The following is a 139188-nucleotide window of genomic DNA, read 5'->3' as shown; positions in this document are numbered from 1 at the left end:
CCGCGATCAGCATCTTACCTTAGCGGGCTACACTTATCAGAATTAATGAACAGGTATGGATACATTATTCTTTTTAAAAAAAATTTATTGAAGTCTAGTTGATTTACAATGTTGTGTTTAATTTTTGTTATACAGCAAGTGACTCAGTAATACATATATATATTCTTTCTTTTCCATTATGGTTTATCTCAGGATATTGACTCCGGTTCCCTGTGCTCTACAGTAGGACTTTGTTGTTCATCCTTTCTATATGTAATAGTTTGCATCTGCTAATCCCAAACTCCCACTCCATCCCTCCCCTCCCCCATACCACTGGTTAACCACAAGTCTGTTCTCTATGTCTGTGAGTCTGTTTCTGTTTCATAGATATGTTCATTTGTGTCGTGTTTTAGATTCCACATATAAGTGATATCATATGGTATTTGTCTTTCTCTTCCTGACTTACTTTGCTTAGTATGAAAATCTCTAGGTCTGTCTGTGTTGCTGCAAATGGCATTACTTCATTCTTTTTTATGGCTGAGTAGTATTCCATTGCGTATATATAGACCACATCTTCTTTATCCATTCATCTGTTGATGGACATTTAGGTTGTTTCCATGTCTTGGCTATTGTGAATAGTGCTGCCATGAACATAAGGGTGCGTGTATCTTTTGGAATTGTAGTTTTGTCTGGGTATATGACCAGGAGTGGGATTGCTGGATCATATGGTAGTTCTATTTTTAGTTTTTTGAGGAACCTCCATACTGTTTTCCATAGTGGCTACACCAATTTACATTCCCACTAACAGATATTGATACATTATTCTTACCTAAAATTTGTGCTTTATTCTTGTTTTCTTTTTTCCTAATCGTTTTTTCTGTTCCAAGATCCCAGCCAGGAAACCACATAACATCAGTCATCCTGTCTCCTAGGGATCCTCTGGGCTGTGACAGCTTCTCAGACTTTCCTGGGTTTTGTTGCCCTTGAGAGTTTCGAGGAGGACTGGTCAGCTATTTTACAGGATGTCCCTCACTTGGGATCTGTCTGACGTGTTTCTGATGTAATTGGATGGGGTGTGGGTTCTGGGAGGGGGACCACGGAGGTGAAGGGCCGTGCTCATCACCTCTTATCCGGCATCCATGCATCAACATGACGCATCCCTGCTGGTGTTTATGGTGACCCCTGGTGGAGGTGGGGCTGTCAGGTTTCTCCCCTGAGAAGTTACTCTATTTCCCCCTCCCCACGCTGCCCTCTGTGGGAGGACATCCCTGTGCACAGCCTGCCCCTTAGGAAAGGGGGGGGTGTTCTCTCTCCCCCAGGGCAGAGGACCTGCATAAACCCTTCTGAATTCTTCTGCAGGGAAAATCTTCTCTTCTCACCCTGTGTATTTGTTTATTCAACCATTTATTTATCTGGACTCATGGATATTTATTTTACTCTTTGTGCTATAATCCTTTACTACTTTGTTTTTTTGCTCAAATTGTCCCATTTTGGCCACTGAGGGCTCTTTCAGTGGGGTCCTGTGTGCCTTTGACGTTCCTCCATGCGCTATTTCTTTCCTTCTTTCTTTTCTTTTTTTTCCCAGCACTTCTTTACTTTCTGAGACCACAAGACGTTGCAGCTCATCCTGTATATTTTCTGCCCTGGTCCTAGAATCAGCCATCTCTCCAAGGCACCCTGGTTCTTTTCACTGGAGAATGGTATTAAGAACCAACGTCTGAGTGTGCTCATTGCTGCTGGAGTTGCTGCAAGGGTCAGCTGTCCCTTACCGCTGACCGAGCAAGAAAATATATGTGAATCCACTGAGCCATGTATATACGCGTATCTATAAATACATCCACGTAGAACCTCGGTATCTATGTTAAGTCGAACGTGACCGTGTTGGTATCTCCCGCTCGAGTCCATTCCCACGTAGATCGTTGCTGCCCCTCTTCTTGCTCATCTGTTACCTCCCACTCCCACAGTGAGAAAGCCACCGCCTACCACCCATTACTTGTTCAACTCCAGTATCTATGTGTTCGGTGTTTGCAGGGCCTGTCAGGGGTGGGCGGGCTCTCAGGGCCTGGCCATCTGGATGCAGAGGTGAGGAAGGGCTGGGGGGGTTTCTGTCTGGCTGGGAACCCAGTCTACCCTGTGAGCTGCCTGCTCCCAGCTCCATGACCATGGTCACCGAGCAATCCAGGCCCCCCAGGCTGTAGGCTGAGGCCCAGCAGTGTTGCAGGAGTTTATCGTCTGCTGTGGAATTCACAGATGACTGAGCTGCTTCTCTGCAGAGCGTTCGATAAGGGGCCTGGACAGATGCTCATTTCTTCCTCCCAGCCCGGGCAGAATGCGGTGGCTGCAGAAAGAAAGAGGTGGTAGGAAGGATGTTTTGACGAGCGCTCACACGTGGGGGGCAGGAAGAATGCACAGCTCGGCAAAACGTCCAGGGCTGGAGGCCATAAATGCAGATGCTGGGAAGGGACCTATCCAATGACCCAGAGACAATCTTAAACCCAGGAAGGATGTATAAGGAATGAAGAGTCTCCAACAAAAAAAGACCTACTGTATAGCACATGTAACTGTACTCAATACTTTTCCCTCAATAAAGGAAAAGTATCTGAAAAAGAATAGATTTATATATATGTATAACTGAATCACTGTGCTGTACACCTGAACTAACACAACATTCTAAATCAACTATACTTCAATTAAAAAAATAAACTAAAAAAAGACTCTCCATGTGCTGGAAGAGGAAGAACAGGAGTTAATTTTGAACTAAGCAGTGAATCTCTTGATGAGAAGCCTGAGGTTGCAATGGCAACTTCAAAGCAAAATGTTGAAAGGTAGTCTTTCATCCAAAAGGGACCTCTCCTTTGAAAAGTCCCCAATCCACACCCAGGTAGCGTGGGCAGGGCCCCCAGGAGCCCACCTGATGAGACTGATGGTTTCATAAGGGTTCAGCACGGGGTCTGCTCCTGGAACAGGGCTCTACTGGGGCTGGGGTTGAAGCCCTTCCTGTCACTTTGCCCTCCTTGGAGGGCATCTGAGTTTGGGGCAAGTTATCTGCCGGCTGTGGTCATCTCACGCCGTGGCCAAGAGCCCCTCTGTCCGTGCTTTGTGGGTCAGCAGAGCTAGGGTGAATATTTTGCTCAAAAGTAGCACAACACTGTCAGTGGACCCAGGAAGTCCCCTGTAACCTGACCCCGAGGACGGGTTTTTTGTAGACATTTGTAGATTGCCAAGAGAGTGAAGAAAACTTCATCTTCTCTGTTCCCCTGACACCACCCCAAATGTAGCCAGGACATTATATCAACGTCACATGTTCCTTTCTCCATCTCTGAGACATTGATTCTCATCAGAATTTGCAAGGGAGGTCACGGAGCTCAGAGCCTGATGGTTCTGGGAAGCAGGCGTGGGCTGTCAGAGGCAGCTTTCCCCCAGTGTGTGCGTGTGTGCTTGTGTGTGCGTGTGCCTGTGTGTGTGCCTGTGTGCCTGTGCGCATGTGTGTCTGTGTGTGCCTGTGTGTGCGCCTATGTGTGCCTGTGTGTGCCTGTGCGCCTATGTGTGCCTGTGTGTGCCTGTGCCTGTGTGTGCACCTATGTGTGCCTGGGTGCCTGTGTGTGCCTGTGTGCCTGTGTGTGCCTGTGTGTGCCTGTGCCTGTGTGTGTGACTGTGTGCCTGTGTGTGCCTGTGTGCCTGTGTGCGCCTGGGTGCCTGTGTGTGCCTGTGTGTGCCTGTGCCTGTGTGTGTGCCTGTGTGTGCCTGTGTGTGCCTGTGTGCCTGTGTGTGCCTGTGCCTGTGTGTGCTCCTGTGTGTGCGCCTGTGTGTGCCTGTGTGTGCGTGTGCTTGTGTGTGTGCGTGCTTTGTGTGTATGTCTGTGTGTGTGTGCATGTGTGCCTGTGTGTGTGCGTGCTTTGTGTGTGCGTCTGTGTGTGTGTGCCTGTGTGTGCCTGTGTGTCTGTGTGCCTGTGTGTGCATGTGTGCCTGTGTGTGCCTGTGCCTGTGTGTGTGCCTGTGTGTGCCTGTGTGCCTGTGTGTGCCTGTGCCTGTGTGTGCTCCTGTGTGTGTGCCTGTGTGTGCCTTGTGTATGCCTGTGTGTGCTTGTGCTTGTGTGTGTGCGTGCTTTGTGTGTATGTCTGTGTGTGTGTGCATGTGTGCCTGTGTGTGTGCGTGCTTTGTGTGTGTGTCTGTGTGTGTGTGCCTGTGTGTGCCTGTGTGTCTGTGTGCCTGTGTGTGCATGTGTGCCTGTGTGTGCCTGCGCCTGTGTGTGTGCCTGTGTGCGCACGCAGGAACTCTGTAAAATTCTGTTCATGAGCCAAACTCCACACGAATCCCTCTCAGGTGTGTGCTGGTTAATCTAAGCCCACCCACAAAACACAGAGCACCTCCAAGGCCAATTCCATGAAAATCTCATCACGGAAGCTGACAAAAACACACAGTCTTTCGGTTTTCTAGAAATAGTCCTTTTTATCATTTTGCAATCCGGATGGATTCTTTGAAGAGATGTTGTTCTCAGGCACGTGGGTTTGATGTAATTGTGTTCGTGGTAACAAAAACAACACCAGCCCAGGAGCTCCCAAAATGCTATTAACCTCTCTGTTTGTCAGGAGGTTTTACACACTGGCCTTCCACCCACTTTCTAGCTTTAAAAAAGAAAAGAAAATGGTGTACAAAATGGCATAAAACTGGAAAAGGCAGACCTCTTTGGAAGCACTCCTCGGCCAAGCTGTGGCGTCCGTAGGGCTTTGTTATGATACTGGTATCACCATCCACGTCAGGGGAAGAGCTAGTCAGATTGAGGATTTTTTATCACGTGTGGAATCAGTATCCAGTTGTCTGACTGCATGTAAATCTTTCCCATGATGATTTGACGTTCGGTGACAGAACTTTAATGAATTATCGTTAAATCTATTTAGCTGCCTCACAGAGAAAGGAAAAACGCTATCTCTGAGTAAACACAATGAAAACCAGAGTTCTCTGAGTTCCATTCTTTGCTTTAATTCGGGGGGAAATAAGAAAAACGGCGACAGTCAGCCAGGGCTTCCCTGCCCACCCCGTGTGGGTGTGAAAACGTCCGCCTTGGGCCCTCCATCATTGGGAGAGCTCTTTTGCATTGGTGAGGAGGTGAGCTGTGGTGACCTTAGAGCAGGCAAAGCTCTCTCTGTCCATGGCATTTACATCTCAGGGTCACTGTGTGTGTTTCAACACGTTATCTCTGGGAAAAGAAGCCAGGGGAGGAGTTAAAGTGAGATTACTGTCCTAAGCCACGGGCACTGGGTGGAGAGATGCTGGTGCTGAAAGAGACAGCAGAATATATCTTAAGTGGATGAATGGACAGATGGATGTTTGGACATACGAATGTATTGATATCGTGGATTCTTAGATGAATGCATGGGTGGGTGGATGGGTGCTTGGATATATGTATGGGTGCACGTATGGATGACTGATGGATGGATGGATGGATGGATGGATGGATGCTTAGATGTATGAATATATGGATGGATGGATGGATGGATGGATGGATGGATGGCTGGATGGACGCATGGAAGCTTAGATGTATGGATGGATGAATTAATACATAAGATGTTTGGTTGGGGTTGGGCAAATGTCAGCACATTCACTCACAAGTCTAGTAGGCAGGTGGATACACACTCATTGAGTACCTGTTTTGTGACAGGCGCTGCTCCAGGTGTTGGGGGCACACAGTTCCTGCCTGCATGTGGCTTACCTTCTAAGGAGTGGGGACAACGGGGATCTAAGAGAGTCAGCAAGGCCTCTGAGGAGGTGGCACTGACCTGGGCCCAGATGAAGAAGGGCCAGCCCTGAGCAGATGGGGCTCGGCCTTCCAGCACAGGTGACAGCCTTGTGATGGTGGAGGGCATCACACAGGGCTGCAGGGCGGCAACACTGTGCTGTGGGCCCCGCCCCTGCAGGTCCCCTCTCCATCCTTCTCTTTGCCTGTCCTGGGGCTGACCCACGTGGGTGCACCACCAGGCCCCTATCCTCTGGCTTCTGTTGGGTTCCGCCAACAGGGAGTCCTGGCGGGAGCTTGGTGGGGGGAGGAGAGCCTCTGGCCGTTGTCTCCCTTGACTGAAGGTCACCGCTCTGCTCATGGCGGCCTGCTGTCTGTGGGCTTCTTTCAGGTTCCTGGTGAGTGCTCACCCACCCACCCTATGGGCCCAGGGTGGAAACAGCTCCACCACGATGATCTCCAGATTTCCATCTCTGAGGCTCCCCTGTACCCTGCCCACACCTTTATAAAGAATCCCCCCAATCCTGACTGATAAGGTAGTCAATACAAGGGGTGACCCAGAAAACAGATGCTCAGAGAGGGGGCTGGGATTGGGTTGGTCATAGATGCAAGGTAACCTCCTGGCCGGGGAAACAGACCACAGGTAAACACGGGTATCACAGCATCTTGATGATTCCCATAATCAAGGGCCCAGCGTGGAAGGAGGCAAAGCGCTAGGGGAGAAGCCGGGTTGTCATGGTTTCCTAGTGGAGACGGAAGAGAGTTTAGCCTCCGGGCTTCCTCTTAACCTACACAGGAAACAAGGAAAATTCCAATTACTGGATAAGCAAGGAAGACCCAGAGGGGCAGCTGTGAAGGACCCCCATGGCCCCTGCAGCCTCAGGACCGGGACTGGGGTCTGGCTGTGAGGCCGCCGAGTGAAAGCGCTTGAGCGTGGCCAGGTCTCTGAAGCCAAGCACAAGTGTGTTCACAACAGGGGCCATGTCACCCCCAGGGGACGGTTGGCAAAGTCTGAGGATATTTGGGGTTGTCACAACTGGGAAGGGTACTATCGGCATCTAGTGGGTAGAGGCCAGGGATGCAAACAGGACGGCCCCCCAGCAAAGAATGATCTGGCCCAACATCAAGAGCACAGAGGCAGCTGGCATAAGGGCCCTGGGGGTAAAGACAGTGACCCTGAGATGGGGGATGAGGCCAGGTGAGTGGAACATTTTGAGCTTCCGAGTTCCCTGAGCCTCCTTTCCCCGCAGAGACAGTCTCCATCCTTGATTATTTCCCAGACCCAGGATATAGAGGGGGAATGAATGTGCTTAGCAACTGGCCGAATGCCCATTGTGGTAGAAGGGGCCGAGGAAACCCTGGAGCAGACCTCCACACCACAGCCCCGTGAAATAATGAACCAAGCCCCACACTGCATCCTGGGAGAAAGCAACGGACACTGGAGAGGTGTTGGGGCAGAGATTCATACCATAAGCCCATGTGACTCACCTGTTGCTCAGGTGCAAACATCCGAAGGACCCCAGAGCATGACAGTGGGTTTTCACGAAGCTAATCAGTGGTCCAGAGGTTGTATCCTTACTGGAGGAGGTCAGCGCAACCCCGGCAGTGGCTACGCGGCTATTGCCCGGAGAAAGCCTCTTCTCCATCCTGATCAGGAAGGAGAGGCATAAGCTGCCTGCTTTTGCAGGGTGGAGGGTCTGCACTACCTGGTCCACGTGGTCTTCCTTCCACCAAAGCCAGCCTGGCTCTCCCACCGCTGAGTGCCGCCCTGGACCACTGCCAAGTCACCTGTGTCCCCTCGTGGGGTGGGCTGACTTCCTGGTGGCCGGTGAATTACACTAGCCCCGTCACTCATGGGGCAGCACTCTGTCCTCACGGGGATGAATAGGTTTCCCTTCCTGCCCTTGGTCCTCCGCCAGCACCACATTCTTGTACTTACAGGATCTCCTCCATCACTGTGGTCTTCACACTGCATCACCCCCGAAAGCTAAGACATTTCATAGCAAGGAAGTGCAGTCACCCCTAAAAGAGGTCTCTGGAGACCGCGTAGCCCCAACCATGATATTGGAGATGCACAATGGAATTCCACAGCAGACGGAAGTTTTCGTAGGACGACCAGGCCAGAGCAGCCTGGAAGGCACTGGGAAACTGTCTGAGCAGGGAGCTAGGGCCCTGTGGTCCCGTCTGCTCCATCTCCACCTCTTCCTCAGCCCAAGCCTGGGGCCCCTTAATGGAGCAGGAGACACATGGGCCTGGTGAAGAGAAGGTTCTGTGCATTTTGCTGCCACCAGCTGGGAGTCGCGGCCAGTGCGCTGCCATCAAAGTGTCACTGGAGGACCCTGGTGAAAGGATGCTCCCAGTGGGCAGAGCTCCGAAAGGCACAACCAACCATCGTCCACCTCCTGCGAGTGTAGCGCTGGCCGGGGAGCAGATCTCGGTTGATTCATGGTGGGTGGCAAAAGGGTTAGCCGTTCGGCCAGAGACGTGGCAGGAACACAGGTGGAAAACTGGTGACGAGGTGGGCCTTAGGGAGACACTGGTGGATCTCGTGGATGGGCACGTGGAAGATGTTTGTGGCCCACGTCAGTACCCACGGGGGGCGTGGGCCTGGGTGTCTCAATATTCAGGGGGCCAAGGGTGGCCCATCTTACTGATACCAGCCAGTCTTTTTCTTCAACCACCCCAGTGCTTGCTCACTGGATCCATGTAAAAGAGGCAACATTTTTTAAAAATCAAAATTAAATTAAAAAAATGCACCATCAACAAAATATCAACATTTAAAATAAAAACCAGTGCAGCACCAAACCTTATTGAAGTGTGAGCAGGGCAGGGGGGCTGGGGGCATTGGGAGGGGACGTGAAGCCTTGGTGTATTAGTTTCTTGGAGCTGCTGTGACAATTTATCACAAACTGGGTGGCTTAGAGCAAGAGGAGTGTATTCTCTCCCAGCCTGGAGGACGGAAGTGTGAACTCAAGGTGTGGGCAGGGCCGGTCCTTCTGAGGTCTCGTGAGTCCCTCCCAGCTCCCAGCTGGTGTCCTCGTGTGTCTCCTCCCCTTCTTGTCTTTTATAAAGACACTTGTCGTTGGCTTCAGGGCCCACCCTAGTCCGGGACGACCTCACACTGAGACCCTAACTTGGTTACGCCTCCAGAGGCACTTACTCTAAACAAGGTCACATGCATGGGTTCCGGATGGAACACCTTTTGGGCGCGTGGGGACCACCACTCAATGCACTACACCTGGCTTGCATGGAAGCGGACTTAATAATATTTTCAAAAACTACTGGTTTGCTTATCTTATTTTTTAGATTTATTATTTTTATTAAGACTTGATTTTTTTAGAGAAGTGTAAGGTTCACAGCAAAATTGAGGGGAAAATACAGCAATTTCCCACATCCCCGCTACCCCTACACATGCACAGCTCTCTCCCCCATTAACGACATCCCCTACCTGAGTGGCTCATTTGTCATAGTTGGTGACCCTACATGGATGTGTCATAATCACCCAAGTCTGTGATTTACCTTACAGCTCACTTTTGGTGTCGTATAGTCTTTGGCTCAGACTATTCTTATTTTTACTTAAGAGTTTCCATGTCTGACAGTTTTTCTTATCCAAGTAATTATCTTAAATAATTTTAAATTAACTTAAGTTGAAGTAAAATTATAATTAATTCTGTTTTGATATAAATAAAATAGTGTTGTAAATTTTAATACATCTACTTTATGGCTTTTTATCTTTGCAACTATTTTAATGCTCTGGCAAGGACATGACCATATAAAACTACATAAAACAGGTGAATAGGGGTGCACATTTTTCCTTTTGTCTCAGGCTCCACTTTGGTTGGTACAACACTGCTCAGCTATCAAAATGCAGGTGGGGCAGCAGGAAATCAGGCTGGGGTCCCCAAGGGAAGGATGCCCTGAGGGGGCAAAGGGAGGTGGGTGTTGAAGGATGGAGGGAAGGAAAAGTGCCCACCTCACTGAGAAGGCGTCTTGACACCGAAAAACGAGGCAGGCAGCTCCATCTAATCAATAGATCGGTTTACTATTAGGTAATTTACTGGCAGGGTGGATTGGGCAGGCAATGATGCGTATTCACAGCTGCACTCTGCACCCCTGAGGGGCCATTGGGACAGCTTTACAGTTAACCTAGGGCATGGGGGTGCATGCTTGGAAATAGGACATGCATTCCTAAGTTAAGAAGATTGAATGAGCAGCCACTCCTCATGCTGGGAATACATCAGCATTCATCATTGTTTGGGGACTAACAAAGCATAGAAGCCACCTGGTCCTAATAATTATCAAACGATATCTATTAACCTCAGAGCCTTTGATGACAGACAAGGGATTTTCTGCACAGTACAGTCCTGGGTAGAGTCAGCGGAAGGACAGGAGGGACCTAGCGGGCCCAAGATGGCGTCACTTACGCCAACAGCCGGCGGGTGCTGGCACTGAACACGTCTGTCGTGACCCCCAGGGTTGCAATTTGGATGAGAGGTTCAACCCCTGCTGCCCCTGGTCCAGGCGCCTCTCACAGTTTTGGTGTCTTCACTGCAGCTGGGGCACCTGATAAAGACTTCCCAGCTTGGACATCAACATGGAATCAGGATCTCAGTGCAGTCCAGGGCTTCAGGGGCTGTAGCAACAGGCTCAGTCGCCCGACTGATTCCTTGTGGCCCCGGTGGATCCCACATCGAACACACAGTGAGGCCCGGCTGTGCTGTCAGGTGGACAAGCCAACGCTTCCTGGGCAAGGTCCTCGGAATATCACACAGACAAGGGAGCGCGTCACGGTCCTCGGTGGGGAAGGAACACGGACAATTTTACATAAAGACATGCCGGGGTGATATAATCTGAAGAGCTTTCAAGTGTTCTCTGAGCTGAGTCTCTGCTGGATTTGTAAAGGCTGCTGGGTGAGTGCTTCCTTCCTGATTTTATAAACTGGGACCCAGGTGTCAGCATGAAAAGATCCTGGAAAGTGGAATAGTGCAGGTGGGGCCGGGGACCCTGCTGTGGTGATGTGCCCTGGGGTCCCCTGACTCTGGGGAAGGCCAGATTTCCGGTGGGCGTTTGTCCCCCGTGACCTCACCCCCTCCCTGGGAGAGCAGGGCCCAAGGACAGGTTCAGCGTCTGGCGGCTGAATGGAACAGGAACTCCAGTCCAGTGCTCCGTGCTTGACCATCATGAGGACTGGAGATCACGCGTATGATTCATGTGGCCCCAGGAAGAAGCACGTGTTGGGCTGGGGTGGGGTGGGGACCTGGTGTGGAGGAAGCAAGGGGAGCGCTGTCTCCTGAAGGGTCTGGGACAGAGGAGCAGAGGGTCAGCCGATGCAGGGAGGGCTGTGTGCAAGCTGGGAGGCACCACGCAGAGCTGAGGCCAGGGAGGGGCGGATGAGGAGATGGCAGAGAGATGGGCAAGCAGAGAAGTGACTTCCTGAGTCCCGATTCTCCGAGGTTAAAAGCGCCTTGCAGGACCCCCTCCAGGCCAGCAGGAACTTCACAAAGCGCCCTGGTCAGAGCACACTTGCAATTTAACAAATGTCGTAGACGACTGGCTTCTGTCTGCCTTTTCCCTCTTGTGTTAAATGTGAGTTTTGGCACTCTCAAGGTTGGATTTTGTACAGAAAACATAACTCAGAAATTGGCTTTGGTTTTAAAAAATACTTTTCATGTTATCTAAGTTGAGAATTTGAATAACTAGTTCTTCCTTGTATTTAAGATCAGCTCATATTTATAATTTTGGTAACTGGAAGCAGTTCCATTTTTTTAAAAATAGACTTTGATCAATGGAAGCAAATGTTAAACCCCTCTGAATATTTTAAACTGTGTGTGTAAGTTTAGCAAAGTTAATTTTCTTGGTGAGGGCTTCAGTTATTTGATTAACAAATCAAACTTTACCATTGATCTCATTAACTGAGAAATTAACTTTCTAAACATGGCAACTTCTCTTGTATGTTTCAAAACTGAAAATAAATTTAGTAAAATTTCTATTTCACATCCCAAGTCCAAATCAATTACTCCTATATTAATTGAAAGGTGAAACCAGGAAGGGCTTTTATTGCAATGAACCTAATTATGAGCAGATAAAACTTCAACTGTCCATAAATTCCTTTACTTGAAAATACTATAGGCTATGAGTTTGATTTTCTTAAAATTTCTGTACCTAATTCCAAATATTTCTGATGTTGAAAGGTCCTAAGAAGTGAACCCTAAAAGGCCACTATGGAAACAATGGCTTATCCTCAAACCACCTGGGGGCAGCGGAGTCTTGTCCTGCTGCAGTTGTGTGTGACTGTCTACACTGGCCAGGATGCTAAGTGAATTATTTTTGACAGCACATTTGGACATATAGAGCCCCACTAAGTCTATAAAAGGGGGTGGTTTCATAATACAAATCCCTTCTTTTAAATCCTTGTTTTCACATCCCAAAGATTTAAGTTGTGTATGACCCAAGTTTTCTGTCCACTCACAGAGTCATCAATTCCCACCAAGACTGTTAGACCCCCTCCAGGCTTCAAGGGGACTTGCCTCTTCTTGGTGCTCAAGATATTATAATCATGCAAATTTCCAAATATGCACAAAGTAGAGAGAACAATGAACCCTCTGTTTCTATCTTTAATTTCTATTCATGTAAGATATTTAAATTTTTTTCATCTATTTGCACTGACCTTTAACATTATGGAATCCTGCATTTTTTCACAATCTTTCTCCTTTTTCTCTTATAGATATTAAAGTGATATACAAGTCATTTCTGGATTTCCCTCCTGTTTTTTTTTTTTTTTCCTATTTGGTTACAAATTCTACAATGAGGGGAGGAAATGATCATAGAAAATACCGGAAAAGTCTTAAAGAAGACAAGAAAGGAGAGAAAATGGTATATAAATAGTGGACACAAGGAAAACAAATAGTGCGATGGTTGTCACAGCCCAAATATATTAGAATTTATTGAATAAGGTGAAAAAATGTGTAAAAAGTTAACAGGGAAAGCATGCATCCTATGGGCATGATGAAAACCTAAAGCCAGTTTCTGCTTCCTGCTCCCCGGCAACCTGCCCTTTGGCTTTGGGCCGGTCCTTCCTCTTTGCAAACCAGCACTGTTCTCTGTGGGGAGAGCGTGGGAGGCTCGCCCGTCCGTTTCAGATGCCAGTCTGTCTAGACTGAGCTGGGAGATGCCCAAAGTGAGGCAGACACAGAGCGGCCCCGGGTACCGGAGAGGCAGGCGCAGGGCGTGGAGCCCTTTGATTGGAGCATTAGGAAGAGAAGAGCATCAGTGCGGAAAGCGTGTCTACACGTCTGTTCTTCATAGCAACACCTGTCCAATCACATGGCACCAAAGAAGTAAAAGATGAGCCAGGAGAGCTGGAAAAAGCCGGCTCTTGTCTGTGATCAGCTTCAGGGGAAAGTGCAGCCCAGCTCGAGGGGCCTCTTCGCAGAAACCCCACCCGAGGCCACAGCAGCGGACATCCTCCTCCAACCCACTCATGCTCATGGAGGCCAGAGGGGGACACTTTTCCCTGTGTCTCCTTTTCAGAACAGCTCTCGGGTTTCATAGATTCTCAGCAGCACCTACCTCTAGACCATGACTTTTAAAACTCACATTTCATTGCAGGGACCTTTTAAATAAGATGGGAGGGACTTCCCTGGTGGTCCAGTGGTTAAGACTCTGTGCTCCCAATGCAGGGGGCCCGGGTTCGATCCCTGGTCAGGGAACTAGATCCTGCATGTCGCAACTAAAGATCCCACATGCGGCAACGAAGATCCCGTGTGCTGCAACTAAGACCCAGCGCAGCCAAATAATTAAAATTAAAAAAAAAAAGATGGGAAAGTTGACTGTGTCAGCCTTTCAGGAACACGAGACGGACAAGGCTGCCACCTGCATAAAGATAAAATCGCTCACTTTTGATAAAATCCTGCAGAGACTGAAAAAGCCTCTTTTGGAAGATTGTCCTTTGCTGCTGTTGTCCTGCGTTTCTTCCACAGGGACCGTCAGACTCCAGGTTCTGAGTGGACAGAGACTTGTCAGCCTCCTTCACTGCTGGACGCTGCCGCTTAAACAGTGCTGACTCAGTAAATCCTGGTTGAGTAACTGAACACGTAAAATAAAAATAAATGAATAATTCAACGATCCTAGAAAGCAAAGTACAGCTCTAATGGAAACCGTGGCTCTACAGAGCAGAGGGCCACGTCCCCTGTCCCTCTCACTGGGGGATCCATGGCACACGTGACTCCCTCTGTCATCATCCCTCACTTGTCAGTATCCCTCATCTCTCAGCATCCCTCACCTGGCGTGGGGGAGAGGGAGCTGGCTCCAGGAAGGAGATGCCTGTGGGTGGAGTTCCCCCTCCTGGAACTGATGATGACCACACTTGCTCCACCCTCGGGCCCCACCTGTGTCACTGTAAAAGGTGCCGAATTTGCTCCCCTCTCAGGAGCCCTCTTGACCCCTCATCCGTCTGTCTATCTGTGAGTCAGATGTCAGTTGGGCCCAGTATGGCCAGGCTGTTGAGTTTTGCAGGTGGTGGGGTGATAATACCAGAAAGGTAGCTGGAGCCAGACCTGGGGAAGCCTGAATCACCTGCCCGATGACCTTGACCTCACTAAGCAGTGAGGAGAACCATTGGCAGGAAGAGAGTAACATGGTTGGGGTGGATCTTCGTCTGCTGGGGCTGCCGTAACAAAATACCACAGGCTTATACGACTTGAACAACAGCGGTTGATTTTCTCACAGTTCTGGAGGCTGGACGTCTGAGATTAAGGCACCAGAAAATTCAGTTTCTGGTGAGGCTTCACTTTCTGGCTTGTAGATGGATGCTTTCCTGCTGTACCCCTGTGTCTTCATGTGGCCTTTCCTTGGTTCATATACTCAGTGGGGAGGTGTGTGGTAGAGAGAAAGTAGAAAGAAAGAAAGAAAGAAAGAAAGAAAGAAAGAAAGAAAGAAAGAAAGAAAGAAAGAAAGAAAGAAAGAAAGAAAGGAAGAAAGAAAAAGAAAGAAAGAAGGAAAGAAAGAAAGGAAGGAAGGAAGGAAGAAAGAAAGAAAGGAAGGAAGAAAGAAAGAAAGAAAGGAAGAAAGAAAGAGAGAAAGATGTAGAGAACAAATGTATAGACACCAAGGGGGGAAAGTGGGGTCTGGGAGTGGGAGGTGGGATGAACTGGGAGATTGGGATTGACATATATACACTAATATATATAAAGTAGATAACTAATGAGAACCTGCTGTATAGCACAGGAAACTCTACTGCACTTTGCTGTACAGTAGAAACTAGCACAACATTGTAAAACAACTATACCCCAATTTAAAAAAAAATGAAATAGAGACATATTTTATGATTGCAATACTCACCTTCCAAAGTAATAAGCTAACCATTATCTAAATGGTTTTATTTTCTAAATCATCATTTATTTTTATTTTCTGAAAATGATGTGAATAAATGTCATTTAAAAAAAGAAAGAAAGGAAGTAAGAAGGAGTTCGAGAGAGTGAGCTCTGGGGTCTCCTCTGATAAGGGCACTAATCCCACCAGACCAACGCCCCACCCTGATGACCTCATTTAACCCTAATTACTTCCTTACCCCAACTACAGCCACGCTGGGGAGTTAGGGCTTCAACCTATGAATCTAGGGGGTGGACACAGCAGGGTGGTTGTTTAGGAAGATTCACTGGGGTGGCAGCGAGGGGAGCTGATGGAGAAGGAAACACATTTTTCGAGTACCTATTATATACCTGTCCGCGTTAGGGATTTTATGTACCTTTCAAACCTCATCCTCCTTTACAGTCAGGGGACCGGAGGCCAGGAAGTGAAAGAACTGCCCACAGGTACACAACCCTGGGGGTGGGATAGGAGGGGTCCTGCCCCTGAGCCCAGGCCTGGCTCTGTGGAGGCTGGGGGAAGGGTGCCTGGAGGGGAAGTGAAGGGGGCAGATGAGCTTGGAGATGCTTTGGGCTCCTGGGCACAAGGGAAGAGAAACTCTGAGAATCCCTCGAGTTCAGGGGGACTACTTAAGGGCATGCCTATGGGGTCTGTGGGAGAACACAAGTCGGAGAGAAGGCACAGACCGAACCGGTCAACAATTGCCTAACAAGCCTCTGTCTGCTGGGACCAGGGGCCCAACCCGGGCCTGGGAGGGAGGAGCCTTGTGGTCCGAGCGTGGACCTGGGGCAGGACGGGGTGCAGAGGTCCTCGCAGGGGCTCTGGGGGTGGCAAGTGCTGCGGTTGACACCTCTTTACCAAAGACGATGTGTTGGGGTGACGTCAGGGCTCCGGGGAGGGGGTGACTTTGGCAGGAGGGAAGATACCAGGCAGAGGCGGCTGCAAGCTTCCGTGTGGGAGAGGAAGGAGAGTGAGGTGCTGCACGCGCAGAAATGGGGCCACGGGGTGGGGGCCAGCCTTCCCCTCTGGTCTAGGGGAAGGTGCCTCAGCCTTTGAGTTGCTCTGAGCTACAGTGGGAGAGGGAGGGTGGGCTGCCCTCCGAGGCCCACCGGCTGCATTTAAGAGGAAGCGCTTCCCGAGGAGATGCAGGCAGCTCTCTCTCTGAGCCCAACGGAGGAGTTTCCTTCCCTTCTCAACACAGATGTGTATTTTCAAACAAACAGACACACACACACATTCCAGCCCTGCTCCTCCTGGATGGGGTGGGAGGACCAGTCATTGCCCAGGCGACATCTCCCGTCCAATCACACTCTTGGGCCACAGCGACCTGCTTCCCTGGCATCTCCTGATGTACAGGGTTAAGTGTGTGACCGGGACATAGGTGTAAATTCTGGGTGGGAAGCGGGGCTGTGCAGGCAGCCCCTCAAGGCTACCCACCTTGCCTCGGCCCAGGGAGGCTGTCCAGCCCTGCGAGTGGCCACAATCACAACCTGTTTTATTCCCTTCCCTCGTCCCTCCCCCACCTCTTGAAGGCGGCGGAACAGAGACTCCACAGCAGGGGCGGCTCTTCGTTCTTCACCTTTGGGCTCTTCTTGCCTTTCAGGACGGGGTTGACTGGGGATCCCCTGCCCTGGACTCACTCTTGTGTGTCACACCGTGTCGGCTGGGTGCTTGGCTGCGCTGAGTTTCTGTCCCGATGGCCCCAGAGATGGGCAATTCCCCGGGCAGTCTTCCTGTCCTTGGTTGGGTCTGTTTTGTTGACGGTCCATGAAGGCTGAGCTGGAGAAGTGGAGGTGCTCCTGCAGTCCCCCCACCTGGCGCCAATCCACTTAGACTCCCGAGAGGGAGTGGGTGTGACAGCTGCTTCCAGATGAGGGCCCTTCTGCTCCTTCACGTGCAGCAAGAGAGACAGACGGGCCCCTTGGGATCCCACCCTGCGTGGGGTCCTCTTCAGAGGGTGCAGGGCAGACTAGGGCACAGACACACTGGACAGAATCCAGGCGGGGTGGCCGAACTCGTCAGGGTTCTCCAGAGAACCAGATACATATAAACTTATTCTAAGGAGCTGGCTTCCATGATGAGGGAGACTGAGAAGTCCTAGGACCCGCCGTCTGCAAACTGGAGGCCTGGGACGGCCGGCGGGCAGTCCTGTCTGAGAATTGGGGAAGCCGATGGTGCAAATCCCAGCCCAAGGGCAGGAGGAGACCGAGGCCCCAGATCCACGGTCAGGCCGAGTCCCCGCCTCTAGTTCTGTTCCCGCTCCAACAGACTCAGGAGTCTAGACTCGCTGCTGGAGGTCAAGGGCGCCCCTTTGCAGTGTCCTGTGCCGACTCTGTGACCACACCAGGAGATGAGCTGGGTTTCAGCCCCGCTCAACCCTCTGGCGGCACCGCTGTGGATGGCACAACCACCTTGGTCTACACAGCAAGCCTGGTTGTGTTGCTGTGGACGAGGGGAGAGTGGGTGGGGGTGGTGCTCCCCAGAGCGTACAGTGTGAAGCAGGAGTTTAATGGGCGCTTCTGGAAGATGAAGGAGTTACGGAATTTCCCTCCAGGTGGCAGCTGCATGTAAAGTGGAGAAGCTCTAACAGTGAAGGGAAGAGGTTGGGGTGTTAGCACCGCAATAACTGTCTGAGAGCCCGAAGGGGACGGGAGGGAATGGAAGCCGGTGTCCGAAGTCTGGATGGGGCAGCCAGTCTGCGGGAGCAACAGGGGCAGCCCTGTCAGCTCTCTTCCTTTGGGGTCAAGTGCTGTCTGGGGAGGATGATGGGAAGGGAGGTGTGGTGGCCTTGGGCAGTAGGGTCTCTGCGGGGCACGGGGTGTCTGTGCTGGGGACCTGTCCATAGGTAACGTGGTGCGGCTTTCCTCTCCCTCTGGGTCAGCCTGTGACCAGCGCCACAATCATAATGAAGGTTGACCATTATCCATGAATAACATCAACCAAAAAAAGAAAGAATAGAAACAAATAATTAGGGGGCATGGAGAAGTCTTCTCCTGGGGTAGAAGGGAATATCTCAGTCTTAGCACCAAAAATGGCCATGCCGCGAGCATCAGCGGCCTTCCAGGTTGAATACATGGTCCAGCTCAGCTCGAAGACGTGACATCAACTCCTTTCCGCTTCAGGGCCCGGCCTTGTCTGTGTTAGGAAAGTTGTGAACATCACAGCTGCTTCTCCGCCGTGGGACTGAGGCCGTGCTGGTCTGTGTCTTGCCTCCTTGCAGAACTGGGAGGCCTGATCCCTGGACCAGGTGTCTGCAGGGTCTGTAGGAGCTTAGACCACAGTGGGTACAAACCAGGCTCCTCTGATGCGGCAGGGGGCTGTGGAGCGTAAGTCCGACAATTACCACGTCCTGGACCCCGGCTCTGGGGAGGAATGTAGTTTCAGGTTAATTTTATGACTAGTATGGGTGTCTGTTTTATACAAAATTTCACCTTATGAATCGGTAGATACGAAAAACAGCCATTTTACTCCATTGTTTTGGAAAAGAAATAATAGCTTCTCATGTGAAATAGGCTAAAGCAGTTCAAGAATTTCAGAAGTCACTACTTTAATTCAAGCAAAGACGCTTTGAGGGATGTGCTCCAGAGCTGGGTACAAGCCGAGTCTCGGAGAAAGAAGACCCTTTGTTAGGGCTCCGAGTCCTCAGGGTAGAAAAGTTCTTCCAGCCGAGCAGGGTTCTCAACTCTGGGTGCCCTTGGGTATCTGCTGAGGAGTTTTAAAAAATGCTGATGACTGAGCCCACCCTAGACTAAGGGAATCAGCATCTCTGAGGGTGGGCCTGGGCAGATGTATTTTTAAAACAGCACCTGGGTGGGTGCTGAGAACTATTGTGCAGAGTTTCCTGATTGCCGCAAAGTCAGAATCCAACTGTTTTGGCGCCAAGGGTTTTGTGGCTGGGATTGGCTGGTGCCGGGGGCGGGGTGGGTGCTGCTGGTGAGGAAATGCGGGCCCAGCGTCCACAGCCAGGCTCCGTGGGAAGCCCCCATCCTCTTTGCCTCTTGACCAGGATTATCCAGGGGGCTGACAACCGCAGGCGAGGGTGTGTGATGGGCGTAGAGGGAGGTTATAAAGTGGACGGATGCGCCCCATCTCGACAGCTCCTCCAGCAGGCAAGCTCTCGTCAGTTCTTCTTCTACGTGAGTCGCCCTCCAGTTGCCCCTAAATTAGTCTGCGCATCTCCACGCGCATCGCAGGGAGGCAGTGACTGACAGCTTGTCCCAAAGTGGAAATGCAGATGACAGATGCTTAATCAAAATAGAATAGATAGTACTTTTAAGACCCCACACGTTGAAGCATGGCTCGCGCTGAGAATGCAGTCGACGTGAACTTGAGTCAGTGAGTTGAGCCGTGGGGACATGACTCAGCAGGGCCGAGGGGAGGCGTTGAGCCTCAGGACTTCCCCCTGCGTTGTCCCCGACTCCAGTCACGTCCCATCCCCAGGGGGCTGTACACTCCTCCAGGGCTGGGACTATGTCTCATTCACCTCGGTCATCTGCATGGCAGCCAGCGTGATGTCAGACACATAATAGAAATACTTTTCCTCTCTTTTTTTTTGAGGAATGAGTGAGTTAAGGCAGTGACGTCTGGGAGGTAGAAGATGAAACCAGCTTCCACGAGGTGACAGGAGGCACATCTCACTGGGGACTGAGATTCCTCCTGCCCCAGGACGACCAGGGAGACAGGAAGATGCCAGCTGGTGTTTCCAACAGGGCGGTGACCCGTCCTGTTCTGAGTCCAGGCGTTGGACTCAGAATGGGTTTGGGGGAGGTGTGGAGGGGAGTCACATCTTCAAGTTTATCAGGAGCGGGCGTGTCACGATGGCTGAATCCTGCACCCGAGACCTGTGGGCAATGCCCTCGTGAAGGGCGACAGCAAGCAGGCCAGGGCACCATTTATACGCCCATGCCTTCACCCCGCAGTGTTATTTTGAGCGTCAGGATGTTGTGGGCTCTGAGCTGGGCCCCGGAGACCCAGGCTGAGGGACCACAGCTTGCCCCATAGAGTCACCGCCCAGTGTGGAGACAGCCTCTGACACAAACAATTTCAACTGCATCCGAGGGCTGGAGATGGCGCCTGGGGACCAGAGGGGCTCCGAGGAGAAGTACAGCCCCTGCCTGGAGCGGGGAGCAGCCCGCTTGTCGTGGGCATTGCGGATCCAGGGGAGCTGGGGCAAAGGCGGGAGCAGGCTTCCTGCTCTCTGGTTTTCTGACCACTAAACATTCTGGGTTAACGGTGCTGATTTTGGGAGAGTGGGAAGAAGGTCCGGGGTGGGGTGTGTGTGTGTGCACGCGTGCGCGCCTTTGGAGCATCTGTGCAGAACCCCAAAGCATAGAATTGTCAAACAAGAGTATTGGAGTCTGAGTTTACGGTGAAGTAGGATAAAATGTGTACCTTCTACAAAACTACTCAGAATGCTGTTAAACCAGTTGTCTTTGGTGAGAAGAACAAGTGGTTTTGCTGATGATCAAGTATAGAGTGAGCTGAGGATGTCGGAGTGGGTCTTTCATGACCAATTTAGTCACCTTTGTTCCCTAACCGTGTCTTGTTTACATTAAGCTCCCAGTAAATTGCTGGCGAACAATAAATGGATGAGCTTAATACCCATGCTCATGCCCGCCCTGCATGGGGACGGTTGCAGTCGCCTTTTTAAACGTCTTTGTGTCTTAATGGTAGACATTTTCCTATTTTTAGCTTTTAATTGCGTTCATTGCAATACTAATACAAAAGAGACGGTTTACATTTCTGGACGTGCTCTCACTCGTCCATATGGAAGATAGTGTGCTTTGGAACAGATGTTTACATTTATGCCTGAGATCTGCTATTTCTACCCGTTTTCTGCTGCCAGAGCCAGTGCCTTGTAATCTTTCTGAAGTAGGGACGGAGATCAGATTTTTCGTTAGCGTTACACAGAACAGGAAAGTACTGGGATGAGAAAAGAGGATTCAGCTCAAAGGGACCAGCTGTGCGCTCGGGCACCATTTTCCAGGTAGCTGTGAGTTAACTCAAGTCAACTCAAGTTGGCAATTATTCCAGTGAGCATGGCCTCGTCCATCTTCACCTTTAGATGCCTGTGGACAAAGGTGGGGACTTTCTAGAATACCTGCTTGGCATGAATCCCACTCACGTTGGGTGTTCCCACCACAGGCACCCCTGCGACAAGTTAAGTCTCAGCAGAGATGCTAAGAGAGCAGTAGATGGGGTGTCCTGCTGGCAGCGGGGACGAGGCAGACGCCACTCCTCACAGGACAAGGGGCAGAATTTTCCAGTTTTAGAAGTCTGAGAGAGGGACTTCCCTGGTGGTCCAGTGGTTAAGACTTCGCCTTCCAAGGCAGGGGGTGTGGGTTCGATCCCTGGTTGGGGAGCTAAGATCCCACATGCCTCATGGCCAAAAAACCAAAACATAAAACAGAAGCAATATTGTAACAAATTCAATAAAGAGTTTAAAAAATGGTCCACATCAAAAAAACTTTATAAAAAAAAAAATTGGAAAGACAAAATGGGCCCATTTGTGATTTTTGCTCTGTGCCCTCCTGAATTCTCGATGAGGTCCTGTCTGGGTACGAGGCCCCGCTCTTTGAAGACAACCACTTAACCTAAAATGTTTGTTTTTCTGGACCCACCATGACAAGAAGGGAAGTGAGCACACGAGGGGGTTGCTGTCTGATGTGAAGGGCACCCTGGTCCCTGTGGGAGGGGTCGGTGGCCTGGGGACCCTATAGAGAGACTCCCCAGGGTGATACCCAGTTAAATCAGCCACTAACTCCTTAAGTCTCCTTTGCGACAGTTTTTCAAGAGGTAATATCTGTGGCAAACATGCGAGCCTTGGTCCCAGGATCCACCAGAGGGTGGGAGCTGCAGGGGGTCGTGAGCAGGGTGACAGTTTGTGTGTGGAAAGCAGTTCAGACACTGTCTGACCCTCCCCTTTTAACAGACGCTGTCAGCTTCCCTCTTTCTTTGTTTTTTGTTTTTTGGCCACACCATGTGGCTTGTGGGACCTTAGTCCCCCTACCAGGGATTGAACCCGCGCCCTCAGCAGTGAAAGCGCGGAGTGCTAACCACTGGATCACCAGGGAGTTCCCCAGTTTCCCTCTTTCTGATGAGAAAAATAATCCACCACAAGAAGGCTCCTACGTGCCAAATTTCTCTTTAATAAATGCACTGAAGGGTCAAAGATATTCACGGTGATCTTCTGGTTGGGCTGCAGCCTGGAAAGAAAAACAGAGCCAATTACTTCAGACGTCAGCAAGAGCATCTGTGGTTAAAAGAGTGTGTGCTGTTGGGGGACCTGCCTGGAGTTCCAATCGTGGGTACCAGCCTGGATTCTTGTTTTGAAACAATAGAAACCCACCCTCACTGAATAATCAATGTGCACGGAATCGAGGAGAAGCTGGAGAGACGGGCTCAGAACGGGCCGGGGCCGGGCAGGGAGCGAGCAGGGCTGGCAGCTGGGAGCACAGTCAGATGATCCTTCAGACGTTGGCCCTCGTGGCAGAGCCGCCTCTGGACACGACTCTGTCCACCGCAGCACACAGGTGTAGGTAGCCAGCTCAGTGAGGCCAGCCGGCCATCCTTGAGGGTCACCATCCCCTCACCAGGCTGCGTTCGCTGTGCTTGTCTATTGACCATTTGAACTGGACATAGGAGAACAAAGATGCCCCAGGGGATTAGATGGGTACCAAACACATTTTTACATGTCACCAGCCCTACAGCTACACGACGATCAAGGTCAGTTATCCTGGCCAGCATGGTGATACCTTTCTCTGCCCGTTGGTCTGTTGGTGTGAGGAGCCCGAGTGCTGTTGCCACCCTGCCTGTTCTTCCTGGACCCTCTTTCCTACAATTGCCAGGAAGCCCCGGGCTGAAAGAGCCTGCCCACCATCTGCCCCGTCCTACAGAGGCCGGCCACCACGGACCACTGGGATCCCCATTCTGGGTGCGTTTCCAGGATACCTAGAAAAAAATCAACAACTATGGCAAAAACTTGTCAATGTTTGCAATGTGGGCAATGTCAAGAGCTTTTCAGATCCAGTGGACAAATTATACAGAGACAGGGCGAAGGGTGGGAATAAGGAATCCACTGGGACCTACGTGCACTGATGGGCATGTGAAGACATCCTCCATCGCACCAGGAATCCCATCCTTTACCTACCAAATTGGCAAAGATGAAAGAGAAGTTTGGAAACTTGGAGTTTGCAGTTGGCTTAGAAGCTTTCGAGTATATTTCCTGCTCTCACCTTTCTGTGCCGCGCTTCTGTTTCATCTTGGTCCCTCTGTTACTTTAACTGCCATCATTCAGTGAGCTTTGCTGCTTCTTGTTCACAAAACAGCTTTCATTTCATCTGGGCACTCATAATGCGTGGTGGCCAGTATTACACCCTTGATCGTGCTGCAGAGTAGGATATCATACCTGGCAGGAGGAAGATAACATTCCTGATCAAAATGATACATATTGGTGGAGCTGGAAAAATGATTAGTGAACAATGCAGAGTTGAACTTGGCCGCGGACGAGTGTGTGTTTGTGTGCACGTGTGTGTGAGAGCGATCACACCCAGCCTTGGGACGGCGAGGAGGCTAGGTGGGCTGGAGGGGGTAGAGCAGTGGATGGCGGGAAGTCTTGTCCTGGCTCTGCTCCCAGCTTCCTTGGGATTCTGAGCAAATCATTTAATCAGCTTCTGCATCTGAAGCCCCTAAAATCCCTTTCAGCTCGGGTCTTAGTTCTGTTACCTTCAGGGATGGGTCAGCGTTGGGACAAGCTTTGCCACAGAAGGGCTGTTCTGGGGGTACCTACGGAGCCTGCCCCTCGTGGGACCCCATAGGTTATGCTGGCCAGGTTAGACCTCAGATGAAGTCCAAAGCAAGGTCAGTCATGAGGCCATGTCCGCTGGGAAGCACAGGCATGGTCACTGCGTACGTGGCCTCTGTCCACATGACGTCTTCCATTCTCCTAGAGTTTGCCATGTCGTTTTCAAAAACCAATCTGTCTGGGAGTAAACTCTGCCCAGACCTGCAGTGGGCCATGAATGTCAAATGTCCCCTCATCCGTGGAAAGCCCACAGAAGTCCCTTTGGAAAACAAAATTCCAAGTTTTGTTGTCCAAAAATAGCCCCTTTGTGAATGTGGTTTTCTACTACAGAAACTTTGATCAGACACCCCTGTAAACCATAAGAACAGGGTTTGCAGAGAAATGCACGCAGTGCTGTAGAGCTGTCGGGGGAGGGCCCTGGGCGGCAGCCGTGACCTGCAGGGAGGCTGGCTTCCAGAAGCCTCGTTCCTTTACCTGTAAATGGGGAAAAGCCACGCTGACCATGTAGGGGGTAAGGGCCAAGCTTGGCCATCAGGAAAGAGTTGTAAACCACTCAGGTGCTCCAATGACCCTCCACCTGCTTACAGCGTGAGCTCCTCTTGTGGTTGCAACAAAAGTAGGTAGGTTTTCTGTTTTCTAGAAAAACTGAGCCCAACAGAATTGTCCACTAAATAAAGCGTAGGCAACCGAAACCTGCCAGGAATAAAAGTTTGACTTTGATTTGTTTTTAAACTGATAATAATAAGAAGCCCCCCGCCCAAAACCCCAGCAGCAACACTGTAGCATGTAAACCAAACTTGATTCAGTCAAGGCAAAAACCTAAAAAATGTGACTCCAGATAATCCCAGCCTTACAGAGGCTTGGTTTATTAACACAAATAGCTCCAGAAGCCTCAGGGCGGCCCCTGACCTCTCCCATTCTCTGTCTCCCCATCACTGGTCCCCTTTGATACAAGGCAGACACTGCTCTGCCCTGGAGCAGCTGAAAAAATATCCAGACTTGCAATATCCCTAGGATTCAGAATTGGATGGAGCGAAAGTGCTGGAAAAGTAGGACCTAGTTAAGGGAATTGAATAGTTGAAGTAGAGGCACCTCAGTGACTGTGTCTCCTATTGTCTCCCCCCCAGATAATTTCTCCAACTTTCTCTGCAGGCGTCCTGTCCACTCTGTTACCTCTGCTGCCTGAGATGACAGACTCATGTGTTACAACAGGTGCCTCTTTACAAACTTGGAATTAGTCTGAGCGGATTCCTCCCTCTGTCAGCTATGAGCTGAGACGGCCTGCAAAGGAGGAGTTTGAGATTTTATGATGAGGGAAAACGATGAGATGAATTGGGAGCGTGGAGCAGGATGGGTGGGAGACAGGATGGGTGAGGCTCTCCAGTGTGCAGTGGGGACCCCAGGAAGGCACAGGGCACTGGGGACCCCAGGAAGGCACAGGGTGCTTGGAGGCTGGGTACTCAGAACACAGAGAGGTGGGCAAACACCAAAGGCAGAGTGAGCCTATTAAACATCTTCTCCCGGGCCCACCTCCTACTTGGCAGACAGGGAGGTGGTCCCATCTCTGACTCCTGTAGTTTTCCTCCCATCTGCACCTCTGACCCTGTGACACAGAATTCATGAGGCCTCAGTGGCTCAGCCCCACATCGGGGCTCTTGTGGGCTGGCTGTCCTGCATGGGAACACACACTCTGAAATCTAGACAACCCACTGACAGGTGAACTTTGAAATGCAACCTATTCAGAATTCTAGGTCAGCTTGTCCTCAAGCTTCTGAACTTTGTACAAAGTTTGACTGCATTTTTTCCCCCATTTGTATTCAGAGTATAGAATGATGTAGTCAGGCTGACAAAGTGAGCATATTTGAAGCTTTGATCTCTTGGTGTCAGAAGACTGAATTGTTAAATTTATGCTGAGAACAACAGTGTAAAGACTTGTGCTTCCAGGAATACTGACCTAAGCAATTTGGACCAACCGTCCCTCTGAGGACAACAAGATATATTTGAACAAAATATCTGAAAAAAATTCTTGACTACTGATGGACTAAAAAGATAGTGAAAACCACAAGGCCAATATCAGGGAGAAGATCAATATTTGGAAAGATGAACCTAGCTTCTGGGGCAATTTTTCCACTAAGAGTGTTTGCCAATCATGGAAGAGGCCACTGAGAAGTTGAGCAGTGACTTTTGCCATCCCATAGGAAGAGAGGATGACATTTAGAGTTCAAGGTCCTCCAAGTTTGGGGGTCTTAGCCTTCTTCTTTGGGTTGGACCCCAAAGTGTTGCACCTAAGGAAAAAAGTGAATTGGAAATAAACAAGCCCTCACGAAAAGTTCAGTCCAGTTTTCAGACATTAGGATGTCTCAGAAAATCTCACTTATTACAATTAGATTAAAATGATTCCAGATTGCTAATATAACCAGGAGCCTGGCAGTCACAAAAAGTTCTCAGAGGGAAATATTTTCCTCAGTTATTTCTATAAAATATTTTTTCTCCAAGTGCAACGTCCAGTACACAATCTAGAATAACCGAACACACTAAGAGAAAAGATAGTATTGACAAGAACCAGCAGAAACAAAGGACAGTGAAATTAGACAGACCCTCAGGGGCTCTAGATATTGGAATTAACCAGGCAAAATGTTAAAGTGAGTGAGAATTGAAAACTACAAAAAATGATATAACATAAATGAAAATAACCAAATACAAATTTGAGAACAGCAATATACAATTATTGAAATAAAAACTCAATGGATTGGTTTAACAGAATGTTAGATTACCTGATGAGAAAATGAGTGAATTTGAAACAGGTTAAAAGCAAACATCCAGAATAAAGCAAGGAGAGACACAGGACTGAACATACAAAATAGGGGGTAAAAGACATAAAGGCCACTGTGAGAAGATTTTATAAATATTTACAGGAGTCTGAAAAGGAAAGGGAAAAAAAGAATTGGCAGAAGCAATATTGAAGAAATATTAGCTAAGAATTTTTCTCATTGAAGAAAGGCATTCAACACCCAAATTTTTCTCTAGACACTGCTTTGTGGCATCCCACAGTATCTAAGAAGTAAGGATAAAAATGGCTTAAAACAAAATAATGAAAAAAAACATGCCACACAAATACAAAAAGAAAACTGGTGTATATATACTAATTTCAGACAAAATTGACTTCAAGGTTAAAATCACTAGAAACACACATTTTCGAATGACAAAGGGGGATACTTTGATTCACCAGGAAGATATAGCAATTCTAAATTTGTATGCACTTAATAACATGTTACCAAAATATATTTTAAAAATTGACAGAATGAAAATAAGTAGAAAAATCTACAAATGCAATGATAGTGGGAGACGTTAACACACCTGGCTGGAATGCGTAAACTGTGTAAGCCTCAAACCTACGAGATGCTTCTTTTCCTTGGGAAGCCCTGCAGGTCACACCATTGACAATAGGCACGTGAAATGCGTTGGTGAGACGAGAACCAGCCTCACGAAGAAGTCAGTAGCGACCTCGTCTGTGGAACAGGCTCACGGGAGGAGGGGCCATGAGAACCAGGATCTCCAAGAGCAACAGAGACAAAGACATGAGAACCACAAGATCAGGTGTGGATGGGGACCCGTCAGAACACAGGTGGACAGAATCATTGCAGAGAGCAGAAAAGTTGGTGTGGCAACCTGCAGAGCTCTGAAATGGTTAACAGAGCATAGCATCCTCAGGGGCAAAATGTACATGCAGCCGACAAGGGGACCACTCAACGCAGACGTGAGACAAAAGCAAGGATGGATATCTGGAGGGTAAAAACAGCTGCCCCATTAAGGAGTCATGATCCTTTGCCCTCCTTCCAGACCTGAGAAGCCTGGGTCCCCAGGAGAACGGACCATGTGACACGCGAGCTTGTTACAATGACTTGCAGCCATTCCCTTGGTGGGGGTCGTCTCCAAACACTTTAAAGACCGCTAGACATAGGTTAGAGTTTACTTTGGTACCTAAGGACCCAGAGCTTCACAGTGGCCTCCTGTGGAGGTGGAGGTATATAGAAGCCAGGTAGTAAGTATAGGTGGTCATGGCCAAGGACTGGCTTACAGTGGGTCCACTGGGTCCCTGACCCCCTATGGTCACGTCCCCCAACCCCAGATTATAATTAGGACAGACAAACTTGGAGCAAGCTCGCTTTGGGTCTTTAGCCTGTGGGGTAAAAACAGTCACAGTGGGACATGACAGGTGGAAGCCTCTAGAAACGCCCCTGACCCTGGTCAAGATAGTAAATTAAAAACACTCCCGGTGAGCAGATACAGGAGGAGAAGCCCCGCCCGGTCCAGGGATGCATCCATTCCAGCCAAGACAGCACGGCTGCCACAAGACAGCCTCTCTCAGGTTGCTTTAGGGAGAGTGAGGAGGGAAAATTCTCTCCGTGGGCAGAGCTTTGGGCCCACCTGGTCCTCCGCTCTGCGTGGAAGGAGAAGCAGCCCCAAGGTTAGAAGGTGCTGGAATTCATGAGCGATGGGGCAGGACTTGGCCAGCTGAACAGAGGTGGGGAGGGGGGACGCGAGGGGAAGGAACAAGGAGGTGTGAGTGGAGGCGCTGGTGGGTAGACACGAGTGCGCAGGAAGCGGAGGCTCTCTGGGCAGCACGGAGCATCACCAAGGGGGAGGCAACCGGCAGCCCAGCAGGAGGACAAGGCCCGCCGTCCTGGACCTGAGGGCCGCTCTCGCTCAGATCTCCGCCCGGGGACCCAAGGCTGTGGTCTGCTCTGCACAGCAGCTGAAGCCATGTCCTTCTCTGCCCCTCCTTTCCACCACGACTTTGATCCCAAGGGGACTCCTGACAAACGTCCTGCGTGCTCAGCTCCAACTCAGGGTCTGCTCCCTGGGAGCCCGGCTGGACGCCTAGTGGAGAGAACCGAGGTCGTTGTGAGCAGCATGAAGGCCCACGCATCCGCTCCACTGCCCAAGGTTCCCTCTCCTCACATTTGAAATAGCTCTGCCCTCACTCCCCCCCCAGTTCCTGTTCAGTCCTGGACAAAGCTCTCCGGCTCTCTGGGTGGTGTGTGTGTGTGGGGTCTCTGCATTGGAGGTGATGCCCAGAGGTTCCCATGGGGTCAGTGACCTGGATGAAAAGGCAAATTATCCCGTCCACATCCAATATAAAATGTGGGAGCTGGGCTGGTCCTCACACCCATTGGAAAGGGGCAGGAGGACAGGCACACAGGAGTCACAGATCCGCGCCATCCTGGAATCCCGGTGGGGTGGGAAGAGCCCCGTCCACCGCGCTCTGGCTGTGGCTCTGCCCCTCGGGTGTTTTTCCTTTGCTGTTGCTGTCTTCGGCCACGTCTGAACTGGACATGGGGGAACCGCCCTCCTGGGGGCTGAGCTGCTTTCCTAGCCCGTCTGCTCCTATGGGAACAGGGTATGTTTAAGTTCCCATCAGTCTCAACCACAGCTGGTTCTGGTTATTTGCAGATTCTGTTTTTAAATTCAACTACTGGAGAAAATTTATTTGTAACCTCGAATCAATACTCGAGGAATTTAGGGGCCTTTTCTGACACGCACGGGGGGCAAAGGATCCGAGTGGCCGGACGTGCACGTCCCCGGCTGAGGGCGACAGGGTGACTCTGCCTGCTTGTTTCAGCTCGTGCTGCGAACCAGCATCCTTTCCAGGGCCTATTTAGTGCCATGTTTTTCACATTTTTGTGCTTTTTGCTGGTGATTTTGCTTTTTAAATGGCCCCAAGCACAGCAGGAAGGGCTGTCTAGTGTCCTAAGTGCAGGAAGGCTGGGACGTGCCTCCCCGGAGAAAACACACGTGTCAGATGAGCTTCGTTACAGGAGTGAGTTATGGGGCTGCTGGCGTGGGTTCAGTGTTAAAGAATCAACAACATGTATGAAATTAGCTGTCTTTGTGCAGAAACACACACCAAACAGGCTCGTTGACTGATGAAAATGTAGTGACCAGAGGCTCGCAGGACCCTGACCCTGTGTTTTTTCCCTTTGCAGCAATGGCTCAGATTTCACTAATTCTGGGTTCACAGTGACTTCGTGCAGTGTAACTACTGCAAATAATAAGCAATGGCTGTTTTCCTCCTGGTTTGTAGTCTCTTTGGGGGATCGTCCTCTTACCCCGACGGTGGAGAGATGGCTGTGGTCTGTGAGCCTACGAGCCGACATGGGGGACACGACCTTCTCTTTGCTTGCGTCCACCTGGAATGACTCCCTGGGAGTCGCCTTGACCCATGGAGAGGGACGTTTTAGGAACGGACGCAAGGCCGTGCCCTGATCTCACCCTCAGAAACGGCTGAGGTTCACGCAGCTGCTGCTTCAGGCATTTCTCGGTTTCACCACTTTGCCGTTGGGGTTTGAGAATCAGTAGCTTCTTTCCAATCCTGCGAGTTCCTGAATGTGTTAACTCTCTGCCTTTCATCCCGCTTACAAACCAGAGAATTATTTTCCGAGCTCATCTTTTTGTATAATGTCTTTCCAACAGCAACTAAACCCACACACGCTAAAATCCAATTTCCAACCGTGTCCCCTAGAGCTACGGTGCCCTAAGGTGGAGGACCTGCTTCCCACGTGTCACAGGTGACATTTTCCCTAAATGAGTGACCAAGCGCACCAGGAATGACCCTCTTCTCGCCTGTGAGGACGGCCTCTGCACGGCCCTCCTGCTAGCCCCTCAGCTGTGTAGGTTGCGCAGCGGGGACCCCGCCCCGGGGCTGTCAGGGGCTCTGCTCACATCTAAGCCAGGCTCACAGAGTAGCTGGCATCTCAATGTCACCTGCCACAAGGGCAGCGGGAAAACTGCTCTGGAGGGTCACACTCGGGCAGTTAAATGCTTCAGCCCAGAAGGGACACGCGTCACCCCTCTCACAGCACGTTGGCTGAACAGGCAGGGGGCTGGCAGCACAATGGCTGCCTGCGCTTGGAAGGGGCGAGAATACTTGGTAGAAAATGCGAATGACTGCCACAGAGGACTAAAGAAACAGGAGGACTTTTAGGGACTCCAGGGGAACAGATGCATTACAAGCCTGCTTGATGTAGCTTCAGGGCTGGGAGGACGAGCTCCGCAGGGCGGGCTTGCCAGGGTGGTCGGGGTGAGCACACAGGGTTTCATGGTCCAGCCCCTGCTCCGGGTCGTGCTGACCGCACACAGGGCGGTGTCTGAGGTGTGGTGACTCAGCTCTCGGGGTTGGGTAACCCCCGGCACACACCCGGCCATAGACCTGAACGCCCTTTGGGGGTCCCTCCACGGGCCCTAGCTCAGGGAACAGGCCTGAAGTTTTGCTCCCACTTGACTCGGGAGCCCTAGAAGTACTGAGCCACCGCTGTTCCTCACGCTGCAGTTGCTTTGGTGGAGAGAGAGCTGATCTTTCCGGGAGGATGTCATTAACACCATCAATTTTTTGCTGAATTGCAAGCCCTCCAGTGGTTCCCGGTCCTGATCAAATCCCGCCCCCAGGCTCCTCTGAGTCACGGGTACTTGGATGGTTTCCTGGCATTTCATATGATTTGGAGGCATCGATTTATCATTTCCCCTACTTGGTATTCTAGAGACACTCATTTTTCATTTCATGCTGCAGTTTCTAAAAATGAACTTAGTGATATCTTGAGTTTCTTACTCATTTCTCTTCCTTTTCAACCCCAGGCGATTGGGTTTATGAAATCTTGTGGCCGAGGAGGCGAGTGGAGGACCCAGTTACTCGGCACATGTGTGTCACCCTTCTGCTTCGGTCCAGGTGGCACATGTGTGATCACCTGCAGAGGTGACACCACGTCGGTGGGGCTCGCTCCTTGCCCTTGGGGTCAGGTCACCAGCAGGACCCGTGTCCCCAGGGCTCCCAGCTCTGAATCTTGTGGACGTGCTGTGGGAAGTTGCTCAGGCTCTCGGGCCGTCAGTGACTTTGTCTGGACAGTGGAGATCAGCGTCTGGTCTTTGCTCCTACAGAAGAGAGCTGAGCAAATGGCTGGTGAAGCCAGTGAAGGTGTTTGCGTGCAATGATATGATTCCAGATTTTACCTAAAGATACGTAACATTATAAGAGGAAGATGAAAATGCAAAGGCGAAGAGGAAACAGGAAACGCGCCGGGATGGCTGTTGAGGCCGGGGACGGGAGTGTGGAGCTTATTACGTTGTCTTGTCAATTTCATGTAGGCATGAAAATTCCCTTAATAAGAAGTATTTAAAAAAAAAAACCATAAAACAAAATCACACGGATTTTGCTGGTTTGCTCCGGCCTCTCTGGGGAAGGACAGACGGACGGTGAGCTGCGGGCAGACACGTGGATGCTAGCCTGGCCCAGGGAGCTCGAGCAGTCAACCTGTCCAGACCTCGGCCCCTTCGTTATTTTATTAAACGAAGGGGAAGACGGGGCCTCACAAGTGTTGGGAGGACGGGGTGGTGACGGAACGTGATGGAGCGTCCCCCCCCGCGGTGGAGCTGAGCTTGACAAGGTCGGTGCCTCCCCTGGCCCCATCCCCCTGCCTCCCAGGCCCCCCTCCGCCCCCCTCCCCCGGCTGCACTGGGCCCACCCCCTCCCCGCCGCCTGCAGGTCCAACTTTCCCCTTGCCAGGCTGGCCATCTGACACACAGCGCCTGCCCTTCGGTTTCTTGTACCACATTAAATGTGACAGCGGAGCAAAGGGACCCTCTGAAAACCCAGCCCTTGAGGGAAGCCTGGGGGGTTGGCTGGGGGCCCAGGGAGCCCCTGCAGAGGAGCCCCCCAGGGACGTGGCCGTCCTTCCCCAGGTCCTTCTGTGACTCAGCGCAGGGAGGCCCTCTGGTGGCAGCAAAAGATCTGGGTTCTATTAAATCAGAACAAAAGAAAACACGTAACAGGGGTCTTGGCCTTTCAGACCCTCAGGCTTGCGGGTCCCGTGAGCCCTCCAGCCCCTTGGCTGAGGGGGAGCCACTGGTGGTCTGTCAGTGGCCGGGACCCCTGGAGCGTGGGCGGTCCCATGGGTTTGGAGGCATGAGTCACGGTAGCCGGAAGGAGCGCTGTAAAGACAAGGGCGTCTCTAGGGGTACTGGCGATCAGAGGTCAGCTGGACTCGGCATTTATAAGGGACGGTGGGCAAAGCTCAGACCAGTGGCCGGCAGGCCTGGGCTGGTCTCCACGGGGCCTCTCTTTGGGTCTCAGTGTCCTCAATCGTCATGTGACCTCTGTCAGCTCTGAGCTTGTGATCTGTGCCCACATTGAGCCTGCTACTCTTCACCCACATCGGCTTTCCATCTGGCCCCTCCGTCTCTAACCCTTGTCTCCCGATCAGCAACTGCCCAGCTTGGCCCGCCTCCCCCCACGTCAGCCCCCGTTTCCGCCATCACAACCTCAGCCTTGCTGTGGCCAGGATCGGCACCATCTCCCGAGTCTCTGCTCTGAGGCCCGCTGACCACCTCCTCTGCCCGTCCGGACCGTGCAGCACTGTCCCTCCATCAGGTCCTCAGTCCCCCTGCCACCCGCCCCGTCACCCACCGGGGATCCCGTCCCCCTTCCCGCCTCCCCCTGCACCTCCATCCCTCCCTTCCCTGGCCCTGCCAGTCCTGGCTAAGGCGGCGTCCACTGTGGATGGTGCCCGCTGGCCGTCCTGCCAGCTTGCCCGGGTCCCTGGATGGTTCACTCCGTCCCGTCACTGAGTCCTCTGCTCAGCTACCCCTTCCTCAAAGACGACCATCCGATGTAAAATAACCTCTTCCCTCCCGTCCCCTCACGCTGGTTTAGTTTCTCCTAGAACTGGCCCCCTGACGCGGCACTGCTGGTCTGTCTGCAGCTCTGGTCTATGTCCCACAGAATCAACCCCACGGGGCAGGGGCTGCATTCACCCTGCGTGTCACTGGTCTTCTCCGGCACCGGGAGACACGTGTGCTGGATGAAAGAATGACACCAGTCTACCGATCGGGTTTGAAGTCATGACTCCAGGCAGCCGAGAGGTGTCTTCACGGGTGTGGCTTCCCGGCCGGGGGTTCTGAACGCAGCGCTTGTGCAGTTGGTGACATCTGATGTCCCTGAGGGTGTGGCAGGGCCCTAGGCTCCACAGCCCTGCTGCTGCAGCCCCTGGGAGAACGTGCTGAAACACAACTGGCCCAGGAGACCACAACTCACAACAGTGGTCTTTACTTTCTCTCTAGTGTTATCCCTACTTTCAAAATTAACTTTATTACGTGTTCTGATTATAAGAATAAGACATGTCCCCTTAAAACCTGAAGACAATAGAGGAAGACATTGTACAAGTCAGGGTTCCAACAGACACACAGAACCAGTAGGGCACTACACATGCACACCCACACACAGACACACACAGACACACACAGACACACACCGGCCAAGCGGAAAACCAGCCATCCGAGACGGGGACCAGCTCCAGGAGGTACTCCGCCAGGCGGAAAGAAGAAGGCCAGCAGCCCCACAGGAAAACGGGCAAGAGCTCTCAGGGGGCCGGCGCAGGTGCCCGGGGGCCGCTGACACACGACAGGAAACACACCCTCACTCGCTGCAGTACAGGAAAACTAGTAAGGTCAGAATAATGTTGACTTTCAAGGGCAGGGAGGCCCGGGGCCCCTTCCAGGGTAGGGGTAACCTTCTACCTTTTGCCCTGGATCCCAGCTACATGGCTGTGAAGTTACAATCATTGATCAGTTGTACATGAAGGGGTGAGGGGCTCCCCTGAAACGGGGCTGGTTCTCGCTTAGGGGGTAGAGGGAAGGAAGTACTGGCCTCAGCCTTTTGGGGTCAGACACGTTTGTGGAGAGAATGCTGTAGCCCTTGCCCTCTGGAGCAAGCCACCTGCTTCTCCTGCGGCCCCCAAAGCACCCGGCTTTTCTGGTGCAAATGCAACCCACGCGGGGACGTCAGTCGCATCGACTTCGACACACAAAGATATGTTTTGGCCAGGGTTGTCTGTTTTTGGTTGTACGTTTAGTTTGACTCAAAGTAGTAAAAATAGTCTAAATCGATCTACTTTAAACACTGGTGGACCCGTGCACACTTACACGCATGTGTGATGTGTCCCGGCCGGACAGTAAGCCATTTGGTGCTATTGGGAAATCATCGATAAGTAAAACCAATGGGAAGAGGAGAGGAAATGGTGTTTAGGACACAGGTACCGAGGCATCTGACTGAAAAGGAAAGGGGGGACGAGCCCATCAAAAGGGGCAAACCTCTAGCAGCCTTGCCCGCCTTCTGAGCTGTGGGACACGGCCCGGCTCTGCCCGCGGGTTACCCCCTGCAATGGCTCAGCGGGGCCAGGACCCTCCGTCAAGATGTCACAAGGTCCCCAGTTGGCTCGCAGTGAGTCTGGAGGTGACGCCCCTGCCCTGTCACAGAAGCATCTCAGTTGGGGTGGTGACTCACCAGTTTCAGGGTCAGGCTTTGTGTGGGTCTAGGGTGCCAGCTCCTGTGCTTTATTCGGGGTGTGGGGAAGTCCGGCTCCTGGCGTGGAACCCCTTCCCCATGGCGGTGTCACTGCCCTCGGAGCCCCGCTCCCATGGGCCTTGGTAAAGTGGCCCTGGTCGGTCAGCACCCTCGGCAGTGGCCGGGTGGGAACAGGCCGGGGATGGGGGCACTTAACCACGCTTCCTTAGCAGCATATCAGGAAGTCTGAGCCTTCAGGGGACAGTGACACCAGGCTGACTGGTGAAAGGGTGACTTGGAAGGAACCGACTGGCTCAGCTGGAGAGCCAGGCCGGCCCAGGACCTGGAAGGCTGGGACCCGGGACCCTTTGCTGCAGGGCTGGCACCTGGACAAACGTCTTCTCAAGCAACAAAATACAAAGAAACTATAAGGGACTAAAAATAACTGCGTGCACGCACAGCTGGGGCAAATTAATGACAGCAAGGTACAAAAAGACCAAAACCCAACTGCCACTTCTGAAGAGCCAGGAGCAAAAGCAGGGCACTGCGCATGCCCCCTGCACCCCACAACCCCTAAAGGGTGGGCAAAGCACCTAAGCCGCCCCTCCGGCCCGACCCCTGGACACACCCCTGCCCTCACCCCATGTAAGGAGCCAGCTCAACCCCCTCAGGGAGCGATCAAGCAAGGAGACCTGTGGTTTGTTCCCGATGCCGCCTGCTGCAGCAGGGGCCCCAGTAAAGCCCCGCCTGAATTTCTTGTCTGGCCTCTGATCAACTTCTATTGGTTAAGGAGGCCAAGAACCCTGGTCGGTAACAGGACGAGCCCAGAACCCGTGTCCGTTCCTGTGGGTGGGGGGGACATTTCAGACACCCTGGAGGAGGACGCCCACAGGCTACCCTAACCCGAACGGGCTGCATGACGTGCGGGGGCCGCACGGCGGCAGGGAGATCACGCGAGCCCCCTCCGGCTGACTCTGGCCCCGGGTCCCTTAGGACCAGCGGGCTCCCCGTCTGGCCTGCAGGTCCTGTCTAAGCCTGGAGGAGCAGCGGCGTCGCCGTGATGGCTTCACGGGCCACGGCCGCCGCAGTCAGGGGCCCTGTGCTGGGGTTGACTGCTCTGCCGTTGCCGTGTTCAGTCCTGCAGGGTGTTCTCTCCGGAGCTGTGGTTTGCAGTGAAGTCCGGCGGGGCAGGGTTAAGGGGCTGTAGGACTGGATCCTCAGTGGTCCCGTGATGCTGTCTCCTACCGCCCCTTCCCAGGGAAGAGGGAAAACGTTTTATATTCTAGGACTTTGAACAGCACTTTTTTCTGACTTTTGAACAAGGGGCCCATGTGTTCGTTTGACACTGGGCTCTGGCTGGAGAAACAGAAGCCCGCCAGCCCGGCCAGCCAGCAGAGGAGCTGCCGGCGCTTCCCAGCCTGGCGGACCTGGGGCGCCCTGGAAACCAGGCTGCTGAGGCTCCTTGGGGACACTCCAGGTGGCACACAGTGGGGCTCACTCACAGCAGTCCCTGCACCCCCACAGCCAGCCTTCAGCCTCCAGCCATCCACCCTGGAGCCCCCATCCCCGGGGGGGGCCACCAGCCACACTGCCACGCAGCTCCGTCCCCTGCAAGTTTCCCTCCTATTCCAGGTGTGTCTGGTGGGTCCCTGGTCACAGTTCACGGTAAGATGAGCAGATTTCGAAAACAAATGGATGGTTACCGAAGGGGAAACGTGGGCTTGGGGGGAGGGATGAGTTAGGAGTTTGGGATTCACATACACACACTACTATATATAAAATAGATAGCCAACAAGGTCCTACTGCAGAGCACAGGGAGCTCTACTCAATACTCTGTAATAACCTATATGGGAAAAGAACCTGAAGAAGAATGAAATGTATGTGTATGTATAACCGAATCACTTTGCTGTACACCTGAAACTAACGCAACGTTGTAAATCAACTCTACTCCAATAAAATTTTTTAAAAAGGGTAAGCAGAGAGGGAAGTAAGCATTCACAAACTTCTACAGCAATGTGGCAGAGTGGTTGTATGTGTATTGAATCTAATGATAAAAAATTATGACTTGTATTCTTTTTTCCAGTTCATTTTTTCTAGTAATTTATTTTTATTGGATTTTACAAGCTGGTGATCCGAGGGGGTTCTGGTTTTTGACTTTGAGGGGGTTCTTTATTATGGCAAGTTTCTAGGACCAGTTTCTCTTTCCTTTGTGATTGGAGGGCTGTAGCCCCGCCCTTGGTTCCTTCACTGCCCCTGTCACAAGCTTGCATTTCAATCATCCTGGGCATTTTTTATGGATTTGAATAGGAAAACCTTACTGACATATAAATTAAAGAAGGGCAAAGTTACATTTCCATATGAATACAAGCAGACAGGCACCACGGCTGGCTATTTGCAGAAGGATATTATCCCAGCTACTGCGCGGGATGAAACGATGATGTATTTTTATACTGAAATCATATACTTTTTTCCTTAAAAGTCAGGATGAAATCTTCCATTCATGGATAGAGAATGCTTCAGCCAAGGTGCTTTAAAAAATAGCCGTGTGAGAGCCTCCTTTTCTAAAGGGGTCCACTCTCCCCTTCAAGGGCGTTGTTTTCTGTCCCTCTGCAGGCTCACGACGGCTGCCCCTCTTCCTCTGTGGGTTGTGGAAGATTTTCTTCTAATACCTTAGTGCCCTGGGTTGGGAAAAACAACGATCACCTCCTAAAAAGCTTTCTGTTGCTGAACCACAACAGAGGGTAGCTATTCTTCGGGGAAGGTGCAGAATTGAATTTGGTCAACTCAAGACCTCACCTGGGCATCTGACCAGCTCAGGCCCCAGACAGAACTGCGCTCTGAGGCGGGAGCTCTGAGTCTTTTCCTGCCCTGGTTGATGCAATTTAGTAACGAAAGAAGGACAGAGGCTGTATGGTAGCAAGGGGGCCGCAGCCTGCAGGGCACAGACAAACTCAGGCCACCGCGATCCCTGGGGGCCAGGAGAGAAGGATGCTTACAGCCAAGGGCAGGGAGGGAGAATGAGAAGGACGTGTGGGCCAGAGGCAGAGGATGAAACACAGGACGCCAGAGGGACAGAAGAATGAGGCTGAGTGAACCGTGTGTGCGAAACTGTATGGAATCCCCTTAACATCGATGGAAATTTTATCTTTAGTAGGAGGAAACTTTCTAAGTGTGTCAGTAACTTTGGTTAATAAAAAAGCAAGCTCCCTGTGAAGACCACCGTGTTCAAAAGAGCCTGCACCTCGCCTGCCCTCCCCTGGAGAGCGGGGACGACAGGACGACCGTGATCTACGGCCACACCCTGACCACGGCCCCGGGGACAGCCTTCCTTTCAGCGCACAGGTGTCAACACTCGGCACCCTGTCTGACAAAGACGTGTGTCATCTTAGAAGACGTCTGTTCTAAGAAGGACGTCTGAAAGCCTGCCCTGAACTGTGCAGTTTTCAAGGGCAGCCCCGCTCCTCCCGGTGTGTGACATTTCATCGTCAAGGACAAACCTTGGGGTGTTCCTTGCATCACATGATTTACAAAACATCCAGCCGCTGGGTTTGCTGGGGCCTGGGCACGACCTTCTGTGTAGACTGGGGACTTGTCTGCAAGCAGGTGACACCCTCTCTGCTGGAAACGGTCTCTGCTTCCAGCTGCAAAACCACGGACTGTGTCCGACCCCGAGAAAGCCAAGAGCACGGGGCTCTATTTGGAAGTTTTCTTTTTTGAACGTAATGGAGACGTGAGCAGAAATAACCAACATTCTGCCTGAGTTTCTTTTTTTTTAACATTTTATTTCAAAGGTCAACAACCGAGAGGCAACACCCGAGGCAACAAGTGGCTAGAGAACAACCGGAGTTTGTCTGAATCAATAACAAGATGCCACGTATGTTCCCTAAGCTCCTGTAACACATTACCCATTTCAATAAATAAATCCGCTCCAGTGCTGTGTCACCAAGGACAGGCCCCGGTCTGTGCGTGGCGTCATGGGGGAGACAGAGGGCTGGGCTGGGGGCCCGGCCTCGCCGTGTCCTCCCCGCCACCCCACCCGGGGCCAGTGGCTTCGGGGCCCTTGGGGCTCCGGTGACGGGAACCCCCGGGGTTCCGGGGCGGCCGTCTGTCCTCCAGACTGTCCACAGGCTTTGACGGCTTCACCGCAGTCCACCCTGGACCGTTTCCGGGTGGGTGCAGAGCAGGGGGAAGGGCTGGGGACGTCTTTCGGGTGACACGATGGGTCTGAGCTCTGCCTTGGTTTTGATGCAGGTGTCGGCTCTGTCCTTGCAGAGGCGTCTCTGCTGTCCGCACCCCGACCGCCTGCAGCGTCCTGACTGGCCCCCGGCGTGTTCCTGCCACCTGAGCTCCACCTGCTCCGACATCCCGCGCTGAGATACCTGAGGGAGACCGAGGCTCCCCTGGGCGCCGCACACCAGTCCCGGCCGCTGTCGCTCAGGATGCGGAGGGGCCACCCGGCGCCCCGAGGTGCCAGCTCGTGGGGCTCAGCGGGCGGCAGCCGGCACTGCCCACGAGCTGCTCCACCACTGCCGGAGCTCCACGGCCCGGCTGACATAGAACCGGGATTTCTCAAGGTGGCTTGTGTGTCTTTCCCAGGTGAATGTGCAAAAGGCAAGGGTAAATCACTCTTTTCAACACAGGATCCTTTATTTGAACTCTTCCTTGAAAGACAGTTTGTGAAGGACTGGCCCAGCCTCCCTCCACGGGACTTGAGGGGTCAGTGCTCCTTAAACCTGCAAGAGGAGGATGAAACAGCAGCTGGTACCCAGCCTGCAGCGCTCAATTCATGCCCGAAGCGCAGAGCCTGGGGCTTCTCCCTTCCTGCCCTGAGGCCTTGGGGACAGAAAAGGGGAGAGGACACAGGAAGTGGGAGCAGAGCCAGGCTGAGCCTGGGAGCTGCTATGTTTGTCCGAAAGCTGCAGCTCAAAGAGCAGAGCAAAAGAGGCAAATTTCCCGCACATTTTTTCACTCCATTTTGAGGAGAGATTGCCGGGATCGTATCCACACCAGGTATTTATTAGGAAAGGAAAAATGAGCGTGCATGAGGCGTGCAGTGCCAGGGACCACGGGGGAGGTGTGGTCTTTTAGGAGAAGCAGGCCTGGCAGCAGACAGGCCGGGCTGGCGCTCAGAGGCTGAGGGGCGCAGGGGGCAGGGCGCACTTACAGAGCTTGGTTTCCCGTCGCCGACCCCGGGCAGCTCAGCTCCTTGTGTATGAGGCGCAGCAGGAACTGCACCCAGAGCAAAGACAAGGCCACGGTTACTGCCAGGAGACCCTGGGGGTGGTGCCCTGCTGTCACCGGGAAGGTGCCGGCGCAGCCCCGCCCCCGGGAGCCCAACCCAGCTGGCGCTCGAGTTCCCTGTGTCTGCGGCTCTCCCGTGGGGCACTGGGGAGGCGGCTGCCCACGGAGGGGCCTCTTCCTCAGAACGTAAAGAACTTAAAAGCCTCAAGCAGAGCGGCGGGAGTGCCCCGCACAGCCGCCCAGGGGCCAGGTCCCGGGGCAGGGCTGCTGGGCACCGAGTCCCGTGTGTCCCTGCGGAGGCCGTGCTCCTGGGAATAAAGCCCTCAGGACAGATTCCAGCCAGAAGGATGTCTGTTTAAAATGAAACCAGTCCAATCATAAAGTGTCCAAATGGGAAAAAGACAGAGAGCGAGGACAAGGTGACCCATGGTCACGGTGACACCGGGGGAGATAGGGTGACTGAGGACCAGGCGAGTGTCCGCAGCCAGCGGCACCGGAGGCTGCCCGGCCATCCCGGGAGCAGCCCTGTTTCACGGGGCGGCTTCTGCGAGAGCCCCGGCCCTGCCGCCTCAGGGCCTGCTGGTCGCCCCACCAACTGCTCAGACGTGACAAAAGCGGCCGTCTGTGTGCACTGCCCAGCAGGGACAGGGCCTCTTGGCCCCAGAGCCCGCCCAGGTGGCTGCAGCCCCGTGTGACGGGGGTCAGAGGGAGAGGGGAAGGCCCGGGGCTCGGAGAGCAGGCCCCCAGGCGTGATCACAGCCGGACAGTCCGCAGGCCCCCAGGGTCACCTGCGGGTTCGTGGAGGTCCAGCCTCAGACGTGGAAGGAGGTGAAACTGGCCTACTGACCCCAGAAGAGAAGAGGCGTGTCTGGTCTTTAAGGCTGAAAAGACTGTCCTCAGTGGAACCACCGAGCCGTCTGCAGACCGTCCTTCTCGCTCTCTCTCCTGCAGCGATTTTGGCTGTAGCCTCTCATCTAATCTAGCCGGTCCCTCGGCCTCGCAGTTACTGTTTGCCTGTTATGTGTTTTCCCTTTCTTTCCCTTTCGTCCCTTCTGACATTTCAGGTGTGCTTCCTGTAAGTAACTGGAGTCGCGGTTTCCAAGCTGGTCCGCCGTCCGCCGGTGACTGCAGATCCGTCTGGATCCTCTCCCACGCCCCTCACACCCAGCTCTTTTCTCTTCAACGACTGCTTCGGCCTCAGGTCCTCCAGTTTCGTCCTCTGGGGCTCCTCCTGGACGGTGCTGGGCCGTCTCAGCTGAACCTCCAATCTCTATCTGCTCCCTAGTATTTTCCATCTTTCTCTTTCTGGGCTGCATTCTGGATGATTTCCTTATACCTGTATCTCACCAGCTCTGTCTTTTTTAGTTCTTGTTCTTTGCTCATGAATTCAGTTCCTTCTTTGCCATCTTTGGTAATTTTTTTTTCATCTGGTTTTAATTGGAGTCTAGTTGATTTACAAGGTGGTGCCAATCTCTGCTGTACAGCAAAGTGACTCAGTTATACACATACAGACAATCTTTTTTTATATTCTTTTCCATTACGGTTTATCCCTGGAGATTGGCTATAGTTCCCTGTGCGCTACAGTAGGTCCTTGTTGCTGATCCATCCTCTGTATAATAGTTGGCATCTGCTGACCCCAAACTCCCAATCCTCCCCTCCCCCTTGGCAACCACAGTCTGTTCTCTATGTCTGTGAGCTTGTTTCTGTTTTGCAGATAGGTTCATTTGTGCCATATTTTAGATTCCACATATAGGTGATATCATATGGTATTTGTCTTTCCCTTTCTGACTTACTTCCCTCAGTATGATCATCTTAGTAATGTTACAAGTGTTTATTTTTACAGTTTATCCGATAACCCTTTTACCTGCCGTTTGGGGGTCTGTTTGTTGTGCTTGTCACTCCATCACAGCGGGCCGTTTCCTGACGTTTCCTGATTTGGGAGTGTGAGCTCAGCTGCAGCTGGGTGTTAGAGACCCCATGCAGCGGGAGGTGAGGTCTGTCCCGCTCACGTGGTTTGGGATTTGCTTCTGCCGAAGAACCAGGTATATCACTGCCCCAGAACCAGCTTTACTTAATTTTCTGTGGGTGTTATGTAATATTTACATAATGTTAAGTTAAAAAACTGAAGGTTACTGTAAGCAGGTCCATGGCTAAAAGTTCTCAGGGAAGACTTCCCCCCAGTCCGGTGAGTGGGCTGAGATGGCACAGATCCTGGGTGTCTTCTGTACCAGTGTGCAGACATACATGCTTTCACTACACGCAGGGACCCCCGACGGTCCGGGCTTGATGAGGGGTCTCCACTTCCAGCTCCGCATCCTGGGCCAGCCCAGCACCTCGCCTCTGAGTCCCAGGGGTGTGGGAGGGGAGGCATGACCACCCAGCCCCTCAATTCCTGAGGCTGACGACTCACCCTGGCCGCTCCAGCATCAGCTTGGGTGCTTAGTTTAGTTATCCTTACATTCTGGGGTCCTGGGGATATCCTTTGCTTCCTTACGAGTTTAGCTGTGCTTTAAAAGGAAGTTTAGTGTATATATTACCTGGTATTTCTGAAATTGAAGTGTTTTCAGTCTCAAACAGCCATAACGATGGAAGTGTCACTGCTACTTGGCAGAAATGATCTGGGGACTTAATTGAGGAACTGCCTTTAACACCTAACAGGTTCATAAGTTGAGAGTCGGTATTTGATTCTGTATGAAATGGGGGGAGCTGTGTCTTAGGGCTTCCGGGAATGAAAATATAAAAGTTTCATTTAATTGATGGAGTTGGTATTTCCAAGATCCTCAACTCATTTGTACTGGGATCAACGTTCGGTTTTCCGGGTGACGCGAGAGGAGACGGTGGCTTCAGGTCTGGGCCCCTGCGCGGGGTGACCAGTCGGGGGGCGTGGTGGCCACTCTTGCAGGTGGCCGCTGCAGGGCTGTGCCGTCGGGACCGGCCTTCTCCAGCCCGGGGAAGCCACCTTCGCATGCAGGAGGGGACAGACGCGGGGCGCAGAGACCGGAGTGCTCAGCGCTGCGTGGGCGGCCCCGGCTCCTCTTCTGAACTCCAGCCCTTTGGGTGCGGGAAGCAGCTGCTTCCCCAGTGTGGCCGACTGGGGGCAGGAGGGGCGTGGGAACAGTCGCGGCACCGGGTGGGAGGCCAGCTCGGTGCACCGTCCCCTTTAATCCCCACGGTAACCCTGTCCCTGGTGCTGTTATTCTGCCCACTTCACAGGTGGACGTTTCGGAGCAGCGGGGCTCAAGAACCTGCCCGAGGCACACACGAGCCCCCTCTCAGCCTCTCTCCCCCATCCTGCTGCTGCTTCGGACATCTGTTTAAGCCAGAGAAAGGGCCTAGGACCACGAACATTTAGGGGTCTGTCACCGGCCCAAACTCCGCCAAGAGCCGCAGGAGTCTGCAGGAAAAAGCGCCACCGGTGTTTGGCTGACAGCCACAGAGACACTCGTGAAAGCTGCTTGGGTGAAAAGCAGCATGACTCACCACTAAGGCGCAGGCGTCTGCAAACATCAGCATGTAGAACACGTTGTTCCATCCCGACGGGGAGAGGAGCCCGGCCAGCAGTGGGCCCAGCGCTGCTCCTGGAACGAGGCAAAGGGACACGCGCGGTGCTGTGTGCAGAACACTCTGGAACGTGACTACCCAAAATACCCAGGCCCAGTAAATATAGAGGAAGGGGCTCAACACCTTACTCCTAACTTAAAAAAAGCACGTTAAGGGGACTTCCCTGGCAGTCCAGTGGTTAAGACGCCAAGCCTCCACTTCAGGGGGCATGGGTTCGATCCTTGGTTGGGGAACTAAGATCCCGCAAGCCACAGAGCATGGCCAGAAAAAAGAAAACCACGTTAAACACTAAAATTTCACTCTCACCTGTCAGACGGATAAGGGATAAAAAAGCCTGGTACTTGTACTGGTGAGGGCAGGATTGGTACAAGCTTTTTTTGGAAGCAAATCTAAAAATATGTCTTCACTTTACAATATCCATTCTTTTGACCCAACAATCCCATTAAAAAATTATTATAAAGTAGTCAGAACCTAATGCACAACCTTAGATATTCTTATGCTATAAAAATATTTGGTTAAATATGAATAAGGTTTGTAGATGTTAATACTGTATCACTGTTAACTTCCTGATTCTGACCATTGTACTGTGGTTATACCAGGAATTCCTTGTTTTGGGGGAATACACGCTGAATACATAGTTAATGGTAAAAGGGGCAGCATGTCTGCAATTTACTCTTAAGTGGTTTGGGAAAAAACATTCACGTGTATATTCGTAAGTATACACGCATGTGTGTATACATATGCTCCCATTTGTGGGTGTGTATGCATAGAGAGAGACAGAGAAAAGCGAGAGACAGGGAGGGAAGAAGAGGGAATGATAAAGCAAATGTGATTTCTTTGTACTATTTTTGAAACCTTTTGTAAGTCTCAAATTACGTCAAAATAATTTTTTAAAAAACGATAAAACAAAAGAAAGCAAATATTCCTCAAAATATCCAAAGATATCTGTTTAAGAATGTTTGTTGCAGCAGTTGTTTATTTTCCTAAGAGAGACTGGGATAAGTTATGAAACGCGTGTAGGATGGTTCAGTGGCTTGGAACAGGAAGAAGCATGGAGAATTCACACCAAGTTACTGACTGAGATTTAACCTCTGACAGAGGATGATGAGGGTCTTTCCTACGTTAGATGTGCTAATGTTGTTTTAAGTGTCCACAAAGAGTGCTTACTACTTTTATAATCGGAGAAGCAATTGTGTCTTTTTAAAGTCACAGAAGGACTCCAGGTAGACGTGGTGGATTGTTCACACGTGCTTATCTCTTCCCTCCCGAACACCCCAGGATGAACCATAACTGAGTTAAAAAAAATTAAAACCCACAAGGAGACGGGTGGATGTGAGAAGGCACTGCTTCTGAGGATGGGATTTAAAGGGCGTGACTGGCACGGTTTTCCTTGCTCACGAGAAGGGGCCGGGGACTCCCAGCTCAGAGCCAGACTGCCCAAGTGCACGAGGCAGGGGAGGGGGGGCAGTAGGAGAAGATGAGATCTGGCTGAGACTCTTCTATAATGAACGGTTAGATACGACCCTCCAGCCCCTCTGATCCCAGGTTTCTCCTCCTCAGCGTCACTACTCAGTGATCACTCCCCACACCCTCCCCCCAGGAGAGCAGAAGCTTAATCTTGCCTCCCAGTGGCAAGAACGCTGGCAGTGAGGTCACACCCCTGTGGGTCCTGATGGGGGAGGGGGCACCTCCTGCAGACCCCAGTCGGACCCCAAAGACCAGCAGTTGACATGCCCCCCCATGCAGAAAGGGCTTCTGACGAGTTCTTAGTGGCTCCGTCTTAAATATGAATATATGATGGGATGGCCAAGGTTCACCCGTGTCAGAGGAAAGCCTCAACGTGAAAGCAAACAAGCTGGGAGGAGGGGGACTCTGGAGGAAATAAAGAAACTGTGGAGAAGAACATTCCCAGGAAAATGTCACACCCTCCGAGAACTAACAGAAAGAGAAGTTGAATCATGCGAAACTCCCACTTCTGTGTCTGAAAACCATCCAACGTCAGCAGTTTCACAGGATTCGATCTCACAACACTGCATCCAGGAAGTAAGAACAGGATGCACTGAAAGGGCAGAACGACATTAATGAATATAGCACTGTGACGCCTGAAATAAAAAGTGCAGTTTGGAGAGGAAAGCCAAGAACATCTCTGAGAAAGTAGAGGAAAACAACGAAGACGTCGTCAGGCAAGGACAGAAGAAAATTGAAGGATGAATCCGGAAAGTTAAACATCCAACTAATAGGTTTTCTAGGAAGACAAAAACAGTAGAGGGGACTTGTCAAAGAGAAAACACAGCACACTTCCCCAGGGAGGCAGGGCATGTGTTTCCAGACTGGGTGGGCCCCAGGTGCCCAGGGCACGGGGGATGAAAAGAGGCTGCAGAGGTAAAGGGAGCCCGGGGGCCTCCAAGAGGAAAGACCAGAGGTCAGAGGTGGAGGCCTGGGCTGAGGGTGACAACGGGCTTCTCTGTGGTGACAACGGGAGCTAGAAGACACCAGAATTCTGGAGAAAAAGGACTCTCAGCTAGAATTCTATACCCAGACAGACTATCCATCGAGGGAGAGAACTGAATCCAGACCCCACAGACTCCCGAGCTCTCAAATCTGCCTCCTGCGAACTATTCCTTGGAAGCTACTAGGAGACGTTTTCCACCAAAGAGGAGAAGTAAACACGGGATCAAGGAAACAGGGGTCCACCGTGGGCAAGACATGAAAGGGGCTTGCAGGAGGGCAGTACAAGCAGCTCTGGGATGAGAGCCGTGTCCTAGGCAGAGCACAGGGGTCACGTGGCTGCAGGGCCCCTCGCAGGCTGCCGGCCATGCTGGAGAGGAAGGAACAGCCGAGACAGAAATGTAAACAAAAGGGAAAACGGGACATTTGTTACTTTGGGGAAAAACAAAAATGTGCATATTAAGGAGGTATATAGTTAAAGTTTATTTCTGGGCTGAAGAGTGAGTGATGTTAAGCAGTCAGGATGGTTGTGGAGGATGAGAGGAGGGGCTGTGGGGAGCAGGGTCCCCAACTTCCTCACCAGGAGGACCGGAGAGAAGGTCAAAAGGTGATGGATCAAGAAACGTGTAAGTGCGTATGTGGGGAAGACCGGAAAGAATGGTCGAAAGTGATGGCTTCTAGAAAGAGGGGGCGGAGGGGGCGTGGGCAGGCGACTGTCATTTTGCATTATAATAAGTTTCTAAGACTACTATCTGGTTTCTAAAGTAACACTGTGTGTTACTTTGAGAAAATAAAAATTAACTTGAAGAAACTCAGGGCTCTATTTAATCGCTCTGCATAAACATATAGAAACAGCCAGCCTTGCAGCCCACTGGGATGCAGTTCTCAACGCTGTGAACACACCAAACACATGAACTGGTGTCCCTGCAACCGTCTGGCTGCAGGGAAGGCACCAGCTTGTTCACAGTTAGTCAAGCTCTGTCTCCATCGGAACCAACATTTACAACATTTAATAAATACATCAGGGTAAACGCCCTTGTGAACAGAATTTCTGCTGGAACAGTGTGAATTTCCACTTGAGCCTTGCTTTGCTTCCATCTACTTGGGCAGCACTTAAGCAGAGAAACAGTGGGGGAGACACAGTGGTGGACGTGCCTGCATGCCGTTTCCATGGCGACCACCTCCTCTGTCCCAGTGCACCGGGGCTGCCAGAGCCCATGGAGTCCGAGTCTCGGCCAGACCCCTGATGCAGGACCTGCAGCCATCAGGTGGGTGTGATGACTCCGGATGATCAGCTTTTAGTGCAGAGGTCAGGGATGGTCTGAGTTAGCCTCTGCCCTCCTTCTGTGAGGGGTGACAGGTGTTCAGAGCTGGGCTTTGGTTCCTCCTGCAGCTCAGAGCCTGCCCCCGATTAGAGACGCAGAGTCTCTACCCTGGGCCAAGGACTTCTGCTTCCCTCTTGTTTTGAGAAGGATATCAAGAAAAATGTGTTCTTTAGGCTACTTCATAATTTCCTTCTTTTTAACCCCCCATCTTCTGCTTTAAAATGCAATCAGGGCTGCCGGCCAAGCTCCCAATTTGCTTTCAGAAAAGGGTGTCACAGTGGGCGCTGGACCGACTCAGACAGAGGCCTCTGTGGACAGAAGGTGGAGAGGACGCTGCCGGGTCACACAGCCCCTCAGACCCGTGCTCAGCCCAGGAGTCCCCCGACGGCGCACCTTCCAGGCCGTGGGAAACTTCTCAGGGGCCATGTGAGCCCGGGGGGCGTGCTGGCAGGCCGCGGACACCCGTCACACGGCACGGCCCCCTGCCCTACCTCCCTAACCCCAGACCTGTACCCCGGTTCCCAGGAGGTGCCCCCGAGGGGAGGGTCTCACCGAGAACACCAGAGTGGCGGCCGCTATCACGGGGCGGCACGAGCAGGGACTGGGGAGGCCCCGTCCCAGTGAGCTGTGCGGGCTGAGAGGGGCCCGGGGCCTCTGCTCCCCGGCCCCTCATCTTCCAACCCGACAGCCTGGACGGGAGACCGCCCGGCCCGCCTGCGATCTCCCGTCTTAGAGCCACCGGGCAATTCCTTCCTCACCCACTTACTGAGTGCCTGCTCCGTCCCAGGCACCGTCTCGGGGCTCAGAGTACAACCGAGAACGAAACAAACTCCTGTCCTCCTGGGGCTTCCATTCAGGTGCAGGGAGAGAGGACCGTACAGAGTAGACAGGTGGACGGGGCTCCAGAGGAGGGCGGGCCAGCGGGGAGAGGCCCTGAGCCTGGGCAGGGAGGGGTCCGCACGCCCCAGACAGGACGGACCGAGGAGGGCCCACGGAGAGGCCAGGATTGGGTGGAACTGTGCTTACAGAGCCGCTTTGGTCCGGCAAGCGCTTGGTTTACTGCTACAGGGGTGTTCCAGACCCCCCAGGGCCCCTCCCCAGCTGGCCTGCCCTCTCTCTCATTGTCCCCCCACTTCAGGGGCCTGGGGCGGTAGGTGACACATCAGGATGCAACCGAGATCCTCTGCAGCAGCCGTGGGGGCCACTCCAGCCCACCTCCCAGCTTCAGTTCCCGCGTCTCCAGAAAGGGGCCCTGGCCGACGCAGGAGCCCGGGGCAGGCAGCTCTGGGGTCTTGGCAGGAGGGGTCCCGGTCTGTGTGCTCCTCCCAAGAGGCTCAACAAAGGTCAAGGGCGTTGCTGTCAGCCTTCTGACTCACGGATCCGGACAGGCTTGCTGTTTACCAGCTCCCATCCGCCCAGCTCAGAGCGGTGAGTTACTTATTTTGCTCCTCTTTCCCTCCAAAACATGCTACTGCATTCTCCCCAAGATCCTTAACGGGGCTGGTAACACTCGGAGTCTTGTGTGCCGTGGGACCCACCGGTTCACCTGTCATTTACATTGAAATAAGATTCTATCTCCCTTGAAATGACTGTGATAAACAGTCAGTGGCCCAGCGGCCCGTGGGCCATAGTCTGCCCACCACAGGCTTGGAAGAAAACCTGGGCCCACCTCCTTTCAGACCGAGGAAACCTTGTTTTGCGAGCCACATGCGCAGGTCTCCTCTGGAACCATCCGACCAAAGAGGACAGGCAGGGCCAGTCACCTGTTTGCTCTGGGTTTGCACGTGCTTTTGATCTGCTCACATTTTAAGAAGGCCAGCTGATCCTGATATCACCAAGGCAACTGGAATCCTGGGCGTCTGTTAACTAGGATGTGACGATGTGTCTCCCCTAGGGCCACAGTGATGGGCTAAGAAGCATCCACGTACCTACAGACCCAGTTCCGTCAATGATGGCGGTCACGGTGGCCAGGGCGTGGGAGTTTCCCTTCAGACTTTTATGAGTCCCCTAGAAGAGAGGGAAACACAAATGTGAAACACGTCCCAGAAACAGCAGAGGCAGAAATAAACCTACACCTCCTATATGACAATTCACCCAAATCACTTTGCAAAGCAAAATGTGGGGTATTTCCATCAGAAAATTTAAGTTCTATTCCATTCCAAACTCATCTTGGAAGAAGCAGCAAAGTTTCAAGTACTTTTAATAGTAAGAACTCATCAGAAATACTTGTCCAGATACATTCAAGTTTGAAAAAAGTTCTTAGAATTCTCTTCAATAAACAAATCTTTCCTCGGCACAATCACCGAGGCACCGTATTGGCCAGTGTGGAAAATGAAAAGATGAATGGTGTTCGTCTGGTCCCTAAGCTGTGCCACTGCTAATGCCCACGTCCATGTGTCTGCCTGGGGCTTTCTGTGCCGTGGGTGAGACGGCTCTGCAGTATCTAATTAATGGCAAATGCCCGGGGACGGGTAAGAGGGCAGGACCCAAGAAACCAACGTAGGGGGCACAAGTCCTAAATGAAAAACCAACAGGACCTCTGGTTTTCAAAAAGCACACATATAGGTTTGGGGGAAAAAAAATCACAAACCGAGGACAATAAAAGGAAAAAATAAAGCAGGAAAAATAGTGCCTGGAAACCTAAAACTATACAAATAAACCAAAGCTTGTAAAATACAACAAGTGCTTGTGTGTGTATATATACATCTATAGTATAAGATAGAGCACACACACGAAGAGTTAATCCCCCAGAATCCACGTTTTCCGGAATCTGTGAAAGTCCCTCCTCCGCCCTCTAACTCCATGAGGGCAAACACGCTGCTGGTCTGGTGTACACCCTTCCAGAATGTTCTGTGCTCACACAGACAGGAGCTTGGACACGTTTTGTAAAGGCAGTTTTAGGAGCAGTCTGTCAACGTGAGGGTGGGCCAGAGCCCTCGTGGGGACGCGGAAGAGAAAAGCACCCCCGCCCACTCCTCCCTCCTCTTCTGCTCTCGGCTGACCTGTCAGGGCAGGACTTCTGGTTCTGCCCGGAAGAAAAGAGCCTGGGATGCCGAAGACAGTGCAGAGGGCAGGCTGCTGGCTGTAAGAGGGCCGAGCGCCAGGCAGACGCACTGCCTGCGGCCCTAAGAGAAGGGGACACGGGAGCAGGCGTGGGGACTGCAGGGGCATGGGCTTGCTGTGGTTTCCAAACAGGGGAGTGAGCTGGCGGCTGGTGGGTTCTGGGTCTGATGCAGAAAGGACCTGAGAGATGCCAAGGTGAAGAGGGGGCCACTGGAGCTGGCAGGAAAGTTCGAGGGCGCTCGGGAGCTGGCTGGGGGAGGGGATGCAGGACCAGATGGCTGGGAGGCCCGGCCGCCCCGCCCACAAGTCTGTAAACCACTTCTGGGGAACTGCTCATGATTTTAAATAAGCTTTTAATTTTAGAATAGTCTTAGAGTCACAGAAAATTTGCAAAGAGAGAGCAGAGTGTGGCAGACCCTGCTCCCACTTTCCCCTGTGTTAACATCTTACTCCTTTAGGCTGTGTTTATCACGATGAATGACCCACTACCGACGCAGTACTCACGAAAGTCTACACTGTATTCAGACCCCCTGGGTTTTTACCTAGTGTCTAATTTAATCTCTCTCTGTCCCAGGATCCCACCCAGGACACTGAATAAGATTTAGTCATTGTGTCTCCTGGGGCTCCTCTTGGCTGTGACAGCTTCTCAGACTTTATTTCTGGGACTTCCCTTGTTTCTTGTGATTGGATGGGGTGTGGGTTCTGGGAGGGGGACCACGGAGGTGAAGGGCCGTGCTCATCACCTCTTACCCGGCATCCGTGCATCCCTGCTGGTGTTGATGGTGACCCCTGGTGGAGGTGGGGCTGTCAGGTTTCTCCCCTGAGAAGTTACTCTATTTCCCACTCCCCACACTGCCCCTCTGTGGGAGGACATCCCTGTGCACAGCCTGCCCCTTAGGAAAGGGGGGGTGTTCTCCCTCCCCCAGGGCAGAGGACCTGCATAAACCCTTCTGTGCAGGACACTTGCCTCTCCTCTCCCGTTTATTTATGGAAACTACCTTCTAACAGGGGATTTTGTATTTCAGTGCAGTGCGTCCTTCAGGTGTCTGCACGTGGCCACTGCACGAAATGACTGTCTTTCCTATCAGGTGGATGAGACAGCCCTGCTCTCTCAGGGTCCCTAAGGGCGACAGTCAAATGTCATCTGTAAGAAGCCTCCCCTTCAGGGAGAACTGGTCAGGAGCCCCTGTGGATTCCAAGGCCCTGGGTGGCCCTGCCGTGGCATTCACCACCCTGTACATGAACCACTTCTTTACCATGTTGGCCTCCTACCTGGAGTATGTCCTCCCAGGGCCAGGACCCCACCAGGCTTGTCCCTTAAGTCCCCAAGACCAGCAGGGGGCTGGGCACAGAGGGGGCACCCGGGGTGGTCTGGACTCTGCTGAGGCCCCGAGGGGGGGCTCTGGGGCACACGGCCACCAGCCTCCGCGGCTGCCAGGGCAGCTCAGAGGAGCGAGCCAGATACTGGCTTCGGACCTCGGGCCTCAGACCATCTCGGCCCACTCGTTTATGGGACGGGACTGCCACGTCCCCTTATTTGCTTCAGAAGACTCCTGGCATCCTTACTGGTCATCTGCAAAAGAGTGCTTACAGAAACAGACCGTCTTACTAACAGAGACCACTGCATCATGATGGAAGGGGTGGCCACCCCGGGCAGCATGTGGCCCCGGCTCTGCGCTGAGCTGCCCGCACTCACCAGGTCGGCAGAGACGGCGGTGGTGATCAGTGCGTACGGCCCGCTGACCAGGGCCCCGCTGAGGAGCAGCATGGCTGTGGGAAACAGAAACAGGGAGGGGGGTTCAGCCAGCAGGACGGGGCCCTGCGGGAGAGCCTCCACCGTCTTAGCTACTCCCTAGGTGGGCATCCCGGCATCACACACAGGTCGGGGCGCAGGCTGGTGCGGGGAGTGGCCACTGCTGGGGCAAGCATCACAAACATCTTCCTTCAAACTTGCCCTGAGATGTCTCTAAGTCCAATCACACTTTCCCAAAGATGCAAGCTCTGCTCAGAGGACCTGGTTCCCGCCTGCTCAAACCTGATGGGCAGCAGCTGTTGTCAAAAGCCAAGAGGAACTGAGAGCCCCGGCGCCCGGGCACAGACGGGACCACAGACGTGACGTGGGGGAGCGCCTGGACGCCACCACCAGCCACAGCCTCGCCTGCAGCAGACAGGGCTTCCTCTCTGCACCTGCAGCTGCACAGCCCAGCTCCGCACGGGCGGGACCACCGAGCTCATAACCTGTCCCCTGGGCTCCCTTTCCCAGACCATCCTCTGGTTCACATTCCTCTGTGCAAAAGCTTCTGGACCGAGGGGTCCCAGGAAACTCCATGGTCTCCTTGAATCAGGAACCTGCCCTCTGGATAACTTTTAATGGGATCCCTACCAAGCCCCACTGCTGTCACGTGACAACAGAAGAAGTATTTACTCAGTGTCAGAGTCTTAATTTGATAGCGCTCCTTGTAGGAAGTTAAAAATAGCAACCGTGCCCAGAATGGCAGCTGACAGAGCAGCTAAGAGGGGACGGTGCCCCTGGGCTGGTGATGCTGGAGGTGCAGGTCTCCGCAGCCCCGCCTGCCGCCTTCCGGGGGATGTGCGGCTTCTCTGAGTGCCTCCTGCACTGGGCACCCAGAGCTTCTCACCGCCCCAGCCCAGGGGCCTGCACCCTCCCACGCTGGCCCTTAAACCTGAGGCCTCAGGTCCGGGAGCAGGAGTCTCTATGGGCCCCTCCCATCTGCCCCCCTATCCCCCAAAGAGGGACACGGGGACAATTTTAGCCACATTGCACAAACTGCATGCTTCTTTGTTGATTTTTAAATTTCATTTCACAAAGCTGTGTGGACAAAAAAGAAAAATGTGTGTGAAAGAAAAGAAAGGCCTCATAGACTCACCGATGGTGGCTTCTAGACCCATTTTGCTGATGGCAGAGAATACGTAGAGCTGTGAACGGTGTCAAAACCAGAGAAAGACAAAGGTTTACTACGACTAGCTGAGAGATTACCCAGGAATCTGTATTTCTGAAAAGTGATTCTCAGGCAGCCAACCAGACAGTGGAAACCCCTAGAAAGGAAGGAAGGCCACACCGCCCTGGCAGGCTACCCAAAGACAGGCATCCAGCGTGCTCGGCAAACTGTCCCCAGGCTTGTCCCAGACACACAGGGTCTGATCACCCTGTGAGCTGGGAACCCAGGGGGGTGTCCCCACTCTGAGCTCCCAGGGGAGGGGCCTGGGTTTGGGGCAGCTCACCCTGAGCTCCGTGTGCCCTCCCAGGCTGTCTGTCCCGAACACCAGGGCCTGGGTGGCGAGGGGGCCACACTCAGCACTTCTGAGTCAAGGTTCTTTGAGGGTCTGTGCTGGGCAGTGTCCAAGGCCCCAGGACGACTGAAGACTGGGCTTTGTTCTGGGGACGGTCACAGCCCAGTGGAGTGGCAGATGGGCAAATAATTAGAGTGCAGGTTGACAAGTAATAATACTATGTACGATGTTGCTGTTTGTGGAAACAGTGATGATATAACATTCCCCTTGATCCTCACGTTCACACTGTGAGGTGGTGCTACTGTCATCCTCATTTTTCAGATGACGACACTGAGGCTCAGAGGGAAAGTCACCCGCCCAAGGTCAGGCACTACTAAATGCTCGAAAAGCAGTGGAACCTGTATTGTGACAGGAGGGTTGACGCTGCCTGGGGAGGCAGGTTGGGCAGCTGCAGCAGGGACCCTAAAAATGAGCAGGAGCCTGTTGGGGGAGGGGGAGGGAAAGGGGGAAGGGTGTCCCAAAGGGAACAGTCCACACGGCACACGTGAAGCCAGGGATGAGTGAGAAGCAGCGTTGTTGCATGTGTGCAGTGTGCAGGGAGAGTGTGCAGTGTGCAGGGGGGAGTGGGCAGTGGGGCAGTGTGCAGTGAGCAGTGTGCAGGGACCAGTGTGCAGGGAGAGTGTGCAGTGTGCAGTGAGCAGTGTGCAGGGAGTGTGCAGTGTGCAGGGAGAGTGTGCAGTGTGCAGGGAGACTGCAGTGCACAGGGAGCAGTGTGCAGGGAGCAGGGAGCAGTGTGCAGGGAGAGTGAGCAGTGTGCAGGGAGCAGGGAGCAGTGTGCAGGGAGAGTGAGCAGTGTGCAGGGAGCAGGGAGCAGTGTGCAGGGAGTGTGCAGTGTGCAAGGAGAATGTGCAGTGTGCAGTGAGCAGTGTGCAGGGAGTGTGCAGTGTGCAGGGAGAGTGTGCAGTGTGCAGTAAGCAGTGTGCAGTGAGCAGTGTGCATGGGGGAGGGGGAGAGTGAGTGGGGGCGGGGGGCACTGATTGGGGTTGAGGTGATGCCAGTTCCCAGGAACCAGAGCCCTGAGAGGAGGGGGCCCGGGCAGCTGGCGCGTGTGCTGGGGGGAGACAGACAAGCTGTTTCCGGAGGCGCAGGGGCCCTGCGAGGTGGGGGCTGGTCTCACCGTCGGGGCTGCGAGCAGCAGCATCAGGCCACAGGTGGAGGCCCTTTTCTCCAGTCGATCGGAGATCACACCCGCCAGGATCCCACCTACAAGGGAGAGGGAGGGTCCTGAGGGGCGTGTGTGGCCAGGGCAGGACCCCGTGGAGAGGAAGCAGGACCCGCGCTGCAGCAGCGGCAAGAAGGGAACGACCTCCTCTCCAGACCCGTTTCCACAGCCCGTGAGCAGGAAGCTGCCCCAGCACTGCCGACCCGCGACCCGAGGGCACCTAGGTCTAGGGGTCGGCCCTCAGGCTGGCCTCAAAGCCCCTTTGCCTGTGAGGGTCCTAACGCCGCCTGTCTGTCGCCCACGTGAGGCGTGCCCTGGTCCCCAGGGAGCACCAGCTCACGGCCCAGGACGGGGAGGGACCTGCCCTCAGAGGCCCGGCTCGGGGGCCTCCCAGTTGGAAGTCCACTCAAAGGGCGTGCAGGCCACGGGCGTTCACGCAGCGCTGTGGTGGCGAAGGTCTTAGTCAAAGTAGAACAAAAATGAACTCACCGAAGATCCCGCCCACATCAAACAAGGTGGAGAGCTCTCCGGCCTTCTTGACGTCAAGGTGATCTATTAACGTGACAGCAGAGCGTCACCGCAAGCAAGTCGCAGCAGCCTGCGAGCCGCACACGACATGCTTTTGTTTCAGAAGCATGATTTAAACCAAGCAGCAGTTATTAGATCCGTTATCAGATTAGTATCAAGGTAGTAATTATCAGAGAAGGAGGAAAAGGAGTCCGCTCTGCGGGCAGACACACAGAGAGGACGGAAACGGAACACTCCCAACCGAAAGGTGAGGGTTCCCCCGGCTCAGTCTAAGCATCGCCCCGCCTTTGCTCTGTGGCCCCCCCGGGGCAGCCGTGAAGTCAGACACGGCCCGAAGGCGAGGCAGGGCCTGTGGGGCACCACCTGGGGAAGGGGCTGGCCCGCAAGAGCGCCCTGGACACGGACCATACGACCCCCAGCTTTCAGGCTGGTGGTGGTGGCGGGGCTGGAACCTTCTCCTCCAGAGGAGGGGACCGAGGTCCCCTCACGCTCAGCTCAGGATCCGTCGCTGGACTTAGCACAAACCCTGAGCTTTAAGCTGGATTCCGGCTGGCCAGCGCCTGGAGGTTTGGGAGCCTCCGGACTGTGAATCAGGTCCTGCCCTTCCCAGAGGCCCGAATGGCACAGACCGGGAACTCGGCTCTTTTCAAACAATCCCTCAGATGGTAAATGCCGGTAACTCATGATGTGAGCCCTTCGCAGTCACAGGAGACCGCTGGGGTGGAAGGTGCAGGGCCGGCCTATCAAGGGCCCACCTGTCTACGCTGCGTGCGCCTTGCCTGCGGTAACGAGTGGAGGTCGCTAGCCCGGGAAAGAAGCTCCGAAGCCCCGCCTAGACCGGGTCCCTGCTAACATAGGGTGGTCCCCTCACCGCCTCCTCAACCTCCATCCCCGAGAAACTCAGCCCTCCGGCCTGGGGCTCCCATCCACCTCTGCTGGTCCTACGCCACTGCCAGCAATTACTGGTCTGTACTCTGGAGCCCCCGTGTCCCAAATGTCTCCTCTTTCCACGTTCGCTACAGTCCGCTCCTCCCGGGGACACTGGTTTCTTTGCTTTGTCCTCACAATCCCTGACCCCGGGGCCCAGAGCTCGGGGCCCTCCTTGACCATCCCTGTCCCTTTAGCCGCGGCTGCAGCCCCTGCACAGGACCCCTCCCCTGAGGAGCCGCTGGTCCCTGCCCATCTTCCCGTGTGGTCACGCACAGGACAGGGAGCGGATGTTACTACGGGGCAAGTCTGCTCTGTCACAATCTACAGCTTCAGCCCCGGCTGGACTTTGGAAATGCGAGACCAACTGTCCGCTCCCCAGAGTTCGAGCTCATCTCCAAGAAGCCATTTCCAGGTCAGTTATTCAGCCGTTATTATCTCAGATCCCTCAGGCCTCTCTTCTCTTGCTCACCAGCTGCTGTGACCCAAAGTCCGATGCAGCCTACATTTAAAAGCAGGCTGCCCCAGATAGGAAGAACCCCGTGGGATTTGTAGCCACAGCTGGGATATACCGTGTCAACCCTTTAAACCCCATCCAGGTTATCATTATGGCAGTAAAACGTTGCTGTCTGAATTCTTTTGGTCTGTACATTTCTACTAATCATGTTGTTTGATTCAAAAGCAACATGCATCCCTTTCCTTTCCAAGACTCTAGACACCAGTGGATAAAAGGGAGTCCCAACCACAGCCCCTGCACAGAACTTCCCAGCTGTGACGCTAGTAACAGGTACTCACCTACATTTGTGATGTACAGTGGAAGCCAGAAGAGGAATGTATAGCTGACCAACTTGGCAAACAGTAGACACAGAGAGAACTCTATCACGCCCTGAAAGGGAGAGAGAGCGGGGGTTCACCCCAAAAGTGGACTCAGCAGGTTTGCTGAAATATGCAATAGAATTACACAGCACTTCATTCCCGTAAAAACAGCCCACATCTTGGGTCTGGGTTTAGCACCTCCAGATGCATGGCTACTGTATCTCTGTGGAGGACGTGAGGTAACTGGAGAACTGACCGATATGGACTCTTACCTTTTAAGGTTGAAATTCAACGTCTTTACATCAGATCAGAGTCAATAAAAGTACTACTGGTTTAATTCCCACACCACATCTCTCTGAAACTTAGCTATTAAAGGGGTTCTCAAAGGGCACAGATGTTGTGCAGAGTCACCTAGTTACTGAGTGTTTATTGGCTATTTCTTTTTCCCCTAAAACTGAAATCACTGCAAAGGATACAGGAATCTGGAAACACACAGCACAAACAATTCTGACTATTCTGTAAGATACACAGGCTACCTCCACCTGCCTGGGACTAAGCAGACTAATGGGTGTTGGGGAAACACCCATGCAACCAGGTAGAACCCTGCAACGCCCCCTCCCCCTCCAAGTACAAAGGCCCCTCCATGCCCTTGCCTCTTGTTTGTAGAGAAGCTGAAGTCTCCCAGGCCTCCCTGAGTCACAAGGGAGTAGGCTCGAGCAGTTAATAACTAGGGTAACAGAGTCACCGAATCTTTCAGTATCTGATGCACATTCCTGAGTTGTTCTACAGATACTGTAACTGCCACCAGAGGAAAAAGCTGACTGCATGATGACCAGACTGTAGCCATGACATAAGCTGCTTCATCTTCAGCAGTACTGGATCTATGGTTAGCACAATTCCGAGAACTGGTCTCAAGAGAATGGGATTAACACTATTGCATATAATAACCTATGTCTTTGTGGGCATCAAAATATTGGGTTGACCAAAAAATTCATTTGGGTCTTTCCATAAGATGTTATGGAAAAACCTGAATGAACTTTTTGGCCAACCCAATAATTGTAGCTTGTTCTGCCCATGCACATAAGCAGGCAACTAAAATTGTCAGCAAAGAGGTGCCCCATGTCAACTTCTCCCACTCTGAGAATATGGCAGCCTATGTCTGCATGAAGAAGTTACAGAAGATGGACCTTCCCCCATGAACCCATAGAAATGGGATGATGTTCTGACAAGGGGGATCTGTCAGCAGCTTTTGGAAGGAAAGAGCTCTCTGCAGGAGATGCCCCTTCTCTCTCGTCACTTTAGCAGAGCTGTACCATAACTAACCTTAAACCAGGCACCCCCATGGTCTACGCGTCTCTGGCCTAAGCACACCTGTCAAATCTTTTGATTACACAATACCTTGCCTAACCTGTTGGTTCTTTCCTAGATCAAAGAAGTAAAAATGAAGAATAAGGAATTAATATCAATGGATGACCAGATCTCTTCCTTAGCTTCCCTGTCAGTAAGGCTGTGAACAAATTGTGTGAACAAGAGAGCATCTAAAGAAAGATCACAAGAAGTCAACAAGCCTGCACACACTGGGGGACGGTGACAACTCTGACCCCTTATCTCAATGATTAACTGAGATTCCTTCTCCTTTTCCCTTTAAAAACGTTCATGGCCGAGCAGAATCTTTGGAGTTGGTTTTGGGGACATGAGTCCGCCTTCTCCCCAGGTTGTCAGCTTTTCTGATTAAAGCGACTTTCTAACCAACACTTGCCTCTCGAGTATTGATTCTCAAGGGCGAACAGCAGGCCCTGAGTTTGGTAACGCCCAAAAGGGAAACATAGACCTTGATGAGGAAGGATACTGAGGTTTGGAGTCTCATGGCTACTGTGAAATGCTTGTTTGCGTTCCCTCTTATGTCTGCGTTTAGAAAGAGGTGGCCCTTGTGAGACAGTAAGTCAGGATATCACTTGGGAAATCTGAGTGAGAAATCGGGTAACACTAAGGTACTGACCCCCTCCCCTGCTCCTCCCCGGTTATACTGCAGAGTTACGAACACCCCTCAACACCAGGCAAAGCACACAATATGCAATTCATGTCAGTGCCTTTGAAATGAAGCAAGTTATGTTTTCACGGTCAGACCCAGTATGAGGGTGCGTGTGGGTGATGTACTGCATGCTTACCATGTGCCTGGCGTTGTGCTTATTGTGTAGTTAATGATCTCATTTGATCCTCAGAACAGTATTAAGTAGTAATTCAGGCCCTGAGCCTGTATTACAGGGAGGAAATGGAGGCCCAGAGTGGTTAACACCCTTGCCAGGCACACCCGGCTCATCTGCAGCAGGGCCAGGTCAGGCCAGGCCAGGGCCCTGAAGCCTGTTCTCTCCGCCACCCCACTTCTATTTATAGTGTGCACCCTACATTTTAGCAGAAGTATTTGAGGTGGCTACACAATAAGGTGCAACAGAAAAGTTACTTGTTGTTTTTAGCAACATTTAAAAGATAACTTTTTAATTTAGAACCAGCGTCTCCTCCGGCCAGCCCACAGAGATCTTTTTTAGTGACCCCAGGAGTCCAGGCCTGGCCTTCAACATTCTCTTCTGGCAGGAGACCGGCAACAGGGCCCTCCACAGCCCAGTTTCATCTGGGCGCTGGCAGAAGTTTCTGTTCTAAAGCCGAAGTTCTCAGTTCTTTCATTTCTGGGCCATGATTCGAAGGCTCTGGGTGCACTGTTTAGTCTCCAGCTCCCACATGGTCGCTAGGGAGCCTCTGGGTTCTCTCTGCTGGTTCTTCCCGAGGCCAGCGTGAGGGAAGTGGTCTTGCTGCATAAGACCCACGTCTGTTCCCCTGAATAGGACCCAAGGGCAGGAGCCCAGGTGTTTCTGCGTGTGGCCCATGGCGTTGTCCATCCCGGCCCCCAGGGGCAGGGTGTGCTGTCTCCTCTCATCCTGCCTCTGTTCTTGGCTCTGCCTTCATCACCCTCCACGGCTCCCCATTAGAAGAACACAGCTGCTCAAAGTCCTCTGCATAGCTCCCCAGAGGCTCTGCTGAGGGAGCCCATGAATTTCATATACATAATATACCTATATAATATATTTTATAACTATTAAGAGGCTTTATTAGCCTCATAATTTCCTTAATAATTAGCCTCATAATTTACTATTATGCAGCCTTATTCATTCCTGAGCTGACCTGTCTGTAACTTCTGGTTCATGCTATGGATTTCTAATTTATGGATTACAGAATCACGGATTTCTCTTTTTAAGCTTGATTATCAACAGGCCAGTTTCTGTTCATAGTAAGCATAAATGCCCCCTTTGGAAACTCTCCTGGGCACGTGTACTCACGGGAATTTTCAAGGCCCCCACGAAGCTGATGGCCGCGATGCCGCCCCCGCCGTCTGCCGGGAGAATGACCACGTGGTTCTGGTGGCCGGAGCGCTTTCCATCCGACAGCAGTAAGCACTGCATCTCTGGGTCCTGGAGACAGATCCCGTTGAAAAGATAAAAGAACAGAAAAGAAAAGAAAAGGTGTCACCAGGTCGTCTATTTGGTTGAGGTGTGGTAAGCTGCTCCACTAAAGGTCTTAGGGAACGCCTTGGATAACATCCTCACTGTGGCCATTGCTTTATGACCATTAACATTCACGTGGTTTTGGGAAATACTAACTAAAAACACACAAAATCCTATCCTTTGACCCAACAATTCTTGGACTCTGTGAAAAATAATTTGAGAAGTGGAAAAATACTTATATGATAAAATTAACGTCACACCATCATTGACAAAAATTGCTGAAGTACATCCATATAAATATCTTGCAGTTGTAAAAAAAAAAACGTTTGTGAGATTTGATGACATGGGAAGGTGCTTACGATACATTAAGTAATAAGACATCATCCAAAAGCGCATTTTCATTATGATCTCAAAGAATGTTTAAATATGTACCTATGTAAGTAGGTAACTAAAGGATCTATTTATAGGAAAGAAGAAGCTAAATTCTAAACCGACAATGGTTATCACTGAATGGTAGAATTACATGTAATTTGTATGAGATGTCGATAAATTCTTTCCATGATCCTGTATTTTTTAAGGAGTTCACAAAGGACATACATGATCAAAAACAATATTATTTTAAAATTCATAAACCAATTCCACTCTTTCATAAATTCTGATTCCGGACATCCCCAAAGGACAAAGTTTATCTTCATTGAAACAAAGAACAGTGGTCCTCAACTCTGGGGGGGATATCAAGTCAGAGCAAGGATGATCTAAAAGTGTCCTTCAGGAGGGCACTATATAGGTCAAGGATTGAAAAAGAAATGTTTCTATGTATATTGGGCTTCCCACAAAACCAAATAGGTTTTACTGTATTTATCTCACTATAATCTACGCAAGTTAGATTAAAAAATGCAGTTAAATTAAAAAAAAATGACAATGCATTGCGGTAACCCACTCTTGATACTAGAATTCTCTTCCGGTGAAAGACAGAAATTGGGAAACGGGCTGGCAGGCTACAGCAACTGCAGCCCTGTGGGCACTGAGCACCCAGTGCTTCACCTCTCGGGCAGCAAGGGCTGCATCACCGAGAAGCCCAGCGCCCACCATGACTCAGGCGTCGAGAACCGGCCTTTGGTGAACATGGTCGCAGGTAACCATGTGCTCTGATGTTTCAGGATGCAGACGACAAACCCCCGTGTGGAAGCAGAACATCCTCCTGACGACAATTCCGCAAAGGTACATGAAAACAGAGAATTATGATTTGAGTTTGGAAATAAAGTTTTCTCTTGTGAATTACGCCGGCTGTCCAGTGTAGGAGACGAAATCTCCAGTTCTCAACCCTGGCATCTCCTGGGGGCTCTGAGAGACCCCGGTGCCCAGACTGTGCCCCAGACCGAATACAGCAGTCTCAGGGGCAGGCCCCAGGAGAGCCCGATGTGTAGTCAAGGCTGAGAACCACAGGACAGACTTTTTTAACACTAAGTGGTCCGACTGGTGGACCATGAAATGCAGCCAGATAAAGAGAAAAAAGAAAGTGGAAAGACTCTGCTCAGCCAGGACAGTAGTAATTGCAGGTCCAGCACGGAAACCCACCTGGTCACAGCCCGGGGTCAGCACCTGGCCCTTCCCTGTTCTGTAAACTGGGCTGGTTTAAAGCCTTGGTCCAGCCCCTCTGCTCTAAGCCACGAGCAGCCCCTCAGGCAGGCTGGGAAGGCCCTGTCTTCGTTGAGGATGGGCCTCCTGCCCACACCCGCTCATCCTTTATGCACAGTCTGGGGGGTGGGGGCCGTCCCAGCCACCCAAGTCCAGTCTTTTGCAGTGTCTGGAGGAGACAGAGGGATGCGTGAGGTCATGGCGGGTTTTCCAAAGCAAATCAGGAGAGCAAGGCTTCCTCTTCCTCGGAGCCAACAGAGACCTGCTGGGAGGACAGGGCAGGGGAAGCGGTGTGCCTGGAGCCCCTAGGGATCTGCTGGGATGGGGAGCCCTCAGTGGGACGGGGGCTTATTCAGCTGGGGACCCTCCTCTGAGGTTTATACATGCACAGAGTGAAAGGGCTCCGTGTGACGAGAGCAAACGCACACGGGGAGTTTGCACGAAAGACGGCTTAGCCCTGCCTCACCGCGTGCTGGCCTCAGACGGAGTCGCACTGCCACGCTGGGTGGAGAAACCTTTAGCATCGAAACACCCACTCAGCGCTCTTTAAGTGGCTGCTGAGCCACAGCCAATCAGAAAGGCCCTCAGAGGGGTGGGAGAGGGTTGGATTGGGAGGTTGGGGTTAGCAGGTGGAAACTGGTATATAGAGAACAGATAAACAACAAGGTCCTCCTGTAGAGCACAGGGTATCTAGTCAATATCCTGTGATAAACCATAATGGAAAAGAATATGAAAAAGAATATATATATGTGTATAACTGAGTCACTTTGCTGTACAGCAGAAACTAACACGACGTTGTAATTCAACTATATGTCAAAGAAAATAAATTTAAAAAAAGATAAACAAAAATAAATAAAAATAAAAAATAAGAACACAAAATGGAAAGAATTTAAAAAGAAAAAAAATTTAAAAAGACCCTCTGAGAGGCCAAGGATGACATGAAGGACATGTGACTACAAGGACGACAGAGGTCGACATCCCCAAGACGACACGATCAACACCCACGAGGGCTGGACGCAGGTCCGCCGCGTGGCAAGAGACCCCGGAGCCTCTTTCTCTTTGTTCACATTCTCTGCCTTGCCCACCCCCTTCTTTATGTATTTCCCCACGAAGTCTAAGAACCATGCCTGGCGTAGAAGGGAATTAAGCAGTCCCAGCTGAAAAGCAGTCGTGATCAGGGTCCTGGGTAAGGCTCCACTCCGAGCCCATGGATCTGAGCCAGGTCATTCTGGGAAAGGTGACACCAGTGTGTCTTGCCAAACGTGTGGGACATCCTGCCTGCTGACCCAAGAGCCACCTCCAGCACGTGAGCTCTCCACGCTACGGAAGGGCGGGGACCAAACAAAGCCTGGTTAGTGCGCAGGGTCCAGCTGAAAGGGGACACCCATCCACTGCGGCCAACACCTGCCCAGTCATGTCCACATCAAAGTCAGCCTGTGGTGTGGCCAGGCCTGAAACAGGACCTATGGGGGCTGCTAAATATGTAACTGTCTCTTTGGTGACATGTTAGTAAATAGACTTTAATAGAAGGAACAGAAAAAAGGAAGAGGGAAGTTATGCTCAGAAGACAGAGCTAGCTTTACTGGTCAGTAACTACATTAGAACACAGGGCCTGGCTCTTGCCTCAAGGAAAAGATAAGTCTTCAGTAACAAGTGGAGAGGAATTATAGCCATTTGGACATTGATTAAGACCTGATGCTATGGACTGATATTTGTGTTCCCCCAAAATCTGTATGTTGAACCCCCATCTCTAATATGATGGTATTAGGAGGTGGGGTCTTTGGGAGGTAATGAGGCCATGTGGGTGGAGCCCGCATGATGGGATTAGTACCCTTATAGGAAGAGACAGCGGAGAACTTGCTTCTCTCCCTGCTCCGCCACCTGAGAATCCAGAGAAGGCAGCTGCCTACCAGCCAGGAAGGCTCTCACCAGACATCAGACCCGCTGGTGCCCTGATCTGGGACTTCCCAGCCTCCAGAAACAAAGGTTTGAAATGCGAGAAATAAATGTTTACTGTTTAAGCCACCCAGTCTAGGGTATTTTTGTTACAGCAGCCCAATCTAAGACACCTGCTTCTGATGTAAACTCAGAAGTGAGTAGAGATTTTAAAGCATTTCAGTTGAATTTCACTAAGATCTAAGAACCAAGATGTATGAGACACCATTTTTCCCTCTTCCATTATTTCAACCACCAGAAATAACTTCCTTGGGCAATAAAGAAAAAAAAGTAAGAAGCCTGTTTAGTACATTTATCCTTTAAGCTAACTGACTTAAAAAGAAAAGAGAATACCTTATCCTTTCAAGAATTAAAACCAAATCTAAAATGCTCCTGTGGCTCCATGTGGTCAGCCAGGCAGAAGCAATGGGAGGAATTTCTTGGAAGGACAGCCATCCCTTGGTATCTGGGATCTGTAGGGGATTGGTCCCAGGGATCCCCCACGGAGACCAAAATCTGCAGATGCTCAAGTCCCTTACGTACAATGGCTTAGTACAGTCAGCCCTTGTATGGGCGGTTTCGCATCTGTGGATACGGAGTCTGACTGCATCTCGACAGGAGAGGGGAGGGTGAGCCCAGCACTGGTGAAGGGCCCTGGACTGCATCCTGGCCTGCCCACTTGTGAAGGGGACCAGGCAGGGAACTGAGCATCTCCGTGCCTCAACTTCCTCTTCCGTATAACGGAGGGGCAGTGAAGGGGCGGAGCGCTGGAAGTCGACTTTCTCTGTTGCCTTCGGGTCGCTCCTCTTATTCCCAGACCACCCTATGCTCTCTCCACCTGAAACCCCCTTGGGCCAGGTGCGTGCAGACTCACTCCTCACCTCCTTGACAGCTCCACGCAAAGCCACCAACTTAGGGAAGCTCCCAAGACCAGGCCTGAATTAGTGCCTGCTCAGTCCTCTCTGGATGGCTCTGTCTGCTGGTTTTCTCTCTGTACCCCACACTCGTCCCACCCCAGGATGTGAGTGAGTTCCACAGGACACTGGGACTGATGTCCGTGGCACAGGTGCTGCAACCCTGAATGCTGCAGACAGTTGTCGGATGAATGAATCGCTTACAAATTTGATTTACAAACTAACAAAGGCAAACTGAAGGAATACAAGACCCTGGATGTCTGTGACAGATGTCACTGAGGCAGGACTCTGCCTTCCTGCCAAGCGGCCTCGTGTGCAACTCACCAGAGGTTTGTTCCTCTCTTCGGTTAGCACTTGCTTCTGCAGCCGAAATCTGTGCGTGCCGTTCTCGTAGCCTTTTGGATGCTGGGAGAAAAAAAATTTAATTAGAGCAATTACTGAATCAATGGACAGAAATTACACCTAAACTTACTGCAGCAAGGACACTAAATATCTTCACAAAAATGCTATCAAGGGAAAATAAGACAAATGATTAAAACAAAACAAAGGCTAATCAGTTTACTCTCAAGGCTCCAGACCCTCAGATAACAGAGGGTGAAAATAAAATCCTTTCCTGAAGAATAATCCAAGACCGAGGAATAAAGAAACGTGAAAGTGCCGATTAAGGGAACTTAACTTTCCTTAACGGCTTTGACATTTCGAAACGACTTTTCCTCTAACCAGTGAAAAACAGAATCCCTTCCTACAACAGCAGATTGATTCAGAAGGAAGAAAACACCCTCCGTATAGAAGGAGAGCATGGCCGAACAATCAGAGCTCGACCACTGGGGCCACGGGGTGTGTGTGTGTGTGTGTGTGGCCACGGTGTGTGTGTGTGTGTGTGTGTGTGTGTGTGTGTGTCTGTACAAAGAACATATGTTTTAATTTCTCTTGGATACACCTAGGAGTGAAATTGCTGGGTCATATGGTGACTCTCTGCTTAACCTTTTGAGGAACTGCCAGACTGTTTTCCACAGTGGTTGCACCATTTTAACATCCTCACCAGCAGTGTATGAGGGTTCCAGTTTATGATTATCTGTCTTTTTGATTCTAGCCATCTTAGTGGGTCTGAAGTGGTATCTCATTGTGATTTTGATTACATTTCCCTGATGGCTAATGATATTAAACACCTTTTCATGTGCTTACTGGCCATTTATTTATCTTCTCTGGCAAAATGTCTCTTCGGATCCTTTGCCCCTTTTTAAAGTAGCTTGTCTTTTTATTACCGAGTTCTAAGTGTTCTTTATGTATTCTAGATACAAGTCTTTCATCAGATATATGGTTTGCACATATTGTCTCCCATTCTTTGGGTTGTATTTTGACTTTCTTGATGGTATCCTTTGAAGCATAAAAGTTTTAAATTCAGTGAAGTCCAATTTATCCATTTTTCCTTCCACCCCTTGTGCTTTTGGTGTCATATCTAAGAAGGCTTTGCTTAATCCAAGGTCATGAAGATGTCCTCCTATATTTTCTTCTAGGAGTTTTATAGTTTTAGCTCTCACATTTAGGTCTTTGATGCATTTAAATGTTGTGTACGCCGTGACAAACAGGTCCAAATTCACTCTTTGCCTGTGGATACCCAGCTGTCCCAGCACCACGTTAAAAAGATTATCCTTTCCCCACTGAATGGTCCTAGCGCCTTGTCAAAAAACAATTGACCGTAAGTATGAGGGTTTAATTTCTGAGTTCAGTTCTATTCCATTGATCTGTATGTCTACCCTTATGATGGTAATACAGTCTTGAATACTGCAGCTTTGTAATAAGTTTTGAAATTGGGAAGTGTGCATCCAACTTTGTTCTTTTTCAGGATTCTTTTGGCTACTCTGGATTCCTTAAATTTTCATATGAAATCAAGGATCAGCTTGTCAATTTCTGCCAAGGAGCCAGCTGGGGTTTTGATACAGATTACACTGAATCCGTAGATCAATTTTGGGCAATATTGCCATCTTGACAGTATTAAATCTTCCTGTCAGTGAACACAGGGTGTCTGTTCATTTATTTAGGTCTTCTTTAACTTCTTCAACAATGTTTTGTAGTTTGCAATGTATCAGTCTTGTACTTCCTTGGTTAAATTTATTCCCAAGTTTTTTATTCCTTTTGATGCTGCTGTTGATGAAGTTCTTTTATTTTCATTTTTGGATTGTTCATGGCTGATGTATAGAAATATAATTGATTTTTATATACTGATCTTGTATCCTGCAACCTTGCTAACTTTATAATTAGCTCTAATAGGTTTTTGGTGGATTCCTTGGGATTTTCTATATACAAGATCATGTCATATGCAAATAGAGGCACTTTTACTTCTTCTTGTCCAATCTGCATGTCTTTTATTTCACTTTCTTGCCTAAATGCTCTGGCTAGAACCTCCTGTACGTTAAATAGAAATGGTGAGAGCAGGTATCTTTGTCTTGTTCCTGATGTTACGGGGAAAGCATCCAAGCCTTCACCATTAAGTATGATGTTAGCTGTGGCTTTTTATAGATATTCTTTATCTGGTTGAGGCAGTTCCTTTCTACTCCTAGTTTGTTGAGTGTTTCATTATGAAGGGGTGTTGGATTTTGTCGAATGCTTTTTCTGCTTCTATTGAAATGACCCTATGGTTTTTGTCCTGTATTCTATTCATGTGGAGTATTACATTAATCGATTTTCAGATGTTAAACCAACTGTATATTCCTGGAATAAATCGCATTTGATCATGATATTTAATTCTTTTTATATGTTGCTGGATTAGTATTTTGTTGAGTTTTGCATGTACATTCATAAGAGAGCTTGGTCTATAGTTTTCTTGTGATGTCTCCTTACATTATCAGGATAGTACCTCAGAGAGTGAATGGGGAGTCTTCTCTTATTTTTTGGAAGAGTTTGTGAATAGTTGGTACTAATTTTTCTTTAAGTGTCTGATAGAATTCACCAATGAAGCCATCTAGTCCTGGGATTTTCTTTGTAGTCAATTTTTAAATTAATAATTCAGTTTCTTTCCTTGTTATAGGTGTATTCAGATTTTCTAACTCGAGTCAGTTTTAGTAGTTTATATCTTTCTAGGAATTTTCCCATTTATTCTAAGTTATCTAACTTGTTAGCATACAGTTGTTCATAGTATTCCTTTATAATTCTTTTTCTTTCTGTGAAGTTGGTAGTAACGTCCCCTCTCTCATTCCAGATTTTGGTAATTTGAATCTTTTTTTCCTGGTCAGTCTAAAGGATTGTCAATTTTGTTGATCTTTTCGAAGAACATATTTTGGCTTGTGGACGAAAAATGTTGTCTGCCGTTTCAATAAACAAAGAATGTTGCTGCCACCAAGCTATCAGCCACTGCAGTCCCCACCTCAGCCCCTCCCAACTGTGTGCCCTGAGGGGAATTCAGGAAGGAGAGAAACAGGATACTGGCCCTAGATAGTTAAGATGCATATCTAAGGAATAATTTCAATGAGACCAGACCCCTGCATCTTCCCATACAGAGACAAGCAATAAAATCATTAACTTGAGATGTCTGCTGTTTGTGATTAACAGTAATCTTTTGATGTTTGACTACATGGCTTTTTTTTTTCAGCAAAAGCTCCTATATATCCTGGCTCCTACCTTACCTCTTTGGAACGGTTCCTCAGAGCTACTGAGAGGCTGTCTCCTGGGCTACAGTCCTCAGTAAGGTCCCTGAATAAACATTACTCACAACTTTTAGGTTGTGTGTTTTTTCAGTTGTCAGGCTTAATTGATTATCTCTATTTTTTTTTCTATTCTTTACTGTTGGTCTTTAGGTGTGCTAATGGTATAGTAATGTTTTTTGTTTGTTTTTAATAAAAGAGTCCTTAAGAGTTTAGAAACATATACTGAAATAGTCGGAGACAAAATAATATGATGATTGGTATTTGCTTACAAAATAAATCATGAGGAGAAGGAGGGAGTATTAGAAGGGGTACTGATGAAATAAGACTGGCAGGGTGGTGGGTACATGCGGGTTCATGATACCATTCTGTTTACCTTTTTACGTGTTTTAAAATTTCCATAACGAAAACTTTAAAGAACTGGAAAAAATAAGAACTTGATGCTGAAAATAACACCTTCAGATGGGAAATTCCCAGGACACGGCTCTACTTAGAAGTCAGCACCTGTGAAACGTCTTGCAAGTGCATCCGGCTTTGCACAGAAGCTCTGCTTATGATAAGGGGGAGGTGCAAAAGGACAGAGCAGATAGAGAACCAGCCAAGCTTGCCCTCAGTTCCCCAGGCCCTGGGGCCCCTCGAGAAGGCCCTGTGACACGGGTCTCTCCAGGGCCCTACAGGAAGTTGAGCAGAGTTCCTGTGGGAAAGAGAACTTTGGGGCTGTGGCAGAAGCTGATGAAACGCCCCCAGAAATCAGTCCAACCTCTCCCTCTGACCGACCCTGAGAGGAAGAAAGAGGAAGGGGAGCCCCAGCTCCGTGGGCCACCCTGCCCCATGTATCCTGGGGAGGCTCAGCGAGCTGTCAGGGAGGATTCAGCGGGGGAAGATGACACAACTTGGGCCCCGGGTCACACACGCAAGTGCAGGAAGGCCTCTAGCACAGGTACGCTTCCCCGTACGTCTGAAGCTGTGCACGAGGATGATTCCGTACACACATGTGCAGGTGCACGCGCGCACACACACACACAGGGCTGGCGGGCCTGGTGACGGATGGGCCCCGGGCTGATGGAAGGAGGGGTTGGGCTGAGTCCTCTGGATCCAGCCTGTCCAAGGGGCGGAGAGCGGTTCCCCGACTGACACGGGGAATGCCAGGGGCCTAGCAAGTTTATGGGGTGAAATAAAGAGAACATTCTGGTCGCGTTAAGTCTGGGAAGACACCCAGACGCCTCTATGGGGATGTCGGGTGGGCGGTGTGACCCATGACCACGGAGCTCAGGGGAGGGGACCATGCTGGGGACTCCACATCAACGCACACAGAGGTGCTGTGAGGACGCTGAAAGCCCCAGGCCCGCGCAGGATCTCCTATGGTGAGAGCAGGAACGAGGAGAGAAGGGGCCAAGGACCAGGCCGGGGGGCTCCCACGTCTGGGGGTCTGGCAGAGGAGGGCCAGCAAAGCACTCTGCATGTTACCAGAGAAGCAGGAGAGCGTGTCACAAGCCCCCAAAGGGAGCATCTCATGGAGGGAGGAGACAACCACGTCACACGCTGGTGACAGGTCAGGGGTGAGGCCAGAGCGCTGACCACATGCGGCCAGACCATGCTGCTGGGGGCCCTGGCGGGTGGCTTTGGCAGAGCGGTGGAGGCCGGAGGACAGGAGGGGAGGCGGGCGAGGGAAGTCAGGGAGCACGACTTAGCGGGTGTACTCTAAGGTAAGCAGGAAACCGGGTGCGAGGGCGACACCCCTGCTGGGAGCGACAGAGGAGAGAGGGCAAGCCGAAGGCCAGGGGAGGGGAGCTGGCCTGGGCAGCTCCCAGAGTTACTGCTACCTGGGGGTAGGCAGAGACCTCTGTGGACGCCGGCGGGGCAAGCGCCCTTGCAGGGCCGCGAAGACCGCAGGGTCGCTCCCCAGCTGGGCGTGAGCAGGTCAGGAAAGGGGTGGCGGTGAGCAGTGACACTGACCCAGGGAATGTGGTCCTGGTGCTGGGCGGTCCTAACGGGCTACCTGCCAGGTGTGGACACCAGTTTCAAGTGACGCCAGCCAGCTTAGCTTTGCGTCATCCTGTAGTCACACCACGACACCCGCCCAGGAAAGGTACGATGTCCCTGCTCCTTGTGAGGCCCGGCTGGTCCCCAGCCCCTGGTGGCTCTCTGAGTCCCTAACCCAGACTGCACCAAGCTTCTCGTCTGGTTTCGGTTGTTATCATTATGATTAATCTTTTTCTAAAACTGCCGATATTTTGAGCGCAGGACCTGTGTCCATACTTCGTTACCCACTGACAGGACAGACAGGGCCAGGCTGGTGACAGTCATCAGACACCTGGCAGACGGCAAACCATACTGAAGACACGAGAAGCAGGGAGCACGTCCTTACCATGGCCAGGGAAGAAGAACAGGCGATGTCCTTCGGATCTGAAACACCAAACACGGAACAGTGTGAACCAGGGCTGGGTGTTTCCTCCCACACAAGAAAGTAAACCAAAACAAGGCACCCTCTGATACTTTTACTAAATTAGCAACAATTTAAGAAAAAAGACAATGCACGAGGCAGCATGTTTGGTGGGGTGAGGGCGCAGCTCGGCCACCCCCGCAAGAACCCACACGCGCCCCTTCCCTCCCTTGGGCCCCGTGACTGCCTGATTCCCACGCGCTGAAGCCGGGAGAGTACGAAACCAGCACTGACAAACGCAAATCGTCACGAATACGAAGCCTGCTTTGCAATATGGAAAATAGTTTACAAATAAAAATAAGCAGAGCATAAGTACACTATGGTGACAAGCCATGTGAGATACGTTTAAAGGATAAGTATCAGAAGGAACTAGAAAAACATGACCAGTAGATCCGAGTAGCGGGGTTCCGAATAACATTTGGGATGAGTCACTTAATGTTATGGAATTAACTAGAAGTAAAATTAGCGGGCACAAAACATCTACCTTGAAATAGAGCAAAATGCCTTTTACCTAAATGCAAGGAGGTGCGAAATAAAATTCATGTTTTACGGCAAGACAAGAAAAACTTACACATAAAAATGATTCTCTGCCCTTTGGCGCCCTCTCCCCCGCACTGTGCATCATGTATCCACGTTAGGCATCAACCAAACCTCCCCCATGAGCAGAAATACCTGCGCAGCCAAGAGGAGTAACATTCTCCCAGCATCCACAAGACAACTCCTTAAAGATAACATTCCTTCCTGAGCTTGTAAGGGGTCACGTGACCCACCACGATGCCCCTTAGACCTGGATTATGTAAACTGTCAATAATCCCTCTGTCTCAGAAAACTTACATAACTGTGTCTTGACTTCTAATGGGCGGAACAGTCCTCAGAGCTTTCTGAGATGCTCTTCCTGGGTTAGAATCCTCACATTTGGCTTGAATAAAGTCTCCCAATTTTTTCTTAGATCCACTGCTTAACTTTTTGTCGACAGAGGGGAGGACATGTGGAAGCGAACAAAACCAGAAGCTACGCTTTTTTCGTCTTCGTACTTTAAAATCACGCTGGTGTGACCCGGGAATGAGAGCCGGGCTTAGGGCCACGAGGAGCCCTGGCAAGCAAACTCCACTTCTTGAGAATCTAGACAGCCGCCTTTTAACAGCTTTGCTCCTTCCCCATCACCCAGGACCCGGGTCTTTTTTATAATTTTTGGTGAGCCAGTTTAACTGCCCTGAAACACAAACCGAGCCACAGGGCTTTAAACCTCCCACAGCGGCGTTCCCTCCCGCGAGATACAGAGGGTGACACCGCGGAGGGGCCCCTGGACCACATGTGCTCCTGCGCTGGAGGCTCCTCCCCGCTGCCCTCTGCGGAGGGTGGGCCTGGGGAGCCCTGATGGTCCCGATGGCCCTGGGGAAGTGCAGTGACATCAGCAGTTCCCCAGCCCGTGGCTTTCCCCAGCTGTGCTGTGAGCCCCAGGGTCAGTCTCGATGGGGTGTGGCTGGTCCCCAGGACATGGCTTTTCCTGGGCTTTCACCCTGCAGGACATTAGTACCAGTGACCCTTGGCTGGGACACGTCTGAGGGCAGCTCCCCAGGCAGCCCTGGAGGGGCCTGTGGATGGGGTGCCCTGTCCCTTGGGCCCATCCCCGGCAGGAAGGAGGAACGGGGGCGAGCCGGTCCCTCAATGCTGATCACGAGAAGGGGCACTCCTGGGGCTTTCCTGCCCACCCTGCAGTAGAGGATTAGGGACCGGGAGGGAGCAGAAGTAAACCACAAGATGCACGTGGATCCGGTCTCTCCCCTCTGCAGTGTTCTGCCCTTGGACACAAGATTTGCTGGTCACCGCTTGCAGCTGGCTTTCATCATCACTCATACAGATGCCACCTCCTTGTCAACCAGGGGGAGAACAGGTACCAATCCCCTCAGCAGAAAGAGCCCGGCGGTCTGACTCTCGTTCTGCTGTGGAGGGCCTCTGTTAGAGAAACAGGCCTGTGCCTACAGTGGACTCAGGCAGACAGGCGGCGTCGGGCCCAGGAGGAGAGGCCTTGTTCACAAGGGCCTGGCTTGGGCTGAGCAAGGAGGAGGAGTAAGGGTGTCCGAGCCTGCGAACTGGCTTCTCTCCGTTCGCTGAGACACTCGTGGACACGGGGCCGCCCTGGGTGCCGGGTCCCAGTGTGGGAGGGTTAGGGGGCCAAAGAAATGCCTCCTCCCGTGAGGCCGGCTGCAGGAGCTGCCCCCAAAGGGAAGTGTCATTGGCACGGTCGGCCGGCGTCCTGTCACAGCCACGTGCACTGAGCAGTGCCTCCAGAGCCCGAGCTCAAGAGGAAGACGTTCAGCGGGAATGTGGAGAAACGCCAAGTCCAGAAGGTGCCCCAGGCCGCACAAGCTGGGCCCCGGTGACCCGGGCGCAGGCCAGGCAAGGAGAGAAGGAGCAGCCGAGGGCGGTGGGACAAAGCCGGCCAGTCCCGGGGAGAGGTGACCGGCCCAAGGCAGAGAGAGCAAGGACCAGGTGACTGGGCGATGCTCGCGGGACACCAGAGCGCCCTGCCCCGGCCATGGGGAGAGCGGGAGGAGGGGGCAGGTGTGAGGGCAGGAAAGGAGGACCAGCGAGAGGAAAGCTGGTGGCCTCATGAAGAACGGGGACACGGAACTCAACGGACGATCTTGCACAACCCTGAACATATTTACCCTGAACACCTAACGGCTAAAGGCTAAGACTCCAGGTAAAAAGAACCAGCACGGCCCAGAGGAATGTGATAGCAGAGGGAGGAGGGGAGAACGGCCTCTGTGGCCCGGACTTCAGCCCGCAGCGCCCTCCCCGCGGCCCCCGGCCCCCCAGGACCCCGTCCGTCCTCAGTGCCTGCTAAGGCCGCCTCCCCACAGGCCAAGGAGGGGGCACGAGCGCTCATCTGTCCCCTGAGTCAGTGCCAGTACATCTCCCAGGAACACCTCACGGGCCTGGGGGAAGCTGAGCGAGTGCATTTCATCCCAGAGTGGGCCGGGGCGGGGCGGGGTGGTGGTGGGGGGGGAGGCAGAGCCCCATGGTCACCATGGAAACAGGAGAGGGGGTGAGAGGATGGCCAGCGGCGGGAAAGCAGCTCCAGGAGAGCCCCCAGCGTGGCCGCCCCCTCGGAAGCTACAGGAGCTGCGGCTCAGTGGGGAGGATGTTCTCATTTTATTATAAATAAAAATCCTGCCCCACCCAGGATGACCGAGAGCCCTGGCCAGGCCAGCAAACAAGCTCCCGTCCACTGCCACGCCCTCCACTCCTTGTCACTCCACCCCTTTCCCCAGAGCTGCCCCTTCATCAGTTGAGGAAGAGAATAAAAGCCACCGGGGACTCTGGACCTCAGGCCGAAGGTACGCGGTGGGCGGGGGGGTGGGGTCCCTGCGCTAACATAGAGGAAGCGCGTCGGTGTCCAGGTGATGGTGTGGAAGCAGCCCCTGGAGAGTCCAGGTGACGCGATGATCCTTCCCAGAACTCCGGTGACACACAAGCGACAGTTAATGCCACAGGTCGGCATGTCGGCAAGGAAGTCACAATACCCAACCTCCCCACCGCGCCCCCATCAGTTTAACAATTCACTTGTTTGGGCCATTTCGAGATGTTGCTAACAGCTTACTGGGCCCCTGGAGAAAACGGTGACGATGGGAGCTGAGCAGCCCCGTGACCTCTGCTCACACCCAGGGGAGGGGGGCGTCTGATTCCTCATCTAACCTTGGCTTCCATCTTCACTGACCGGACAACGCTGGCCTGAGAGCCTCCCGTGTGCCCCAGTAAATGGTGGTTATTTTAAAAATGAAAAGGTTAGCATTAGCAACAAGAAAAAAGCAGTGAGAAACTTCACGTGCCTTAACCTTTTGGATGATAAAACCGGCAACTCCGAATGCAAAGCTGAAGCTACGGTTAACGCTCACCGTTGAGCTGAGTTCCGCGTCCCTGGGAGCTGACAGTGGGGAGCTATCTAGTACCATATGATTTTATGTTGCTTTAAGCCAAATCAAAGGGGTAAACGTGAAATATAACTCATCAGAATAGCTCGTGGGATTACAGCACCCTGACATGTAACAGCTAAAGCAGCACCTGCTTCTCTATCGTTAGTGTAATTGTTAGGAATGCTTGTCCTGCCGGTCTCCATTTAAACAACTAATTTAAAATTCAATTAAAACAAAAGTCTGGGATTGAGTCTAGGATGGAACAAAGGCTTGGATTTTCTGGTAGAACACTCTTTACCTAACTAAGGTATATGATCTTAAGTCATGTCATGGTTTTAAAACACTGTCCAGGATATACCTTATCAGAAGGCAAACAAGCTGGTGAGGCACATTTCAGTTTGTGGCAGCAAGATTGGGGTGGGCTGGTGCAGCCACGTGGGCTGGGCAGTGAGCAACGTGGCAGAAGACCACGCATGCCCAACGCCACGGGGCCAGAGGACAGGGCGGGAGGAGTTTCAACACTGGTTACTCCAGAAATCGGGGAACAGCAGAAAATCCAGCAAGACCAGGAGAGCAATGTCTCATCATACCTAAGAAGGAAGTCTTCCTGGCAAGGGAGAGCTGGACAACCCCACCCCTGCCTGGGACGAAGCAGCAGCAGCCTCTTCTCCTAAACTCGCCCCCCCCCCCGCCCCCCGCAAAGCCCTCCCGGGGAGAGGTCATCACCCACCGGTACTTACGTTCAATGAGAAAGAGAAAGCACACTATCCCCATGGCTGCCACGATGGCCCCAGGCACGATGAAGGACAGGCCCCAGCATGTGGCCACCCAGTAGCCAGCGATCAAGGACCCCAGAATGTTGCCCACAGAGGTGTGGGAATTCCAGACCCCCATAATCAAACCTCGCCTGCAACACAGCAAAACACAAGGTGGCAAATGATGTCTCGGGGCTTACATGGATCAGTACGTGAGGTTACAACAGTGCCCGCACAGCGTGAGAGCTGGTGTAGAAATAAACAGGCAGTGCAACACACCACCTCTGCGAGGCTTGGGACCAGGGGTGTTTACAAGAGGACAGTATCTTCCCTTACCTCTGGCTGCCTAATTACATCTCTCTGAGCTTATTCATTCTATGATTAAAAGAAGAAAGAGGCCTTTTCCTAGAATTCTTGGAAGGCCCCAAATTTAAATTTGTGCCTTTGCAATCTAAATACAATCATTTGATGGAATATCCCATTAAGCAAAGTTCACGTTGAAGAACCTGCCAGATGAACGGGGCTAAATAAGACTGGATGAGTGGGTTTCCTGTTTTAGTTTCCCCATCTTGTCCAGCATCTTCGACCACTTCCTAACCGTGGGCCTGGCCGTGCTGCCGGTCACACGGACGTTACGATGGAATCTGACCGCGGTCAGGTCACCAGAGGCTGGGTACAGCTCTGCCAGCAGGCGCTGGGTGACCTGGACAGGTCACACTTCCCTGTGCCTTTCAGTCCTGTGAAAATGTAGCTTCTGCTTCGAAAGGCCTGGGGCAGGGCCCTGACTGCGTTTCTCCCAGGTTCCCAGGAGGCCAGGTGAGGCCCAGGCTGCTGGATGGCTGCGTAGATGACCCAGGCTCCACCCCGCCCACAGCGGAGGGGCATCTCCTGGGACAGAGGCCCGCCTGAATTTTAGACCCTCGAGACCCAGAGGTTTCAGTCATCTTATTTCATACAGTAGACTGACGTGTTTTTTTCTGTAATGAATCTAAAGAAAAACTAAACATAAAGCGGTCTGGTTTTTATCAGAATCTTCTGAAAACGAACGCTGCTGGAAGCAGGGCTGCCTTCCTCACCTCCCTTTTCCAAACCAGTTGCCGAGGCAGGTGACGACGCTGGGCCAGCCGGTGGTCTGTACCAGTCCGTTGACGATCTGTGACAGAGGGCAAAGGAAGAGACCGCTGAGGGGGGACACCCACACCCGGGAGCCTGGCGTCAGGGGTTTGGGCGCCCAGCGGGGACTCTCACAAAAGGAAGGGGCAGAACCCGATGCGATACGAGCCTCGACAGCCAGACGTGTTATTTTAACAATATACGCATATATCTTACCACGAGAGTCGTACGTGCCTATTGTGAAAATTTTAGAGTAAGTAGAGAAAAAAAAGAAAAGAAAATCTCTTGCTCGGAGATGAACTACTGTTAACGGCTTGGGGCCAGGCTGTCCACTCTCTCTCCAAGCTAAAACTTTATGAAAAGAGAAAAACCCTCTCCTTTTTATAGAACGGTGATGATACTGTAAGGGTGGCTTGTAAATTGCACGTTTTCCCTTCTTACGTCGTGAAGAAGGTACCGTTGCTGACCATCTACCGAAGGGAGCAGAACCTTGACCTAGTGCCTAGAGAAATGACTTCCCCAACTTGCCAAGCGCGCCCTGAGCTTGTGTCAGAAGCAGGGATTTAGGAAGCGAATCAGCAGCTGGCTCTGCTTTAGTCTCAGGGGCGTCAGGGGCAGCCTCCTCCAGCTGCCGCCGGGAAGGACCGGCCTCCAGAGGCGGCCTGGGAGACGCTGGTCCAGCCTCAGGGCCAGCCAGGCTCAGCCTTCCCTCCAGGAACGTGCTGGGACTCTGGGAAATAGGTTTTTCCTTCTCTCTGATTTTCTGTATCACCATAAAGTGCTCATCGCTTTGGTAATTAAAACAGCCAAACTCTTTCAAGTCTTATGGTGAAAATTTTGAAAGCAAATTACATACGATTTGCCCTGATGACCTTGCAACATCTCCCTGGGCTGTCTGGAGAGCCTCGGAAGCTCAGCATCATTGTTCCAAGTCATTTTCCACTTCTAGCCAATATTATCCACAGGGCTGTGGGGAGGGGCAGAGCCCAGAGTTCCAGGAAGCACTGGGCCCCGCTGGAAGGGCCGGGCCGCATGCTCGTCTGGCCCTCACTCCCCTGCAGCACCCTTAGGCCCTCGCCTTTCCCCGCCCCCCGCTGACTGCCCCCAGCCCTGCCTGACTGTCGACCATCCCCAAGTCCCCTCAACCTCCTCCCCCACACCACGCCCCTCATCCCGCCAACCCCAGAGCGGTCAAGTCTGACACAAGACAGAACATCTCAAATGCACCCAAATTAAGGCAGAAGGATTCAGAAGGGCTTCATGCTTCAATCCCCCGGCTGGGGTACCGACAAATAGGATTCTTTAGGCGGCAACTCCTGAAACTAAGAAACCCTTCATGGCTGCTGGAATTTCAGAGCAGAGGAGAGAAAAGGGGCTGGATGTGCCAGCGCCGACCCTGACCTCAGCTAGGACACAGTTCTGTGCCCACTCCCACCACCTGCCACGTGCTCTCTTGGCAGAGCTGGGGACCCGTGACATTAACACCCCGTCTAGTTCATCATGGAAATCCCATACCTGGTGAGCCGTGGACCAGACCTTACCTGGGTCACCACGTAGAATCCAAAACTGTGGATGTTGTAGAAATACCCTACGCCAAACAGGGCAGTAAAAGCACCACTGGCCACCATTCCGAAAGTTAGGTAATACCTAATTGGCAGGCGTTCCCCTATTATGCCACTGAGGACGGAGAAAAAAGAAAGACAAATATGAGAAAACAAACACACCCATAATGTAAATGACCCAGCGATTTCTTTCTGGATGCTTTCATGCTGTTCTCTGAGCTTTTAGAACTTGAAAGCACTCCAATTTCCAGTAAATTTTAATCACAATTATTTTTCAATGGAGCATTTATTAACCAGAAACTGGCAACACCTTTTAAGACTTTCTACTTCTAACAAAAGTCATTGTCAAATAATAAAACTGAAACACTCTGACATATATGACGCCTGCCAATTAAAAAAACAAAACCAAAAACTTGTCCTGCCAGCTAATCCTGTTTTATATAAACAACAGCCAGTGAATGTATAGAGTATTTTAAGATTTCAACGGTCGAACTGTAGACAAATATGAAAAGGGGTCCACCCGTGACCTTGAGCACGTCTCTTGGCCCTCGGGCTGGCATTAAGCCGCTGCATCAGCGGCCAGGCCAGAGGCGCTCTTGCCAACGAGACCCTCCGGCCGCAAGCACTGCGATCTGGTTTAAAGACAGAGCCTTGTCTTTAAGGTAAAGCCTGAGAGGTGGGGCAAAGCCTCCACGCTCCCCTTGAACAGCAACGTGACGCCATAAAGAGCTACTCTCTCTGGAGAGCTGCTTCCTAGAGCCGCCTGGGTGCCCGAACGAGATAAGTTCGGTTAAGTGCCTGGCAGGTGGTGGGAGCTCAATCAAACAGATCCAGTGCTGCCGGGGAGGGTGAAAATCTCCAGTTTCACACCGGGACATACACTCAACAGGCCTTTACCACCATCACACCTCACTACCCAGTGCCATATGAAATACGTCCTTTACTGCCTTGTAGGACACGTCACTATGGAACAGCTTGACACTGTGACTTATTAAGTGAACAGAGACCTGGAGAACAATCACAAATGACTGTGAGCCTTTGGCAATCTTTACATACACTCCGTGGGTCTCGTTTTCTTCCACGTAATCATTCTAGGAGTCAGATAAATATGAGACGTAATGAAGGATGACGCCTGCCTGCCCGGGAACCAGCTCCAAAATTCTGGTCTTTCATCTCGAGAACAAATACCCCAGAGAGATCTTCCTTCAGAATTTACCAAAGGAAGAAAGATCTACCTAGTATCACGCAAATGACCTATTAAACACTAAAGCAGAGGAAGTAATTTAAAATTAGAAACAGCATTCAGGTCAAATTTTAAGCTGAGTAGAAATTGATCACATACAAACTCGAGAGCATTCTAGAGCTAAAGGAATTATCTACTTCACCTTGCTCACTTCAGAGAAGAGGGAACACGCCCCAGAAGAGCTGGCTGATCTGCCCAAGGTCACGGAGTAAGTGCCAGAGTCAGATGGGCCTCCTGAGAGCTAGTGCCATCGGCTGGGGCTTACAAATGTCCTCTAGTCTTGCAAGACAATACTGGGACTCAATTTGGTCTCTATTTTAAAGTTTTAAAGAAAAGGCCTAACGGAATGGACAGCATTCCACATCGTATCAGGCTCCTACAGGTAATAAAGGCCACGCCACACCTGCTTGAACCTGCCAGCGATGACCTGGGTTAACGAAGGTGCCACCACGTCTGAGTTACCTGCTACACTAACACCATCCATCTCACTAGCAATGTGTCATGATGTCGCTAAGAGGCCATGCAAGGAAGCACGCAAGGAAGCAGCGTACACCCTCATCCCCGTCACGAGTCCACTGTGGATTTCACGTTAGGTTATTATGAAATAAATAATACTATTTCATAATAAAATAAAATTATTTAATAAGAACCTTCGTTGGCGAGTTGCATAAAGAATGAGCTTTGCCAATAAATAAGCAATAATAAAACCACTTTATTCAAACCAGGTTTCTTAGCCTCAGCACCTTTGGCCTGTTGGGCCGGGTAATTCTTTGTGGCGAGGGGCTGTCTTGTGTCCTGTGGCACACTTAGTGGCACCCCCGGTCTCTGCCCACTAGATGCCAGCAGCACCCCCTTCTCCAGCTGAGACGACCAAAACTGTCTCCAGATATTGCTAACTGTTTCCTAGGAGACAAAATCACTCCCAGCTGGGAACCACGTTTAACTAGTGTTTTCTAGTAACTGAGAAAAACTCACTCCAACCTTGGGGTCTTTTTATATTATTGATTATTGGTGTCCAGTAAAACTGCGGTTCTTAGAACATAAATATTTGACCCCAAGATGGAATACGGCTGGCAGCCCACGCCCTAAGGCGCCTGAGGCTTACACCGTCCTTCTCCGCAGCTGGGCTCCTGTTCTGTGCTGCATCTGTGTTATTCATTCTGCACTCAGACAAGCCCTGCAGCTCTATGCAGATGTGCAAGTTCAACAAAGGGGTGACAGCCACTCCACCAGCAGAAACCGCCTGTCTGGGTACCAGACACCCAGACGGTCCTGAGCTGGGGAGGGGGTCCAGGTCTCGGTGATAACACAGTCTGGGTGGATCTCAGGGAAGAAGGTAAACACTTACAGGGATTCCAGAGATTCCCAAAGCTCTAAAACTCTGTGTCTCTGAACAAAGCCCTCTTTGGACTAAAGGCCTTAGTCCCTATAAGTTTTTTTTTTTTTTTTTGTTAAACTTGGCTAGACTGACACAATAGCAGTTTTTAACCGGCCAATTGCATGTCCTGTTATTACCCACTAATATTTACCACCTCCCTAGGCCAATTCAGAACTGGATCAAGAATGGGGTAATGATCGTATGTCACAGACGCTGGGAACACAGCACGGGCCAGGCCCCGTTCTGAGCATTCTGCATGTATTAACTCATTTAAACCTCACCACACTCCTGTGAGTTAAGAACTACTGTTTCCCCATTTTGCAAAGGGGAAACTGAGGCCCAAGGAGGTGCGGTAACTTGTCCAAAGCCACTCAAGTGAGCAGTCAAGCCGGGACCAAATCCCAGCAACGTGCCTCTGGGGTCCACACCTCCCACCGCCAGGCAGGACGGCCTCTGGCACTCAGCGGAGGCTCTGTTCCGGCCTAGCGGGGCATCCAGGTGGACACGCCCAGCACCCGCTGTGTGAACTGCTCTGATGCCAGGCAGGGTTAGGAAAGAGACAGCGGCCCCTGAAACCAGCGAAGAGTATGCTCTGCCGTGCTCACCGGGTGGGGAGCGGCCAGGGCCCTGCTCCTGAGTGACCGGGTCCCGGCAGGGCTCACGGTGCATCCAACCCCGGGGCCAGGAAAGCCGTCCGAGGACAGCCTGCCCGATCGGCAGGACACCCGGGCCGTGTGCGGGCGTCCACCTCATCCCTGTCTCTGAGGAGAGACCGGAGGACCAGCCGCCTGCGGGCGGGGCCGCGTCTTCAGCGCACCGGAGCTGCGCTCTGCGCCCAGCGGACCGCCTGGGTCCTGCAGTCTCAGCCCGACCTACCTCAGGTACATGCCGACAGCGTACGCGCACAGGAAGGAGTAGTCCAGGGCGCCGAGCAGCTGCTGGTAGTTGCCCTCATCTACACGGGGCGAGAAGCAACAGGAAAGGGAGAGCATTGTTCACTTTTCACTAAATACCAATGTATGTCCGGGAGACGTACAATGACATACGAGACCTCTGCTCTCTACGTCTGGGCGGTGTCCTCAGAAGGGAACACAGAAAATACAGCAACTGGAGATCAAGTCACCATGTTTCCAGTAATCGCTACATAAACATCGCTCCCATCAGGTCAAATCCCCATTGCTGGTGGTGAGCTTGTGGGTTCTGTTCTGTTTCACCTGTTACACCGGCTTTGGTTCGGGCCCCCCAGGCCAGCCCCACGCTACAGCTCTGAGATTGCTCTCTTCTTTCCACCCACAGCTTACGCTCTGTAAGTCCTAACGTCCAGCTTGGACAAATGCAACCTGCAGATGACCTCCAGCAGGTCTGACCACTGAGCGACACCTCTGCACACGGGCACGGGAAACGTGCAGCAGCTGAAGGTGCGAGGCTGGTTTGCTGGGAGGAGAGGTTAGTTTGCACCTGGAGGCGCAGCTGCATCCGACAGCATCGTCACCGCTGCTGAGATCAGCCAGCCGGCTCGGGGACTGCCACCTGTGGAGGAGGCCTGCAGGGACGGCCAGCTTCAGCCACGGGACGAAAGCAGGGGGACGGACGTTGAACTCACCAAATGGGGCCCAGCCGCAGTCGGTCCCGTTGTCTGGGAGCTGGTGAGCGGGGGTGTCCCCGGCTTTTCGGCTCTGGCTGTGGAATCCGACCTCCCGCTCATATGACGCTGTGCAGTCTCTGTGCAGCTCACCCTGGGACATCCATGGGGAGGACAGAAGCCAGAGAGAGAGAGAGTGCACTCAGGTGGGGCTCAGCCGCCCCTCTCCTTACAGCCGTCCTAGGGTGACTGCATCCTAGGGGGATACGGCACCTCTGGGGCGGTGTGTCTAGGATGGTGTCTCGGGGACGGTTCCTCGAGCTCCCTAGCGGCCGTCCCCTCCTGAGCACAGGCACAGCCGACACAGCCTGTACCGGGCCACCCACAGACGACTGCTCAGAGCAGCTGGGCAGCATGGGGGACCAGCTGCCCAGAACGGAAGAATGGATTCATCTTGCTGGATTTGTATCACTGACTACAAGTTACAGGTCCACCAAGGACGAGGATGAATCTCGAAACAAAATAAGCCTGACACGAAGGAGCACAAATGGGAGGACTTTGTTTACAGAGCTCAGGAGGAGGGAAGTAAATCCAGGTGACACTGGTGAGAACGGTGGTCACCTAGAGAAGGGGAACAATGATGGGGACCAGGCACAGGGAGCCTGCGGGGAGCTGGACAGGGGCCAGACCTTAACCTAGGTGATGATTTCCTGGGTGAGCATGTAAATACTTGCCAGGCTAGACACCGCAGATCTGTGCACTTTACTATGTGCAAATCATACGTCAACCACCCCCCCCCTCCCAAACTAGCTCAAGGTGCTCCTTAAGGAGGCGTCCACACTTCCAGAAAAGTGCCGCAGGGCAGCCGGGGCCGCCCTGTTATGGGGACCTGAGTAACAGGTGACTTGTTCCTTAAAACACAAGGGGCAGCAGACAGGACTCCATGCGCCTGTGGTGCCACCTGGGGGTCACACGTGTCCCCTCCCAGGTGGCCCCTGGCTCCCACTTCTCCCCTGCTGGGCGCTTTCTGGGGTTTCCGCTACACGGGGCTCAGATGGACCAATCCATCAGGTGTGAGCGAGGGCAGAAAGGAGGCGTCCTCAAGGTCAAGGAGGTGGCCCTCAGGGGGAGCAGAGGTCCTGAAGGGGCATCCTTTAGTGAGCTGCGGCCTGAGAGAGGCTGGGCCTGGGGGGCTGAGGGGAAGGCTGGTCCCGGCAGGAGCATCTACCCCGGGGTCAAGACACAGGGCAGCTGGCAGGGAGCTGCACCCCAGTCCACCAGGTGGGGGGCAGCCAGGAGGCCTGTCCACCACCTTCGCTTTGTGGGTACCCCGCCTCTTCAGGAGGGGGTCACTAAAGAGGCTCATCTCCTTTAAAAGGCCGCCTCGCTAGGGCTGTGGTCAGCCACGGCGGGACAGCTGATTTTACATGGACACACGCCCCTGAGACCTGGCCTGGCACGGGGGACCCAGCCACTCTGTGGTCACGTGGCTTTGTCATCATCACTGGGCTGCTCTGCTGTAATTTAAACACAAGGTTCCGCTAAAACTAGCCAAGGTTCCGCTTTCCAAACTCAAAGTAACACTTTGCAAATAGCTTTCCTCAGCCGAGCTCCCACTCCCCAGGGGTGGAGGCCGGGCGCTGTCATCCTGGGATGCTCGGAGCCCCTTCCCTGCCTGCCTGAGACACTGTGGACGCGGCTGTGGATTTGGGACGGGGACACGGGGGAGCCCTGCCTTTCTGCATAAAGCTGGGTTCCCAGCACTTCCCCACCCGCCTGATGTGATAATTTCCCTCCCTCTTTGCCTTCAGAAGTCAGGTGTATCTGCCCACCTTTCTCTGCTGCTTCTCTTGGAAGCCAGCCGGGCCCGGAGGCACCACTGATGCTGTCTATTCACCTTTCAATAAGGGAGCCACAGGCAGGACGCAGGGACCCCCATGGGCTGAGGGGGACCCTCGAGCGGGGCCGGCGTGGGGTTCCTAACACACGCCTTACACAGAAGCCCGGGAAGAGGACCGTTATAGACGCGGCTCCCACCGGCAGGTCCACGTCCTCCTTCACCAGCCACGGGGGATATAAAGGATTAGAAAGCATCCCTTTTTGTTTCATAAACAAGCAGAAGAGGTTTTCTGTTTTGGTTTGTCCCGGGATGAGAGGTATCGGTCAGGGACGCGGGCTCTGAGCCGGGATTCTGGTGCTGCTGTGCCGGTTTCCAGCCTCAGCCGACTCACGGGGACTCCCCACGGTCCCTTAAGAAGCCAGCAGAGCGCGGCCCGTCCGGCGCTGCCGTGAAGATGAGCACGTGCAGGTGTGTGCAGAGAGCTGCTCTCTGGGTCCCCAGCCCTCAGAAAGGCTCGGCGACTGGCAGCTGTGTGTTTGGGGTCCACCCACACAGGGGCACCCCAGGGCCTCCAGCTGGCCCTAATCTCACTCAGCTCCCTTCTCTCCCCAGCCCTCCTCCTTCATATGAGAAATGCAATCTCCAGCCCACCCCACTGCAAAGCTGAAGCAAAAGCAATACAAGACTTAACATTACTTGAGCATAAAGAATTCTAAGGATATTTAAATGACCACATGTTAGCTTTTAATAAGACTGCCATATTTTAACTTTTCAGTGAGTTTTATTCCCCAAACCTGGTGTTTGCAGGAAAATTAAGGATTAATGAAACTAAGATAAACTTAGTTTGTCAGAAAAAAAACTCACCAGGTGAACTGATTCTTACCATGTTATAAAATCATTTCGGGGGTGGGGAGCTAGTCCTTTGCTTTCATAAAAGCAGTCTCCTTTGCAAATTTTTTACACATGTGCCTTTCAACAGATAACACATAAAGTTAATCAAAATACACCAGGCAGTGATTAAAAGTCGATCAATCAAAAGACAATGTGGCAGCCGAGAAATACGGTTGTGAAACGCCAAGGGGGGAAGAGCAGAATGGAACATTCCAGGTGCATGGGGCTCATACGTGTTTAAAACTGTCTGTGTAATACACAAAGGGACGGCAACAACACAATAAACCGCAAGACTCCAGAGTGATTGGAAGGTGGGCGGGGGGCGGGGCGTGAGAGAAGACAGGTGTGGACATGATGGAAGGATGCAGAAAATGGCCATGACGTTATGAAGCACCATGTAGGGGGGAGGGGCAGGGACACAGGGGGGTGCACTTACCTCCCATCTACAGATCCCCTCTCTAGCACCCTCCACCCCCAGCACTGGGCAGCAGGAGCTGCAGCAGACATGTTCCCCATAAGCTCCACACACACTGGCCCGTGCAGTCACTTAGGCACCAATGTTTTTATATAAATGTACATTAATGAAGACTCTACGTGCTAAACTCTGAACTTGAGCAGCTTCACCCTGAGAAACTCTTCATTCGCTCATTCATTCCCAAAACATGGGCTCTTCGGTTCTCTGGCCAAGGCTACAGCGAGCTGCTCATTGTCTGTAACGGAGGAGATAGCCCGGTGGGAATGGGGAAGGGGTCCAGAAGATGCTGGGAGGTGACAGGGAGAGGGGCAGGAGACTGAGAGCAGGGGATTCGGGCCTCATCAGGAGGAGAGGGGTTGTGTCAGCTTCGCTTCACCTTTGAATGACACACGGAGTTTAGTGTGTGCGCACGTACGTGCACGCGTGTGTCCATGTGAGTGTGTACATAATCTATAGAGTGTATATGTTTAGTAAATTTTCTAGGGTTCATTAGGTTGTGTGGGTCCATTTATTTTAACTAGTCATTTAGACTCCTTTTATAAAGCTCTGGGTTAAAAGAACTCTCCAAAGCATTATGCAAAAGAAGTCCTAGAAGAGAAATGAAAGTTCTGGTGCCTGCTATGCTCTGAATGCTGGTGTTCCCACCAAATTCATACGTTGAAACCTAACCCCTGAGGAGACGGTATTAGGAGGTAGGGCCTTTAGCAGGTGATTAAGTCATGAGGGTAGAGCCCTCATGAATGGGATTAATGCTCTTTTAAACGGACCCCAGAGAACCCCTCAACCTTCCACCAAGTGAAGCTACAAGGAGGCGGCCGTCTGCAAGCTGGAAGAGGGCCCTCACCAGAAACTGACCGTGCTGGCACCCACCCTGATGTCCAGCCTTCAGAACTGTGAGCAACAAATGTCTGCGTCTACAGCCACCCAGTCTATGGTATTTTGTTACAGCAGCAAGAGAGGATGAGACAGTGCTCAAAACAGGAAGAACAGACAACCTGGGCCCCATTTACAACAGCACCTGGAGGTGGTCAGGTCACAGGAGCCACATGAAAATGGACCAAACACACACCTGCATATGCAAAGGTACACCCACTCACAAAGGTGTACAGAAATACATAGGGAAGTTTTTGGGTCACTGTCTATTTTTTTTAAACGGGATCATTCTACATGGACTTATGTCCACCTTGACTCTTCTTACTCAAAAATACCTGCTGGGAATCTTTCTGAGTCAACTGGTTTGGCTCTAATTAATTCTTTTAAGTAGTTGCACATATCAGAATATGGATGTGCCATAATTTATTCAAACTTTCAGCTGCTGATTAAGTTCACATAATAGCCAGGTTTTTTTTTTTTTCCTTTAAAAAAAAAATTGCAGACAATGCTACAAAAAAGATGCTTATGCAAAAACTCCTAAGTGCTGGCGCTTTCATTTTTATGGACAAGATTCCCAGAAGCAGGACTGAAGGACAAGCATTTTTAATTTCAACAGGTGTTACCCAGATGATTTCCAAAAGGCTGTAACACTTCACATCCCTATCACCCATACCTGAAAGTCTTCTCCCGCCATCACTGCCAGCAACAGGGGCTATTACTCTTTTAGGTGTTTTGCCACTTGGTGGGTATAAAGTGGTATATCTCTTGTCTGTGAACTGCCTCTTCACCCACTCCGTCCATCATTCCTTTGGATTTCCCAACTTCACACCCCTAAGATGGACATCATCTTGTTCTTGGATTTTTTACTTTTTATTTTTTACATTTAAATCTTTAATCCATCCATCTATTCTTTATAAGATAGGGGTTCAACTTTATTTCTTCCAGATGAATCTGCAGTTGTGTCAACACCATTTATTAGATGAACTATACTTTTCCCATCACCTCTGTCAGCCATTCCACTGTATGTTTCCACAGTATTTTCTATACTTTTCTACTGACCTCTTTGTCTATCCTCATGCAATACCATAATAATTTGATTATAGTGGCTTAAAAAATGTTCCCTTTTCCACACTTTCCTTGGTAATTAATTCTTGGTCATTCTTTTCACATAAACTCTAAGATTATTTTATTCAGTTAAAAAAGACATTGCTGAGATTTCCACTGGAGTTGTGTCCTATTTAAATACGAATACTGGGAACAGTAGAACTTTCCAGATAGCAAGTTTCCCACCCAAAGCCAAGGTATGCACTTCCAGCCTTTCAGGCTTTGTTTCCTGTCCGCCGCTGAGGATTTCACGGCTTTCTTTTCCTGGGTCCCGTGTGTGCAGAGAGGGCTGGACATTCACACTCAGACCAGTCAATGTGACAGCTCCCCTCGGGGACCCTGCATCCCCTGCAGCTCAGGCTCTCCCCAAGAACCCTCTGCTTTCAGGCTTTTGTTCTGGCCCAGCCTGGGGGGTGGGGGGTCAGGGAAGAGCCCCCAGAGTGTCCCTCGGGCAGCGTGCAGGCCCCACATGTCCATCGGCCTCTAGTTAAGAGGCAGGGCTAGCGCTGGAGCAGCTCTCAGAAGAGAGCGAGGTTGTAACCCCACCTCCTCCCAGCCCTGTTTTCATCACTATCATTTATTTTTCCTTTTTGCTATATACTAAAATCAGAGAAAAATGAAAGGTTTCATCAGTGACTAAACTAAGTCTAAACAGAGTAGCCTCACGCCACCACGACATGTCACGTCACTGTAAGTGACATTAAAGAATATGAATCATTTTAGATTCATCAACCCTGGTGATCAATTCCAGGTACGCAAGTATATTTTAATTTTGTTTTGCTCATAATGTGCTAATAAACATAGGTTATAGATAATTCAGACTGTTCCTTGGGTCAACAGCACCATTACTACTTCTAGTTTTATAATAAGATGAGCTATTTAGCACGTGAAAGCCTTGTATGGCATTACAAAGTAAGTTATCATATGGAGTGTGACATCTTATCTATCTCAGAAGGCGAAGAAGCCCCGGGGTTCTGCGTTAGGTCAATCCACATCCAGGCGCGTCTAAGGCGCTAAGTCAGACAATCTGCGTGTTGAAGAAAATCTGGGTGTGACGCTGTGACTGTACCCAGCTTCTTACACCTGCCCTAGAGACCCTGTGGCAGGGAGGGTAAGGGCAGGGACCCTGGAGTCAGCCCGACCCCGTGGAATTCACCTGAGGTGGCCCTGGCCTGCATAGAGGAATTAGGCTCCTGAGTCTGTTTCCTCAAAAGGACACTCACAGGACTGCCGTGACAATGATATTAAATAAGGGAGGCGTGCACCTTGTCAGGCGCGGGGCTCAGCCAGTGGCAGTCACCGTGACCGATGAAAACTTAACTAAGAGCCGGGCCCCTTGTCACTAAGCCCCAAGCCCCCGACGGGGAAGCTGGGACAGTGGCCTGGAACAATGCCGCATCCCTTCCTGGCTAAATGGGGACCCTCGTGACCACCAGAAGGAGACCCTCCAGTGGCCAGCCCCCCTCAGCATGCTGCCTCGGTCCCAACACGCGTCCTGCGCCTGTCAGGCTGCTGCTGCACCGCGACGCCCCCAGCAGGCCAGGATTGGCCCCAGGATCCACATCTGGCCTTCCAGGATCCATCGGAGGCTCAGGAAGGCTCCCGACCCCGCTGGCTCCTTCAGTTCTAGGCACTCTCTAAGGTCCCTTCAACGGTCTCTTCCCTTTTCATAACTTGCCTTTTTCTTGAGCCATATGTGTATTTCCCTAACCAGGAAGACAGGAATTAGGAGTATTTAAGTTGACAGGGGCGGGTTGGTCCTTGGTACTGGTATTAGAGACACTGGTCAAGTGGATGAAGGCACACCCTCTCCTGTCCCATCCTTTTCTCTTTTTTGAAAACTGCATTATAAAAGGTCTGCAAAGATTGCCATAGTTATTCAAACTTGGTACATCAGAAAAGGGAGAATGTTACAAGCGACTTGAGGGGCTGGGAAATTCCTGCTTCCTAGGGGTCAAGGAGGAATTGCTGGAGACCGGGGAACACAGAACCGTCCAGAGAAGCAACAGCCTCGGCACTGCCTCTGCCACCGGCCGGGAGCCGAGAGGACAGCTGTCCAGCACTCGGCCCCCTCCTCCCCCCGACCCGACCCAGGGCGCAGAGGAAGCGGAACTACAAAGGTCAACGGAATTACAGTCCTGGACCTGTGTCCCTGCCAATGAGGAGAAAGTGAGGGGGGGGGGCAGTCGGGCTGTAAACGAGCTACCTTTGGCCCTGGACGATTTCCTCGTCCCTTCTATAATAAAGGCCCAGCAGCCATTCAAGCCAGTTGACAGTCTGCAGGCAAAATGATGTCATTCCAGTGAGGGTAAGAAAACTACTCTGCTTTTTCCCGGGTTACAACTGGCTATTACGTAGGATTGTCTCCTTTAATCTTCTTTTCCCCAAGTCGAGTTAAATGCCTGCCTAATAACTTCCTGCACACCCATCACTCACACAGAAACTCAGTGTTCTGAGAATAATGGAGAAACACCACCACTGCCAGACTTAGGATCAAAGCCTAATGGCCGTAGAAGCAATTTGGGGAACATTTTTAGCCTGGATATATTCGGAGGGAAAGTTCACACAAGACAGAATAGATATTTAATTAAGCTTTAGAATTCTGGAACAGTCAACGAATATAACTGAAAGTATACTACCTCTGAAATTATAAATCCTAAAACCATTTTAAAGTTATTAATTTCAGAAAAGAGAAACTAAAAACCAAAGCAGCAAAATACCTTGCTTCTCAACAATCCATTTTCTCCATTTATCTTACTGCTCTCCCCCAAACTCCCCTTCCCCCCAACCGGCTTACTAGTTCCTTACAGAGATTACAGGCAGGAAATGAAATCGAGTGCTTTCAATGATTTCTTACCTTAACTATGCTGATAGGCTTTCGAGATAAGTGAAAACTTGCATACAGCAAAAATGTCAAAACAAAAATGAAGGCTCTGTACCTGAAACACAAAACAGTGGCAGGGATGACATAAAATTATAAGATGCCATATGACCCAGCAATCCCACTCCCGGGCATACACCCAGACAAAACCGTAATTCGAAAAGATACGTGCCCCTTATGTTCATAGCAGCACTAGTTACAAAAGCCACGACATGGAAACAGCCTAAACGTCCATCGACAGATGAATGGATAAACAAGATGTGGTCATATATGCAATGGAATATTACTCATCCATAAGGAAGAATGTAATAATGCCATTTGCAGCAACATGGATGGGCCTAGAGATGATCATACTAAGTGAAGTAAGTCAGAAAGAGAAAGACAAATACCATATGATATCACTTATATGTGGAATCTAAAATACGATACAAATGAACCTATCTGCAAAACAGAAACAGACTCACAGACATAGAGAACAGACTTGTGGTTTCCAAGGGGGAGGGAAGCTGGGGGGAGGGATGGACGGGGAGTTTGGGGTCAGCAGATGCAAACTATTACGTAGAGGATGGATAAACAACAAGGTCCTACTGTAGAGCACAGGGAACTATATTCAATATCCTGTGATAATCCATAATGGAAAAGAGTATGAAAATGAACATATATATGTATAACGAACATATACATGTATCACTTTGCTGTACAGCAGAAATTAAACACAACGTTGTAAATCAACCATACTTCAATAAAAAAAAAAGGTGCATTAAGAATCCATTACAACGGTATTCTTAAATTTCCTTATGCTGTATGTTTTTTACTCAGTCCTACATCAAAGATCAATCCTGTTTATAACACCACTACAATATTTTTAAAATGTGCCACTTTTACTTTGTTCATTGAAACTATTTAAACCATCATGAGAAAAACTAATCAAAGAGAAACCTGGGACACAGATATACACATGGGTTTACAAAGCAGACAAAAAGGAATGATGATTTAGTTTGTAACGAAATTAACTGCAAGTGACTTATAAGCCTGCTACCCTGGGCATTTAAGATCATATTTATTTTTTACTTTTTAGAAGGACACGAGCAAGGCAGAAATATAACTATTTCACCAGGCTCAGTGAGAACAACTCAGTGACGCTGACAAGCTATGAATAAGGCCAATGACATAAAAACTATTGGCCCAAAGCCCTGCTGCTGTTCTTGGTTTATGAGAAAAGCAGTTCGAGAGGAAGTGCTGAGGTGTATGGAGACTACAGACAAGAAGATACTTTAGCAAGAAGATGAAAGTTCATTCAGGTCTAAATGTGGTTCTAAATGTTTGAACCACCCTATAGAAAAGCGGCCCTTCGGGGAAGACAACGGGTCAGGAGGAAAAAGTCCTCGGCAACAGATGATGACAAGGAGACCCAGCAGGAAGGCAGGCCCTTGCGTCCTGAGGCCCGGCCCCTAACCCTGAAGAACCCGTCCTGTTCTGGTATGGAAAGGCCAATGACCTTCCAACTGCGTGCGGGCTTGAACCCATGATGACCCAAGGCGGAGGCAGGGGCGACAGAACAGAGAGGGGCTGCAGGGGGGCCACGGCCCCCGGGCTCATTCAAGGCCCCTGATGAGGAGGGGACCTTCCTCCTGTCTCCCACCCACATTTCCAATGTTGTGATTTACTTCTCAAGGGTAGCTTTCTGGACTAACACGAAGACCCCTGAGGGTGTCTGCCTCCCTGGGCACCAGAAAAGGCAGGAGTCAAATAAATATTTCCAGCTTTTTAACAAAAGGTCATATTTCAGGTGGGAAAAAAGGCTTGGTAGTACCGTGGGACTCAAACCTTCAACCTCCGGAACACCTGCACTTAGCGAGGGTGCACCACACCGACTTCATCAAGGAAGCATTTACTGATGGTTTTCCTAGGATTCTTTGCTCTTCGAGCCCCTGCCAATGAGCAGGTAGGAAAAAAGTGAAACTGTAAACAAGTGAGTGTGTCATCTATCGCAAAGAACACAGACTATGCAAGTACAGTGGACCTGTGACAAAAGTCTAGGCCTTTGTCCCTGTGTTTCTGAAAGTCATCCGTTTTGGTAGGGGGGTGGAGGTCTCTCAATACCTTGCTGGAAGCTCTCCTCATCCCACACCCTGCTCCTCTGCACCAGCTTATGAAGGTTCTAGGCCACTGGAACTTTCAACACCCGAATTTCCAGCCCATAGCTAGACTCAATGGTTGCTTGATGCCCACTTGCTAGGGCTAGTGTGGACTGTCGGGGACCCCCATCGGACCCCATTTGGGTACAGAGCTCCCTTTTCCCATCTCCACAAGGAGTAAGAAAATATTCTCAGTCTGAGTTACCTCCAGCCCCTCCCAAATCAGAGCCTGAGAGAAGGATTTGGAGCCCTCAAGGACGCTACATACAACCAGCTTGCAGGTGTGCCATCGGCCAGGAGACTCTGGATTTCATCGTCACCCAGCTCAGAAGGATTTGGAAAGAGCAGGTCTACTTAAAAGGGCCTTGGGGGACTTCCCTGGTGGCACAGTGGTTAAGAATCCACCTGCCAATGCAGGGGACACGGGTTCGAGCCCTGGTCCGGGAAGATCCCACATGCCGTGGAGCAACTGAGCCTGTGCGCCACAACTACTGAGCCGGGGCTCTAGAACCCGAGAGCCACAACTACTGAAGCCCACATGCCTAGAGCCCGTGCTCCACAACAAGAGAAGCCACCGCGATGAGAAGCCCGTGCACCGCAACGAAGAGTAGCCCCTGCTCGCCGCAACTAGAGAAAGCCCGCGCGCAGCAACGAAGACGCAATGCAGCCAAAAATAAAATAAATAAATTAAAAAAGAAAATGGGCCTTGGGTTCATGGTCTCCACTCTCTACCCAGAACATTCCACTTATAAATATTCTAGTTTTATTAAGTGCATTTAATATATTTATTAAATAGAATAAATAAACCCAGAAATAAAGAGCTCGTCCGTATGTCTCGATCAGGTCTGAAGAGCCCTGGGGCTCTAACACACCTGCATTCATTCCTAGGCTGTCAAGCTGTCCAGGTTATGGGAACCCAGCAGCCATTCCTGGGCCACTGCCTTCTTCTCTAGCGGGCGGTCTTGCATGCGATGCTCACCTGCCCAGAGCCTGCAGGGGCGAAGTAGTTGCCATGACCGCCCCGTGCTGGGGGATGCCACGCTGGAGCACAGCCACGGAAGCCCCGAGAACACCGGGGGCTACAGAGTGGAGAACTTGCCTCCAGACATTTTCAGTTCAGTTTTGGGTGGAGGTGAAACACCTTGATGAATCAGCCCCTTTGGGAAGAGCACCGGCCTGCCGGTTAGCAGGGCTCTCGGAGGGAACCTGCTCTGCAGAATCAGGGCAAAGGGTCAACCTAGCCTGCAAACCGGGAGTTTCCTAGACACAGAACGTATGTCTCCTAAAGAGGAAGCCGATCTTTCATTTTGCCAGTATCAGGCCAACTCTACTCCCTCTGTTTTCAAATCCTTCCTCTCTCTTTCCTCATCTTATTACGTAGGATTTGAGGAGAGGGGAAGAGCCAGCAGCTAGAGGCTGAGTTCTCCACTTCTGGAAGGCCTAAACACAGCCCCACTGGTACTTTTAAACCACTGTGGGGCTGCTGCCTTCCTAGTGGCCATGGCAATACCCCCGTCCTGGAGAGCGAGCAGACTTCTTACTTCTGCAGGATTATCCTGGGTTGTGGGGACTAAACAATCCTCCAGAAGTCCTTTCCCATTTTGTAATTCTATCCTCTTCCACCTTCTTCCTTTATCACTTGTGAAGCAAGGACTTTGGATAATATTTGTTTCCTTTTATCCATCTTGTAGTGGGTTGAATACTGTCCCCCCAAAAATTGATGTCCACCATAAATCTTAGAATGTGGCCTCATTTGGAAATAGGGTCTTGCAGATGTAATTAGTTACGTTGAGGTCATACTTAACTCACGTATGACCTACAGTCCACTAAGATCCTAAATCCAGCTCCGTGTCCTTATAAAAGGCCATGGGGAGACACAGAGACAGACAGGGAGGAAGGCCACGTGGTGATGCAGGTACAGCAGGACAAGGAACGCTAGGACAGCCAGCAGCCGCCAGAAACGGGAAGAGGCAAGGAAGCGTGCTTCCCTCGAGCCTTCTGTGGGAGCCCGGCCCTACCGACACCTTGATCTCAGACGTCTGCCTTCCAGAACTATGAGAAAATTAATTTCTGTCCTTTTAAGCCAACCAGTTTGTGGACCTGTTTTAGCAGCCCCAGGAAACGAATATAATCCGATACTTTAATTTCTGCTTTGTGTTACATTTAGGCTTGTGAATATTAAGCAAATACAATTAAAAATGAATTACTTAAACCTTTACTTCATCAGCGTTCCACTTACTTTCTGTAACAATAGATAGCATTCTCTGTATCCACCAACACTACAAGAATAGTGTTTGGGTTAACCCCAAGTTTCTAGCAAAAAAAGCCTATCTCAGCAAGGCGCCTTCAAAGCTTCCTCAGAAATGTTCTAGAATGCCGCAGGCATTCCCAGACAATTCAGAGACTCAAGGGGGAATATCGTTTCCTTATTTGAGTGTTATTTATCTCGGTCATATGCAAAGAAGAAGTAAAAAATTCTTTAGACGAGAGTTACTGAACAGTATCATTTGGCACAGAAATTAGTAAGAAGACATCCCTAATTTAGGAACAAGGGAGCGAGGCATACTGTGACATGAGCCTCTCCAGAGTACCCTAAAGGAGGGCCACGATGTCAGTGACGTTATCACTGACCGCTTGGTTTAGGGGCTTTCTGCCTGGTCGCCCCTCAGGGAAGCTACAGGTTTTCCCTCTAGTAGTCAATCAGGAGTTTGTGGGAACGTACTTTGAGGTTACATAGATATCCCGTTCCTCCAACCTTCCCCCCGTCGTGTGTGTCCACTGATGATCCTTGCCTAAACCAAGCATCCCTGATGGTTTCGGATGGCGATGTTCCAGCTTGGACACTCCTGCTCTACTTAGCGGCTGGCATTCTACTGCGGCAGAGAGCTTTCCTTCCTCCCATTTCTGCATTATTTAGTTATAGCAGAATGGACTCACTGGATTCTTGTTTTATTCAACGGGCTATAACCCGTTACTGGCATCGTTTATTTAAAATCTCATCCCAGATTGGGCCAGTGAGCGCCCCTTCATTTTTAAGCACTTCCTTATTTTTTGGCACAAGATATTCCAGGCTCATCTCACTTTCCCTGCCCAGTGCTGACCCAGCCTCCAAGGATGCCTGACTGGCTCCTTCAGTGGAAAACGTTACGTAGAAACTGAGATCCAGCACCGGGTGTGCTCACTGCTGCGGGGTGTTACTATTCCCAGGGCCCCTCAGCGGGCAGAGAGAGGGCATTTTACACACACGCGCACACGACCCATACATACACAACACACACACACACCCACTACCTACACACACGTCACACACACACATATTTCTCCCCCTGCTTCCTCTCCAGTGCTTCTCGATATCTTTAATTCCAACCCAACACCACGTGATTCATTCTGTCCCTCCTCCCCCCCGCCACCAATATTCGTAACTCCTTTACCGTCAGCGAGAAGCTGTCTCTCTTCCGTGTTATTCCTGACAAAGATGCATAGTCTGAATCTAACCATGAAGAAATACCAGACACACACAAAACAAGGGACAGTCTATAAAATAAATGGCTTGTATCCTTCAGAAATGGCAAGCTCATGAAAGACAAAGAAAGGCCAAGAAACAGTTCCAAATTAAAGGAGACTAAACCCACAGGACAACTAAATGCAAAGTGTGGGCCCAGACTAGATCCTGGTCCAGGGGAAAAAAAATCTATAAAAGACATTATTGGACATTTGATATAATTTTGAATATGGACTGTGGATTAGATAATAGCATTATATCTGTGTTAAACTTGCTTATTTTGATTTTTGTGTGCAGTTATATGAAAATGTCTTGTTCACGGGAAGTACATACTGAAGTATTTAGAAATAAAAGGGCATAATGTCTTTAACTTGCTTTCAAATGGTTCAGGAAAAAATGTGTGTGCGTGTATACGTACATCTACACACACACACAGATGAGAGAAGGTAGGGGGAGAAGCAAATGAGGACACATGTTAAGAATTTGTCTGCCAGTTGAACCTGGCACCCCACGGCTGGACCAGAGGCGATTCACCATTTCATCTGCCCTAGGTTCACTCAACTCAAGATGGAAAGTCCCAGGAGAGAGAGGCCCGTAGCCCACCTTAGGTCCTCTCCTGCCTCCTGCTGGACCTGGGCTATGGCGGAAGGTCACGGGGCTGCCATAACGGGATGGAAAATCCTGAGACTCACCTACCTATCACACCTGCACACGAAGGAGGGAAGTCAATTCCCCAAAGGAAATCAAAGTGCTGTTAGGAAGAGGCAACGCATGCTGGGTAGAAAAACATAAGAAATGTCCTTCGCAGGAATGTTAGAAGAAAAGCTAATTCTCTTCCTTTACAGATAAGGAAGCCGAGATCTAGAAAGGTTAAATAACCTTTCAAGGTCAAAGAGCAAGTTTGAGGTAGAGATGGAATAGAAATGAAGACAAATATGCTATCTCCTTGCAACTCACAGTGTGGTCCACGGACGCAAAGCACCGCATCACCTGGGAAATGCAGACTCTCAGGCATCACCCAGATCTACTGAGTCAGAACCTGCATTTTAACAAGTTTCAGGTGATTCCCATGCACACTAAAGTGTGAGAAGCACTGTTCTACCTCTGTAGGTCTCAACCTTAAAAAAAAAAAAAAAAAATAGAATTTGTGATTATAAGAGTTCTACAGGAGTTCCGGGTAACATTCTTATTTTCTTCTGTGAGTTTGAAATTGTATCAAAATAAAGTTTCAAAACAAGGGAAAGATAAACACCCACTAAATAAAAGGGAACCACTTGCGGCTAGATTAGCAGTAGACGGGAGATGAGTGGACAAGCGAACTGCTGTGGAAAGAGCCAGATGTCTGAAGTCACACCTGAGACCCTGTGGGCGCTCCCCCCACCAGCCTGGGCCTGAGAAGCTGCAAAAGGTGCGGAGGCCAAGAGTGCCCTGGTGAGACGGAGCTGAAGGGATTCAGAACGCGCTGCGGCAGCATCAATGTTATTTTGAGCGGAAGGCACGTGAGTCCTGAAATCTCTTATCTGCCTAAAAGCAGAGCCGCTGAGAAAGAACTCAGCTGTCATAAATCCTCCCCTGGGAGCAGCCAGGAGAGACTGAGTCTTAATACCAGAAACGGGATATGCCCACATCACACCTAAACAGACATTGTCACAACGGTATCCTAGCTCCCAACTAGTCTCCTAAGGGCCCATTTACCTTTCCAAAAAGTTACCTGTTTTCCCAAAAGTGCCCTTCCCTTGCTCCTCTTCCCCTATTAAGATGGTATACGATCCCCAAATTCTAAGGCTGCCTGGAGTCACGTTTTTTTGTGAACTCCCACACGTACGTGGTTAAATCTGTCTTTTCTCTTGTCAATCTGTTTTTTGTCAGTTTAATTCACATGCCCCCAGTCATTCAACCTAAGAGGGTAGAGGAACAATTCTTCCTTCCCAACAGAGATCAGCAGGGGAGAAAACCCACTGAGAGTGTGGGTTAGAGACTACACAGCCCAGCTCTGCACTCCGCCCTCACCATCCGCCTGCTCCAAGGAGTGTGGGGTTCACGAATCTCCTGTGAGAAAGATTCTCAGAGCACACCAGGTGCTCTCAGAACAGAAAGGCATCTGCGTTTAACTTGTTCAGATCTCATTTTCTCTCTGAAAGTCCTGACCCAGCGAGGCCACTCACTAAGCTCAGAGTTAACATACTTATTTCACCCACAGCCATTTTATCGTCCTGTCGGTAGTCAGTGGTCATTTTTCTGTGGGTGGGGACCAGGATTATCTTCAGTGGACCAGAAACCACGGAAAACCTCGAAGGTTTTCAGTCTGTCTGTCACTGCCAGAACCAAAGATGGACAACTTGGCCGTGTTCCTGGTCACCGCTTCCACCACCAATAAACCATTCAACACTTATGGGGAGGCTGGCCATCCACGTGCGTTTTATCATGAAACTGGGGGCAGGGGGCACTGGCTGCACGGAGGCACCGTGCCCAAGGACTTACCACTGATCCCTGGAGAATGAGACGATGAAGCGAATGCCGGGGGGAAGTTGGGCCATTTACGTCTCACTGACCGTGGAGCTTCGGTCACGAAATAAGATGCTTCATAAATAGGTTCTTGATCCTGGGAAGCACGCAGGGGTGTCCTGTGGGGTCTCGCCTGCCCTCTTCCTTCCAGCAGAGGCTCGGCTCTCTACAAGGAGAGGGAGGGGTGGAAAGGTCAAGTGTGCTGACAATGGCACCGTCGGAAGCTCTGGCAGAAGTAACCGCACGTGGTGTGGTCACCCAGCCCAGAGCAGAGCTGGACTTCCCTACAACAGGACGCTCCCACCACGAGAGCCACCAGATAGGGGCAGAGCATCCGTCCTGGGGTGGGGGTGGGGGGCAGCTTGTTCAAAGGTCACTGAAATGAACTTCACATGTTGTTCTGAGGACTTGTAAGAAAAACCGCTGAACTCCTCTTTATCTGGAAGCCCTCCTGAGATCAACCTGTTCACTCTCAATCACAATACTCTGCAGAGCTAACATTGACATTCACAGGAGACCCATATGTGCCCAGGGGTCGCACCAGGTGCCCAATCACCAGAGCGCCAGGGAACTGGCCGTGCTCCATTCTCCCAAGCTGTGTCCCGGGCTACGTCTGAGCCACAGTAACAGAGAGGAACATAGGCCTGGACAAGGAGGCAGGTCATCAAGCCCATCATTTGACTGTGGCTTTGCAATGGAGTCTAAATGCACGTAATGCCGTGGGAATGAACTTCAGCTCGTCTGTGCCACCTCATTTCTCACACCTGTGGTCACCTCAGAGGCCTTGGAAAATGGCCCCATTCTGCAGTCAGGGCTGAAGGCAGAGCCAGATGGGAAGGAAGGCGCAGGGAGGCCTGGTCTCCTGTCCCAAAGCCAACCTCACGACCTGTGCTATTTTTCAGTTTTTCTCCTATGTTCGGTGACGAGGAATCTTTGGGACCCATGCATTAAATCACACAGTACACAGTGCATGCAGGAGCATTCACTGTTCTACCTTAATACTTATCGAAAAGTCACAGGTTATATAACGTTTTTAAAGAAAGCTACTTTTGACTAAACATTAATCTCGATTTAAAGCTGAAATGTATTCAGTGTCTTTAAACCACTTCCTTGCGATAACAGGTAATAGCAAATAGTTCCGATTTAGAAGATATTCCTCAGTGCCTGCGTCTTCCCAGTTAAAAGAGGTTCCCCATGTTCATTCCCGCTCTCCCTCCAGAGTGAGTTTTCAAAATGCACCTTGCCAAGCTTTCACACCCTCCCCACTCCCCCCATCTCCTCTCAGTGAGGCACTGAGGCCCCTCTGCTCCAGCCAGGGGAGCTACACCTTCGCTCCCGACAGCCAGCCTGGCCACTCGGCCTGCACCCACACCCCACCGGGGCCCTAACGATGACACAGCCTCAGCTCTCCATCTCATCAGAGTGCCACCTGCCCCGACAGCTGACCCTGGGCTGGGTAATCCCAGGCATGCCACAAACTTTCTGCTCCCTCACCTTCCCCAGCTAAAAAATAGGGATGATGGCACCTACTTAGGGTGGTTATAAAGATGAAATGAGTGATCCAAGGACAGCCCTCAGCGCTGAGGAGATGCTCAGTAAACAGCAGCTGGTATCGTTCTCAGTAGAAATCAGGGGAGGAAGGCCCAGGGCTGCAGGCAACCACCCCGTCCCCATCCCCTGGTTCAGAACCCAGCACAGGGCAAGCGGTCAAGAGATGCGCCGAACCAAGCTCCACAAGTGCTTCGCAATGTTTCTGCTCAAATCTCTAGATTTAAAAAAACCGTTTTACTAAAGTTCTGCTCAAAATGAGTGGGCTCCTGTTTGGGCCTAAATATACTTTGAGAAACAATCTTTGAGTGATTCCTTTAGAGTAAAGGATTTGGTCTAAGTTTTACAGCACCTGGAAACGGATGGTCAGAGTCAAGTTTCCTTCTCTGTCCAGACGCTGCTTCTCTAGGTACCTACAGCTCATCTGGAAATATTCTATTGCCATCTATTACATCAACTAATCAATAAACCTCAATTCAATTCTGGTAAAACCTGTAATGTTAAAAAAAAAAAAATCCAGAAGACATTGGAAAAGTCAGCAGGAAAAAAATAAAATCTTGATTTCCTTTTAAAACCATGGTTCTTACCTCTGTAAAATGGGTGAACTCAAGTGCTATAAGTTTTCACCGTAAGTTTAATTAAGATGTGTAAACATAGAGATTTTACACGTAGGACATTAAGAGCTCGATTTAATGAGGCCCCTTCCTCCAAAGCCTGGACGGTGTCCACTGAAAATCATTCCAGCGAGAGCCGGTCAAGACCTCCAAGGTCATCAGTGACAAATTCCGTGCTCTCCTGTGAGCCCCACGGCCTTGTCGAGGAAGAGGCCCGGAGGCTGGTCCTGGTCCGGGTTGGCTGGACGCTGTGGGGCAAATTCAGGTTGGTCCAGTTTCCCTCAGTCCCCTCCTCCCTCCAACCTACTTCCTCCCGGCAGGTCTCCTCCAAAGAGAGGGCGGCAGAACTGGAGCAGATCACTTGGTTTAAGCCCCGTTTTTGGCACATAATCCAAGCACATAAAAAAGAAAACGTACTTTAAAAAAACGGCTCTTAATAGGCACCCTTGGAACTCACCACTCGAGTAGGGAAAAGTGTCAGAATACCCAGTTTCATTCTACTGTCAAAGACAGCAACTTCAGAAACACCCCATTAGAGCATCTCTCTTACTATCTAAAATGCACATTTTTATACCCATGTTCCGGAAGTGCCCCACCTAGTCTATAAACTACATAACTATAAAATGGGATGACCTGAGGGCAATACGCATTCTAGAGCCCCGCCCTCAGACGCACTACCTGGGGAACAGTTCCGTGTACTCGCTGGAGAGGAAAATGAGTCTCAAAAGCAACGATGGGCAGAACACAGAAAGGGTCTTCCCACAACTGAAGCGCTGTGGTCAGTAATCAAAGCAGCCCCAGGCTCTTCTTAAAGAATCTACTTAAAGGCAAGGGTTTTTAAAGTAGATCTTATTTTAAGGCAAATGCAGGGGATGGGGGGAATGCATGTCCCCCAAACAAGTTTTCAGACATTTTTCTTTTAGGAGAGAGAGAGAGAGGAAAACACAACTTCCTTTTCAGAGAAAACACTTTCTATGGTCTGTGCTTTAAAGGATGTAAGCAATATTAAAAATGAATGACAATAGCCAGTATTTCTTTCCTGGGCTTAAATACAAAAAGGAATCCTCTACCTGTACCACTTTCTTCCACCAACAAACAGAACCTCAAGGTGGCGGGTACAACACAGAACCTCCAAATGCCGTTCCAAAACCACATGGTGAGACACTGGAGGTCTAGAGCCCCGGGTTCTCAAGGTTGACCTTAAAAGACATTAAAGAAGGAGCAATGGGGGGAGGGGGAGATCTAACCTAGTTACCAACTCGAACACCCTCACACAATTCAGATTCAAGGGCAGGTGGGCACTTGCCAGACAGAAAGCTCAGGGAGACTAAAGGAAAGGCGGGCTTTGCAATTCCACCCGGAGAAATTCAAACCTGGCGGTGTGCAGAGGGGCCTTTCAGGATCCTGGTCGCAGCCCTAGGTCGCCAGGTCCCCAGGGTCAGCAGCGTGGCTGCAGAGGCTGGGAGGGCCGGCGGGTGCGGGGAGTTGGAAAAAAGAGCCTGACGGTTGGGGCCCCGAGGCCGGGTGACTTTCCGGGGCTTTGAGTCCAGTAAAATCCCTCCAGGAGGCTCACCGGCTCCGGGAACCAGCTGCTCAGACGAACAACCCGAAGGCCCAGGGAGCGGCGCCCCCAGCCTTCCGCGCCTCCCGCGGGCTTGGGCGCCGGCTCCTCCCCGGCGGCCCGTCCCGGAGTAGACTGGCGGGCACGCCCACGTCCCGCCGCGCCGCCCACCCCGCGCGGGGCTCCGCTCTCGAGCCCCGGGCTGGGCTGTCACCGCGGCCGCGCGGGCCGGGGAGAGGGCCCGGAGGACGGCTGGGCTCGCCTCCGCCCGGGGCTCCGGTGGGCGGCTGCCGGCCCGGCACCGGCTCCCCCGGCTCCGCTCGCCGGGTCCCGGGGCGCCCGGCCGCTCCTCCAGCCCCGCCCCCGCCCGCTGCAAGGGCCGCCCCGGGCCCGGAGCCCGCCGGACGCCTCCGCCCCGGACGAGCACAAAGACGCGCGCCCGGCGCAGGGACCCCCGGCCTCCCCGCCCGTCGTCCGCGCTGGCAGGTGTCGCTCGGCCGCGGCGCCGAGTCCCGCGGCCCGGCCGGCGCGGGCGGTGGGGAGGGGGTCCCCGCGCCGCCCGCTCCCCCCCCCAACCCCGGCCCCGTCCCGGTCCCCGCGTCTCACCTGCGCCCCCAGGCCCGCGCCCCGCCGCCCGGCCCGGCCGCCGCCGGCGCTTCCTGCTCGCGACTTCCTGGGGCGGCGCGCGGAGGCCCCGGCGGCCCTTTCACTTTCCTGAGGCAGCGGGGCGCCCGGCCGGGCGGCGGCGGCAGCTCGGCCCCTCCCCCTTCGACTCATCCCCCTCCCCGGTCCTCCCGCGGCCCCGGAGCGCGCCCGGGGGCCCAGCCAGCCCCGGGGAGGCCGGGCGGAGACGCCCCCACGAGGAGACCCCGGGCCACCGCCGCCCAGGAGTCCTCCCCGCGGTCCCCGCTCCTTGCACCTGCCTGCGGACGCCCGGGCTTGAGTTCGAAACCGACCAAGGAGGAGCTCCCCAAGGACCCTTTGTCCTCAAGGTAAGTCCTCCCCGACAGCAGCGGAGCCGGACTTCCCGAGAAAGGACCGGCACTAAAGGGGGCCAGCCTTGGTCTCCTGGACATTATTCTTATTACCTCCTCTCAGGGGTCAGACTCATGAGACTAGCATCGTATTAAGTGAAAATGGGGCCCACGATCGGCTGTGGTGAACCATCTTTGATCACACCTGTGTGTGTGTGTGTGTGTGTGTGTGTGACACACCCCTCACGTGGCTGTGCTGGAGAACCTCACTGGGTCTCAGTCACCTGAACCAGACGGACCCTCCCCGGCACCATAACAGATCTCAGTCACCTGAACCAGACGGACCCTCCCCGGCACCATAACAGGCTTCCCACCTCACCCAGGAACAGTGTTCTGCGAATCCCATGCTCACTTCTTGCCCAAAATTGACCTCGGGCACCGCCCCCCACAAGCCTGATTATTTTCCTGGGGTACCTGCAAAGCACCCGCGGTAGTCACATGGCATCTAAATCCAACCCAGGTGCCCAGCTCCCAGGAAAGCACCTCCCTGGAAGGGCCCAGTGAGGCAGAAAGCATGTTTTGCAGAAGAAATTCCAGGAAGAAGTCTCCTCCTGGTTAAAACAATGCTTAAAGTTAAAACCAATCTAAGCAGGAATAAAGACACAGACGTAGAGAATGGACTTGAGGACACGGGGAGGGGCAAGGGTAAGCTGGGACGAAGTGAGAGAGTGGCATGGACATATATACACTACCAAATGTAAAATAGATAGCTAGTGGGAAGCAGCCGCATAGCACAGGAAGATCAGCTGGGTGCCTTGTGACCACCTAGAGGGATGGGATAGGGAGGGTGGGAGGGAGACACAAGAGGGAGGGGATATGGGGATATATATATATGTATAGCTGATTCACTTTGGTATACAGCAGAAACTAACACACCATTGTAAAGCAATTATACTCCAATAAAGATGTTAATAAATAAATAAATAAATAAATAAATAAATAAATAAATAAATAAAACCAATCCAAGGCCCGGCAGTAACTGCCCAAAGAGGTCAGAAGGAGAGCGCACACAGCCTCCTGGCAAGTACCCACCTCCCCTGCCAGGCCTTCCAGTGTCCCCCGGGGGCCCTGCTGTGTTTGGGGACACCCTGCTATCCTTTCCCGTTGGCTGAGTTGGGCGTCAAATGCATCGCTTCTGTAGGCCTCTGAGAAGCGTTCTCAGTGCAGGAAGGAGACCGGCCAGCCTCCCTGTAGCCCTGAGGTTCAGCTGCAGGATGGCTGCTGGCCCCTCATCCTGCAAGGGAGGTGGCCCGCGCCTCCTGATTTCTCCCTTCCCTTGGCGAGGTCTCTTCCCACAGACCTCCTCTCTCAGGCAGTCCTCCTCCCTTCCCTACCTCTCCATTCATGGTGATCCAAGCCTGCCCAGCCTGGCACACCTCTCTCTCCAAATCACCCTGCTCTGCACCCGCCCCGGGCTCTGCTCCGGGCTCCTGCTCTCTCCCTGAGCTTCTGCATCAGCCTCCCTGCCTGCAAGCTCTCCCTCCCCAAATCCACTCCTCCAGCCCTTCAGATTGCCCTCCTAAAGCAGATGGGACCCTGGCGTTCCTGATGAGAGCCCTTCAAGATCCCCCTCCCGATCAGGAAAGAGCCTCAGTCCTTAGTAGCTGGAAAACAAGACCCTAACCCACTCTTGACTTCACGACCAAAGCTCAGGACCGCTCTTTTAGTTTCCAGGACTTTCTCACACGCTGAGTGGCTATTTCTGCCTTAGCCCTCCAGACCCCGGCTCTTCCTAGTGAGCTCAAAGTTCGAGACCCAGGTCAAGTGTTTGTCTGTTCTCTCAGGCCATCTTCACTGCTTTCCCAGGGCACTGTAGATAGATACCTCTTGCTCCTGACTTAGCACCACAAACTGGTACTGGTTATTTCTAAATCCACCTCCTGGCCCCTAGCCTGGGACTGGAGGGGTTCTCGGGGGCCCTGCCCGACTCAGAAGGTCTCATCCACGTTTGCCAACTGCATGAACGGATGCGGAAGGACTCAGCACAGGGACGCTCCACGTTTCCACACCATTTCTCACCTAGAAAATGACGGTGTTTGTTCGGCGCACTGGGGAAAACCAGGCGGACCTGAGGTGGTCTGTACAATATTTGCCGAAAATATTCATCTATTAATTTTACAAAGATTAAAATATTAATCTTTTAGAAAATATTAATCTTTTGTATGATTGTAAGAAACACCTAAAAATGGATTAGGGAAGTTAGTAAATTTGTATGAAATCTCCAAATAAAACAGTTCCCATTTTGAAACGAAAACGTGTGATTGCTTTGATGATCATATCAGGTGTTAATGCTTGAAATGGCTGCACATGAGCTCAGGCGGGGGGCACAGCTGGGGTGTCACCCTGGAGACACTTTCTTGGTGCAGGTAGATGATAACTTTAAAGTCTTTTTTACAATCACACAAATTTCACAAAAGTTGAAATTATTTTTAAGAATCTGACACTCTTCCTTTTCTTTCTACATGTAATATTGACATTTCTTGTGCGAATCAATAAATGAATTTCCAACCCAGTTGAACTTTTCATATACAGCATTTCGAACTCATGACACAGCGTGGGGACCGGTGGCGGTGTGCCCTCCGGCTGCCGCTGCCACAGCCCACGGCCAGGCTTCCGGAGAGATTAGTCCAGGGTGCCCAGACCTGGGGCTGCCCGCTCAACACACCTGCCTGGCCGGGCCTCTGCTTTTTTTTTTTTTTTTTTTTAAACTTTGGGTTTATTTTATTTATTTATTTATTTATCTATGGCTGTGTTGGATCTTCATTTCTGTGTGAGGGCTTTCTCCAGCTGCGGCAAGTGGGGGCCACTCTTCATTGCGGTGCACGGGCCCCTCACCATCGCGGCCTCTCTTGTTGCGGAGCACAAGCTCCAGACGCGCAGGCTCAGTAATTGTGGCTCACGGGCCCAGTTGCTCCGCGGCATGTGGGATCCTCCCAGACCAGGGCTCGAACCCGCGTCCCCCGCACCGGCAGGCAGACTCTCAACCACTGTACCACCAGGGAAGCCCCGGGCCTCTGCTTTAACTCGAGACTTCCACGCTTGCTTTGAATTTATTTTGATTTTTATTTCAGAATAAGAGGAACAGACCAAATGAGAGGCACATTCACTCTTATCCAACAGATGTGTCTTGGGTGCCTACCGGGGCCAGAGCGTGCCAGGCACTGAGGCCTCAGTCAACAGGGGCCTTGCCTTTGCAGAATCCACAGAGCAAGAGGCCTGCGGCAAGAGTGGGCCGTCGCTGATGCGAGCGTGAGGAAGGGACTTCGGTTCACTTCCTGGGGCGGCCATAACAAAAGACCTCAGACTGGGGGGCTTAAGACAATGGACGTTTACGGTCTCACAGGTCTGGAGGCCACAGGTCTAGATCAAGATGCTGGCGGGGCCGTGCTCCTTCTGAAGCCTCCAGGGGAGAATGGGTTTCGTGCCCTTCTCTCAGCTTGCGGCGTCGCTGGCAATCCTGGGTGTTTCTCAGCCTGTAGGTGCATCGCTCTAATCGGCCTCTGTTGTCACCTGGCCTGTCTGTGTTCACATCATCTCCTCTCCGTGTGTCTGTGTCTCTGTGTCCCCCCTCTTGTAAGGACACCAGTCATGTTGGACTTAGGCTGTACCCTACTCCGGGAGGACTTCAACGGAACTGACTGTATCCGCAATGATCCTATTTCCAAGTAAGGTCACGTTCAGAGCTTCAGGGAGGGACATGAGTTTGTGGGATGGGGCAGGAGGGGGACATTATTTAACCCACTACGAGGCTAAATAAGTCTGAGCAGGTGGTGGAGAAGGCACTCCCAGGCCAGCGGCATCAGGAAGTTGGCACCCGAGGCCTGAAGAGGCCAGGGGAGTGAGCCATTACTGGAACCCAGGGCGCTGAGGCTGTAGCGGGACCCCCTGGACCAGGGCGGCGCTTTGGTAGAGGCGCAGCAGCGGGGAAGAAGCAGGGAGTCCACAGCCCCACTTCCCCTCCTGCCCTCCAACTGCCCTGATCTAGGAGGGGGGCGGAGGCCGGGGGAGCCCCCCTGACGCAGTGCAGCCCAGGACAGATGTGGTCCTTCCCCACCAGGAGCTCCCAGCTAGTGGAGAGGTCAGACGACAGGTCACCAGCGATCATCACAAGGCTGTGTCACACAGTGCAGTAGGGAACACGGGGTGCAAAAGAGGGTCACCTGACCCAGGCTTGATGGCCACAGGAGGTGACATCTCAGCAGCATACAAGGAGTTGGCCAAGCGCTCGGGGAAGAGAAGGGACATGGTCTGTGCAGAGGGAGCACAGCGTGGACAAAAGCCCTCAGGCTGGTATGGGGAGCGGGGATGGAGCAGGGAAAGGGAGGGGGAGGGCTGAGGGCCCTGGCAGCAATCTGGGCCCAAGATGACGGTTGTCTGGGAGCGCAGACTTAAGGAAGGCCCGAGAGGTGAGAGAAGGCAGAAGAAGGAGCTGGGATGACACCCAGCTGTCTGGCTTGGGCAGCTAGCTGGATGGCGGCATCTTCGTGGAGAGAGGCGACAGACGAAGGACAGACAGACTTGAGGGGCAGGGTGCGGGCAAGGAATTAATTTATACTTGTTGAGCGTTTGGTTCCCGTGGGGTGTCTCAGTGGGGCTGTTGACTGGGGTTGGATGTGTGAGTCTGGAGTCTCTGGAAGAATCCTAGGTGGGTGAGAGAGGCCTGGTACAGACAGCAGGGGAGGAGAAAGCTTGCCTTGGCGGGGTGGGGGGGGGTGGGGGTGGGGGTGGGGGGTGCGGGTGGGCGGAGGCCTGGGTGGTGGTGAGGAAGGAGGGCAGAAAACCATTTCAGGAAGGTTGGCTGCGCTGGGGAGAAGTGAAGGGCCCAAAGCTGGAGAAGGACTCAGGGGGGAGGAAGGACATTTCTTAAACGCAAGGACATTTTCTTTTTCTTTCTTTTTTTTTTTTTTAATATTTCTTTCTTTATTTAGGCTGTGCCGGGTCTTAGTTGTGGCGTGCATGTGGGATCTAGTTCCCCCTCCAGGGATCGAACCCAGGCCCCCTGCACTGGGAGTGCGGAGTCTTACCCACTGGACCACCAGGGAAGTGCATGGACATTTTCAAGCATAGACAGAAGTCGGGAGAACATTATAATGAAGCCCCAGGTACCCATCGCCTGGCTTCATCAATGATCAATGCACCACCAATTTTGTTTCCTCTCTGTCTTGACCCACTTCCTGCCCCAGGATATTTTGCAGAAAATCCCAGAGGTTATATTTCACCTGTAAAGTTTCAGTGTGTATCTCTAAAAGATACAGTTTTAAACATAATCACTCTACCGTCATCAGGGCTCCCCAAGCAAGAATAATTCCATAATAGCGTCAAATACCCAGCCCGTGTTCTCACTCCCCTGAGTGCCCTATAAACGGTCTCACTCTGTCAGTTAATTTTCAGATGGGGACCCAAACAGTCCACACGTGTACTGTCTGATGTGTCTCCTAGGTCTCTCCATCTGGAGATTCCCCTGCATCTTCGTCCTAAGCAATTTCTTGCTGTTGTCACGGAGGCCAGGCCATTCTTCTTGCAGAGTTTCCTACCCTCTGCATTGTGCTGACCCCATCTTTATGATATGGTCGAACATATTCTTTATGTACTTCCTGTGTACCACCTGAAATTGGCAAGGAGCTCCCGAGGCTTGATCAGATTCGGGTCGATTCAAGCCAGTGAGGCATCTGGCATCTGGTCATCTTCTGCCGTACTTAGACGTTCCTTGCCTAAGTTCATTAATTCATTAGAAGTAGAATTCATAGTTGTGAAATGGTGACATCATAATTCCGTTGTTTCTTTTTTATTTGCTAGCCTACTTCTATAAAGAGAAACTTCCCCTCATCAGTTATTTAGTTAACCCTGAAGCACAGTTCATATAGAAAAGGCAGGATACATGTGGAATTCCTTTATTTGCCACTTGTCAAAATAATGAGCTGGCTTTCTACCATTCTTCAAAAGTTAGCCATGAGTTTTCCTTTGTTCTGCTTTTTTATTCTCCGCACTAGTGGGCTGAGCCACAGTTGCTGTATTTGCATCCATTCCAGTTACTCTCCTTGTTGAATCGCACTGGTCAGGGAGTCCTTCTGACATGACCTGGGTACCTTTGATAGTGTCCTTGCTTTCTAGGGTGACAAGATGTCCTCACAAGCTCATTCCATGCACCTCCTGCCCCAGACCTGGAAATCAGCCCCTTCTCCCAGGAAGCCCAGGTCCCAGAGCAGCCAGAAGGGAGGGTGGGCGTGGCCACATCCAGGAAAGGGGACTGTGTGCTTGAATGACACATGTCCCTCCAGAGGCGGAAAGACAAGGAATCCAGGATATGTGAGGAGGAATGAGCCTCGGGTTGGAGAAGAGACGATGGAAAAAGGGCAGAGAGCCGTCACTTTGCGGGTGGGCAGGCACGAGGGGAGGGTTCTTCCCTCTGTCTCCTTTGTCGAAGAAGGGAGTCAGTTGTGAAAGTGAAGAGGGAGGTGTTTTGGGGAAATCGAGAGGGTTCCGGGGAACCATTGGGAACCCTGGGCAGGTGTGGCCCAGAGACGAGACGGAAGGTCACGAGACAATGAACTTCTCTCAGTGCCGATCTGAGAGGTGGTGCAAGCGTGTCCGTGAGCCCCAGCGGCGCTGAGAGAGGACAGACAGGTGGACAGCTCCACTTGGAAGGGTCGGCTTTCGCCGCCCCCAACTCGCAGGGAAGACTCACTCCTTTTCCCTGTCTTAAGAAAGAGGTAACTCTGACACCTGCTGGAGGGTTCGGTCATCCATGGTAGAGAGGCACTAGGAATGCAAACCTACTATGTGCAAAACAAGCTCTGTGCTACTAGTGGGCGTTGCAAGGAGAAATAAGACTGGAAAAAAGGACCTTCTGCCCAGAAGCTCTGTCTCTGCAGGGAAAGCACTAGGCGTGTGCATCCAGGGAGGAGCAGACATTGCCTGGGGAGGGCGGAAGCGGGCCGAGGGCTCCCTGTAGGGAGCTTTGAGGATACGGGGCTTCAGAGCTCGTGAAAATGCCTCGAGCTTCGAAAGCAGAAAAGCATGAAATATTATTAGAGAGATAAGGAAACAGAGCGTGTTTCCTGACCGTGAAGGAGTTTCATTTTATCTCCACTGATCAAAAAGCAAGAATTTTAGCAGTACGGGGCGCTCAACCGGTGAGCCGGGGAGATTTTTGGTTCCATTGCTAATGTTGGTGGTAAAGAACAGAATGAAGAGCCTCCCACTAGAAGCACGTCTTGTATTCCAGGCAGACAAGAGTCCACACGCCAAGGAGCCGTAGCCTGACCAAGAATGGAGGAGCAGGTCTGCCGGGTGCCCAGGGGCCCAGAGAGGAGACAGCCAGGCCTCCAGCTGCCTGGGGCTGCAGATCTCTTGATTCGACCCTAGTTGACTCACGTATTCTGTGAGTCACCCCTTCTGTCCCCACCCAAGGCTCTCCTCCTGGATGGGAAAAGCCCAGGCAGCAGCCTTAACAGCACTTAGAATTATCCTCGGGGATGTCAGAGAGCTAGATCTCATCTGCAAAGCAAGAGGTCTAAGCTGGACAGTAAAGTCGCAGTGTACTCGTCGTCTTTAGAAACGTGGAGAAAAGGCTAAGAGTGGAAAGCAGTTGCCTCTGGGCTGTGAGAAGAGGCACAAAAAGGACAAAGCCGTGTATTTTCAAACAAACAGAATAAAAATAAACATTAATGTTAAAAAAAAAAAAAGATAGAACGATGTGCTTAGCCTAGGCAATGGCTTGCTAGCGCTAGGATTTTAGACCCCGTGATACCCGAGTTAGGACGCATTTGGGGGAGAGGAGCTTTGTAAGTCCTATGATAACACCTAACACTTGAGGCAACTGCCATTTGCGAGGGAGGTCCTTGGCAAACTGCTCGTGTAAGACAGGTGCGCAAATGCCCCTGCTTCCAGGGCCCTGGCAGTTTTTCCTAGTTGAGAGCTTTCTTGCTTTTCTTCTGTATTGGGGTGAGGGGAGTGGTCGCTGGAAGATGCCTGAGTGCCTTGGGCGAAGCTGGACCCTGACTCCAGCGGGGGTGCTAGAGAGGCTTGCACTGAACGCAGGGACTTTCGCTTCCATCAGCCAAGTGTTCCTGGCAGTGGAGCTCCCCTCTGGAGCTCACGTGTTGCCTGAGCCCATCCGCTGTAAATTCCTCCTAGTTTTACGCCTATAAGGTCTTAACAGGTCAGGGACAGGGAAATAGGAAGCTGGTCCATCAACTAGGGAGTCACCCCTCAGCTGAGCTAGTGCAGATAAATAGGATAACCAAGTTGGAATATTTTTATAAGGTCTTCAGCAAGGCTCAATACCTTTCAGCCAGGTGTGGTTTGGTAAAATATGTGTTATAAACCAAGGGGCTGTACTTTAAAGCTCCCTCTGGGCCTGTATTTGGTGCTTTACGCAGAGAGGGTACTTTTACGTGAAACAATATGTTAACAGCCTGGTAGGAGAATGCAATTACAGTGGACCCTCTGTATCCTTGGGTTCTGCATCTGTGGATTCAACCAACCATGGATGGAAAACATTCGAAAAACAAAAATTCCAGAAAGCTCCAAAAAGCAAAACTTGAAGTTGCCGCACACCAACGACTATTGACACAGCACTGACATTGTATTAGGTATTAGAAGTCATCTAGAGATGATTCAAAGTATACAGGAGGATGTGTGTAGGTTATATGCAAATAGGCCATTTTATATAAGGAACTTGAGCATCCTTGGAGTTTGGTATCTGCGGGGTGGGCATGGAGGGGAGGGTACTGGAACCCCAACAGAAACCAAGGGACAATTGTACTCCTGTTCTCTCTACCAAACCTTAGCGGTCTTGCCTACCCATCTTTTCCCAGCCAACGTGGGGCCTGGGAAAGTCCGACCTTGCACGGCAAGGGTCCTTGCCCAGTCAGCTGAGTCTACCAGGGGGTAGACAGGGGGTGACCGTCCACAGAGGCAACTTCTCCTCACAGCCTCCACTAATGACCTCGGCTCTTGCTGTGGTCACAGGAAGGCTTGGCCCTGGCTCCTCCAGTTGCTACATTTTCTAGTTCACCCATTGTTTAACTCCTGCAGTTGAAACCATTAGTTTTTAACCTTTATAATCAAAATCCTTTCTAAAAATAGACTCATGTAACTCAATCATAAATGCAATTTATTGGCTATGGTATTTTTTCTTTACTGTCACTCGGGATCATCTTTCTGAACACCAGCCATGATCCCGCAGTGTACGGTGGCCTGGCAGGAATCTGGAATCTGGGGCTCTGGAATCTGAAGATGCAGGTGCAGATCTTGACTCCACACGTAGTGCTGGGGGACTCTGGGGACACCACTTCACCCCCCTGAGCACCAGAACTTCCCGGGGCTGACTTGAGGGTGAAGGAGGTCACGTGTTAGGATGTGGGCTCCACGAAGGCAGAGATTTTTTACCTTTTTTGCCCAACAGTGAAACCTTATCCCCTAGAACACCTGGCACAGCGAAGGCACTCAATAAACCTTGGTTGTTGAATGACGAGTCACAAGTGTGAGTCAGAGCACAGAAGCTGTGGCAGCACAGCAAATTAGTGTGAATAATTATCAATCGAGGACATAGGTTGGGGGTTGAGGGTGAGAGAGAAGTACAGAGTCCCTTTCCTCAGCTTAATTTGTTGATTTGCCATTTTGTCCTAAAGAAATGGAGTTTGTTTCACCGCTTCCTCATCTTCAGTATGAATCTGGTTAAGGTTTGGTTATGTGGTATAAAGTTAATAGAGGTTTTAAAGCCAAATATGCCTTCAAAGTTCCTATGGATCACTTCACAGCCATCCTTCTGCTGGCAAAGCAGGTGCCTCGGTGGGAGGACATAGTGCTGCTTCTGTACCCGGGAGAGTCAAAGTTGAGCCCAGCCCCCAACGGCCATGTGCCCCTCGCACATGGATGGCAGAATCCCCGGCCTGTCCGCGGCCGCAGCTGTGCTCATGCTGGCGCTACGAGGTGTGTCACGTCAGGAATGCTCTTCCTCTAATGTCGTGGCACTGAGTCCTCCAACCCGTAAGACGCTGTCCCTGTTACAAAGATGACCAGGACGGTCCCAGGAGCTCACTATCAACTTGGTACAAAACCACGGAGAACCTCAAGCCACAGAACCTGAAAATCCCCCCAAATCCTTAACAGGTCACAACTTTTCTGGTTTTAACTTAAACAACAATTTAAAAACTTGGGGAAAAAAAATCATGCTTTTATAATTTTTATGAACCGAACAATATTTTGAACATAAAGGAACAAATCAAAGGAATGCAGTGGTGAAATGATCCTTACCTAACTGATTTTGCTTAACAAACGCATATTTTTACATTTCCATTCTTTTCGATGGGGAAACTTTCAGGGTCCCTGCACAGAGACCCTGTACCCAGTGTGATGGATGAGCAGCTCTAGGCAATAAGTTCCAGCACCGCCTGGCGGTGGTGGCCGGGGGCCTATTGTGGTCCAAAGTGGATCCCAGCCAGGTTCTTTTTGGTGCTGGATCTCGGTGCTTAGCTGGCGTGGATGCCAGTCTAGGAAACCTGAAACTACCAGCCTGGTTTATGACCTTCCTGACTCTCCTCTCTGTAGAGGGGGAAGGAAATGACTTCTTCATCTCTCCTGACGACTGTATTTGGTCCACAATTGCCTAGAGGCTTGTCCTAGCAGCTAGAGCATGAAAAACTGGGCCTGGGGAGGAGAGGAAGACATACAGACAAGCAGGTACGCCAGAGCCATAGAGGAGAGGCCAGCACCCAGAGCTGAGAAAGGGCTTTTGGGGGTCATCCCAGAGCAGGGGGGAATGAGGTACCCAGAAAAGACACCTGAAACGGTATTTTCTTAGTAACACAATGGAGTACAATTTCCTTAAGTAACGTCCCCTACATCCTTCAAACTTGTATTAAACATTCCCAATTCATTCTTTCATCAAATCTTGATTGAGTCAAGATAATTTTGGTATATAATTAAGGTGACATACTTTTCAGTCTTTTAAACACTTTTGAAGAAGTTTGGACATGTCACCCCATAATGGTAAGTGACAATGGCAAGTGATAAATAAAACGACTTCAATTAAGTACAAACATTATATATACCCATTCAAAAAGCCTGGGAGGGCGCGCACCAGATGCCAGCAGTGGCATCTCTCTCTGGGAGGCAGGGTTAGTGGTCGTCTTTACTTTCTTCTTTATACTTTACTCTATTTCCCCAACTTGCCAAGAGCGTTTAGTGATTTTTAATAATCTGAGCCTAGGCTCTGCGCTAGACTGCAGGGGTCAAGGCCCTGGGGCCCTTAGGGAGGCTGACCCTGAAATACAAGTCACAACTATGCAAGGAGGGGAACAGGCACAGCCAGAGGTGTGGTCAGAAGGGGCCTGAAGCAGTCGGGAAAGGCGTCCCCAGGAGGTGACATCTGGGTAAGATATTAAAGTTGAAGAACTATTCCCCAGGTAGAGAAACAAGACCCAGGTAGGCCTTGCATTTCAGGAAGAGAGAACGACATACACGGATCTCTGAGGGTGTCCTGGAGAAATGCGATCTAAATAGTTAACAACAGCTAATGTAGATGGGGAATGCGCCTTAGGGGAAAGTGCTTATCTTCACAAATAAGCAAGGAAGTACAAAGTAAAGGCACCAGGAGATGCCGTTTTGCCCATCAAATTAGCAAAGAAGAGAAATGACTTACAGCAAACCAGGAAGCAGCAGGAATCAGTCACTCTGCTGGCGAGAGCGGGCCCAGGCCGGCTGTTCTAAAAGGCAATGTGGTAGTAGGTATTCAGTCTTAAGGTTCCTTCCCACCGGCCCAGTAGCTCTTCATTCTCTATAACCAAATTCTACAGAGTGGGATTTGAGATGTGCACAGAGATCTCTGCAACTCAGATGTCCATGGTGATTCTCTTTATGTCTTCACTCATTTCTTTATTTGGGGAAGTAGGTTCCCAGGTATTTGTGTGTGACTTTGCTACATCACCAACACATATGAATGTGTATTCTTCTGTAGGCATCAAATATTGTACAATCAGTGAATTAAAGATGTGAGTTAAACTGACACATTACATTTCTCCAGCATCTGGCGTTTCCAGAGCATTCTCATTCTCACCGTCTTATTTGATCCTTACGACCTCCCGCAGGTTGGGTAGGGTGAGCCTGATTCTGGGAAGAGTGGATGTGTCACTCAGCCTGCAGCCTCCTCTCCTGCTCCTTGCTCAGAGAGACTGATCTATCCTTAGGCCTAGAAGGTGCAGCCCCTTGTACCATGGGATCTCCCACCACCACTACCACTGGCCAGAGCAAGGTGACAGGTAATATCAAACATAGAAGCAAACTTCCTACCCACTAGTCGGAAAGGACATCCATTCTAGGTTGAGGCGCTAACATGTAGCCATCAGATATCATAGTTTTGGTAATTTTTTAAATAGCATGGATTAATGTCAAATTTGCCCCAATGGGTCTGTACTTTTTCTTCCCTCAGTTCCTCGTAACCCCCAGTATATGACCAGGGACCCAGTACACATTAAGCCATAGTTATTTAACTGGCACACTGAGCGAGCCCCTGGAAAATGGCATCTGATTTGAGGAGAATAAAAACAAACAAGATATGAGCTAGAAGAAAAGAAGAATGAGAAATTGATATACTTTACCTTTTTTTTTCTTTCCCAAGTGTTGCATAAAGTACAACTCTGTTACAAAATGCTACCTAACACCACTATCACAAGCTTCTTTGATTGAGGCCTTACTATGTGCCAGGCACTTCTATGGGGGGGGAGGGGAGCACAGGTGAGCACAGTCTGTGCCCGCAAGTTGCTGCCCAACACGAACGCGAGCCGGCCCAACTTCCTGATGTCTCTTGGCTCCACCTGTCTGACTGCATGAACCCGTCCGCCCACTGCTGCTGATGAATTACTGAATAATCCCACTACCTGGATGGAAAAGAATTTACTTTCTTTCTGGACTACAGCATTCTCAATATCCTTCCATGAAACCGCATACCTCACATAGGTGTGTAGGGGTGTGTGTGTGTGTGTGTGTGTGTGTGTGTGTGATCTGTTTATTTCCTCCTTGTCAGTTGTCACCTTTATAAGAGACATAACCTCAAACAGTTAAAAGAGTTCCTTTTACGTAAGGATCTACTCGTCTATATCTTTCTAGAAACTTCGGTCTCTTCCCACCCTCATGTGTATCAGTGCTAATGGATATAAGCATTAAACATAATCTGTTTCTCACAGACTAACTTCTGATTGTCACGATTACTTGGTTGAACCATCTTTGGCAGTTTGATCCTCTCCGGGAAGACACAATTGAAAATGACCAACACAACCTGAAGTCAGAACTTCCCCAAAGACCCATGGATAGACAGAACGTGCTTGGTTACTATATGAGTAACCACAGTGTAATTATTAACAATAATAGCTAACATTTACTAAGTGCTGAGTAACAATAATACAATTATTAATAATAATAGCTAATATTTACTGGTGTTTTACTGTGTGCTAGACCCGTGCTAAGCTCATTATAGACATCTTATTTAGACCTCACAACAGCCCTAAAAGGGCAGTGAACTATTACCTCCGTTTTACATATGGGTATAAATTGGCTTCAGAAAGAAGCAAACAGAGCTAGGATTTCAAACCTGGGTCTGACTCCTACCCACTAAATGCCATAAAAACTCCATTTTAAAAAAGAAGTTACAAGGCCTGTGTTTTTATATCTACCTATAGATATACCTAAAAGTGTATGTTTATAAATGTGCATATATATATATATATATATATATATAATAGTTCAATTCTCAAGAACACAAGTATTTTAATAAACAACCACACATTTCCACACTGAAGATGGGCCTGAATTCATTTGGTTAAAAGTCCCTGCTTTTTACCTGAGCAGTTTGTAAACAAACACAGAAACAACCCTGTTTGCATTCTGCCGACTCCCCTCTGCCTTGTCCTCCACGGTCCGAAAGGGACAGGCTCAGGGCCTCAGCCGGTCGCCATGGCAACTGCCAGGCAGCCCCGACCCAGCTCGGAGGTGGGTCAGAAAGGTGTGGAACACGGGAAGCGGACCCCCAGGAGGCCTCCAAGTCACCTCCCTCCCCCGGGGCGGTCCCACCGAAGAAGCCGAAGCCACGATCCCCAGCCCCTCTGGGCAGAACCATGGATCCGGTTTCCTTCACTCCTTCTTTTGGCGGGGGTGGGAGAAGCAGAGAGAGGAGGGTCTCATTTATATTTAAGAAAAGCAAGAAGATAATTTCTGCCTGGGGGAATGGAGCTGGGAGGAACCGTGGTCCTTCACCTTCTCCGCTCACCTGAAGCCCTGCCGCCTCGCCCCTCCCTTCTCCACGGAGGGCTCATCTGCGCATGCTCCCTGCGGTGGAGGGAGGGGGGAGGGGGAGAGGGAGGGGGAGGGGGAGGGGGAGGGGGAGGGGGAGAGGGAGGGGGAGGGGGAGGGGGAAGGGAGAGGATGGGAACCCCCTCCCGCGGGGTGATGGGAAGGGCAGGCTAGGGGATTAGGGGAAGTGCCTCCCTGTCAAGGTTGAGAAGTAGGATTTCCTCCTTTCTCCAGTGAAGAAACTCCTCCTAGGGAGGCCTCACCTTTTTGTCTCTGGGGAAGGACGAGGATGAGCTATGCCGCAGTTTCGCAGGCCTTCGGATTTAGAAATCGCTGCTTCTGTGATCACCAAGTACTTGCGTGTCACGTGGGGCTTAAGGGTCAGGGAGTTTGGGGCTGCCCCGCCTCAGGTTGGCCTAATGAGGTCTTTCTGGACTACGCAGGTCTCATAGGGAGGGGGTGGGTGGGGCTTTCTACCTGCCCTGAGCGGGGAACAGCCTCTTTCTGGAAGGAGTTTCTGGGCTCTTTGTTGCAGGAGGCTGGGAGGCCGGTCCTGATGTTTACCTGATCTTGCCTTACTTGGACGATTGCTAAACCTGCAGGGTAGTGAAATTACTATAGATTGACTGAAAGATTTGGGTGGGTGGGGAGGAGTCTGACTGATTTGCGTAACCCATAAATCCAGTTGTAAATTTTAGGGTCTAGTAATTCAATGGCTGGGCACCCAGCTGCTTATGATGCGATCCAGGGCAGGGTGTGCTAAACCGCTTTCTGAGTCTTTTCATCGAAGGCTCTTTGAGCCGGTGGTTCTCGGCTTGGTAGATGGTTAAAGTCACTCCCAGAGAAGCACAGTTATTCCTTTAAATCAGAGATCTGGGGGGCAGTAGAGTGTAGTGATTTACAGCAATAGCTTGAGTCAGATGGCATGGTTTGAATCCCACTGGCTGTGTGATTTTGAGCAATGTCTTTACCTCTCCGTGGCTCCCTTTCCTTAGCTGTACAATGGAGAAATGACTGTGAGGATCTGTTAAGATAATTCATATATAAAACTCTTCAAACACTGCCAGCACAGAGTCAGAACTTAGCAAACATTACTCACTGGCATTTTTAGAGAAAATTTGAAAGTTGAATTGATGACATTTATTTTTATATGCAAAAAAGCTAACATCTGGTTGCATGTTCTTGATGGTATTACCACTCCAGGTCTCTAATATTTAACATATTTTGAGGTATTATTATAAAAAGACACACCCCACTGTAGTAAATGTGGCAACTGACAAGTATAAAGAAGAAAATCATAGTCATCTGTCCTTCTAAAGTCCCCACTTTTTCCCACAAGGAAAACTGTTAATTTGGGGTGTTTACAATCTTTTTATCTTTGCAACTAACAAACAATATAATTGTAGGGTCTTGTGTGTTAATTTGCTTGTACATTGTTTATTTTTTCAGTAAGTGATGGATTTGGGCCTGAGATGTGGTTAAGGTTGCAACCTTCCATTATGCTATTGTTTCAGAGGGAAAGGTTGGCATGCTATGTGTTCTGGAAGATCTGTCGATTATTCAGCTATTCACCTCATGGATTTGGCCTTTGTGTTTACTCAGGCACTGCTACCCTCCCCCATCACCCCATCCCCCAGCAACATCACACAACACACCTGGGAGGGGGCTGGGTGGGTGTGAGGAGAACTTTCTACGAATGATATGTGATTTCTTTGTTAGATCTTCATTGATGTCATTATATAGCTATCATAATAAATAACAATACATTAATAAAATACCATTTTTGATCCCCAGGGCAGCTCTTTGAGTTTGGAAGGGTTTATTCCCCTCAGTTTACAGAATAGGAAACTGAGGCTCAGGGCAGGTGAGTTGCCTGAGGTCACCGAAACTAATAGGCCATGGGAACCCAGAATTTGAAGTTGGGCATTCTGGCTCTAGGTGAGTAATATTTCCGCTAAATGATGACTTTAAGACCTGTTTTCCCTCCATTTAGATCGATTTAAAAAAATACTTAAATATTAGATTTAAATAAATAAAAAGTTGGGGTTATTATTATTGTTGAAGGTATTAAATCTCAAAAGCAACTAAGAGCACCATGCGATATTTAGATTTAAGATGAAACACAGTTATTTGTATAATTTGCAAAAACACATTAAAATTGGATATACAAATGTACGATGGCCAAACCATATATAGAAATAGAACTCTGACCCACAAGTTGCAGCAACAAGCCCAGGAAACCAACCCACTATCTACAGTAACCATCGCAAGAAGCCAGCCTACTGTAGGCCAGACTGGCGGAAGTCAGTTGCTAGCTCTACTAACTGATCCAGGAACAAACAATAACCCCTTTAACAATCGGCTCCAAATGGCCAGGACTTGATTTTAACTGAGAGGCACCCTAATTTTTGCCACCCCTTCCCCCTTAGGACCAACCAGGGAAAGCTGAGTTTTTACCGTAACCAAACACATGGGATGTCTCGGTTCTCGTGAGCCCTCTGGCAGCTTTCCCACACCCACAGCCTGCAATCAGGGCACCAACCCCTTTCCTTTTTCCCCGCTATAAAGCTTTCCCACTCCTCTGCCTGCCTTTGAGTCTCTGCCAAAATGCAAGTGATGGTGGCTGAATCCCTTGCTATAGCAAGCTGCGAATAAATGGTCTTTGCTTGTTCTCATTGGGTGGTCTTGTTTATTTCCACACACAAAATAGATTCTTTTAAGTAAAAGTGATAAAGGAAAAACGTATTTCCATCTCACCAGGGGATCCAAAGGCCCATATGGGCTGGATTTCCTTGGCTTGGTTGAGCATCCACTGTGTGCAAAACATGAGGTGCTGAGGGGGAAACGAAGATGAGGGCGGCATGGCTCCTGATACCCAGAAATCAGACAACCACCCAGATGACTGTCACATGAGACAGAACTTGTGTATTTGATGAAGATGGTTAAAAGTACGATGGGAATTAAGAGAGAGACAGTGAGCACAGCTAACGTGAAGGATCAATAGAAACTGCAGGAGGGAGGTGTCCAACATTTAGAGGAAAAAATTAAAAATGCAGAGAAATATGGTTAATATATACTAATAAAAACTCACTACTTAAAATTAAATTTTGCATGTTGTCACACTCAGACCTTTAAAATATATAGGTAGATGGATGGATGGTAGCCAGATAGATGATACAGATAGCTGAAGTCCTTTCCTCTTTCTCTAAGCCCCATTCCCCTCTTCCTCCACGAGGGCATCCTTACCATGAATTTGGAGCTTTTTCTGAAAGTGGTCTCTTATCCAGTCTTTGATGAATGGCTATGACTTTTGATAGGCAAGGCTGGGGGAAGGAAGAATTTCCAAGGAGAGAGTCTGGCACAGGCAAAGGCATAGAAGTGGGGAAGTGAAGGATGTACTGGGGCAAGTGCCTGTGGTTTTCTTTTGTCTGAAGCATCTAAACCAGTATAGGAAGGGGATGGTGGGCCGTGAGGCTGAGAGGATGACTTAGGGCTTGAATATGGAGGGACTGAACGCCAGTGGATAAGGCTGGTCTGCATTTGGGCTTCGGAGTAGAGGAGGAACGTGAGGTGGCTAAGAGTACCAACGGCTGGAGATAGAGAGGCTGAATTAGAGGCCATTGCTAGAGCTTACAGGCTGGGATCAGGGCTGGTGACAGACGAGTCGGGAAGGAGATCATGAGGGGCCCTGGGCAGGCCGAGGGTCAGATGACCGGAGGGAAGCTAGGAGGAGGGGCCCATTAACGAGTGGGAGTGAGTGTGAATGTGCAGGTGTATGTGTGCACGCGCGCGTGTGAGTGACTGTCTAGGCGTGTGTGAGGGAGCGAGCTCCATATGGGAACCCCAGGGGGCTGGACTCACACCCAGGGTGGAGGAGAGACGTCAAACCCTGATGGGCATCAAGGTAGACTGCATCTGCTAATAGGTCGGAGCTGACTCCTTGAGTCAGGAGGAGATGTTTACAGACACGAGAAAAGATCTCGAAGAACACATCTCTGTGGACCGCCAACACCGAAGGATCAGAAGAGCCCAGAAAGGTGAGGAGGGGCGGGAAGGGCCTGCCGAGGGACCCGAGGAACCAGTGGCCGGGGCTGGGAAGGGGCAGTGCCCAGCTCTAGGCAGGGGTGAAGGCCTCAAGAGAACTGGCCCGACGCGCTTCCTGCACCCCTCCTCGTTGCAGCACCACCCAGCAGCTGGTTAAAGGGGTCCAGCCACGTGGTGTCCAGGTTAGCGAGCAGGTGGGTTACCCAGTACGCCTCAGGCCCCGCCCCCTCCCTCCTCTTGCGCGACGATTGGCCGAGACACCCCTTCTCGTTGCTATGACAGCCCCGAAGGCTGCCATTGGCTTCTCCCCACGCCTTCCCGCCCCAGGCCCCGCCTCTCTCCCGTCCCAAGCGGCGATTGGTGGATGCATCCCGTTGCTATGACAGCATGCGACGGTTAACAGTGACTCCTACCCCCGCCTTCCGGCTTCTACACCTCCCTACGTTGAGAGGGAGGCGGGCCTGGCCGCGTCTCCATGGCTACGGCGGACGCCGTGCAGGCAGCTGGTACCTGCCGACTAGAAAGGCTCAGGCGGCAGCCGGGATCCAGACAGGGGCGGGAGCATGTCGGACCTGGGCTCGGAAGAGTTGGAGGAGGAGGGAGAGAATGATCTTGGGGTGAGATCTCCGGGTAAGGGAGGGGCTCCCAGGGGTGCGCGGACCCTTGGAAGCCGGTTTCGGAGAGTGGGGTGGCCTGGAGGCCAGCCACAGTCCCACTGGGAGGCCCAGCCAAGAGCAAGGACCACGCAGGCCACAGCGGGCGCTGCGTCCTGCAAGATGGCTGTGAAAGGTGAAACGTTATGACGTCCGCCTGCCGAATCCCTTCTCGCTCCCCCCTCCACCAATTCCTCCTCTCGTTAAAGGCAAAGATTTCCAAATCCAAGGCTTTGGAAGCGTCCTCCTCCCGGCTGTTACCCTCCATCGAGGCAGTTTCCTTGGGTGGCTGGGTCATCCCAAGCTACCATACTATTCTTGAATGTATTTTGTATATTATTCTGAAACTATTTCCGTAATGGAGCTTGGCTCCTCAGGGTTAAAGGAAGATGAAGGAAAGCTGCTTCCTGGCAGCCTTCAAGAAATGCTAAGGAGGTCCCAGGCTCAGCGAAGCCTTCCTGAAGTATTACCATACAGGCCTGTAATCACATGTGCTTCCTTCACTCTTGCTGGGACTGACCCGGGTCGTTGGAACTATTTCCTGGTTTAGACAGCAGAGAGGAGGTAAGGGATACACGTTCAGTGATGTGAGCTGGGCTCCACGTGGGCATATTTGTCCTGCCCGAAGCCAGAGCATGACTGTTGCCTGGCTGGCAGGTTGGGAACCTCATCCGCTGTGTGTGTGCAGGGTACAGAGTTGAAATAGTTTCAGAATTACCTGAAAATTCTAGCACCCCTGCTGAGATAGATGTGCTTGCTCAGACCCTTTTACTAGCTCTGCACACCCATCTTCCAGCTTCTGCCTGATTGGTTTGCTGCTCAAGACAAGCACCTCTGTGCACTGGAGCCACCTGGCCAGTAGGGAGCGGCAGAAGTGCCTGGGATGTACGCATCCCGGGGCAGCCAGCAGCTAGTGCTAAAAGGCAGGACAAACTGCAAAGATCTACACTCCAGAACCCCCTGTGCGATGAGGCTGAGCCTGGGACATCACCCGACATCACCCACGCTTGGCAGCCGCCTCTTTCACGTCTGTTTTCGCACCCCCTTTGCTGGTTTCTCCTGGGAGCACTTAAAAAAAAAATCTCTCTCCAAGGTCTACTTCTGGGGAACCCAAGCTACATCACCTTCGCAGTAAGCTTTCTAGTTCGTCCCCTCAGATGGCCCTACTGATCTGTAACTTTTTAGTGCCCGTAATTTTCATGTTCGATTCACAGTTGGGGTCATTTTCAAGGGTTCTCTTCCTGTTCAGGCGCCCCAGCGTCTCAGTATTGGGTGTATTGAGAGGTCCTTGGGGCAGGAGGAGGAGCCTTTTGTACATTTTGATTTAGACTAACCCTGAAACAAGTTTGTAAGGTTATAAAATTCTGCCTTATAATCTGAGCATGAATTTCTGAGCCAAACAGTGCTAGAAAAGGCACAAGAACTGCAAAAATGTTTGTTTCTGAAGCTCTTGACTTAATGTGTCTGAGCTTGTGTGTAATGTCTACCCAGATCCAACGCCATGTCAAATCATTGCTCTATGCCCTCACCATTTCATTATTCATTATCTGCACTCTACACTCATGTATTAGGTGCTTGAGAAACGTTTATTTTATGAAGGATCGAGAAAATAGGGAAGCGACAAGCTTGTATTATGTTTTTTATTGATTTACTTTTTTTTTTTAAAATTTATTTATTTATTTTTGGCTGTGTTGGGTCTTCGTTTCTGTGCAAGGGCCTTCTCCAGCTGCGGCAAGCGGGGGCCACTCTTCATCGCGGTGCGCGGGCCTCTCACTGTCACGGCCTCTCTTGTTGTGGAGCACAGGCTCCAGATGCGCAGGCTCAGTAACTGTGGCTCACGGGCCCAGTAGTTGTGGCTCGCGGGCTCTAGAGCGCAGGCTCAGCAGTTGTGGTGCACGGGCTCAGTTGCTCCGCGGCATGTGGGATCTTCCCAGACCAGGGCTCGAACCCGTGTCCCCTGCATCGGCAGGCAGGCTCTCAACCACTGCGCCACCAGGGAAGCCCTATTGATTTACTTTTAAGATAGATTAATTATCGATCTTAGCTATGAGTGTTTGCACCTTAAGTCTCTTGATAAGGAGTTTAAAAATAAGATAAACTAAATTGAGTTAGGAGACTCAAGTTGACAACTGAGCCGTTTGTTCCTCAGTTCCCCCTGCTCCTCTCCCGCCATCAGAGCTTCCTTGAAGGTCAAAGCTGTCTTCAGGCCACAGACACCCCAGGGATGATTTGCATTTTAAGTTCTGTATTATTGGAGGAAGGTGGGTTTAGGACATGTTCCACCCGCAAATGCTACTTCAAACATGTTCCTATAAAGAACACAACTTGGAGCACCTCGCATTTTCCTCAAAATGGTCAGTTTTGTTTACAGTGTAAAGGATTATCATAATCATAATAAATTGGAGGGAGAGAGCGAAAGTCCCACCATGGACACGTACCAGCTGTGTGACCTTGGACTGATGTCCCTGTCACCCAGGTCTGGTACCTACCTCACCTGTAAGACAAGGTCAAGGATTGAGAGGATGCAATGGAATACTGTTTATAAAATGCCTAACACATAGTTAGTGCTTTTATTTATTTTAGTCATTTAAAAAAAAATTTATTTTGGCTGCGCTGGGTCTTCGTTTTGGCATGTGGGATCTTTTTCCTTGCAGCGTGCAGGATCTTTAGTTGCAGCATGCAGGATCTAGTTCCCCAACCAGGGTTCAAACCCGGGTCCCCTGCTTTGGGAGCGCAGAGTCTTACCCACTGGACCACCAGGGAGGTCCCTGGTTAGTGCTTAATAAATGGTAACTGTGATCACCTTGTTTTCTTCGGTCCAGGAATACGAAGGGGAGCGGAACGAGGCCGGTGAGCGGCATGGACATGGGAAAGCGAGACTGCCCAATGGGGACACGTACGAAGGGAAATACGAACATGGTAAAAGACACGGCCAGGTCAGAATCGGTGACTTGAGTGGGTGGTTTACCCAATTTAATACTCTGTTAGCAATTATTAAATTCAGGATTGATATGAATTATATAATCAATGTGTTTCAGGGGACCTACAAATTTAAAAGTGGTGCGCGGTACATTGGAGAATATGTTAAAAATAAAAAACACGGTCAAGGCACTTTCATCTATCCAGACGGATCAAGATATGAAGGTAAAATATTACCACAAAGCAGACTTCCGTGTTGTGGAGGACTTGGGGATGGAACTTCTCTGTGGATGCTGAGACACACATGAAAGCTTCAAGTTCCCCAGTCACTCAACAAATACGAACTATATTCCTGTGTTCACAGGGTTGATGCAGAAACCAGAAAGCCTTGTAATTAGTGAACTGGTCCACAGGGGGAGTGACTGTCCCTGTGACCCGCACATTCCCTCCTGGGGGCCCATGTGCTGAGAGAGGCTGCTGGGCGAGCCCGGACCTCGGGGAGCGGGTTGGACCCGGGTCAACTGGTGCTCAGTGGTGTTCTTCTCCTTGGAACTGTTCTTGCTCTCTTCCATTTCTGACCAGCCCCTCTTCTGATGAACACACTGTTGGTTTAGATGGTGGTTCTTTCACTGAAGGCTTCTGATCTGGGAGGCGTTCTGCCTCGTTAAACTGGCATTCTTACCTCTGCCGCAGTGCGTTACATGCCAATGTTATGGCTCAGGAAGATTCTTGTCCCCTTATTTCCAAGAACCGCACTGCCGCCCCACCCACCATTGTCACCTGGTGTGACGACAGTGTGACGTCTCACCCCAAAGACCGGTGAAGGCCGGTCCTAAGCCAAGGAGAGAGACGAGCGGGGGTGGATTGCGAGCCTCGCAAACGGTGTGCAAAGGTTATGTTCTGGGCTGCTTTTCTGGAAGAAGTTATCTAGTTTTCCTCAGATTTCCAGAAAGGTCTGTGAGCCCAACCCTGGAACTGGCGTGACAGTAGGCGTGACCTGGTTCAAGGGACCCCATCCCCCCTTGCCTCAGCCTTCGCCCCTGCAGTGCGAGGGTCAGAGGAGTGAACACGCGTGAGATGCTCAGAACCAGACCGGACGGATCGTGTGTGTTCAGTAAATGTTGGCGGGCGGCAACGTAGCTTGTGTGATAGCAGCGCTTCGTAACACGGATTCCACCCTCTGAGGGTGTGGGCTGGAGCTGCCTGTCCGGTGGCCACATAGAACCAGAACCGAGGCAGCTTCAAACAGGGCTTCTGCTGGAATCCGACCCCAGGGTGGGCAGTGCCACTGCTGTTCCTACTGGAGATGGAATTTCTCTTTGGTTTTGTTTCATAAATCTTGGAAGCCTGGCTCCAGACGTAGGACCCATCTGCTTTTTAAATCAACTTGACACGATCTAATTTAGGAGTTAATTCTTTCCAGATTCTGATGACCCTAATCTCATTATTGTCATTTTGATTTCAGCGTAGATGTTAATCTAATTTGAACAACATATATATTTATATATATTATATATGTTATGTATGATAAGATATATGCATGTGTGGAGATACATATATACACACTCAGGATAGGGGATTGAAGGAATTTTTACTGTGAAGGTTAGCTAACATATACAACTTGTTTGGAGGCAGTTGTAAGTTGTCGTGTCTCCTTATGGTTTTGTATCTTAATGGGTGCAGGGCGCAGTCACTGCCCAGGGATTTCTTCTCTGAGGTCGGAGGCTAAGTGCCCATTATAGCTCAGTAAGGCAACAGTCTTCCAGCCCAGAGCCCAAGTTAACGTGAGACTTCCTCGCCACTGCTTTGGCCGAAGGGGGCGCAGACGGGCCCCCGGCCGCTCGGTGAGGATGCTCGCCTCAGGTGTGCAGGTGGGGCGGCCCCAGGCGCTGGAGCAGCTGCGAGGCGGGAAACATTGAAATGCTGGCAAGTGGCTGAGAACAGACCACCGAGGCTCCAGGTTGTTGCTGGATCGCTGAACGCACGCAAGGCAGCAGGAGTGTGGAGCTGGGGCCACTGTCCCTAGGGCAGCAAACCCTGGCTTGAAGCCCTGCTGTGCCGCCGGCCAAGTGGGAAAGGTGCTGTTGGCACATGCAGGCGACAGTGGCCCGGTACATACACCTGCCAGCCCGTCCCCCTGGAGGCCCGGCTCAGCCTCCCTCCGCCGGCTCCCCGCTCCGTGTGTCCATCGGTCCGGCCGAGAGGCAGGGGCGGAGGGGGGTCAGAGTGGGCAGGGCAGTGGTGAAGGGCGGAGCTGTCTCCTCCTGACCCCCGCTTTCGTGTGGTCCTTCCAGGGGAGTGGGCGGACGACCTGAGACATGGCCACGGCGTGTACTACTACGTCAACAATGACAGCTACACCGGGGAGTGGTTTGCTCACCAAAGGTTCGGTTCTCTCCCTGGGCCCACAGATCAGTTCACGTCATGAGCACATGACGGTGACTAAGCAACAGAATCATGACCGGAGAGCCCACTGGCCAGCTCTGCCCCACGGTTCATGGCTTTACGGCCAGCGTGGGAGCAACGTACTGCTGCGCAGGTGCAGATTCCCGGGAACCCACCCAAGGGCCCCAGGCCACGGAGGGCACAGGAGAACCTTCTGGGGGCTGTGTTGCAGCTCCCAGGAGTCCTGCCTTTTCCCCCAGGCAACCAGCTGACAGGCAGGAGGCCGCCGCTGTCCAGCAGGGATGCGTACTCTGAGCTTGGGCCACGAGCAGGAGGTGTGCTTCGACTGGGCCCAGATATAGAAGCCATTTGTGAGCCCGCCTCAGCCTAGGTCCCCCCTTGATTTAAATGTGTGTCTCATAAACCTGGAAGGGTTTTCACTGCAGCGGAGCCAAGTGCATCGCTCTCCTCATCTTCCCCAGGCACGGGCAAGGCACCTACTTCTACGCGGAGACGGGCAGCAAGTACGTGGGTACCTGGGTGAACGGCCAGCAGAAGGGCACGGCCGAGCTCATCCACCTGAACCACAGGTACCAGGGCAAGTTCTTGAACAAAAATGTAAGTCGACGGGCAGCGATGTTTGCCCATGAAATAAGCAATACCGTCCTCCCCGAGCCTGTGTAAATGTGTGAGCAGAAAATAGGACAAACCCAGGCAAACCCTCCCACCCCCTCCAGACAGGGAAACAGGGCAGCCGTGCTGAGCTCCGAGCCTCACTGATGCCCACAGAGGGCAGGGCGGAGGCGGGGGAAGCTCAGCCAGTTTCTCTGCATCTCAGTAATATCCATGCTCTCTCCCAGCAGTGGGAATCATTATAGCACTGGGGGCTCCTTGACCTTGGTCTCATGAGTAAATCGGATATGAAAAACATATTTGTCTGGAACAACTGAGCATTTCCTGCAGTTGAGCCTGTGGGTGTTTTGACTTTCTTTCCCCTGGGAGGCCCGCAGCCGGAGCCGCAGGGAGGAACACCGACCAGCTCCTCCCTGGAGCCCCACGCCCACCCACCCGCTCCAGGTGGTGGTGGGATTGGAGGCCTTGGGTCTGAAGGTTTCCGGTTCGCAGTACCCGTGATGGGTCATATCTGTTTGGAGGACTCTGTGGCCTTGCTCGTCCTTCTTGCCTGAGCCCTGATGGGATGCAGAGAAACCCTGAATAATTTGGAACCTACCTACCACCCTGCATTTGCCACGTAGTCTTGATCAGGGGTTGAGCAGAAACTTTCCCCGAAGAAAGAGTTTGCTGAGCAAATGAAAGACGTTAAGAGTTTGACAGAGGAACATTTAACTGATTTAACAAAGTAGCCTCAGACCCTTAAAACTCAGTTTTCATTTCCATATAATTCACGCCCTAATTGCAGACTCTACTTTTAGTCTTTGTAAGTGTAGGCACGTTCTCCTTAAATCTGTACACGGAATATGTCATTCCCAGCAAAATCTCATGAGATATTTTTCGGCACACGGAGGTGGGTGGAAGAAAGAGAATTTGATACAAGTTAATTGGAAGGAACCAATGAATGTGGCGAGGCTAGACTCATCTGAGGAATAAGAGCAGACGTGCGGCTTTGTTCTGCTAGTTAGAAGAAGACTTTAAAGTTGTGCAAGAGCTTCTGACTGTGAAACGTCCTGACTCTGGATCCTCCCCGCCCAGCTCAAGCGTCGCGAAGGCACAGACTTATACGTACAACTTATACAGAATTACAGCATGGGGATTTTAATTACATAAATAGAACCACACTATATCAGGACACAAAAATACACCCCAAGAAACAGCTCTCTTTTTGTGCATTCAGAAGTTTTTATATAGGTTAGTTACTGGAATTGCGAAATCTACAGGTATTGATATTTTAAATGATGATGGATACTCCAATTGTCCTGAAAAGCTAAGCCAGTTTATACTCTGGTCAGCAGGATGTGGGAGTCTCTTCATCACTTCTTCCATCAACATTGGATAGTATTAGTCTTTAACATTTTCTTTTCTAATCTGATGGGTAAAAAATGTTATCTCATAGTTTTAATGTGCAATTCCCTGATTCCTGGTGAGGCCCAGCACCTTTACACACTTTTATTGCTGGCTTGACTTTCTTCCTTCAGACAATTACCTGTTCACATCCTTGCTGACAAGTTATGAAAGCACACTATAAAGCTTCAATAATGAGAACAGTGTGATACTAGGATAGAGAAACAGAGATCAGTGAAGCAGGTTAGAGAGTCCACAGACAGATCGAAGTATATAAAATAATTCAGCACTTGAAAGGATATCACTTCCAGTTAAAAGGAATGGTGGGGAGAAGTCAAGAAATGGTGCTGGGACAGCTTGATGACCATTTGGGAGAAAAAATAAAACCAAAGTTTGTCCTCCAGCATGTAGATGAAGATACTTACTAGAAGAAATCAAGATTTAAATGCAAACAAGAAAGTCACAGATAGAAGAATAAGTATTTATGACCTTTGGAATGAGGAAGAGGACTTTCTATACAGAAATAGAAAGGAAAAACCAAGAGATTTCACTTGATAAAAATAATCCAATATAGATTAGAGAACACCATAAAGAAAATTTAAAAGATATCTGACAAATGGGGTTGGGATATTTGTAACATTTAATTTGTAAAGCACTTAATCAATGTGATTTAAATTTCAAAAATGTTGAAAAAAAATTCAGCCTTACTAATAACTTAAGAGGTGTGACTTAAAATGATGAGGTCCTGTTTTTTACATATATATAAAAAATGTAAAAGTATGACAAATGTTAAGCCCAGAAAAAATAAGGGTTTGCGGACGAGAGGCTCTTAAGTGCTGTTGTGGGAAAGAAAATTATTAGAGCCTTATTCTGGTTAAAAAAAATATATATATGTATATATAAAACACATACTTTTGTCCAGAAATTCAACTTCTGAAAATTTACCCTGAGGAAAATGTCAAGGGTGGACCTAAAGATTTAACTCAGAATATGTTTACCATAGCATTTTTTGTCAAAGTATCAGCATACCAAATATCAACAATAGTAAGTGAGTAAAACAGATTATAATTCTGTGATGAAATAACATACCAGGTTGAAAACTGATGTTATGGAAGAATATCTGTGATATAGGAGGTCATTCATGCCCTACATCTAAGTAAAAATAGAATAAGAGTCAGCACGTGTAGTTACGGTCAGATTTTTATTTTTTTAAAAAAATCTCTGTATTAGAAATAAGGTTACAGAGATTACATCAAAATATTAGTAGTTCTAACACAATATTGTAGATCAACTATATTTAGATTAAAATTTTAAAAATATCAGTAGTACTATTTTTAGCTAGTTTGACTGTGAGGGTCAACTAAGTGAAATTTTTGTCATAAATACATTACTTTTATAAAGAGATAAAATGTAGTTAAAGTTTTTTTTTAAATAAACAAAAGGGGACCTATACTTTGCATTCCATTAGTCATTAGTTCACAAAAGCATCTTTAATCCGTACTGAATTTTCCCCAGTTCCATGATTTGGGGTAGGTTTTATGAAAGTCACATTTATAAAGCATTTTGTACTTTCTACTGGGTGTTGACACTCAAGAGTGAAGTATTTCTTGGTTTCTCTTTGCTCGTAGCCCGTTGGCCCTGGAAAGTACGTGTTTGATATTGGCTGTGAACAGCACGGGGAATATCGCTTAACAGACGTGGTAGGTTGCAGAGTCTATATCACTCCTACGTTCATAGGCAAACGAGCTGCTCGGTGATACTGATCCTACAGATCTGTGCCAGGACCAATTGCCCTAAGGGAGTATAGGAAAGGGGGTTGGGCAGAAGGGGAAGCTGGGTTCTGACAGGACCCCATGGGAGCTCTGAAATGGGATGACCCTTCAAAGTGTCCTGAATGGAGGCCAGGACCTTTGACCCACATGTGGACCAGTCACCGGCTGTGGGCTGCCCGTGGACAGGGGCATGAAACCTGGACAAGGTGGCCTCCTTTGATGGAGGGCAGTTCCTGGGAGGAACTCTGTTATGAGCAACCAGCTGCCAACACCCCCAACAGCTGGAGGAGTGAGCGCCTGATGGGGGGGGGAGATCACGTGATCACACAGGAGCCAATGAGAGAGCAGACACCCCTGGGGGCGGTTCTGAAGGCGCAGTCCCGGCTTGTAGCTTTGGTCCTACCTGGGAATCTGTTTGGAATGCAGAGTTTTGGGCCCCACCCCATTCTTCCTGAATCAGAAACTCAGGCTGGGGCCAGCGATCTGGACTTCAACAACCCCTCCAGGGGATTCTGGTGCAGTTCAAGTTTGAGCACCACTGTCCTGGAGAAACTCAGACATTTGGACACGGAGGAGAGCAGTGTATTTCTGAGTGACTCAACGGAAGTAATAGGCAGGGGTCTGTCACTCTTTGTCACAGGTATTATCATCTTTGCGACTGTGAAGTTTTCCGTATTTATAGATTGATGTTCAATCTTTGGAGTTTTGTGATAGTTACAAAACTGAGAAGTAGACCAATATGCTTGGTAAGATTGACAGGTGTTGGCTGTTAACCTTTGTCGGAATTATTCATTATTATAAATTATTCCACATTTGATGAACTTTGATGATGAACTTTGTCTACTTTCACTGCATTTTATTTTTCTCTCCATAATCCTTGAGACTAGAGCTTCAGGGTTTATGCCCTTCCATGTCATTACATGGATGTCTTTGGGTGTTTTTAGGCCTTTTCTTACAATGATGTTGATACTGAAACTTGGCCTCTGTACACCTGTGCTGAATCGAATCTCAGAGACAGAGTTTTGGGTGAAGCAGAAAAGAATAGCTTTACTGCTTTGCCAGGCAAAGGGGGACACAGTGGGCTAATGCCCTCAAAACTGTGTGTCCCAACCTGCTGGAATTTGGTGAGGAGTTTTATAGCAATGGTTCAAGGGTGGGGTTGCTGATAAAGATCAGGGTGTGTGCAGGGCCTGCGCTCCTTTAATCTGGCCTCAGGTGGTCTCCTGATGAGCTTCTCAAGGTCATCAAACTGTGACCTTCTCTCTGGAATGAACAATATTTCATCAACTAGTTAACATCTTCCATTTCTTGGGGGTTTTAATTCTGCAGAAGAGCTCAAAGACACTGTTTTGTGTATCCCTTGAGGCAGAACCAGGACCCTGCCCCAAGGCTGCACCACTGTTTCTTGGCTCCTCCCCCCTTATCTCTGCATCCCCTCCCTTTCCTGATTAGTAACTGCTTGAACCTGCCCTTTGGAACTCAGGGAAGGTCATGGAGGCTGGGGCCTATTCCCTAAAACAAGAAACGGGGGACACAGGAAGGCTTTCGTGTCCAGGAGCCCCACAAGGTCCTGCTCAGTTTCAATGTTTGTTTTGTTATGTTTAGAGAAGCTTAGAGCTGAAATGTGGCTGAGAGGTTGCAAAGGGCACTTAGTCCTGGTCATTTCTTAACTGGGAAGCGTTACGTCTGAAAGCCTTTTGTGCCGGCAGTGGAATGAGTACAGGAGCTGTGTTGCCCTCACCTTCTTGTCTCATCCTCGTTCTTTCAAGGTCCATTTTCAGCCCTTGGATTATACTATGGAGAGTTGGCAATTACTCCGATCACTGAATCCTGTTATAAAAATGCCCAAATGCAATTCAAAACCTGTCCCGTCTCCCCTCACTTTAAATATCCCATGCATGTTGGTCAAGTTACATTTTTTTAACTTAGGAAAGAGGAGAAGAGGAAGAGGAGGAGGAGACACTGGTAACTGTCATTCCAAAATGGAAAGTGACCAAAATCACAGAATTGGCCTTGTGGACCCCGACCCTCCCCCAGGAGCAGCCTGCTGCAGATGGACCAGGCCAGGGGGAGGCCCCAGGAGCTGAGGGTATGGAGGCCCAGGGGGGCAGATGGAGTAGGGCTCCCCGGGAAGCAGGCTCTGTGTCCCTCCCCTTGGTCAGTGGTTGGCCGTGGGTGTGACCTGGGCAAGGCTCTGACAGCAGCTGGGGTGACAGGTCCTTCCTAAAGGGGATCTGGACAGCATTTCTCTGTGACCCTCACAGGGGGCTTCCTAAGAAGTCCTCAGGGGGCCATGGAGTGTCGAAGGTTACACTGGGCAGGAGCCCTTCTGTTGCAAGTGATTGAAGACCAATTCCAATTGGCCTAAGTGGAAAAATACTGATACTGATTCATTGGTTCCTACAACTGGAGCGGTGGGGGTGAGACAGCCTCAGGTGTGGCTGGATCAGGCCTCCACGCTCGAATCTCCACTCTCCTGTGCACTGGCTCTGCTTGCCAGCACCCTCTTCCCTTTGGCAACCAAAGCTCAGTGACTTTATCAGATTGCCACCCAATCCGCTCAAGAACCCTGGGAACAGAGAGCTTCTTTCTCCACATGCTCATCAAAACCTTGGGATATATATGGTACACTTAAAATAACAAGCCCTTGGGAATTAGCGTTTCAGACCAGTGATGCCCAACCCTGAACCTGTCACTGTGATGGGGATGAGGGAGCAGATGCCAGGCCTGGGTGGAGCTGTGACTCTGAGTTGGGGGGTGGTCCCCTGATGGAGAAGCGGGCACTGCTGTCAGCAGGGTGGGTGCGGCAAGGCGCCTGCTGATACCCTTTCCCTTTGTTCCATCTCAGGCGGGGGAGAGCCAGCCGAGGAGGTCCAGCCTCTGACCGACGTGTCAGAGGGGGAATTAGATTCAATGCAGCCCGGAGAGGAGGAGGGAGACACCAGCAGGGAGGACGGAGAGGAATTCCGCTACGACAGCTTAGACCAGGGTGAGCTTGCGCTCTGGGGGCCCGGAGGGCGGGAGGGAGGGAGGCACCAGGCACACCGGGGTGGGCGCAGGGTTTTCTCTGCCTTTGACCGAGGCCGTCCTTGGATGGGATGTCTCAGAGGACCTTCCCTGGGAATGTCGCTCCTTCTTAGGTGTCCTGGTAGGGACAGCCGTGTGATGCATGTTCTCTCTAACTTGGTCCTTGCTAATCTGCATTTCACCAATACGGCACGCCTTGGGCTGCAGGTCCCAGTCGATTGATCCCGTGGCTTCATTTTACTACATGATTTTCACCTTTATAATGCTTTATAATAACGCATGTATAATAATATAGATCAAACACCTTCAAAATTTAAACCCTTTTACCATTTAATTTTTCAGCATTAATACACACAAATGCTCTTACGGGGGTGTGGGAGGAGGGTGGGAAGCGTGGATTACAGCTTCCATAGAGATTAGAGTTCCAACAGTGTTACTTATAAATTATAGCCCAGCAATTTAACTTACTGAGCAGTGTGCGCAGGCAAAAGATAATGCTGGACCTTACTCTCACTTACATGGATATTCTTTGTCTTAGCATTTACTCTGAATAAACCTTTTGCTTAGTTTATTACTGGTACCAAAAGAAAAACTATAAAAGTCTGTATAAGATAAAATTTAACATTCCATGATTTTGCCTGATGAATAGAAATGTTTAATATTCATAATACCTATTGCAAAAGGTCTGCTAGCAAATCATGCATTTTTAAATAGAAAAAAGCTAATACACTCACATTTCCTTTTTCTTCCCAGGAAATGTTAGTTTTGAAGAAGAGGAAGTCAGACAGCCAGAACTGCTGGATTAAGATGAAGCAAAAGCAGAATGGTAGGAGATTGAGTCTTAAAGATGCTTCTGTTACCAGGGTAGTTATTACTAATCTATCACTAATCTTTCTTACTTAGTTGTTTGTTAAGATGTTTTACAATTGCAAATAAATTTCTTCATTATCCTTAGTTTATGAAATAGCCTCTGCTTCCAGTTCTTTAAAAGTTACCAGGTTGGGACTTCCCTGGTGTCACAGTGGTAAAGAATCTGCCTGCCAATGCAGGGGACACGGGTTTGATCCCTTGTCCAGGAAGATCCCACATGCTGTGGAGGAACTAAGCCTGTGTGCCACAACTACTGAGCCCACGTGCCACAACTAATGAAGCCCGCGCACCTAGAGCCCGTGCTCCGCAACAAGAGAAGCCACCAGCCCCTGCTAGCCGCAACTAGAGAAAGGCCGTGTGCAGCAACGAAGACCCAACGCAGCCAAAAAAAAAAAAAAAAAGTTACCATGTTATTTTGCCATGAATTTTTTAGTGCTGTTTTCTCCTAGGAGAAAGAAAAATATCATATGACTGTAACTCTGCTGAAGATGGTTAATGGAAATGGATTCTGGCTAAGTTAGCTGAGTGACTAGATAGTGAAGTCCCTCTCTCAAATTACCCTCAAGCGAGCCAGGAAAACACCTAGAAAATAAGAATTCCTGTGTGCAATGCTCATAAAACACAATGCATAATAAATGCATGTCAGGCTTGGGTAAGAAACTCTCAGGTGCCTCTGGAGGGGGCACTCCCCTCCGTTCTGTGCCTTCGGCATCCTGGGGTGGGCTTTGGGGCTCCCTGCCGGGAGGTCCCCACAAAAGGCTAAGGGGCAGGGCTGACCACAGGGGTGGCTTTGGCCTGTGTGTACACTCTTCAGGCCTCCTGGTGGGCTGGGAGCTGACACCTAGGTCACATCCAAGTTCCTTGAGTACGGGCCCACCTTGTTTTATTGTGTTTTGCTTTATTGCATTTTGCAGATACTGTTTTTTTTCTTTACAAATTGAAGGTTTGGGGCAACCCTGTGTCAAGCAAGTCTACTGGCACCATCTTTCCAAGAGCATTTGCTCACTTCATGTCTCTGGGTCACGTTTTGGTAATTCTCACAACATTTCAAACTTTTTCATTATTTGTATATTTGTTGTGGTGATCTGTGATCTTTTTATTTTAAATGAAGTATAGTTGATTTACAATATCATGTCAGTTTCAGGGGTACAGCAAAGTGATTCAGATATATATATATATATATATATATGCTTTTTCAAATTCTTTTCCCATATAGCTTATTACAAAATATTGAGTAGAGTTCCCTGTGCTCTACAGTAGGTCCTTGTTGGTTACCTATTTTATATATAGCAGTGTGTATCTGCTAAGCCCACACTCCTAATTTGTCCCTCCCTGCACTTTTCCGCTTTGGTAACCATCGGTTTGTTTTGTATGTCCGTGAGGAGTCTATTTCTGTTTTGTAAATAAGTTCATTTGTATCTTTTTTTTTGGATCCCACATGTAAGTGATATCATATGATATTTGTCTTTCTCTGTCTGACTTACTTCACTTAGTATGATAAGCTCTAGGTCCATCCATTGCTACAAATGGCATGATTTCATTCTTTTCTTATGGCTGAGTGATAGTTCCGGTGATCAGTGATCTCTGACGTGACTATTGCCACTGTTTTGGGACACCATGAGCTGCACCCATGTAAGACGGCCAACTAACTGGATCAATGTTGTGTGTGTTCTGACTGCTCCACTGACCAGCTTTCGTCCCATCCCTCCCTCTCTTTGGGCCTCCCTGTTCCCTGAGACACAACAACATTGAAATTAGGCCACTTAATAACCCTACAATGGCCTCTAAGTGTTCAAGAGAAATAAGAGCCACATGTCTCTCACTTTAAATCAAAAGCTAGAAATGATGACGCTTAGTGAGGAAGGCATGTTGAAAGCCGAGACAGGCCAAAAGCTAGATCTCTTGCACCAAACAGCCAAGTGGTGGATGCAAAGGAAAAGTTCTTGGAGGAGATGAAAAGTGCTGCCCCAGTGAACACACGAATGATGAGAAAGCGAAACAGCTTTATTGCCGGTATGGAGAAAGTTTTACTCGTCTGGATAGAAGATCAAACCAGCCACAATATTCTCTTAAGCCAGAGCCTAATCTAGAGCCAGGCCCTAACTCTCTTCCATTCTGTGAAGGCTAAAAGAGGTGAGCAAGCTGCAGAGGAAAAGTCTGAAGCCAGCAGAGGTTGGTTCATGAGGTTTAAGGAAGAAGCCGTCTCCTAACATAGAAGTAGGAGATAAAGCAGCAAGTGCTGATGTGGAAGCTGCAGCAGGTTATCCAGAAGGTCTAGCTAAGTAATCAATGAAGGCGGCTACATCTGTTATCCAGCGTAGACAGAACAGCCTGCATTGGAAGAAGATGCCATCTAGGAGTTTCATACTAGAGAGGAGAAGTCAGTGACTGGCTTCAAAGCTTCAGAGGACAGGCTGACTCTCTCTTTAGGGGCTAATGCAGTTAGTGACTTGCAGTTGAAGCCATTGCTTGTTTCACATTCTGAAAATCCTAGGACCCTTAAGAATTATGCTAAATCTACTCTGCCTGTGCTCTGTAAATGCAACGACAAAACCTGGCTGACAGCACATCTGTTTACAACATGGGTTACCGAAGATTTTAAGCCCACTGTTTTTTTTATTTTTTATTTTTTTATTTTTTATTTTTATGGCTGTGTTGGGTCTTCGTTTCTGTGCGGGGGCTCTCTCTAGTTGTGGCAAGCGGGGGCCACTCTTGATTGCGGTGCGCGGGTCTCTCACTGTCACGGCCTCTCTTGTTGTGGAGCACAGGCTCCAGACGTGCAGGCTCAGTGGTTGTGGCTCACGGGCCTAGTTGCTCGGCGGCATGTGGGATCCTCCCAGACCAGGGCTCGAACCCGTGTCCCCTGCATTGGCAGGTGGATTCTCAACCACTGAGCCACCAGGGAAGCCCAAACCCACTGTTGAGACCTACTGCTTAGAGAAAAAGATTCCTTTCAAAATATTACTGCTCATTGACAAGGCACCTGGTCACCCGAGAGCTCTGATGGAGATGGACAATGAGATTAG

The 139188-nt window shown here is 50.7% G+C and overlaps 2 protein-coding genes across 8 annotated transcripts; one reads left to right on the top strand and one right to left on the bottom strand.

Moving 5' to 3' along the window:
- Positions 1 to 38975: 38975 nt before the first annotated feature.
- On the bottom strand, positions 38976 to 118902 carry SLC37A1 (solute carrier family 37 member 1). Of its 5 annotated transcripts, XM_082459149.1 has the most exons (20): positions 102963 to 103520; positions 99404 to 99593; positions 91259 to 91340; positions 83240 to 83372; positions 82513 to 82591; positions 78995 to 79130; positions 77417 to 77493; positions 76326 to 76492; positions 71591 to 71628; positions 65906 to 65986; positions 60930 to 61061; positions 57577 to 57667; positions 55816 to 55878; positions 55282 to 55367; positions 53741 to 53789; positions 52549 to 52622; positions 49718 to 49796; positions 43936 to 44033; positions 40379 to 40443; positions 38976 to 39947 (listed from the first exon to the last, which is right to left on the bottom strand). In XM_082459149.1, the coding sequence occupies exons 2-20, from the start codon at positions 99457 to 99459 to the stop codon at positions 39932 to 39934; spliced, it is 1602 nt and encodes a 533-aa protein (XP_082315275.1). In that variant the 5' UTR covers positions 99460 to 99593; positions 102963 to 103520; the 3' UTR covers positions 38976 to 39931. The 5 variants fall into 5 exon arrangements, with proteins under 5 accessions (XP_082315275.1, XP_082315273.1, XP_082315272.1 ...); XM_082459147.1 differs by lacking the exons at positions 38976 to 39947; positions 40379 to 40443; positions 102963 to 103520 and adding exons at positions 115832 to 115895; positions 118737 to 118902 and having other exon boundaries at positions 43789 to 44033; XM_082459146.1 differs by lacking the exons at positions 38976 to 39947; positions 40379 to 40443; positions 102963 to 103520 and adding an exon at positions 103757 to 103904 and having other exon boundaries at positions 43789 to 44033.
- A 4076-nt stretch (positions 118903 to 122978) lies between these two features.
- On the top strand, positions 122979 to 136256 carry RSPH1 (radial spoke head component 1). Of its 3 annotated transcripts, XM_082460737.1 has the most exons (9): positions 122982 to 123134; positions 125993 to 126106; positions 126209 to 126314; positions 128384 to 128474; positions 128957 to 129092; positions 132122 to 132193; positions 134195 to 134354; positions 135114 to 135254; positions 136046 to 136256. In XM_082460737.1, exons 1-9 carry the CDS (start codon positions 123081 to 123083, stop codon positions 136096 to 136098), a joined length of 927 nt encoding a protein of 308 aa, XP_082316863.1. In that variant the 5' UTR covers positions 122982 to 123080; the 3' UTR covers positions 136099 to 136256. The 3 variants fall into 3 exon arrangements, with proteins under 3 accessions (XP_082316864.1, XP_082316863.1, XP_082316865.1); XM_082460738.1 differs by lacking the exons at positions 126209 to 126314; positions 128384 to 128474 and adding an exon at positions 128501 to 128628 and having other exon boundaries at positions 122979 to 123134; XM_082460739.1 differs by lacking the exon at positions 126209 to 126314 and having other exon boundaries at positions 125993 to 126125.
- The last annotated feature ends 2932 nt before the right edge of the window (positions 136257 to 139188 follow it).

This window comes from Balaenoptera physalus (genome assembly GCF_965194825.1).
Source record: "Balaenoptera physalus genome assembly, chromosome: 4".
Classification (NCBI taxonomy): Eukaryota; Metazoa; Chordata; class Mammalia; order Artiodactyla; family Balaenopteridae; genus Balaenoptera; species Balaenoptera physalus.
This window is presented reverse-complemented; position numbering and strand designations above follow the sequence as displayed.

Excerpts from the sequence above, each read along its gene's own strand:
- SLC37A1 (XM_082459147.1), bottom strand. The coding sequence starts at position 99,459 with ATGGCCCAACTTCCCCCCGGCATTCGCTTCATCGTCTCATTCTCCAGG. Across the intron at positions 83,373-91,258 it reads AGCCTATCAGCATAGTTAAG|GGTGAGCTGCACAGAGACTG; the intron begins GTAAGAAATCAT and ends TGGATGTCCCAG. Across the intron at positions 52,623-53,740 it reads GGGTCTAGAAGCCACCATCG|CCATGCTGCTCCTCAGCGGG; the intron begins GTGAGTCTATGA and ends TGTTTCCCACAG.
- RSPH1 (XM_082460737.1), top strand. The coding sequence starts at position 123,081 with ATGTCGGACCTGGGCTCGGAAGAGTTGGAGGAGGAGGGAGAGAATGAT. Across the intron at positions 128,475-128,956 it reads GAGTGGTTTGCTCACCAAAG|GCACGGGCAAGGCACCTACT; the intron begins GTTCGGTTCTCT and ends CATCTTCCCCAG. Across the intron at positions 132,194-134,194 it reads AATATCGCTTAACAGACGTG|GAAAGAGGAGAAGAGGAAGA; the intron begins GTAGGTTGCAGA and ends TTTTTAACTTAG.